The sequence below is a fragment of the Monodelphis domestica genome, chromosome 5 (genome assembly GCF_027887165.1).
Source record: "Monodelphis domestica isolate mMonDom1 chromosome 5, mMonDom1.pri, whole genome shotgun sequence".
Lineage (NCBI taxonomy): Eukaryota > Metazoa > Chordata > Mammalia > Didelphimorphia > Didelphidae > Monodelphis > Monodelphis domestica.
Genome location: NC_077231.1, coordinates 291,374,850 through 291,519,028, shown reverse-complemented (window position 1 = coordinate 291,519,028; position 144,179 = coordinate 291,374,850).

The window sequence follows — 144,179 nt, the reverse complement described above, 5'->3', positions numbered from 1 at the left end:
AAAATAAACATGGTTTGCTATATAAGGGATGCTTACACAGACATCCATACAAACAACCATCATCCTGTGTCTGAATTTCCTTAAACCCAAATCAGTGCACATTTGGTGGTCTAAAGACCACCTAAAGGCTAGTTAAATGGTCCCTTTAAAGACAGACACCATTTAATTAAGAATTCTATCAGCCCAAATCCTGAAAATCAAATCTTTTCTATCAGGTTTTGGAGCTTTCTTGAGATTTCAAAGAGCACTAAGCAGACTGGGCCAATTTTCTGTTACTGAGTTCATTGCCAGGAAATGAACCAAAAACTGTGATTGTCAAAGATCTCTGGAGAGATCAGGAGCTGGCCAAGATGGAGGAAGATGCTATTTTTGTGTCAGCTTCTTAGACAGAAACGTGGAGGGCAACTTTCTTTTGGTTTCTGATCCCCAAGAACAAAAACCGAATCTTATGATCTCACTCAAGTGCACTGCTGCCAAGTTAATAAAATTCCTTGAAGTTACATCGCCTGGGGAATTATTGGTTTTCAATTACGGGCAGCCACGGAGAGGGTTAAGCTTGGTTTCAGAATGAAAAAGAGCTTTATTGTGTAAAGTGTCAGGAAGTGAGCAAAGTGGGTGCAAAGGCAGGAGAGAGCAGTAGATCGTTACCTCTGATATGAAAGAAAGGCAGCATAAATTCAGAGATGACAGAGCAGGTGAGGCGCTGAAACAGAGCCATCGCAATGTCACCTACAGCTGAGCATCCCACAGAGAGAGAAAAAGCCAAACCACAATGCAAATAGGAGCTAAATGCACACATACATACTCTACTATTTGAGGTCTGAATGAGGTTGATGGTTTTCTCTCCCACCTCCCCCCACTCTCTCTTCAGTCTCATCTTAGAAACAATAAAAAAGATGGAGAGAAGCTCTAATTCACCTTCCAGAAAAATGTAAGCTCCTTGAAGGCAGAGACTATTTCAAGGTTTCCCTTTGTTTTAATTGTGGGAGCCCCAGTGCTTGTCACATAGTAGGCGCTTAATGAATGTTTGTTGAGTAAAGAGAACTTCCTTGAGATACATGTTCTCTCCAAGTCAGCCTCAAACATCTGATACACTTTGATACTCTTAATGGCTCTACCAACTTTGGGGTTCTTTTCTTTAAAAATACATTGTTTTACTCTTTATAAAAATGTGCAGGTGCTCCAAGCCAGATCCTCCACCTTCCCTAATGGCTCCTTAACGTTATTAAAAGTGGGAGAGTTCTCTGTTTTTCTTTTCTCACACATTAATGTGAGATCCCTCAACCAGATTTCAATTGGGTCATAAGGTTGCAAAGGACCCTCAATATCATTTAGTTCATTCCCCTGTCAATAGGCGGAATTGCTCCTAAACCTCTGGGTGAGAAGGATATTTCTGTATCTTGAAAAGGACTCGAGGGGAAAATAGCATGTACTTTCCCTAAGAAATCTATTCCTTTATACAACAGTCTTTATTTTTGAGTAAGGCTTCAGAAAGGAGCCAAGTCAGGAATATTTTACATATATAAATTGTGGGCTTTGTCAAAGTAGGATGGTGAAAACAGCACCCTCCACCTTCCATTGCCTGCTTCTCCCTTCCACCAACAGCACAGTTAAAGGAGCAGACCAAAGCCTGGTATCCTTTTCCCACTCATCTGCCACCTACTACCCTTATGGCTTTTCATAGTTCTTTCCCTGGACCTGTACTTATAAATCATGGGTTCTTGAGGAAAAAATATCCTTTAGCTCCCTCCTCACCCTATCACAATTTTCTCCCATTTCAACCCTGTTGACCCTTTCCATGGGGCCCTTTGTTGATCCCTTTTCATAATGAATTAACTCCCCTTCATCTGGAACCTCTCTTTCTCACTCTTTTCATCTATTATCCATCCCTGACACCACTCTATTCTTCACTTTCCTCTCCAATACAGGGCATAATTTCTCTCATACCTCCCTGAATTGTCCCTAAAGGAAGTATTGGGATAATCTTTGCTCCCCACTGACAGTTCCAGGGTCCTCCTTACCTGCTTCCCCCAACAGTCTTTCTTCTTTAAGTCCACTCATCCAACACTTTCCATTCTATCCAAACTATGGTAGTTGGGCTATACTACAGTATACTGAGGGTCATTCTCTGATATCAAGAAGTTCAGAATCTGCCTGACTATCCCCCTTTCTTCACCAATAAGACAAGATTTAAAAGGGGGTAAATACAAAGTCTTACCGTTGGTTTTGAAAGATAAGTTTCACAAGTAGAAAATGAAGGAGGCATAGCAAAATGACAATTCATCTGTTAAAGATCTGTGGACTTCGGTGTATCAGATCAAGATGTAGGTGTTGTACTAGTTTGGGGAATGGGCTAAGAAAATGTAGGCATTTGTACTAACAGAATGTTATATTCACTGACTCTTATGACCCCATCCAATTTCTATTCATCAGTAATATTATGTGGAGTATAAAAGTAATTTTATGCAACAAAACAAGAGTCATTTGGGATTGGACTAGAGAAGTGAACATTCCAGATCATATCCAGATGACTTGTTTAGTTCCAAGGATCATGTTTTAGAAAGATCATCGATAACCTGGATTATATCCAGAAGAGAGCAACCAGACGATGAAGGGTTTCAGTATCAATCAATCACTGAACAATTATTAAGAACTTAATATTTGTCAGGCACTTTGCTAAGCTCTAGAAATACAAAAACAAAAGTGCCTCAAAAATCCTATATTCTTTTTTTAAAAAAACCTTACTTTCTATCTTAGAACCAATACTGTGTACTGGTACCAAGACAGAAGAATAGTAAAAGCTAGGCAATAGGGGTCAAGTGACTTGCTCAGGATCACAGGTAAGAAGTGTCCTAAGGTCAGATTTAAATCCAAGACCTCTTGTCTCTTGGTCTGGCTCTCAAACCACTGCCTCCCCCTTGTTGCCCACTCAAAAAGCCTATATTCTTATTGAAGGCAACTGGGAGGGATGAGTATCAATTGCAGAGATCAGAAAATACCTCATGTAGAAGATGATAGTTGAACTAAGCCTTGAAGGAAACCAGAATTCTAGGAAGTGGAGATAAGGAGCAAGTTCAGAAAATCTATGGGAAACAGACAGTGGTAATGCTAAAGAGTGGTTAAAGAACCTGAGGATGTTTATCCTGGGCAAGAAAACATTTAGAATAGGATAATGCACAGTGCTTGTTTATCTACAGAATTCTAACTTTTATCTTACATGATATCTCTTATCCCTCTAGTAGTACATACGCCTCCTGGAAATATACACTATTTTTTTCTCTTGTCTTTGGATCTTTATCACCGAGTAGGTGCTTACTAAAGTTCAATTTAGACAAATTTTGTGGAGTGGAATCAAGCATCTGAAATGGTAAAATGACTCAATGAATCCACAAATCTTCAAACAAACTTACCTTGGGTATCCACAATGGAAAAACAAAATGGACGCAGAATAACTATTTTCCAAATTATGATGGATCGTTGAAAGGATAGACTATCAAATCAGTCCATCAATTTAGATCTTTTTTGCCATGAGTGCAGATGAAAAATGAGCTGGGCCCAGACTCTAATTTCAATAGTATCTTTTAGAGATTTAAAACTATTTGCTACCACAGAAGCCCCTCTTTAAACACCCACCATTTTCCCAGTGATGCTAACTGACTATGAATCATAGACTATCTTAATCTTAAAAAAAAAAACGTAAATAGCAGGTGAGCCAAAGGGCAATGGAAAGACACCTGGTAGGTATTAGAAGATTGCAATGTATTACTAATGATGATTTGTACATGAGAAATAGCATAAAAGGCATTATAACAATAGTTTGTTTGGACAGAAAAAAAAGAGTCAGTCATGCAGTGAGATAAACATAAATCAGATACAAAACCAAATGGCTACAATTATTTCATAGATCATAGAAAATAGATAATAGATCAAGACTTGGAAGGTTCCCACAGAGGCCATCTAATCCATGTTCCCACATTTTATAGAGGAGAAACTGATATCCAGACCTACCAAATGAATTGTTTTTTTTCATTCAGGGGATCAAGGAATCACAGACAAAAAATTGGAAGGGTCCTCAAAATTCCTTCCAGTCCAAATCTCTAATTTTACAGATGAAGGCATTAAAGCCCAGGTAAAATAAATTACTTGTTCTAGGCCACACAAAAAAGTAGGATATGAACCTAGGTCCAAGATCTCTGGAGTCTGTATTCCTTTTAGAGATTCTCTAATTCTAGAAAAATCATAGGGGAATCTCAGCACTTTGAGGGAATACTATGTTGAAGCTTTGATGGAGAGATATGAGGAAATCTAGACATGCATGAGATATTTAGGAAAATACCAAAAGAAAAAGAGATATGGAAAGGAGGCAGTCTATTACAAGGGGAAGGAACACATACACTGATGAATCTTAAATCCATTAAAATATATGACAACACCAATAAGCCAAATTACTTAATTGCTTCACGGTTTACAAAATTCATTTCTTACAACCACCTTGAGAAGTAGCTAGTATAAGTTCTATGATTTTCATTTTACAAAAGAAGAAACAGAGGTTCAGAAAAAAGTAAATAACTTGTGTAAGACCATGACTTAGCCAGGACCAAACAACTAGTAAGTATGGTAAGCAGGATTTTATTCAGTTTTTTTTTTTTAATAAATGCTTGAAATATTATAGAGGAGGAGGGTGAGGAGAAGAAATCAAGAAAATATCAATCAATCAATCTATCCATTATCCAAACATTTATTAAATACCTATTATGTGTCTGGTACTGTGCTAGGAGGAAGGGAAGGTCAGAAGAAAAAAAGAGGAAGAGAGAAAAGGAGATAGTGAAGGAAGAGAAGGGAAAGAGAGAAAGAGAGAGAGAGAGAGAGAGAGAGAGAGAGAGAGAGAGAGAGAGAGAGATGAATGAAGAAAGAAAAGGAGGAACAAAGGGAGGGAGGAAAAGAAGGAAGGAAGAAGAAAAGGAAAGGAAAGGAAAATAATATTTATCTCAGGGAGCTTACATTACACCAAGGAAGACATGTGCATATATGTGTGTGGAGGTGTATGTATGTACGTATATGTATACACAAAAAATATTCAGATAAGAATTACAAATAAATAAACTGTAACTAAGCACAAACTAGTGAGGGAGAGGAAAAAAATCCTAGTAGTGGCGGGAATCAATAAAGACTTCATACACAAAGTAACTTTTGAGCTTCATCTTAAAGGAAGTGAGGAATCTTATGACAGAGGTTAGGGGGAAGTAAATTGAAGTGATGAAGGATATCCAGGGGTAAAGAAAATTGTATCTTCTTCCCAAAAATGAATTGGTCTTCTTGGAAAATAAAGGACTGCAAAAATTAAAATTAATCTCAATAATAAAAGTATCATATTTTAGGAGATTTATTAATGATCATTAGAAATAAAGGAATAAAGGGGATACAAAATAAAAACCATGTGCCCATGGCTAACCAGCCTATTCAAAATCCCCCAAGCTTATCAGCACCATGCTTGCAACATCAAGCCAAAGAGAGAGAAAGTAGGACCACCCACTCAATTTATTCCCTGTCTACAGGAAGTATATAACAACAGGAAGTCAGTGGGCTCCTGGGAAATGTAGTTCTTTTTTAGTTATACAGGACAATAACAAGAGCATTGAGAGGTTAGATGACTTACCCAGGGTCACATGTACATTATGTGTCCAAGGCAGAACTTGAACCCAGATCTTCATGGTACCTCTCATGTGTCAACTCAAAGGGAATTAAAAATAAGACTATCCTTAGCAAACTCAATAAGTTTGCAATCTATTCTGGGAATCTAGGCACTATTTGTAGCATTGGTCTTTGAGCAAATGCTTTCTGATTTTGAGGCAAAAGATATTTACAAATAAAATTTTGTAGCCATTCAACAAGCATTTATTAAGAGCTTTTGATGGTGCCAAGTACTGGGGGGAAAAGACAAAGAGGAATCACTCCCTGCCCTTAAAGAACTTGCAATCTACTAAAGCACAAGGCACTTAATACTTGTGATGTGCTTTATATGTGAAAGTAGTTCCCCAGTACTATTCTTTGGATTGAGCCAGTTGGATGCTTCCAGGAGCTAGAGACCCTCTCCAGTGAGAATGTCTTTTTTCCATCTGAGAATCTCCATTTCCCCCTGTTTTCTGGATGCTCCATGGACCAACAACTGTTTGTTGCTGAAATAACTGGTTCCTTGGCCCATCTTGAAAGCAGTAAAAACAAGAAAATTAACAACCTATTCAAACTCCTAACATAAGGGCACTGGCAAATAGAGTATAAACTCTGAGCTGCCACTGGGATTGGGGTGGGGGTGTTATAAAAGGGTCCTTTCTCAATAAAAAAAGTCCTTTCTTAAAAAACAAAGTGGAAATAAGTTATATACCTGCCACTCTCAACAGCCTCTTGCTCTTGGCTATGAAACCTTCATTTGTAAGCCTTTTCCCTTGCATTCTGTGGTACAGTTTTATGGGATGCTCAATGTAAACAGATGCCTCATATAAATTTCACTTTTATAGGGTAGCTAATATACTAATATCCTACAGGGATAATTTAGATTCCCATGTGTCCGGGTTTTCGACTACACTACAGAAATTTAGCCAAGGACATCAGGACTACCCCATCCCCTGGATGCTATGTAACAATGTCGTGGTTGTTTTCATCAGGAATCAAGAGCTAAAGATCCTTCCTCCACTTTCTTTCTGGGGCCACAGAGAGCCAAACCTTGGCCAAGACAAATCTGCATGAGACTCAGTGGGTCACACATAGAAGTCAAGTAGTCATAGCTATCTGTGACCCTTTGGCTGGTAAATGAAACATACCTACATGGCCCAATGAAAAGACATTGCCTATTATATACTTCCAGTATGAAGTTAACTAAATTATTTTAGTGAAGATCTTGCTAAGACTTTAGAAGTAAAGTGGCAGCTGGGAGGCTCAGTGGATAGAGATTCAGGCCTGGATACAAGAGATCCTGGGTTCAATCTGTCCTCTGATACTTACTAGCTATGTGACCTTGGGCAAGTCACTTAACCCCTATTGCCTAGCCCTTATAGCCCTTCTGCCTTGAAACCAATATATAGTATTGATTCAAAAACTGAAAGTAAGGGTTAAAGAAAAAAAGTCTACAGGAGTCTAAAAAGACAACATGATTCCTATCACTGAGAAGTTTAAAATTAAATGGGTAGAGTAGAGTTGGGAAGAAGAGGTATATAGATCAATAGTGTTTATCAAATGTGCATATATAAATATGAATCAGCAATACAAAATATATTAGTATATACATAGTCTATACTTCCATATATGTGTACTTATATTTATATATCACTATATATACTATGGCATTCTCATATAGGACAAAATGAGTTCCCAAGAGATGCCCATCACAGAGGCACAAGTATTGCTTCCCTTACTAAACAGAGGCCCTTCAGTCTTTTTTTTCTCTGAAAATACACCTTGCTGGGGGTGGTAGTTCAATTATTTGATCCATCCACTACAAAGGAAAATACAGTAAAAGGGCAACCATCTCTGGGTCCATCCAAAGCAAATATTACAAAGGTATCTCCAGGGTCTTCAAACTGTGCTTGGATTTCTCAGATGAGAAACTGACTTACTACAAAGTCATGGCAGCCAGCAGGTTAGACTTCAAAAATGAGAACTATACAGAACCAAAAGGAGAAAGGACAGTGGCAGCTAGGGGAAGGATATGTGATGGCTCAGTTAATTCTTGGTGTGGAAATATCTTCCATCAACGTCAGATCATCGCATCCCTGACTTAGCAGTTAAGCCTTACGGGGCTACCTGGAACACCTGGGCTAAGTGGATTGCCCACAGTGACATAGCTTGTAAATTTCTGAGACAGAACTTGAATCTAGGACTTCCTGGATCCACTCCCTGCAACCTCAGTACCTAGGACAGTGATTGTGCATATAATCCCTAATAGGCACTTTTAAAATCTTGTAAATGATTGCTTGAACAGAGCACAGTGACCATATTTCAATATAAACTAAATCCTTGATGTGGAGTCAGAGGAATTGGATTTCATTCCTGGCTCTAACACTACCTGTATTATTTTGATATCTTAGGCAAGTCATTTAGCCTCTGTGTGTCTCAGTTTCCTGACATGTCAATTGGAAGGACTTTGGACTAAGATGCCCTTTTAATCCCAGTTCTGTGATCCCATGATACCAACTACTTATTCTTCAGAGATAGCCCCCCAAACCTTGTGACAGTCACACTCTGTCTCTATCTCTCTGTCTTTCTGTCTCTAACTCTCTCTCTGTCTCTCTGTCTTGTCTCTCTGTCTCTGTCTAAGTCTCTCTTTCTCTCTGTCTCTGTCTCTCTCTCTCTCTCTCACAAACACACACACACACACACACACACTACCACTACCACCAAAAACAACAGCAACAACTCTTGAATTGTAGTTAAGCTGTTTTTTTCCAAGGGGGCAAATGCAATACTAATTACCATGCCATTCACTAGACATGAGTAATTACTGCAAAAGTGCCTCATTTTGTGCCAGGAGTATCTGCTCACCTCTTCTAGAATAAAGTCAAAGAGGTCATCCCAAGGCTCTGGATTCTTAGAAAATCCAGACTTATACATAGAAGCACACAAGTATACTCATCCAAATCGTGCCACAGAGGTGATAGGTGCAAAGTAAAATTACATGCAGTATTTCTTGAAGAAAGTCGAGGACCCTGGAGCTTCACCATTGGTACGAGGGGCTCCTCTGCATTGATAATGATCCTACAAGGTGGCACTGCCTACAACAAGTGTATATGATTGGGAAACTAGGGAAAAGTCATCCGGGATAGAACACGGGGCACCAACATGTGACAGGCAAGAATCGTCTAAGCCTTCTCAGAGGTCCTTTTTCAATCCTAGGCTCTATATTCCCTCATCAGAGCAGAGTTACATGTAATCTCAGCTGGTCCCAGGATGCTACCTTCAAGATTCTATCAGTAATGAAGCATTAGAGGCAGCATGGGGGAGTACATAGGGTGTTGCACTTGGAGGCAGAAAGATCTGGGTTCAAAAGCTGCCTCAGACACTTATTTACTGTGGGATTCTGGGCAAGTAATGGTTGTACCTCTGAGTTTTAGTTCCCTCATCTGCAAAATGGAAATTATAAGAGCATCTACTTCACAGGCTAAGAACTCAACTATCTCATTTTTGAGGATCAAATGAGATAATATTTCCAAAGGATATTGCAATCTTCAAAGCATCTTATTAATGAGAACTATTATTATTACTATTATTATTACTATTATTATTATTATCATCATCATCATCATTCCCTTCTCCCAGGCCCCACCTTTGTTCTCTGCTGTGTCCCTCCCACCTGCCACCTCTCTGAACTTTCTTCTTTGCTTGGGGACTCAGGTGTTTGTCCAGCTCTCTGAAGAATCAGCCTGTTCTCCCTCAGGGCAGCCACACCCAACCAGAGTAGACTATTTTCCTTTCCCTCCAACAGATTTTCCCTATGTACCAGGTTCGCTAATTATGTCTCCATATAAGATGAACCTGTCACACGCCTGAGTTTCAGTTAGCATAAGATCTGGTTATTAAAATGTGAGATACTTGAAAGTGGAGAATTTGGGTTCCCTTTCTCTTCTTTGTATCCCTGGTACCTGGCATTCATTGTTTGGTAGGTCGTAGGCTCACAGGATCTTAAATTCGGAATTGGAAGGGACCACGGAAGTCATTTGCTCTAATCCTCCTATTTTACAGATAAAGACACTGAGGTCCAGATAGGTTAAGTGATTTACCCAAGGCCCACATAGGCTCTTAGTGGCCAAGTAAGGATTAGAACTTAGGTCCTCTTGTTTCAAATGAATCACTCGTTCCATTATAGCACTCTGAACAGACCAGACATTCAGTGACCCTGAGCCATAAAGCAATCATATATCCATTCACCCCTATTCTTAAGTTATAGAGATTTGGCCCTCACTAAGTTTCAGAATGCAAAGCTGTGGAATGGAGATGATCCTGGGTTCTCCAAAGCATTTCCAGGGAAACACAAGATTTGGAAGATCCAGCCAAGCTGGAAAGGTTTTGAGTACAGGAATGGGGACAAAGTGGCCCAAGGACCAGTTTAGCTAAATTTGGAGGAGTTCATCACCATAAAGATGGCTACCAAGGCTACTATGATCCAAGCCAATCAACTCCCTTGGTAAGCCATGGAAGTGCTATGACCAGAATCAGTGGTAAAAATACATATAATGATAGAATCAAGATTTTTAATTTAAAAAAACTCTTCCATCTTAGATTCAGTACTGTATATTGGCTCCAAGGCAGAAGAGCAGTAAAGGCTAGGAAATGAGAGTTAAGTGACTAGCCCAGGGTCACACAGCTACAAATGTCTGAGGCCAGATTTGATCTCAGGACCTCCTATCTCTAGGCCTGGCTAAACACATAACATCCTACTGTGTACTCCCCCACTCTCCCAGAAATTAATTCTCTAAGATTAAAAATGAGAGCGAAGGCGTCCATCTTGCCAACTGGTAAAGGAAATTCCTTATCAGAAGCTCCCTACATTAATGAAATCATCAGTCAGAGGAGGGAAAAAAAGGATCCTTCTGCATCTTTAGTCTATGAGATATTACCTTTGATGTCTGACCCTCATCATGTCACTGCCATTAGCTTTCACCGCAGTAAACTCATTAAGATCCAGCTTGGAGGGGCTCACCTCTGCTCTGTGTTAAAAAGCTTAATTACGTGACCTGCCTTGACACCCTGACCAATCTCCATGAATTGATTATGAAGTGGTACGACTTGAGTGTGTGCCTTGGGTATTAGAAAAATATCTATCTGACCATAGTCCCATTTGCTGTCCAACTCTATCTCTCTCAGTCTGGCCAAGGAGTCCTACTAGAATATGATCAAGTGATGAGCTCCTGGGTTGTACAAATTGCGTTGACATTGAGGAATACTGGAATAAAGTAAGGGCAAAACCACAGCTAAAGGTAAGATTGAAAAGCTGACCCATTCGCTATGTGGTTCATTTGACCCCACCTAGGAGGCACTGCCAACAACTAGGATCCATGGGCTTTGTCTGAGCCAAGAACCAGGACTTCTCTCCCTGCCCTGAAGGGTCATATCAGCATGAACCCAAACAAGCAGACTGGAGTTGAATGGCACTTTGAGACTTACAAAGGGGGGCAGCTGGGTAGCTCAGTGGATTGAAAGCCAGGCTTAGAGAAGGGAGGTCCTGATTTCAAATTTAGCCTCCGACACTTCCTAGCTCTATGACCCTGGACGAGTCACTTAACTCCCATTGTCTAGTCCTTACCACTTTTCTGCCCTACAACCAATATACAGTATTGATTCAAAAAGAGAAGGTAAGGGTTTAAAAAAGAAAAAAAGACATACGAAACACTTTATAAATGTTAATTATTTGAGTATCACGACTTCCAAAGGAGGTTGGTGCTATTGTTATCCCTATTTTACAGATGGGGAAACACAGAGAAGTTAAGCAAATTGTCCCTGATCACATAGCTAAGTGTTTGAGTTATAATTTTTTGAACTTATGTCAGTCGGCATTCATTTCTTAAGTGCCTACTATGTGCCAGGTGCCAACTCCAAGCCCGATGTTCTAGCAACTGAACCTAGAATACTGCTTCTCTAAAAGTGCTTCTCAGAGTCAATAGGGACCTTCTCATTTTAAGTGCTTCTTTCTGGAACTTTTCCAGCTCTGGTCAAATGAGGTAACTTAGAATGACAAAATAGCCCGAGGCAAAAGCAATCCCAAACTGGGAAGAGGTATTTATTTTCTCCACCAAGAAAACTGGGTTGAACAAATGACATTACCTACTTATTATAGTAATACGTCACATATTTAGTAATAGAAGGAACCACAGAAGCCATCTCATGCCACTCCCTATTTTTGAAGATAGGGAAACTGAGGCCCAGAAACATTACTTGACTTGACCAAGTAGCTTCTGCACTCAAATCTCCTGATTGAATTGTATAATCTATCCCTATAAAAATATTGCCTTCACATTGATGGTATTGATGGGAACTTGAAAAAAAAACTCACCATCTCTTAGAATCAATACTGTGTATTATTGGCTCCAAGGCTGAAGAGTGGTAAGGGCTAAGCAATGGGGGTTAAGTGACTTTCCCAGGGTCACACATCTTGGCAGTATATGGGGCCAGATTTGAACCTATCTCTGGACCTGGCTCTCAATCCACTGAGTCACCCAACTGCCCCCCTTGATGGAAACGTTTAACAATATTTTGTAGAGTTGTTCTCCCAGGTTCTTCTGAGCCTTTTGAACCAGATTCTCAAAGAAAGGCTGCGACTTTTCCTTTCAGAATCTAACAATAGCCCTTTAGAAGCTGCAAGTATCTTTCTAGTACTCTAACTCACAACCCACTCTAGGATTCTTCCATGATTATCAGTTGATATCCATTAATTAGTCAGACTTCTTTTAGAAGCAAATATTTATAATGGTTGTGCACTTGATGTAGAACCATCCTTTATCAAGTCTGTAATACTCTCCCACAAGCACATACAATTTCTATAGGAAAGTGGGCTCAAGATGACAGAACATGATGTAGCATTGGATTGGTTCGTAAATCCTTGTTACTAATTCTTTTGTCCCTTTTATAGTATATATCCCCTTTATAGTATAATTCCCTTTAGTCATAGTTTTGCTTTTCTGCCAAGCTCCTTGTAGACCCCAAAAGTTGCCTTCCTTAAGGTTGTCAACTTTGTTTTTGACTCCTAATGAAAACACTGCCAGGATCCACTATTGTCCTGGGGACAGTGCTAGGATGCTAAAGGAAGGGTTCAGATCCTCAGAAGAAGTTCAAACAGTCATTCTTTGGCCAAGGAGTAGGGCATATGGAGATGGAGAGCAGACAGACCAGACCAGAGATTTTGTCTTCTCCCCTGAGCTACTTCTCAGAAATGGTAATGGCTCTCCTTTATGGTGGCAGATGTTTGAATTTCTGGGTTTCAAAATGATCTGCTATTTTATATAATACCTATGAAGTATGATAACACTTCTTTAACCAAGCCAGACCCATTTCCCAGATGGTATCACTCAAGTTCATCCAATGTCTTTTAGGTACATCTATGTTTATCAATGAATATCAACAATTAGTTTAATGCTTATGATTGATTATTTGATTCATGAAAATTCATATTCTTCATTTCCCAACCTTTTTCCCTGGCTACTTTCCATGCCTACAATGCTTTCCTTCCTCACCTTCATCTCCTGCCTTCCCTGGTTTCCTTCAAAACATAGCTCATATCTCACCGTCTACAGGAGGACTTTTCTGGTTTGCTCTTCCTCTAGAGTTTTCCTCTAACATTGCCTTCCATGTAAACTCTATGTAAATTGCATGTTCATCATTATTTGAGTGTTGTCTCCTCCATTAGAACTTGAGTGACTTGAGTTCTAGGCTGGGATCTTCTTTTTGGTTTTATATCCCTAGAGCTTAGTGCAGCACTGTGAAATAGTAAAAACTTAATAAAGGCTTGTTGATTTACTGAATCAACTGTTACTGTCCTGTTAGGTATCAAAAGGCTAGCAATCAAGGCGGAGCCTCAGCCTTAACTAAGTAAAAAGAGAATAGAAGCACAGTGAATATAAATAAAAGTACTAAATCCAAGTATCTAATAGTAATTGTCTTTAAAATGAACTGAATTATTTGTTTGGCTGAATTTTCATTGACTTCCTTGACTAATAGATTGGACAGTTATTGTCTAAGATAAAGCTACTACAGATCAGTTACCAGATTAAAAATATATTATTAATTTATACTTTTCAATTCCATGTATTAATATCCAGATATGTTTCTTACAAATCTAGATCATTATAAGGACAGAGCCAAGAAAGGGGAGAAAAGGCAGGAATTTATGTGAGCTCTCCTCAATTCTCTTCCAAGCAAGTTTAAAATAATGTCTCCAAATGAATTCAGGAATTACAGAAGCCACAAAAGGATAGGCTAAAATTGTTTTCTAGCCCAAGATAAACTAAAAATTTGTCATGAAAGATCTGTCACAACAGGGTAAGAGTGGAGTACAATACAGGTAATGCCCTGCCAAGACAGTAGAATCAAAAAGGGGAGGCAACTGAATTAGGGACAGTAGCTTTCTGAAATGCTCAGTCCACAGACAGTAAGGGGTCAGACAATTGGTCAAAAAGATATTACAACAGTTTCTTTGCTAGTACAAGGTGCAGGACTCTGCTGTATTGACTATATGTGGATCTGAGTCAGATTTAGCACACCAGTGCAAGAATCTGAGACCCAGATCACAATTCTAGGGGGAAAAGAGTGCTTGGGCATCACTCACAAACCAGAGCACAGGCATTAAGAGTTGTAAACATACCTTTCCTCAGATCATATCACTTTGGAAGAACTAAAAACTTTGAAACTCCTTAGAACTAGCTCTAAAAATAGCTACCAAAAAACAGGGTGTGGGACAGTGCTCCATCTACCCCAGGAGCAGAGTCCAACTTTAAAGTTAAAAGTCAAGAAAGAGGCTTGTAAATGAGCATACAAACAAACAAACAAGAACCTGACCATATGATGACAGGGAAGATCAAAACACAAACTCAGAAGAAGACAACAAAGCCTCAATAAATATAAATTGGTCTCAGGTCCAAAAAGAATTCCTAGAAAACCTTAAAGAGAATTTTTTAATTATATAAGTGAGATGTGGAAAAAATTGGGAAAAGAAATAATTGATGCAAGAAAAACATGGAAAGAGAATACAATAGATTGGCAAATGGAAGACAAAAGTAACAATGAAAATAATGACTCAAAAAAGAATAGGTCAAATGGCAAGTGAAGTAAAAAAATCCACAGAAGGATATTCTTAAAAATCAGAATTAGCCATAAGAGAAAAGATGTACAAAAATTCACTGAAGAGCTTTCTAAAAAGTAACATTGGCCAAGTGGAAAAGTGAGTAAAAAAACTCACTGCAAAAAAATTATTTCATAAAAATTAGAATTGGGCAGATGGAGAATAATGACTCTATGAAACATCAAAAAAACAAACAAAATAAAAAAGACATATCTCATTGGAAAAACAACTGATCTAAAAAAGCAGATCAAGGAGATAAAATTTAAGAATTATTAGACTACTTCAAAGGCATGATAAAAAAAAGACTAGAAACCATCTTTTGAGAAATTATCAAAGAAACCTGCCCTGATATTTTTTAATCAGAGGTTAAAATAGAAATTGAAAGAATCTATCAATTACCTCTTGAAAGAGATACCAAAATGAAAATGTTCGTGAATATTTTAGCCAGATTCCCAGATCAAGGAAAAAATATTGAAAGCAGTTAAAAAGAAGTAACTCAAATATCATGGAACCATACTCAAGATAACACAAGATTTATCAATTTCTACATTAAGGGATCAGAAGGTTTGGAGAATGATATTATAGAGGGTAAGGGAGCTAAGATTTCAACCCCAAACACCTACTCATCAAAACTGAGTATAATCCTTCAGAAGGAAAATAAGTATTAAATAAAATCAAAATCTTTTAGCTTTCCCACTGAAAATAGAAATGTGACTTTCAAGTATAAGACTCAAGAGCAGAATAGGAAGAGAAATGGGAAAATATATATAAATATAGTCAATAAGATTAAATTATATTCCTATATGTGAAGATGATAATTATAACCTTTAAGAAAGAATTCTATCCTTATTAGAGAAATTATGAGTATGCATAGACAGAAAGCATGGGTATGAGTGAATATGATGGGGTTATATCTTTAAAAAGAAAAATCAAGGAGTAAGAAAGAAAAATGCACTGAAAGGCAGATAGGGGGTCAGTGGATGTAGGTCAGGAGATGGGGAGTCTTGGGTCCAAATCTTATCCCAGACATTTCCTTGCTGTGTGAATGTAGACAAGTCACTTAACCCTAATTGCCTAGCCCTGACCACTCATTTGCTTTGGAAACAATATTAACATTTATTCAAAGACAAAAAGTAAGGGATTTTATAAAGGAAAGAAAGAAAAATTAACTGGGATAAGAGAAAGGTAGAATAGGGTAAATTTTAGCACATAAAAGAGAAACATAGGAAAGAAAGTAGGAAAGAGAAATTATAAAGGATTCAACAAGATTAAATTATTTGCATTACTTTATTGGAAGATGATACTTGTAACCCTTAAGAACTTTATCATTCTGAGTGCAATTATGAGTATGCAAAGACAAAAGGCCTGGGTGTGAGTTGAATATGATGGGATCATTTTTTAGAGTGGAAGGGAGGGAGAACAGTTGAATTTTATTATCATCAGAATTGGCTCCAAGAAGGAAGAGCATACACACTGTTTGGTATAGAAATACAGGAAGGTAGGAGAGAAAGGAAATAAGAGAAGATGGGAGACTAATGGAAGGGAGGGAGAATTGGGGGAGGCATTAGTAAGAAGTAAAATGCTTTTGATGATGGACTGGTAAAAGAGAAAGTAGGATAAACAGGAGGAAAATAGAATATAGGGAAACATAGAGTTAGTAACCATAACTGTGAAAAAAATTACTACAAATTTCTCTGGAAAATGGCCTCATTTCTCAAAGATAACAGAATCAAATTTATTTTGTCCCCAATTGACAAATGGCCAAAGGATCGGAACAGGTAGTTTTCAGATGAAGTAATCAAAACTATGTATAGTCTATAATATCAAAATGCTCTCGGTTATATGGATCATTTCTCTGCCTCTTCTGCAAATTTTGGCTTGACAATTAGCACCAAGAAAGCAAAGGTCCTCCACCAGTCCTCACCATATCTTCTATATGTAGAACCATCAGTGACAACAAATCGAGAAATGTTTAAGGCTATGGATAAATTGACTTACTTTGGCAGCATACATTCCCTAGTCTCAGCAATTCAATGATCAAAGACAGTTCTGAAGGCTTTATGATGAAAAATGCTAACTACCTCCAGAGAAAGAAGTGATGGAATGTAGATTGAAGCATCCTTTTAAAACTTTATTCTTCTTGCATTTATTTTTTGTTTTCCTCACAATATGAGTAATATGGAAATATGTTTTGCATGACTACATCAAAATTGTTTACCTTTTCAATGATTGGGGAGGAGAGGAAAAGAGAGAGATAATTTTGAATTCATCTTAAATGTTAAAAATTGTTTCTAAATTGATTTGGGAAAATAAAATACTACATTTATTTTTTTTAAATCTAGCTCATGGACTTGGAAGTCATACAGTTGAGCATCTTATTTTATAAAGAAAACACGATTCTAAGGTGTGATTCAAACACAGGTCCAATGACTTCAAATTCAACATATTAAGGATCTGTCCAAAGAATGATTTATATTTTAAATATTAAAAGGAGAAAAATCACAGAAGACTGGGGTGGGGGGGAATAGTATAGAATCCTGCGTTCATGGGATCTGTGTGAAGGAGTGGGAGGAGCCATAAAGATCATCAAAGACAGTCCTTTATTTTGCAGATGAGGAAACTGACACACAGAGATGGAACAACTCACCCAAGGCCATAAAGGTACTAAGTGGCAGAACTGAGATTCAATCTCAGTCAGTTGACAAGTACAGATTAAGCCTTTACTATGTGTCAAGAACTGTCCTAAGTGCTGGATTCCAGTCTGGTAACTTCAGTTTTCCCTCCCATATCAGGTCCTTTGTGTAATAGTGTCTGAATAAACAGTGACCTAGAGGAGAGGGTATAGCAGATGGCTCTTTCATTCCAGACAAAAACAGAAAACCTAGAACTAAAAAAAAAGACCTTCATTCACACCCACACCAAAAGCCCTAGAGTAACCTCAGCTGAGATCCTGGTTGAACTTGTCCTTATTAGAACTCCTAAAACTATGTTGCAACTGAACATTACCAAGAGGCATTTTGAAGATATAACTATCTCCTACCTGTTGGGAAGGTGACCTCCTGGTCCCTTAATGTTTGAGTGGGAGTCCTTAATCAAGCATTCCTTAGTCTTTGTTAGTTAAATATAGTTAAATGATCCTATCTTCTGGGGCTGTTTAAACCTGCCAGAAGCCTTCTACTCCTCCAAAATTGCAAAACAGGTTTTCTTCTCTGTGACTCAGTCCCTTGTGCCTCTTTAAAGGCAAATAACTGCCTATTCACTCCAGGATGTGCTGGCTAATCTTTGGGGGGGGGGGAAAGCCCTTGTCCCTCACAAAGCATACTAAGGAATAAAGCTGAAAAGTAACACAAGATGCCCATTCTGTGGATATCATGAGGAGCAGCCCATCTTGACTGATGAGAAGAAGTTGAGGATAGGAGGGAGTGGAAAGTCACTGAAGATTAGTATAAAAAAAAAAAAGAGCCAATACACATCCTTAGAAGAGGGCCTGTCCTGAAAGGAGGAACTATAAAGATGTGACTTTTACCCCCCTGTCAACAAAGAACTCAAACCAGAAAAACAGATATTAGCAAGATGCCTTACAACTAATGCATGTTCAGAACTTTCTCCTGGGGGTCATATGACAAGGGCTGACACTAGAGAAGATCTTAGGGATCACAGGTGTGTAGCTAAAAGGGACTGAAAAAGGCCAATGAGTCCAAAAGCCTCATTTTACAGATGAGGAAACCAAGACTCAAAATGGTTATGTGGCTTGCTAAATGGACAGAATTGTCAGGGATGAGAATTAACTCAGGTCTTCTGACTCAAGAACTAGTACTCTTTCTTTTATAACAGCCTTAATGATATCCAAGAGCAACATCTACTTGAAGGACAGAGTTCCATTTAATAAAAATGGATATGGGATTGGATGACAGATATGGGATTTGGGATCCAGAGAAGGCAGAGTCCAAAACCATCTTGAAAGGAATGAAGTAGATCCAGATGCAGAGAATCACATGAGCACAGAATAGCAGAGTGAATAGAAGAACAGGAGGATAATGAAAAGTAGAAAGTCCTGACTGCCTGTTTTTTTAGTCTTAGTTGCCTCATCTTTAAAAATGGGGATAATGACACCTGAAGTAGCATTGTTTTAAGGATCATTTGTCTTAATATGTATGAAGTGTTTTGCACACTTTAATGACTGATATAAGCATCAGCTATTTTTATTATAATTTTAGGAGTAGTATACTCAACTGCAAAAGGATCAGGAATATAATGCCATCTGTGCTTCCTGCTAACTGTGTGACCTTAAACAAGCCATTTCACATCTTTAAGATTCAGGCTTCATAAAATAAGAGAATTCTGGAAGAGATGATAAAGTAGGAGGAAGTGATACAGCCCACCTCTCTTATGTAACCAATTTCACAATGATATAGAAAGAGCACCAGACTGAGTAATAAATGAAAAATCTCAGGGGAGAAAACCAGTGGGTCACACTTTTAGCTGAGTTTGCCATGGGGCATGGAGTTAAAACTAGAAATAAAATATTAAATGGAAAAATAAATGGGAATTAAATCAGAAAATTAATAATTGTAGCAAGAAGCCCAGGGGCACTGGAGAGAGGGTTCAACCAAAAAAAAAATGAGCAGAGACTTCTAACAACAGAACTAGAATAGGAACTGTAGTTGTGTCCCAAGGCTTTCTCTAGCCTTGAAACTAAAGTTTCATATATAGGATTATATACCATAAAGAAAGCAGAAACAGTCCTAGCATTGGGTTGGAGATCCAGTGTCAATCAAGGCTAGATCCTACAATTGGGTACCACAAATGCAGTCCAAACCAGACTTGAGGTTGAGAACTGAGCAAGAAGCAGAAAGATATACAAGAATAGCATTTAAATACTTCAAAGTTAAATGATCTACAGGGAGAAAGAAATACTGTTTGATTAGTTTGAGAGCTCAAAATTGCAGATAAAGACAAAAGTAAAAAACCTGAATGAAATTATAGAAAAATGAGCTATGAATGATCTCTGTTGATATTGAATGGGAATAAAAAGAAATGTACTTATTTCTCAGATTTAACAAAATGTGCTACAACAGGGCATTAAAAATATCAAAAGACAAATGTAGAAAACCAAATATTAACCACATTCTTTACTGACCACAATATAACAAAATGTATATTAATGAAAGCATCATTGAAGAAAGTATTAAAAATTCATTGGAGACTAATCATAAAGAATTTGTGAATCAATTAACAAAATATAAGAAAAAATCATCAAAGAAAATGGCAACAAAGAGATGAGATAGCAAATTTGTTTGATGATGCTAAACTATTCCTTAGGTATATTTCTAACATCTTCATCAATAGAAAACTTCAGGATAGTAAATTGGACATGCAATTCAAACAAGTAGAAAATCACTAACCTTTAAAACTTCAACTAAACACCAAAATACAAATTTTGAAAATTAAGGAAGAAAATAACAATTTAATAAATAAAATTAGAGATTTTTCAAAACAACAGATGAACTATTAACTAATTTTATTTTAAAATTAAATCATACAATATTACTAATATAAAAATATTTAAAGAATTACAACAAAAGAAGAAAAAAGGACAGCATTAGAAACTGTTTTCGCCAGATATGTGTCAATAAAACTAACACCCTAAATGAAATTGATGGATATTTACAAAAATTAAAATATCCCAATTATATTTAAAAACTTATTTTTTTAAATAAGCCAAAAATAGGCCACTAAATGGGGAGAGAGAAAGTAGGTACCCCAGAGAGACAGATGTGCAAATGTATTCTAATATTCAAATAATAGTAAATTGCATTATTAACCTTAATTAAAAAAAAAAACAAGAAAATATAGGACCCTTCCAAAGTCCTTTTGTAATACAAATATGCCCTTCAATATCCAAAATACCTAAATCAGGAAGAGTCAATACAGAGATTAAAAAATATAAAGACTAATATCACTAATAAATATTCATGGAAAAAATAAAGTTAAATATTAACAAAAAGACTAAAGTGACATGTTAAAATATTTTATGATACAATTGGATTTATACTAGAAGTCTGGGGTTGATTCAATATTAGAAAAGTTACCAACATATTAGAGCATATTAGTATTAAGAAAAACAAAATTCATATATCAATATGATCAATAGGGGCCCAAAAATACTTGAAAAGATATAACTTCCATTTCTGTTTGTGAATGAGTTTTTCCTTTAATATGATAAGTTATATCTCAAACCATATGCCATTATTATACAGAATGAGGGTTAAGTAGAGGCTTTTGCAATAAGATTAGGGATGAAACAAGGATATACAGCATTACCAATACTATTTGACACCATGATTTTTTAAAACACTAGCTATAGAAAAAAGCAAAAGATTGTGGAAATGAACGTAAGCAAAAAAAATTAATTCTTTCTGCAGATAACACATTTACTTAGAGTACTCAACAAAGTCAAATAAAGCCTAATTAAAACAACAGCATTGGCAAAGTAAGGACTCATTGTCAGAAAAAAAAAATGCTGGAGAAATTGGAAAGCAATTTGGCAGAATATAAAATTAGCTTCATACCAACATCTCATACCATATACCAAGAAAAGCTTCAAATGAATACATGTCTTGGCTATAAAAATTCACATCAAACAAACAACTTAAAGGAGCAAGGAAGAAATTGCTTTTCAGATCTATGTATATTGGGAAAGATAGTGGACAAAGATGGAAAATTATTATAGAGAATAAAATTGACAATTCTGATTTCATAAAAATAAAAAGTTTTTTCACAAAACCAATACTGTTAAAATTAAAAATGAAACATTAACTGGGGAAATTAAATGGAAATTAAATCAGAAAATAAATCATTACAGCAAGTTCCTCTGATAAATGCCTTATTTCCATGATTTAGAAGGAACAGATTCAAATTTACATGTCATTCCCCCATTTGATAAATTGTCAAATGATATGAACTGACCATTTTCAAAGGGAAAAACTACAAGTTATTACCAGTCATGTGAGTGGGAATGGTCCAATCACTAATAAGTAAAGAAATGAAAAATAAAGTTGTAGTGAGATTCTACCTGACAGCCACTAGATTAGCAAAGACAATCCCCCAAAGGAAAATGACAAATAATATAAGAACTATTGGAAAACAGGTTCGTGAATGCCCTGTTTGTAGAGTTATAAATTGGTCTTATTCTGGAAAACAATTTGGAACAGTGCCCCCCAAATTATTAAACTCTGTGTACTCTTTAAGCCAGAAACACCACGAATAGGACTATAATCCAAATAGGTCAGAGAAAGAGGGAAAGGGCCTATATGTATAATTTTTATATCAGTTTTTTGTCATAGCTAAGAATTATTAAACTAAGAATATGCTCATCACTAAAGGAATAACTGAACAAATCATGGTATATGAATGTGATAGAATGTCATTATTAAGTGAGATATGATAAAAGGGGCAGGTTCAGAGAGGCCAAGGAAGATTTATATGAAATGATTAAGAGTGAAATGAGCAGAACCAGGAGAACCATTAATGTAATAAAAACACCAGAGAAACCAGCAATTCTCAAGACTTAAGAACTGATCAGCACAATGACTAACCATCATTCCAGAGTGCTGATAATGAAGAATGCTCCTGACAGAGAACTGTTCCTTTCAAGATATGGAATGAAGCATGCATTTTCTAACAAGTCCAATGTGAGGTTTTGTTTTACTTGCCTGGGGATATTATTGTAGGGATTTTCTTTTGTTTGTTTTTCACTTTGAGTAGATAACAAAGTTTGAATGAAGATAAGATAAGAGCTTGGGCCATCATGATTTTAAGGTCCCCCTCTCCCAGATCTGAAGTCCAATGGCACTTTGTAGAAATATAAACTATTTGGTTTGGGGTTTGAACCTGGCACTTGTACTCTCAGAGGGGAGAAGGTGTCCCAATGGGATCAAAAGAGACATTGGATGCAAAGCATTTCACAAGCCTAAGGTGGTTCTTTAAAATTTAGGTATGATAATAATGATGATAGCGGTGATGAGGATGAAAAGAATGACGATGATGATGATACCAAGTGTTCATCCACCAACATGGACCCATTACTTTTCTTCTCTAAATAACTACCACCAAACTCCATAATGTTAGCCAAACAAGGGAAACATGAAAAACCATGGTCTATTTTTCTTTAATTAATGACACCTTTTTGGTTAATATTTATTGGCCACATGTTTTGTCACTTGCTTAAGGCTTCTGCCATGGGAAGGGACAAAGAAAGGCAGTAGAGAGGGATGAAGGGAGGAAATTGTTCCAAACATTGTGTTAAGCCTTTCATGAATACATTTGGTCCTCAAAACAATCCTGGCATGTGGGTGCTATTGTTATCCTCATTTTAGTTGAGAAAACTCAAACAGACAGAAGTTAAAATGACTTGGCCAAGGGCATATAGTAACTAACTGAAGTTATATTTGAACTGAAGTTTTGGACTCCAGGGTCATTGATCTAGCCACTGTGCCACCTAACTGCTCTCACACACTCACTCCCCAGAGCTGGAAGTGACCTTACAGGAGACATACCCATGCTGGTTTCCATTAGACCCTGAACGAAGATGTAGTCTCCTAAGAACATCATCTTATGGTCCTTAGAGGTTATCTTTGGTATGGTACCTTACATCTATGGTACCTTAGAGGTCCATCCTTAGAGGTTATCAGTCCAGTCTTCTCACTTCATAGATAGGGAATCTGAGGTCCAGAATGGTTGTACAATTTGCCCAAAGACATATATTATGGTAAATAAGAGAGTTGGATCAAAATCATACTCTTAGACTCCTGAGCCTCTAGTCTTACTATTCTACCTATCATTGATGAGGAGAGATGCCAAATCCAGAGTAAAGAATACCTGGGTTGAATTCTTCCTCCAGATTCAGACCAGGTAAGAATAGCCAAGGCAGGAGGACCTGTCAGCACCCCCAGGCAATTGTTGATTACAGTAAGTTGAGGGAGTTGGTAGACAGAGTTTTCTCCCTGGTAATTTCCTACATCAATGAATTCCCAGGTCCAAACCCAAAAGATCATCACATCTCAAAAAAAGTCTCAGCTGAAAGATGGCTTTGTAAATTAAGGAAGACTCTTTTATCAATCAGTGTTCCAATATGAGCCCACAGTCCACACCCCTACTCTACCATTTCCCAGCACTACGCTGCAAAAGAATCAGACAGAGTAGTGTTTTTGTTTGTTTTGGGGGGTTTTTTTGGCTATATATGAAATAATGTAGTTCTTCCAGAATCAAATAAATAAACATAGACAGAAAACATAAAGTTTAACTGGAAATAAAGCTGTAGGATTTAATCCATTCTTTAGTCATGTGATATCACCTTCTGGTTAGAAAGGGCTTCAGTGGTTGACCATCTGTTTCAACCTTCTTATTTTACATATAAATAAACTGAGACCCAACATCACACAGGTAGTACTGTAAAAATGGAGATTTTGAACCCTAGACTTCAAGCCCCAGAAGTCCTTGGTATTTCCCAGAATTCCCTATAATCTCACCTGAATCTATACCTGGGCGAGATCACAATTAGTATTTAACTGGCAGTAACACCTCCCTCACACTCTCTTGCATTGCAATGATGTAGCAAGTATAAGCTAAGCATGGGGATTTTGAATGGGCACGTGGTTTTTATAATATTTTTATTATTGGAGATATAATTTAATTTTTACAGTATATGGAAAAAGTGGAATTTGAACCCAGGTCCTACAACTCCAAGGCCTAGTTCTCTTTCCACTGTACCATATTACATGAAACAGTAAGAACACTTGCCACTCTCATTCCAGCTGCATCCAAAAGTCAAGGTCTCCCTGGCTCCCAGCATGAGCACTATGAACTAATCTTGAGGACAGAGGAAGGACTTCCTTCCCTTTCTCCTTAGGCCCTGAGTTTGAGTTCTTTGGTCTATTTTGGTTGTCTTTTTCAATACTTAACAGAGGTGAGAAAGTTCCCAGATTCAGGAGCTCAAATCAGGGCAACCATGTAGCTATGGTTTCAGGGCAAACAAGTCTGCCAGGCTAATACAGGAACTCAGAGAGTCTGGTAGGGTGCCAGGATGTGGGATTTGGTGGGGCTGATGCTGTATAAGAACTGAGATAACTTGTGACCTTTATCCCCTTCTTCCCAGACACCCAGCAGGTACCATCAAGCAGCCATCCCTTAGGAGGGGTTGTTCCCTTCCAACCCAGGATGCTGGAGAAGATATCAGTGGGATTAGCCTGAACATTCTACATTTGTCTAACACTGAGGCAACCTTAATCCCATGTTTCCTACCAGGTAGAGGAAAGTAGCCTCCTTTGGCTGGCAGGTAGCAGGAACACACTGAGTCTTTAATAAGCATGACTGGAAAAAGTTCTCTCTTAACCTGTGTATTCCCATTGCAGTCTAAAGGGTAGAAAGAACGGTTCATTCCCAGTGCTGGAACCATGACCCAAAGGAAAGGAGAGCTCTTCCTCTCCCACTCACTTGTACCCCAGCTCCAAGAAACAGGCTTGGGGGTGCTAGTTTGGTAGTGTTTGTCCTTCTCAGTTTCAAGTGATTCCCCCCGGTCTGGAGTTCTATCCATGAGGACCTTAAAGCCAAAATTCTGGAAGGCATGTTACAGGCAGCCAAACCAAAAAGGAAGCCCAGAGATCAGAGTGCCTGGGACTGAAGCTGAAAGGGGATTTTAGGCTGCAAACTTGGGACCATGCAATAGGAACTGAGCCGACCTATTTGCACATTTGTTATTATACTTTTTATTTCTCTTCAGAAAATTAATCCAACTGTTTAATCAAGAATTGAAATGGAATTGAGGTATAAGAAAGCGCTTCTACAGTTAGGGGACACCATCAGCAGGGGTTTAAGGCAGAGATCCTATACCACCAAAGTCCCCTTAATAGTACAGGAGAACTCTGCAAGACAGGGGAAATGTAACAGGCCTGCCCTTTAGGCAGTGTGGGCCAGAATTGGTCAGTGTTTACATTTTGCTGTTTGTTCTTACCCTAGGTTTGAAATAAAGACTACTTTGTAAAAAACTAATGAGAAAGAAAGAATAGTTAAAAAACAATTTTCTCTTTCAAATCTTTCATCTCTCTTTGTTCATTTAGCTCTTGCAGAATCACTAAGAAAAGGATTAAATCTGATATCCCACACTTGCTTTTTTTTTGCAAAACAACATTTTCCTTATGTGTGTCCATTTTCACTCTTAATTCATCAGGTGTTTGGGTGAGCTGAAAAGAAAGAAAGAAAGAAAGAAGGAAGGAAGGAAGGAAGGAAGGAAGGAAGGAAGGAAGGAAGGAAGGAAGGAAGGAAGGAAGGAAGGAAGGAAGGAAGGAAGGAAGAAAGAAAGAAAGAAAGAAAGAAAGAAAGAAAGAAAGAAAGAAAGAAAGAAAGAAAGAAAGAAAGAAAGAAAGAAAGAAAGAAAGAAAGAAAGAAAGGAAGGAAGGAAGGAAGGAAGGAAGGAAGGAAGGAAGGAAGGAAGGAAGGAAGGAAGGAAGGAAGGAAGGAAGGAAGGAAGGAAGGAAGGAAGGAAGGAAGGAAGGAAAAAGAGCCTTTTCTCTCCTCCCTAAAAATGTAAAATTAAAAAAAATATATGAATGGACTTTGTAAACTATGTCCAGGACGGAAAAATAGAAACTGAATGACTAATATCACTGTTAAATCTTATTTCACTGGTTTCTGGAAGAGAATTGAAAAAGGGAGGGGAATAAACATCCCTCCTCCTCAGGGTACCTCCTCAGGTTCCAATTCTCACACTTTGGCCAGAAACAGAGAATGCCTGGGGTCCCATAAAAGGGAAGCCAGGAATAGCAGCAACTCTCTCCTACCCACAAGGAAAGTCCCACTTTCTGTAGCATTTCCTCCCCAAGGTCACAGTCAGCCATTAGGTCATCCTGACCTTTTTATCCTTCCTACATGGCACATTCATCACCAGTCCCCTTCTGCATGTGGAGGAGAGTATAGAGTGACTGCTCCTTCAGGCTACAGTAGCACTTTCCCCCCACTCCATTTCCCAAATATGAAATGCCTGCCAGGTTTTTTCTTTCCTCTTACTTTTTTCCCTCTTTTCCTTTTCCTCCAGAAGCAATATTTTTATTTTTAAAAATATTCTCCTTTTTCTTTTTATGAGTCAACTATTTTATCAATAAAAGTCGTTCTTACAATAAGCATGTCTGTAAAGATATTACAGACTCTATAATCAACAAAGAACTGTCTCTAAGAAGATTTATAGCCATTTTCATCCTCTCTTCTCACCTAGATAGGAAAGATGAGCTATTATAAGTAGAATGAGTATAATATGGAGGATTCCCAGAGAGTCGGACATCACCTAAAATAATACATGGCACATAGTAATCACATAATAAATATTGTCTGATTGATCATTGATTGACTAAAGGCTATGTGGACACATCCATTTTTGTGAGGTAGTTGGTGCGTAGAGTAATAGATTTGGAGAGAGAAAGACCTGCTGTAGATGTTTATTAGCAATCAGCCCCCTTGCTGTTCCTTTCATGAAATACTAGATCTTCCCACTCAGAGAATTTTCACTGGTTATCCCTCATGTCTGAAACTCTTTCCCTCTTTATCTCCACTTCCTAGCTTCCTCCAAGTCTCAACAGAAGTGCAACCTTCTGCAAGAGGCCTTTCTCAAGCCTCCTTATCTTATTGCCTTCCCTCTGAAATTATGCCCAATTTCTCCTTTATATCTGTTTTTATACATAGTTGTTTTACATGTTATCTTCCCCATTAGAGAGTGGGCTTCTTGAGAGCAGGGGCTGTTCCTTCCCCTTCTTTCTATCCCCAGTAGTGTCTGGAACATAGGAGGAAGTTAATTAATTCTAATTAGTTACTTAATCCCTCATCCTCAGGTTCTTCTTCTGTAAAATGGTGATAATAATGGTGCCTGTCACATATGGTGGTTGTGAAGATATTAATATTGTAATAGAGAGATGAAGGGAAGGAGGGAGAAGAGAGAGGGGAAAGGAGACTGAAGGGATTGGGTTTTCTCCTCCCTTCCCCCACTGCTTCTTAGTTGATCTCCCTCTGAGACTGGTTTCTCTTCAAAAGGCAAAATCTCTCTTCCCTTACTTTACAATATGGCACTTTAGAGTTTGCAATATACTTTGCAAAACCTAAAATATTATATAAATGTTAGTGATCATTATCACACGATGACCTATGCAAAGTGCTTTGCAAGTCCCTAAATGCTATGTAAATGGTAGCCATCTTATAAAAAGAATTATAACTGTTAGTCCTTTGGTCTGGAAAAAAAGGTAGGAAGAAGAGAGAGATTGTCCTTCCCCTTAAGAAAATTAAAGTCTAGTAAGAGAGATAATATATAAACAGATTTAAATCATAGATATACAAGTTGAAGAGATCATAAAGACCAGATAGTCCAATCCTCTCATTTTATAGATAAGGGTCCAACAAGGAGCCATGACTTGCTCAAAATCATACATGTGGGATATGACCATGTTAAGATTCAAACAGAAGTCAAACAGAAGTCTTCACCATACTACATAAAAAAACTAATATTAAAAAACAGTTGAAAAACACCATCTCAAAATATGGATCAGAAGAAGACAGCCTAACATGTGCATGCAAACACTGGATATTTACGGAGCAGTTGCTACATGAGAGACATTGGGAGAAACAAAAAATAAGTGAGCCCATGCCCCCCAAGGAGTTTGCAAACTAACTGGAAACAAGGCAAGCAAAACATCCAATTTCATTTCACTGAGTTTAGGATCATAGATTTAGAGTGGAGGGAACTTTAGAGAACATGAATTCATCCTCAGCTTTACAGATGAGGAAACTAAGGTACAGAAAAGTTAGGTGATTTATACAAGATTTCACAATGTCTGTGGAAGAATTCAAATTCAGGTCCTTGTGACTACACATCAGGTAATAAACCCACTAAGTCATAGAGTTGCCTCTGACTAGAATTGATTGGACAAAGATAACAAGAGACTATTATGTACAAAGCACTAGGGCTAGGTACTAGACCCAGACTTCACTCTCAATAGCCTGTCAGATGGAAGGGAAGGACATGAATGCAACTGACAAGTTATTCAAAGGATCTCTCCCAACGTAGAGGCTGATATAAGGAGACAAGAGCTGGTAGAATTCTAAGATCATTGGGCCACAGATCTAGACCTGGAAGAGACCTCAAAGGGCATGTAGTCCAACCCCATAATTTTACAGATAAGAAACTAAGTCCCAGAGAGAGAATAAGTGATTTGCCCAAGGTTACCCAGGGACTGAACTGTAGAGCTGGAATTTAAACCCCAGTCTTCTAACTTCAAAGCCACTTCTCTTTTGTCTGAAGGAGATTCAGAGGAAACTGATAGACCTCTTTAGCTAGAGCCCTCAGACTTTGCTTTGATGCAGATCATTGATTCACCTTCAAGTTGTGGTTCAGTCATCTTTCGATCATGACTGATCATGGCCCCATTGGGGGTTTTCTTGGCAAAGATCCTGGAATAGTTTGCCATTTCCTTTTCCAGCTTATTTTATTTTACAGATGAAAAAAACTGAGGCACACAGGGTTAAGTGAGTTGGCTCAGGGCCACAGCTGGTAAGATCTGAAGCCAGATTTGAACACAGGAGAAAGAATCTTCCTGACTCTAAACCTCTATACATGGTGACACCTAGTTAGCCCCCTCCTTCAGGTATATGAGGGATTTTGTGTGCAGAGAACTTGGTTTTAAATCCCATCTCTGCCACTTGGTACCTGTGTGGCCCTGAGGAATAGGACCTTTCACAAGTACTAGAAAGGGGTAGTCCCAGATGCTTTGTCACTGGGAGAGATTTGGCCTAAGCTGACCCTTCAGTTCCAATCTGTATTCCTAGCTACTGAGCTTGACTTGTGCACCCAATGCTTTGTGTCTAACTTGTACAGGAACTTCCTTGCTTCAGATCTCCCCACTAGTCATCATGCTCCAGCTCCATCAGCTCAGGCACCACACATGTTGGCTTTCTCCTTTGGGCAGGGCTGAAAGGGTGAAAAGGGGGGAGGAGCTCTGCAGGAGGGTGTGTGATAAGGGCATATGAGAAGTTCAGGCAATATCCAGGCAGCAAAGAGCACTTTCAGCAGCAGGGAGGGGTCAGGAAAGACTTCCTGATGGGTGACTTGGCATCAGATAAGTGCCTTGAAGGAAAGGAGAGGTTTCAACAGATGGAACCGAGGATGGAGTTCATTCCAAGAATGGTGCATATAAACAAATGCATAGATGGAGCCAAGGATGGGAGGAGGACAAGGAACAGAGCATTCTAGTTTGGCTTGGATGGAAAGTAAATGAGAGAGAGTTTGATGTTGCTCAGTCATTTCAGTCATGTCCAATTCTTCATGACCCCATTTGTGGTTTTCTTGGCAAGATACAGGAATGGTATGTCATTTCCTCCACCAGCAACTTTTACAGATGAGAAAACTGAGGCAAATAGGATTAAATGACTTGTTCAGGGTCACAAAGCACGGAAGTGTCTGAGGTTAGATTTGAACTCAGATCTTCCTGACTCCAGGTCTGTTGCTCTATCCACTGTGCCATCTAGCTGCCCTAAATGAGAGACAGTAGTATGAGATAAAACTGTTCGGTAGGTTAAAGGAACAAAAGACAGTATGCCATATTTTCTAGAGAGCTGGTCTCAGAATCCAAAAGATGTGAATTCACCACCCCTGATCCTGGAAAAGTTACAATGCTCAGTGCTCCAAGTCAGGAGGATCTGGGATCAGATTTTACCTCAGACACTTACTAACTCTGTGACCCTAGGCAAGTCACTTAACCCTGATTGCCTAGCCTTGCTGCTCTTCTTTCTTAGAATTCACACTAAGATAGAAGGTAAGGGTTGTTTTTTTTTTAATTCTCAGCACTCCAAGCAATTCTCTAAGACTCCAAGTAGCATAATCAGTCAGTGCCAGGCACTGTGTTAAGAACCAGAATAGATATGAATCAATGATGATAAAGGGAGTTGAATTTCACATACTGATAGAATCACAGATTAGAGCCACCAGTGGAGTTTGGATCAAGCCTGTGAAGGACCTCATATAAGACAAGTGGTAGTAATAAGCCCATCCATCAGTTCTGGGAAGATTCACAGTATAACTCCTTCAGGGCTGAAAATCTCATTCCTTCAGGAGTCTGACACTCCACCAGAACTAGAATATTTTGGATGTACAACTCTGACTTGGCTTCACAGGGAGGTGTAGGGAATCACTGAAGGATTTTGAGCAGAGGAGTGGTATGCTGAAGAAGAGCATCTGCCCAGGGGTATGGAGAATTCAAGAAGGGACTGGCTGAACCAAAGAAAGAAAGATGTTTGAGACTTAACAATAGAAGAGATGAGAGGTTGAACTAAAATGGTTGTGAGAGGGATACAGAAATAATGAGACAAATAAAAAATACTATGGAACTGGACAAAGAAATCAACTCTAAGAAAGAGAGAGGGAAGGAAGGAAGGAGAAAGAGAGTGAGAAAGAAAGAGAGAGAGAGAGAGAGAGAGAGAGAGAGAGAGAGAGAGAGAGAGAGAGAGAGAGAGAACACTTTTACTAAGTGTTTACCAATTGTGTTGCCAGACATGATGCTAAGATGTGGGAAGCAAAGAGAAAGATAATCCTTACCCTCAAGGATCTAATGTTCTTTTTTTAAACCCTTCCCTTCCATATTATAATCAATGCTATATATTGGTTCCAAGGCAGAAGAACAGTATGGTTTAGGCAGTGGGGGTTAAGTGTGTTGCCCAGGGTGACTAGGTAAACTAGGAAGTGTAGGAGTCCAGATCTGAACCCAGAACTTCCCATCTCTAGGCCTAGTTCAATCAACTGAGCCACCTAGCTGTCCCCAAAGGAGCCTACATTCTAATGGGAAAAGATAATACTAAAGTGGGGTGGGGAGTGTGAGAAACAGGAGCTGTGAAGGAGGGGAAGAGAAGTATACCTGGGAAGGGACTAGGCAGCTGGTAAGGAAATAGGAAAATCAAGAGAGCAAGTTAAGTTGGAAATGAAGTGCACGTGACTGGGGAATCTCATGAAATAGTCTAGGAAATCATCAATAAGGAATCCTCCAAGGAGGAAAGGCTACTAGGTGAAGTTCAGTGAATAGTTGGCCTGTGAGATACTTCCTGTAGTAAAGTGCTCTACAAACTTCATAAGGAAAGGAATAGAGACTATAATTGTGCTTTTCTTGGTTTAGGGAACTCCCAGGTGAGGAAATTCCCTCTACTAATGCAGGTCAGCAGTTTCTCTGCAATTTATGGTCTTCATGCCATGCCTAGAAAACTGAGATGCTAAGTGCCTTAAACAAGGTGCCACATCCAAAATGGCTCAGAGCCAAGACTTGAACCTACCCTTCCCTTCCATGGCTTTCTAGCCACTATGGCATATTTCACAAATGTCTACTTTATCCTTCTTGAAAACTAATTGAATTTGAATGGTGAAAGAAGAGACCCCCAAACTGACCAAAGTGTTGAGCTTGGGTGACTAGGAGGATATTTAATATGATGGAGATGTTGAGTTTAGCCATGTTGAATTGAAAGAGACCACAAGGATGTCCAAATAGAAATATTCAGCAGGGAGTTCGAATGCACAATTGGAATTCTGAGAGAATGCTAGGCATGAGGATAAAGATTTAAGCGTCATCTACTACCTCCATAAAGGAGGTCTTTCAACAATGACTGGATGATCACTCATTTCCAGGAAAGTTGGATATAAGATTCTAAGTTTTGTATAGTACTAGATGAACATAAAAGTTATTTCCAATTTTAAAAATTCTGTGATTCTATGACTCTAACCTCAACTATGCCTTGCCTCAGAAGAGGACACTCTCTTCACTAAAACACTTGAGCAAAGATTTAAAGATCACGTGTCAAAAAGGTTCTTGATTAGATGCAATTTGAACTTTCAATTGTCTTTAAAATCCCTTCTAATACTGAAATTCTATGATTAGGATTGCATACCTGACTGGTGACTCTCTAGACCAGTGATATGAGGCATAAATAGAAATAGATGCTGTGTATTGACTTAAAAAACCACAAGCTAATATTATCTATGTCATATCGTATGTTTATGTTGTTAAACATTGCCCAATTACATCTTAATCTTGTTCAACTAGAGAGTTTCACACAGTTTGCAGCCAGTTGGCCACAAGTTTGACACTTCCTCTTAGAACATCATTTCAAAAAAGGCCCAAACTTTGCTCATGTCCCTCTTATCTCAACTCACTCTCTAGTTCCCAATCAGCTGCCTTTCCGTAGCCCAAGTACCCTTCCCACTCCCAACCCTTTATATCTCCCTTTTACATGTCATCTTCAACCATTAGAAGAAAACATTAGGAAGAAACACTGAAGCAAAAATCCCTGTAAAGAGCTCTAAAGTCACAGACTAGATCATTTGAAAAAGTAGATGTTTCATTTTGCATGGGAATAAAATTGTCATTGAGTGGTGCTTCCACCAAAATCATATTTTCATGGTTTGTCTTGACATAAGAGCTCTTTGATGGCAATCATTCTTGCCTTAGTCTTCATATCCCCACTGTCTCTCACAGCACCTGGCACAAAGGAGACATTAATGAATGGTTGTAGATGGACTGTCTTATAGATTGAGGGAGGTGATCCTAGGTGTTTAAAGACTATACCAGCCAGGAACAAGTTCTAGCAGGAACTGCCAAGATGACAATGTTTCAGGTATGGGTCCAGTAATTGACTATATGCCAGGTCTTCAAGAATGAGATGTTTGGAGGGACCCATCACCAGAAGCCTGGCTATTTGGTAATATTTGGTTTTATTTTTTGGTTTGGGGTTTTCCAGGGAGGTAATTCATGAAGACTAGATAGATTGAAGCAAGGGAGTGATAGAAGAGAAGGTGAATTGAATGAGGCAGAAGACAGTAGCAAAACATTTGTGAGGAGAGAGAGGGAAAATGGGAAAGAGAAAAGGATTAACAGGGGAACTAAGATGAAAGGAAACACATGGCAATGTATGTGAATGGGATGAACTCACCCATAAAAAGGAAGAGGATAGCAGGGTGAATTAAAAATCAGAATTCTACAATATGTTTTTACAAGGAACATATCTGAAGTCAGAAAAACTTGGAAGACATATAAATTAATGCAAAGTGAAGTGAATAGAACCAGGAGAACACTGTACTCAGGACCAGGAATGTTGTATGTTAATTAACTGTGAATGACTTAGCTATTATCAGTAATATAATGATCCAAGACAACTCCAAAGGGCTCATCATGAAAAATGCTATCCACTACTAGAGAAAAAAAAATTGATTGAAAGGGGATTGAAGCACACCATTTTCCACTTTATTTTCTTCATGAGGTTTTTTTTTCCATTTTTAGTGATATGTGTCTTTTTCCACAATGACAAATATGGAAATATGTATGGCATGATAGCACAAGTATAACGTATCAAATTGCTTACTGTCTCAGGGAGTAGGGAAAAGGAAGAAAGAAGAGATGAAGAGAGAATTTAGAACTCAAAATATGAAAAACAAAGAATGTTAAAATTATTTCTACTTATAACTGGGGGAAATCAAATATTACTTTTTAAAAGACTATAGATTAGAGTATCTATAAGTTGCAATCCACTTTAACTAGAGGAATTCTAAAATGATGGGTTCACACTAGAGTACTTATAAGTATCATGCCCACTTCACCTTTTTAGAGCATTAAAGATCAAGAGCTGCAGGGAGCCTAAGAGATCAGCTAGCATAAGTCCCTCATTTTATATAGAAGGAAACTGAAGTCCAGATGGAGTTAAATGCTTTCCTCAAAGCTAAACAAATGAGAATTAGAAAAGCTAGGATTTGCAATAAAATCCTTTGATTTCCAAGGCCACTGTCCCTTCCATGGAGTTTTTCCCTCTTCCTCCTCCTCTTTCTTCTTCTTCTTCTTCTTCTTCTTCTTCTTCTTCTTCTTCTTCTTCTTCTTCTTCTTCTTCTTCTTCTTCTTCTTCTTCTTCTTCTTCTTCTTCTTCTTCTTCTTCTTCTTCTTCTTCTTCTTCTTCTTCTTCTTCTTCTTCTTCTTCTTCTTCTTCTTCTTCTTCTTCTTCTTCTTCTTCTTCTTCTTCTTCTTCTTCTTCTTCTTCTTCTTCTTCTTCTTTCTCCTCCTCCTTCTTTTTCCTCCTCCTTCTTTCTTCTCCTCCTGAAAAGGGCTCAGCAAGTCCTTACACCAGAGGTACTAGTGTTTCTTGATCACTCATGGTCCCCATACATATGTTTGTTTACATTCTTGTTGATATACACACATACTCAGAATTAAGCTAATTAGGAGTAGGTATTGCTTTGTTCTTTTTATTAGTTAAGACCAAAGAATGGTGCATTTAAAATTTTTTCATTGATTGTTGATTTGATAATAAATAAATACACTTTGACAAAGACATTTTTAACAAATGCTAATTGGTTGATCTCTTAGCCAATATAAACATTCAAAATATGTATAAAATGAGTACAAATTGTTTAAGAGGATAAATTAAAAAGTAGAAGAATCAGGAAGGGATTTGAGTAGGAAAGGTCTTGAAGATAGGTAAGGACTATAAGAAATGAAGGAAATAAAAGAGAACAATCCAGAGATGGAGGAAACCCCAAAGAAAAGCATCAAATCAGAAACCAGAGTTCTGAATTTGGGCAATAACAAGTTGGTCTGTGTGGTTGAGGCCAAGGTAAGGAAAGAAAATGTATTCCGTGTTTGAAGCCATAGAAGTTTCTGCTGATAACTGCAATTTGTAACAAAAACTAGACAGATTGTTACCAGTTCTTTCTAATCCCTTGGAAGCATAGAAACAATATATATATCTTTTTAAGTGTTTTGTGTATACATACATGTATATGTGCTATTTCTCCTAATAGAATGGGAGGGACTATATGAAAGGAAGGACTGTTGTTTTTTTTTTTTATCAAGTTATTTCCTGTGCTTTGGATGGAGCTAGCCTGTTACATAGTGGACACTTATAAATGCTTATTAATTAAGGAAAAATCACCAATAAAGGGTCATCAAAAAAAATATACATGTCCATGTATTGCAATGCCCCATTAGTTACTGGAAACAGCATCACTGTGCCTTCAAAACTCCTAGCTAAAATATACTCCCAATCTCTGTCTCCAGGCCTTCCTCTTCCCCCAAGCCCTAATAAAAGGGGAAAAGTCACACATCTCTCCCTCATATAGAGGCTATGATCTTTAATTAGGTTAATGGGTTACAAATAGGTTAATTAGGTTAATGTCTGTGAATAAGGAAACTGCTGTATAATTGCTACTGTCATTTTTCCACCACATGGTAGCAACCTTAGTATAGCCACCTCTGGATGCCAGCGTGGTTACATTTGGTTCTATGTGATAACTCTCACATCAGGCAAGCTGACTCTTCTCACTCTTTTGCAAAGCACTGGGAGAGATGCATTTTCTACCTTCAAAATGATTTCTTGCTAGTTTCTCTTGAAATAGAAGCAATTTTGGGAAAAAAATTTTGACAAATGAAAGGGAGGAAATCCACCTCTTAAAAACCAGGGCACTTGAAAGTTTCATTTTCCTGTTTTAATTTGCTTTAGTGTTTCTAGGGAATAATAATAGTTTTTTAATGCCAAAGGTGGCGTTCATCATTCAAAGCCCTCTAATTTCCTCCCATATTGCAAGTAATGTGGTAATAGTTCTCCTATGAAATATTACCTAAAATATAACTCAGTCATTTTCTTTACTGTTCAGAGTTATTTGGAAAAGATGTATCATCTTTTCACAAATATTTACTTTGTGAGGATGCTATAAATGATCTGTGATCAAGGTTCATTTTAAGAAAGAAAGAAAGAAAGAAAGAAAGAAAGAAAGAAAGAAAGAAAGAAAGAAAGAAAGAAAGAAAGAAAGAAAGAAAGAAAGAAAGAAAGAAAGAAAGAAAGAAAGAAAGAAGAGAAGGAAGGAAGGAAGGAAGGAAGGAAGGAAGGAAGGAAGGAAGGAAGGAAGGAAGGAAGAAAGAAAGAAAGAAAGAAAGAAAGAAAGAAAGAAAGAAAGAAAGAAAGAAAGAAAGAAAGAAAGAAAGAAAGAAAGAAAGAAAGAAAGAAAGAAAGAAAGATGAGGAAGGGAGGAAGGAAGATGAGAAAGGGAGGAAGGAAGGGAGGAAGGAAGGAAGGAAGGAAGGAAGGAAGGAAGGAAGGAAGGAAGGAAGGAAGGAAGGAAGGAAGGAAGGAAGGAAGGAAGGAAGGAAGGAAGGAAGGAAGGAAGGAAAGGAGAGAGGAAGGAAAGGAGAGAGGGAGGGATGGAGGAAGAGAAGAGAGAAAGAAGAAGTTAAAAGGAGAAGAGAGGAGAGGAGAGAATCACAGTAATATCTAATCCTGGGTTCTCCAGAAATATCTGATTTCTACTTTTAAAATGAGTTTCTTCCCTTCTAGGTATTGAAAGGAAAAGAAAAAAAACCAACACCTCAGTATTCATAGGCTCATTATAGAATGCAGACCCCAAAAAAGGATGCACAGAGAGACCATGGAGACTTTAAAAGATTTATTTATGATGTATTACTGTAATTTTTAATTTAGACATGCAAATTTTTTAATTTGCACTGACTGCTTTGCCTTAATGGTTTTGATTAATACTTGGAGGTAGTGTTTGTGAAAGAGATTTATACTGTGATTCATCTGCAAAATAATCAAATCATTACCAGCTAATGACAAAGCTGTGAAAAATGATATAGATATTGTGTAACTTCCAGCTATGGCAGAGCACGTGGAGGTGCCCGATCCTTCCAGCAAATGTGGCCTTGTGTTAATAACTGCTGGGAAGTTCTCTCTAGGTCCACTCTAATTTGGCAACAAAAAACATTGATCTTAATAAAGCTGTCTGATAAAAGGAGCAGTGATTAACATCGCGGACCCTCCACTCTGCTGCATATGCCAAGCCTTCTTCTCCTTTTTCTCTTTCTTTCTCTTTCTTTTTTTTCCAGGAATGAAATTCCACTGCCTTTCCTGCTTATCAGCTTCATCTCACCTCAGCTCTTTGTGGGTCCTCAAATGAACACCACAAATAAACAGCCACTTGATTCCCCCATCCCAGCTCCAGCTCCAGCCATCTGGGCAAAGAGGCAGGGAGGCAATGCTTGGATAAGAGACAAAACAGCTCAGCTCCAGCTTTAGCTGGGGTTTGTCACATTTCTGTCTAGTGAGAATTTTTCTGTTGAAGAAGCAGGTTCTCTCAAAGATGTGCAGAGCAGAATAGAAGGGATGGAAATATACAGAACGCAAGAAAAATATGGCTCCTGCCTCCATGTCCCTGATAAAATGAGAAAGGAAAGAATTAGGCAGCAGCCACTTCTGAATGGTCCCACTGTCGTTCTTAATTGGCCAAATGCTTACGAAAGTGATCACAAGTAGTTGTGAACAGAAATGTACTTTAAAAAGGTGGCTTTTGTCAGTGAAGTATCATAATGCTATGATGGAGAATGTGAAGAATGAATGAGCAAATTAACATTTATTGGTATTTACCATATACGAGGTGCCATGCTAAGCATGAAGGATACAAATATGAAATCAAGAAAGTTCTTGTCCTCCAAGAACTTATATTCTTTTTTTAAAAACCCTTACCTTCCTTCTTGGAATCACTACTAAGTACTGTTTCCAAGGCAGAAGAACTATAAGCACTAGACAATTGGGGTTAAGTGACTTGCCCAGGGTCACACAGCTAGGAAGCATTTGAGTCCAGATTTGAGCCCAGAACTTCCTGTCTCTAGGCTTGGCTCTCATTCTGCTGAGCAACCTAGCTGCCCAAAAATTTATTTTCTTAATATTAGAGAGAACATTGACTTGAAAGTCAAAAGATGGGTTCTAGCCTCATCATTCTACCATTTACTCATTCTTATTATTAGTATCATAGATATAGAGTCTCAAACCAGGCATTTTAATGCTCTGAACTTGAACTTCCTTATTTGGAAAAAAGAAGTTGGTCTAGATCATAATTTTATATTTATTCATAGCCAGACATGGTTAAGAGTTTTCTTTCCATTCTTTTTAATACTTATTGCTTATGTTCCTCTTTTCCAATATGGTCAAAGACAGTATAAAATATTGATATCAAAATTTGTCACTTTCCTACCACTCATCAGGTAACTTGCCATGAAGATTCTTTCCTGGTGTAAGCCAAACTAAAATGCTAAGGCCCTTTTCAACTCTGAGATTCTATGCTTTAAAAAAAAAAATCCTGGGGGCAGCTGGGTAGCTCAGTGGATTGAGAGCCAGGCCTAGAGACAGGAGATCCTAGGTTCAAATCTGGCCTCAGACACTTCCCAGCTGTGTGACCCTGGGCAAGTCACTTGACCCCCATTGCCTAGCCCTTACCGCTCTTCTGCCTTGGAGCCAGAGGACAGAAGGTATGGGTTTAAAAAAAAAATCCTAACCTCTAAGTGTCTCCAGTTCCACAATTCCGTAATTCTAGAGCTACTGAACCAATGAATGAGGAATCTAATTCACACACACACACACACACACACACACACACACACACTCCCGTCTTTCTTGTATCTAGTTTAGAGACCTTTATTTTGAAGAAGAAGGAACCTTGGCCCTAGTGGTAAAGTGATATACCTAAAGTCAAACAGCAAATCTATGGCATAGAAAAGAACCCAGGTAGCCTTACACTTTACATAGTTCTGGGGAAGCTACAATTCCTGCATTTTCCAGTTGCCCTGCCTTTTAAAAAGAGAGAAATAGAGATCTGCTCTCTGGATAATCATTATGAAGATTAACAGAGAGGGGACAGGGGACATAAATAAAAGATATTTCCTCAACTGAATCCCAAATGTCCCCTGAAATAGGGAGAGAAGTGGCAAAAATCCACAAATGATCTCCCCATATATTAGAGCTATTCATTTCTACTTTTTTTCATTGAAATTCTCATAATTTAGGAGCCGAAGTGAATGAATTTCACCTCCTGTGATCTAACAATTGATTGAATGAACAAATAAATATATTTAAAAGGATATATTAAGTGCTTTTCAGGGCAGTGGGTTAGGCACTAGAAATGTAAAGACAAAGTGAGAACCAGCCCCTGCCTTCAAGGAGCTTGAATTCCATTGGAGTATTACCCTAGACTTTACCCTCTGTATGACATAGGAGAGACAAATCAAATGAGCAAAAGGTTGACAACCAGAGCAAGGAGGAGGAAGAGGAGAGGCAAAGCAAAAGCTTTGGATAACCCACAAACTAGATAATTAGTCCCTAAATAATCAAGAGTTGGCTGCATCATCACAAAGATTAAGAATTATTGTTATTATCATCATCATCAACATGGCAGAAAGCCACCATGCTCTTTCAGTTTCCACAATGGAAAATTACAGCAAGCTGGTAAGAGCTAACATTCCATTGAGGACCAATCTATATTGTCTATTGCACTGACACCAGATTCTCTACATTTTCAGTGAGCTGTTTTACAGAATTAGGAGAAGAAAAAAAAGGAAGGCGATATTCTGGAAAACACAAACTGTGACTACTTATCATTATTATTTATCACTTATTTGGGTGCCAACTGTGTCCTCAATGCTGAAAGAAAAGAAGGGGGAAAAAACCACCATGCAGAGGAAGACAGTCCTTGTTCACTGGGCTCACAATCTAATTTTGTTTGTCTGTCTACAATGAGCCCGACGTCTTTAATTAGCGGCAACTGCTGCCGACACAAAGTCACAAAAGGGAGATCAAAAATTTCTATCACATTTCTCGACATGAAGACAAATGGGAAGGAAGAGCCCTAAGTGTAATTAATTTTCACTACAGCTGGAAAAGGAAAACTTTCAGCCATAGCGCCTCGCAAAGCTTTTATCGGTCCGATTGTGTCAGCAAGCATGATATGGGGTCTGGGCTACTGGTTTGTGGATACAAGATAGGCTGCGACTTCCAAATGGGTTGGGAAGTAAAAGAAAGATAATGCCCAGCTCTGCTCTGATTATTAGAGTTGAACCAATCTGAAGGGCATGGAAAGGGGGCAGGGGAAGGGCGTGGGGCTGGAAATGACTGTGATTCAATTGTATACAGTGCCCAAAAGAAGCAACTTGATTTCTACTGCTAGGAAGTTCAATGAGCATCATTATATGAAAGCAGAGTCAAAATCCAAATTATCCAGATTGATCTCAGATAATGAGGGCTTGGACTGAGAGATACCTCACTCTATTCAAGGTAGAAAGAATATAAGGAAGCTGAGGAAAGGAAAGGAGAAGCTATTCTCAGAGAATAAGTCACAAGGACATAACTGAATTATTCCCAGTAATGTTGGTCCAAATAAAGCAGCTAAATCCTTGGGAATCAGACCAGTGTTTCTCTCCATCACCTCTTGACAATTGCCAGTTTCAGATGACTGTCCAGGGCCAACTGGAGAGGGAAGAAAACCCAGCATCTGAGGCAGAGAGGAAGTGATATCCCTGGATGTCAGTGATTTAGGACTAGCAAATCTGATGCTTTATACTCAGCCCCTGGAGGGCATACTCAGATGGGAAATGTCAGTCCTATTGAAGGAGAGCTGATGACAGATGGGTCATTGTAACTGTGTTTTACTAGCTCAGCTCCACCTGCCAAGGAGACACAAATATTCTCATTTGGGTCATGGGTGGGGACCCATTTTCTGTTCCCTAAACTTCCTACTTCCACCCTCTTGAGGACTGGGTGAATTTCTGCATTCCTCAACACCATGTCAAAGGCTTTATTTTACAATGTACACTCTAGGAGGAATGAAAAATGTACGTCATACTCTCTGTGAGCTTTGTTGTTTTGTTTAAATAATCTTTGAACTCTTCTTCTTGCATAAAGTTATGAGGAAGATGGTCTAAATCCCCCAAAAAGAAGAACCAGAACTATAGAGTGAAGAAGTGATCATGAATACTTCTATCTGTCTCAACTGAATAGTAAATACCCCATTGTGTGTCCACTTGTGTTCATTCCTTGAAAGCAAATCAGAGACCCAGCTTATATTCTCATTGATTGCTTTTTGTAATGCAAAAAAAAAAAGATGCCTCTTTATTCAGTGTGGTTTGAGATCGTCTTATTCTTTTTTTAAGTTTTGGAATTAATTTAGGATGTTTCTCCATTGTTACAAGATTCATGTTATTTCCCTCCACTCCCTCAACCCCTCTCCTGTGGCCGACATGCAATTCCTCTGGGTTTTACATGTGTCATTGATCAAGACCTATTTCCATGTTATTGATATTTGCAGTAGGGTGATCACTTGGAGTCTCCATCCCCAATCATACCCCCCTCAACTCATATGATCAAGCAGTTGTTTTTCTTCTCTGTTTCTACTCCCACAGTTCTTCCTCTGAATGTATATAGTGTTCTTTCTCATAGGTCTCTCAGATCCTCTTATTCTTCTAACATTGACTTTTCATCATGACATCCTTGATCTATGGTTGGAAATGACCTGAGAGACGAAAAACTCTATCCACACTTCAATTTTACAGATGAAGAAACTGGTTTGAAGAAGTTGAGTGACCAACCCAAGTTCATACAGAAAGTGAGAACCAGAGGTGGAATTTGAATTCAGGTCATCTTACTGGTTTACCTCTTGCTTGGTTTTTGTTACCACACTCCCATTGCCAAAGGGTATAGTGAAAAAACAACCTTTGAGGTCATCTACATCAACTTTTACATTACAATGAAAGGAACTGACTGAGAGAGATGAAATGACTTGCCCAGAGTCACACAGCTTAGAATATCAGAGGCATTATTGAATCCAGGCCTTCATAGACTCCAAGTCTCAGCTCTATCTACTACTCCATGAGTGACCTCATAGGGACATTGCTTTGTAAAGTTAAAAGTCCAGTATAAGAACAAGACAGTATTATTGTTAGCTTCATATTCTTAGCTTTCAAAGATTCTAGTCTGGGCTCTAAGTCAACTTAAGCAATTCTCTTTTTTCCTCTTTTTTTCTTTTTTTTCTATTCATCATCCCTGACTATGGCACTTCTATGATGTCAGCTCCTGTCTCCATTACTACATTTTCTTCCTGCTATCCTTTCCCTGTCTATGTCTCTCCTCCTACTTTCATTCTCTTGCTTTCCTTTCTGGATACCCATTGCCATGCATCCACTGCACAGATCTTCCACAATCAATCAATGAATCAATCAGCATTTATTAAGTGTCTATTGTGTCCCAATCACCTTGCTAAGGGCTGTGTTGGATTTTGCTGACTAATTCTGGCCCAAGGACTCATCGCCACATCTCTCCATAATTCCCATCTGTCCCCTCCCTATGTGAGGCCAAATGATGATCAGTGGGATTTCCAATTCCAATTCTGCTGACCTCCATACCTTCCCCATTCTTCATCTCTTTCCTGTTTCCATATCCTCCAACTCCACCTGTCTCCATAAAGATATGCTCTCAGAAGAATCTTCCATGGGTGCTTTCCTAGGGTCCTGGTCTACCTTCTGCTCCACCCAGACCCCTTTCAAGGAGCTGACAAACTGAGTCTCTCCTCAACCCTCTGAAATCTTGTCTATGGTGGCTCCTCTTTTCATGGGGACACCTGACCCAGGTTTTCTCAGATAAGCCTTCTTTTTTCTTAGGTCAGAGATCTTGTCCTTGGAGAGACCTCAGAGACCAGCTAGTCCATCATTTTTCTATTTCTTAAATGTCATAAAATGTTCCCTCCTCCTTCCCCTCAAAAAGATCTTAGCTCAAGAAAATGAGGCCTCCCAAGGTTAAGTGACCTGCCTAAGGTTACACATGAAAGGTCTCAAAGGTAGGATTTGAACCAGGTTCCTCCTGGTTTTCTATATCCTAGTTTTCCTTGTTTCTCTTTTCTCAAAGTAAGAGGGGTCAAGAGATAATATCAAAGCTCTGTAATCCTAGAGAAAGAAGTCATTGGATATGAGTTTCAGTTTGGGTGGCCTCTTCTACTTGCCACCAATATGAACTATTCTCTCCCTGCAGAAAATCACTTAACCTCTCTGATCTCTCCCTGTGCAAAAAGTGTTAATTAAGCTTCCTTACCTCACAGGGAAGTTGTGAGGATTAATTCATGTTTATAAAGCATTTGGGGAGCCTCCGATGAAAGGTGCTATTAAAGCATTCTTCGGGCCTGGGTGCTGCCTTTCCCCGCCCTCCTACATGAGTCATTACAAGTGCCAAAGGGTGGGGGAAAGGGGAAGGGCAGAGGGGAAGGAAAGGAGAGGAGGGAGCAAGCTGGACTAGACTAAAAGAGGCCCCATGCATGGAGTGGGGAATGGAGGGCAGTGGCTGGGGAACTCTTTAAGGACACTCTACAAGCACAGTCATAGAAGGTTTAGGAGTGGAAGAGGTTAAAAGATACAAGGGAGATCCCCAGCCCATACACATTTCCAGACTTTTCTGCTAGTAGTTTTTAACTTCAGTCCAGGGGTGAGCAGCAGAAACTCCCTTGGACACAGTGATTGGGCTTTCTACTCTTCTGTGACTCAGCTTCTTGTGAAATTGAATGAGAATGGAATCTCTCCTTATATAGACCACCTAGAGACCCGGGCTTAGATTCTGGCACATAATCTTTGCCTCCAGTCTCTCCAAGAAAAAAAAATCTTTTCCATATTATAGATGACTGGAGAAATGAGTTCACCTCCATTCCAGTTTCTTTTTTCCAGGTAGGTGGAAGGGTAGAGATGATGAAGTGGTATGTTGTTGTTGTTCAGTCTGTATATCTAGCTCTTCATGACCTGTTCTGGAGTTTTCTTGGCAAAAAAATGCAGGGGTTTGCCATTTCTTTCTCCAGTTCATTTTATAGATAAGGAAACTGAGTCAGACCGGGTCAACTGACTTGCCCTGGGTAATACAGTTAGTAAGGCTAACTTAGGATTTAAATTTAAGTCTTTCTGACTCTAGGCCAAGTCGTCTATAGTGTCTCACATACCCTAAGACACTGTGATGCTATTTAAAACCAATTTAAAGGGTTAGAGATATAACTTTGGAAAACATGTGGAAATTTGTTATTACAACTAAACTGTAAAAAATAATAATAAATTACAGGTTAGAGACCTTAGCAATGTCTGTGGAAATGATGGGTGGGTACTACTCCTAGCCTGCTGATTGGCCTCCCTGTCTCACCTCTCCCTGATCTAATCCATCCTCCACTCAGCTGTCAAACTGGTCTTTCTAAAGCAAAAATATGATTAGAGCATCCCTCTCTTCAATAAATTCTAGTGACTTTCTATTAGATCCTGGTTCAAATAGAAAATCTTCAGTTTGGTTTTTAAAGCCTTCCAAAACTTGGCCCCTTCTATCCAGGCTCCTTATGCCTTCATCTCATTCCATCTTTGAACCAGTGGCAGTGGCCTCCTTGTTGTGCCTTTCACATGACACCCCAGGCATTTTCCTTGGTTGTCCTCTGGATACTCTCTGTCCTCACTTCCTCCTCCTGGCTTCCTTCAAGTTTTAGCTAAAGCCTTACCATCTGCAAGAAGACTTTTCCAATCCTTCTTCATCTTCATGCCTTTCCTCTGAGTTTATTTCCTATTCATCCTAGATATATAGATGATAGGTAGAAAGATGACAGAATAGATAGATAGATAGATAGATAGATAGATAGATAGATAGATAGATAGATAGATGGATAGATAGATGGATAGATGGATAGATGGATAGATGGATAGATAGATAGATAGATGGATAGATAGATAGATAGATAGATAGATAGATAGATAGATAGATAGATAGATGGATAGATGGATGGATGGATGGATGGATGGATGGATGGATGGATAGATAGATAGATAGATAGATAGATAGATAGATAGATAGATGATAGATAGATAGATAGATAGATAGATAGATGGATAGATGGATAGATGGATAGATAGATAGATAGATAGATAGATAGATAGATGGATAGATAGATGGATAGATGGATAGATGGATAGATGGATGGATGGATGGATGGATGGATGGATGGATGGATAGATAGATAGATGGATAGATAGATAGATAGATAGATAGATGGATAGATGATAGATAGATAGATAGATAGATAGATAGATAGATAGATAGATAGATAGATAGATGGATGGATAGATGGATAGATAGGTAGATTATAGGTAGATCAATAGATAGATAAACAGGTAGATAGGTAGATAGGTAGATAGTAAGTAGGTAGGTAGATAGGTAGATACATAGTACATAGTTGCTTCCAGGTTGTATCCCCTATTAGACTGTGGGTTCCTTGAAAGCACAGACTGCATTTTGCACTTCTTTTCATTGCCAGGATGTGGCACAGTGCTTAGTATACAGAAGGTGTTTGATAAATGCTTTTCCATTTAATTCACCCATCCCCTATCCTTCTGTTGTTTCTAATGTTTTCTGGAAGCTAATCAAAGAATCTAGGATTAGTATATGGTCAGGCTAAACAATATTTTGAAAAACAAAGGGCAAGTGTTGATCACCAATTTCAAAAACTGAGTAGAAGTGCTGACCATGTTGTGAAAGAACCATATAATGAGGTAGGGGAAGAGGTGAGAATAACTGTGGGGTACAGCTGAGCAGCACTGGTATCCCTGGAAAGTGATGAGGAGTTTCCAGAGCCAAAATTATGTTGTCTCATGTAGGGGGAGCCCCAGATTTCATAAGAATTCTTCCTCAGTACAATGAATTAGGTGTTTTTAGGTAATTACTTTTTTTCTCTGAATGAAACATTCTCTGAAAGAAATTCAGTTGCCCTAACTCAACTGAAATAAATAAATGTACCAAACTAATGAAAGAGCCCAATTTAAATGCCATGTATGAAAAATGATGCTAAATTCTGGGGGTGCAACTAGAAAAGGGGAGACAGTAAAGGAGCTCATGCTCTCCTGGGAGAGATAGCATAAAGAGGAAGCCTCAGCTGCCAGGCAGAGGAAAAGAGTCCCTCCCTTAAGGTACAATAGCAAATCAGATGGTAATGCATTTTCTTTAATGTCATTTCTGCTTAACAAAATTCTATTCATTTCTCATGTTGAGCTAGGAATCAGGATTTCTTCTGGGAGAAGAATGTGAGGTGCTTGAGTAATCATTTTGGGTTACAAAGAGGTATAGGCTAAGAAGCAATTCATGTGTTGATTCAATCAAGGCATGTGGCCCTACCAGTCTCCCTCTGGAAACGTGACTCATTTTTGTAGAGGAAGCACTATATGACACCTAAAAGCCCAAAGAGCAACTAAGAGGGTCAGAAAGGCAGTAGAAGAAGACAGATCACAAGTGACAGCCTCTGAAGCAGAGTATCAACCATAGGTAGAGATTCAAAGCAGTTGATGGTGATGGAGGAGGAACAGAACGGCAAACTTCCCAGCTTCAATGGTAACAGATGTGGGATGCAGTTAAGCAGAAGCCCCTGGAAAATGCCAAAGGGTTTCCAGAGCCAAAACTATGTAATCTCATCTAGAAGCCCCCAGATTTAGGCAGAACTCCTCCTCAACATGAAGAATGGGTTTTTCAGGTAGTCATTCTCTTTTTCTGTTCTAACTTCTTCTCCCTGCTAACTAGCAGAGTCTATGAGAAATCATATCAATGTATGTATAAGGCAGAGACCAAGAATGATTTTTGGATTTTCCCCTGTTATTTTGCTATTCTGTCACAATTAAATGCTTTGATCTGTGATTTCTGATTCTTTCCTGATATGTTGGAGCACACATTAGGATCTGAGCCAAATATTAGCCTCCAAGTAATAATGGGATTCTAGAATTAAGATGGATGCTGACACCAAGAGAGCAAACATATATCTTTCAACAATCACAGAACGTTAGAATTGGAACAATTTCAGAGACCTTCTAGGCTGGTTCCTTTATCTTAGACACAAAGAAAATGAGGCACAGAGAGATGAAGCAATGCCTATGGTCACATGAGTTTCAAAGACAGAACTTCAGCTCAGATCTTCTGGAGGCCCATTCTACTATACCACACTACATTTTTTAACACTTTCTCCCTCCTCAACACAATCCTAACCCTATTACTGCAGCATGTCATTAGGAAGACCTCTATTCCCAGACCATTCTCTGTTTCTTGCCTCATCAAAACATAACTTAATGTAATTATAAGATTTTTTTGAATAAGGAATTTCAGAGTACTTTTTCAATAAGTGCTCATCCTTCCTTCTATTTCTTCATGACACTATTCTGAACTAGGTAAAGACAAATGTGAATGGATTTCATACTTCACAGCCCCCAAGAGGTATTGGGGAAATATCACTGATACAGAACAAAGTGCACTGAATGAAAATTATATTTGCTATTAGAAGAACTGAGTTTGAATCATGACTGCTAATTCCTATCTGTATGATCTTACTCAAATAAACTAGTCTTTGTGTGAATCATTTTTCTCTTATTAAAAAAAATGAAAGACAAGTTGATCCCTAACACATTTTCCAGGTTTAAGTGTATGATCCTATGAGTCATTCTGGCTGATTATTGTGTCTCTTAACATTTCAAAAGGCTAGAAGTAGCAACCTATTAGCTGGGGAGGGACTTGTGATGGGTTGATGAAGCATTCCTCACCTATTCCACCCATGCTTTCTCTTAGAACCACAAAGATGAAATTGTAGCCAGGTCACTTCCTGAGATGGAGTATTAAACTTGGAATCTGGAAGAACCAAGGACAAATCTTGTCTCATACACTTACTGGATCTCTGACTTTTGGCAAGTTACTTTACCTCTTTCTCAACCTTGATTTTCTCATCTGCAAAATGGGGATAATAATACCACCTATCTCACAGAACTTTTATTAAACTTTGAGTAAGATCCAAGAATCCAAAGAAAGGCAGAAATAGTCCCAATTCTTAGGAATCCCTTAAGTAAAACAATTTGAAAACTTTAAAAAGATATAGAAATGCCAGTTATTTCTGCTATTTAAATACTGGCTCTGTTTCTTACTACCATTGTGATCTTAGACCAGGCAGTCACTCCACCTTTCCAGAACTCAGTTTCCTCATCTGTAAAATTAAAACACTGGACTAGATGACTTCTCAACTTCCTTGCTTATCCATCTCCATTATTTGGTCCCACAATATACAAATGCATCACAATGCCCTTGGCCTTTCCCAGTTAAGGAGTAGTCACTATGTATGCTCAGCATTTATTGTCCAGCTGCAACATCACTGATTATGCCTTTCCCAGAAGAAACAGAAATCTCTGAAAGACAATTAAAACCATTTGGATTAAATAAAAATCCTTCTACCCAATTTTCCAAGCTTGCTAAAGCTCTCTAAACTTCCAAAGATGTCTGCCTGTGCCTCTTTACTAGAATTGCCAAAAAACATTTTATTTTTTTTCATATAAAAACACCTCAAAATTTTAACAAATTTCATCAAAATGTTTAAATGCCAGAAATTATTCCAATCTAATAAAACATTAAGAGTGTCTACATCTCATACGTGGCAGCATCCTATTAAAATGGCACAACTGCAGCCAGCTTCTTTAATCCCTTCACACAAAATCACCAATTCCAATTCCTTTGGGGACATTTGCACATGTCTTTTTTTTTTCTTTTTTGATGAAGCAACCAGCTTCTTAAAATAAAGTTGGCTTGGGTTGCAGCTCCTTTGAGGCCTAAGAGGAATCAGTTGACCCAATATTAAAGCCAATACAGTTAATGGTTGCAAAAGGATCCAGTAGTGTCTGAAGGAAGAAATTAAAATGGACAGAGATTTAGGAATATGTTTGAACCAGAAAGAATGGGAGCACCAACGTCTATTCAGGTAGCCTGATCTCTTGCCTAACTCTGCCTACCTTGATGATGTTAATGATCCGATAAATGGAAAGGTCCATCCCCAAATAGCTATAAAATAAGATAATACATATCAATTCCACACACGTAGATAAAAGGCTTTATAGGGAAAGAGCATTACCAATGGGGAACAATAATGTAGAACCCTCGTTTAGAATGGACTAAAAAACTCTGCAGGTCTAGAGATAGAGAAGCAAAACAGGCATGGAGGGAGGGCAGTTGACCTTTTTACCTTTGTTAAGAAGGAAAAATGTATATGAGGAGATGAAAATCCCTCCATCTATAGAACTCAGCTCAATGTCTGAAAGTCAGATTCTACAATACATGGGAAAAGAATGATAAGAACTCAAATAGTCTTTCCTGAAGAGAGCAAACCCACATTAAGCAAATTTGAAAGATCAGTTAGTTCCCAGAAGTCACCCCAATATGGCGCCCCTAAGTCACTAGAGGGAAGGGCTGTGGGAACCATTGGTAATTAACTCAAAACCAGACCAGGCTCACCTGATTTCAAGTTTCATTATGAACCTTGGGTATTTTAGGGCCTGACTTCCAATGCATTCACATATCAACTCTTCAGCCTTGTCATTTATGCTCAGTGTGAAGGAAAATAGGAGAGACCCTCCCTTCTTCTGTAACTGCTGATATTACATGCAACCACATCCTTATGCGAGAGCAAGTCAGCTTTATAGGCTTCTCTGTCACCTCGATTTTCTTCAGGGGTGGCTAATACAAAATAAGGGTGGAGTGTGTGTGTGTGTGTGTGTGTGTGTGTGTGTGTGTGTGATTAAAGGAAGCTGAGTCCATATAGGACAAGCATGTAGATCTTTGAGTCTTGTTCTCTGGAATCTATTCCAGGTTTCAGATCTACCTGGCCCCATGAGGTTGGGAAATCCCCTTCTCTTCCTGTCTCCAGATTCCCTATCTCCACCTACCATCATCAACTTCAGAGAGACTTTATGAGTGTTCATTGAACTTTGAGATTTTAGGAATCTATGACTTCTTTAGTATGAATTTTCCCATCAATTGCAAGTAATTAATCAAGAAGCATTTTTAGACATAAGCCAGTTAATTAAAAAAAATGGGAAGACCTACCTGAAATTTGAGAGTGGAATGAGCAGAACCAAAAGAATATTATACAGAGCAGAAATAGTTTGAAGGATGACGTGCCTATGTCCACCTCCAGAGAAAGAACTGATAAAGAGAAATATATAAGACATAGCTTTATATACACATATTTTTGTCAAATGATGTCTTCTCTAATCAGGAGAGGGAGAGAGTTACCTAAGTATTTTAATGCAACAAACAAGCAAATAAATAAAGATAAATAAAAAATAAGCATTTATAAAGCCCCTGTTAAGCACTAGGTGTTGATAACTAAGCACTAGGAATATTAAGACAAAAAAAAATAAGTATCTAGCAAGATAAGTCCAACTTATTCTACCAGGCTGCTTTCCTCTGCTTCCTTGGCCATGATGCTCTCTGTCCTGATGCGGGAGGCCAAGACTTAATTTCCATAATAATAATAATAATAATAATAAATAGCTAGCATACAGAGAGGGCTTTTGAAAAATAGTACCTCATTTAATTCTTGTAACAAATCCTGCAAGGTAGGGGATATTATTATCCTCATTTTATAGATGAGCAAAGTGTGACAGAAATTAAGTGACTTGCCCAGAGTCATACACCTAATAGGGACCTGAAGCAGGATTGTAACATATCTTCCTGCACTTTATCCACTGGACCACCAAATTGACTTTAGCAAATTCTTAGTCCATTAACACACAAGAAACAATTCTGAGAAACAAAAATTCAGTGATAAAAAGAGAACCATCTATTTTGTTCTGCCTTGATGCATCTCTCCTAATTCTTCTCTCTTCTTCCCTGCATTATAATGGCCCAATATTTAAAGCCTGCTTATTTATTTTTTAGAAAAATCATAATGATACATTTTGTTTTTATATTGTCTTCACTTCTATGGAAGGTTTAGAAAAGAAGAAGGGAATGAGCAGTTATAGAGTGCCTAATATATGCTAGCTATTAGGCTAAGTATTTTACAGGAAAAAACTTATTGATTGCAACAATGCTGCTAAGGATATAGTGTCTCATTATGTCTATTTTACAGTTTTAAAAAAACTGAGGCTGATAGAGGTTAAATGACTTGCCCAGAGTCCCACAGCTAGTAAGTGTCTCAGGCCAGATTCAAACCCAGGTCTTCTTGACTTCAGGCCCAATGTACCACATAGGTGGTTGAGAAGGTAGAGAGCCAGCCTTGGAGACAGGAAGGCATGGTTTCAAATTCCATCTCCTTTGTAAATTAGTAGTGTGACCCTAGCCAAGTCATTTCACTTTCAAATTCTCTAAGCAACTCTCCAAGACTAGAAGATGCTGCCTTGTATTTTTAGAGGGAGTGACCTCACCCAGGAGTTCTTAATATCCCTGGTTTTTGGTGGTGGGGATGGCCGGGATTATTTATTCAAATGTGCTCACTTTTATTTCTGAGCGGCATTGTAAGACTACTTACATACACAGGACTATGTGTCTTATAACCACTTCTTCTTCCACACTCCATAATTATTTTGTCAAGGATTGAAAAATTTTCCCTCTTTCTTCTGGCTGAAATCATAGGTCTATCCCCAGTCTTTATCTTTATGTCTTTATGCTTTCATTTCCATATCTGTGTGTGGATACTTACATATACAAATAATGTATGTATATATACATCCGCTCCAACTTCGCTGCTACCCAGGCAAAGAAAATTAAAAACAACTGAGATTTCACTTGACATCCAACAAACTGGCAAAGATGACAAAAGACAGCACTAATTCATATTGGAGAGGCTATCTCTGGGATGAGATGTGAGAGTCTAAACAGACTAGAGCAGTGCCCCAGATTCTCCTGTTAGATATTCATTTCTTTAGATTAATCAAGGTCTTCTCTCTGCATGCTTCTTTTAAAGATCAAATATTTTGAGGAAGGGCAAGATAGCCACTCCTACCTTAGTAGGAACTAATTAATAGCCTGCTTTTGTTTCCTGAAAAAAGGAGAAGAGAAAGAGAAGGGGTGAAGCACTTAAAAGGAAGAGAGAAAAGAAATAGGAAGATGACAGCGAAGAGGTAGAAAATGTATCTTGCCTTCATTAAGTTTTGTCAGGGACTTTCATTGGCTGTTTGCCTGGGCTGAGCGGGGTTCCGGTATGTCACCCTTGAGACTGATGAAGGTAAGCGATCAATCAAACAATTAATGGTAATCAAATTAACACTGCCATTCATGGAAAGGACATGTCAATCAATTTCCATATGATCACAGACTCATCAAAGGATTATAGATCATAGACTGGAAGTGGATGGACCCTTAGAGAACATCTAATTCAATTCCTCATTTTATAGCTGGGACAACTGAGCATAAAGTGGTTAAATGACTTGTTCAGGGTCACACAGCTAGTAAGTATCTGAAATAGGATGTAAACTCAGATTATCCAGATTCCAAGTCTAATATTCTATTCACCACAACTCTAGTAACCATCCCTTTGCCATTCTAGTTCAAAACATTCCTCCATGGTCAACACTCCAGATATATGTGCTCTTTTCTCTAATTAGAATGCAAACCACATGGGGGCAAGGATTGCTTGCTTTTGTACTTGTGCCTATACTGCTTAGCACATTTTCCTGGCAAAAAAAATGCTTTTCCATTTATTCAATAATTATTTATTAAATTCTTTTTTTGCAAACAATGGGGAAACAAATGCAAAAAAGGAAACAATCTCTACTTTCTTTTGAATATTTTTATCCCTGTTTTCAAAGAGTTTACACTTCATCAAGACAGAAAAGAAATAGTTTGTGCTGATAGAACCATGATGGATATCTGATATGTCTTCACATCTCAGTTGGATCAATAAATTGAGAAAATTAGAAATCATTTTTAAAAGAAGAAGTAGATGAATTTCCATTAAAAACACACTTTCTACTTTCTTTCTGCTGACTTAATGTCCTTTTCTCGAACCCAACAGGTAGGAGAAAAAAAAGAAAAAGAAGTAGGAAGATAGTTAAATGACTCACTGTGATTTTGTTCTAAAAAAGACAAGCATGCAAGAAATTGTCATCAATCAACAGTTGAATAAGGAGTGCTAAGATCCTGGTAGAAAAATTGAGAAAATCTTAAACAATCAAATGTGGAGGATGCTCCCCTTGGTGTGGATACCAGGGAGCATGCTCACTGGAATCCACCTGGCATCATCAGAGTTGGCCATCTTCCACATAGTCATCAGGGAGCCTGAGACATGACAGACATCTACTGTGCAGGGGAAGAAGAGAGAGAGAGGGTGAATGGGCTTGACATTCACAATGAACTCTTTGCCAAGGTGCTGGACTGCAAGAGAATGACCAGATCCCATAGCATCACCACAGAGACCCAGATGACTTGGATACTTCCTTGGGATAACGGCAGGGCACATTCTGTGAGACAGAATCTCCATGTATCACCAAGGAAATGCAGGGAAGAGGTCCAAGAATTTTTGCAAGAGAAACATTAAAGGTAGCTCATATCTATGAATGTATATTCCAAGTGGCCTGAGAGGAATTGGGATACCAAGGGCAACCTTATTGCCTTACATGACATTCTCTTCTGAGTCAAGAACAAAGGCCATGCAGGGAAATAGCAAGGTAGGGAAATGGCGACAATTACATTTAAAAATTGTTTAGGGCTCAAATACCCATGAACTCACCCAGAGAAAATCTTTGAGTGGGCGAGTCCTGAAACCCCCAAATCTCTCCCTCAAGACTACATTCTTCTCCTTCCTTTTGAAGTCCTTCCATGAGGTAGTCACAGATTATAATTGTACCAGGATAAACATTTGTGTGGGCAGCTAGGTGGTGAAGTGGATAGGGCACTGGGCTTGGAATCAAGAAGACTCATCTTCCTGAGTTCAAATCCGGTCTCAGACATTGACAAGCTTTTTGACCCTAGGCAAGTTAATTTCACCTGGTTTGCCTCAGTTTCTTCATCTGTAAAATGTACTAGAGAAGGAAATAGAAAATCACTTCATTGTCTTTGCCAAGAAAATCCAAAATGGGGCCCTAGAGTCAGATATTAATAGAAACAACTGAACAACACTACATGTAGAGATATGCATATATAATACATATGTTTATGTATGCATTATGCAGGTATGAATACTTACATATATGTGTGTATATAGTGAAAGATAAAGATGTAGTTATAAAGAAGTATATATACGCATTTATGTTAGTAATAATCATGGGAACAGAACCTTTAGTTTCAGTAGCAATGGAAACTTCCAAGTGAGGAAACCAGGACATGTTCCTACTTTCTCTACAACTTGCCTTGAGCACTGAGAGTTTAAGCAGTTTTATCAAGGTCACACAGCCAGGATGTGTCAGAGGAAAGACTTGAAACTAGATCTTCTTGGCTCTAAGATCAACTCTCCAGACATGCTACTGCTTCTAATAACAACATATAAAATAATAGCAATATAGAAGGGCAGGAATGTGTGATGGATTATATGATAGGAACCACACAAGAGAATTATAGAGTAAAACACAGTAAGAGCATAATAAAATACTGATATGTAGAAGGGATACTGTGTACCTATGTAAACATTTTGCCTGACATGCAATAATTAATAAGTTTAACTACATGTTGACTAACACAGACATCATGTGCATATACCTGCACATATAATTATAGGATCCTGAGTTTGGAGACTGAAAAGGACCTTAGATATCAGCTAGTTCAACACTCTGGTTTTACTGTTGAAGGAAGTGAAGCCCAGAGAAATTAAGTATCTCACTTAAGTAAGAAAGAAAGCAAGAAGCTTGATCTGAATGCACATCCTTCTCTTTGCCCCCATTCTTAGACTGCCTTCTCTCGCAGCTCTTATGGCCCCTTTTCCCCAGTGTATAGATACATAAAAGACATCTATCTCTACATCATACACATACACACATATATATGAGAAATGAAAGGTTCAGTTCCTATTATTACTTGCATATATGTGCATGTATATAACTTCTTCATAATTACATCTTTCTGTTTCTCTATATACATGCATAGATACATATATACATGTGTGTATACATATTTATTTGCTTATGTATTAGAGTTGCTTCATGTTTTATATTTATGATCTTGCCTGGTCCTGGAAATAATCCTGTAGGATAAGAAAAAGAGAGAAAAAATAAGAGCAATAGCATGGTGTGATGGAGAGGGCGTTGGAAATGGCATCTAAGAACTCTGGCTCACATCCTAGCTTTGTCATTCATTATTTGTATGGCTTTGGGGAAATTACTTCATTTCTCTAGGGTTTGGGTTTTTTTGTTTTTAAAATCCATTACTTCAAGCTACTGATCACTGGGATCCATCTAGCTTAAAAGCCTAGCCCAATTTATAGAAAAGGAGACTGAGGCATACAGGGGTATAAATGACTTGGTCAGTGACCCATAGCAGAGTAAGGACTCAAATGCAGATCCTCCTGACTCAAGTAATGAGCTCTTTTCGCTACGCCCTACCCGCAATTTCCTGTTGCTCAACTCCTAACTTCTGGCTGATGCCTCCATATTTTTTTAAAGTTGCTTGAAGAATCAGCATTTACATTCTTTCAGTATCCCATCTCACTTTGGGTTTTTAAATGCTTTCCTCTTCCCAAAGAATGTCTTTGGTCAATCTAGGCTAGTGGGAATTCGCTTGCTTTATAATTCCAAATATTCAATACTATTTGATAATCATTTGGAGTGGTCCAGACCACAGATCATTCTTTTCTATGATGTAGGAAATAACAGAGGTTTCCATCTTCCAGATAGATAGATAGGTAGATAGAGAAATAGATAGATAGATAGATAGATAGATAGATAGATAGATAGATAGATAGATAGATATTAAGTACCTAGTTATCTCCTTATTCTCCCACTAGAATGTGAGCTCCTTGAGGATTGGGACTGTGCTTTTCCCTTTCATAATATCCCCACTATGTATGTAGCCCATAGTGTGGCATTGCATATTTAGTAATTGTCAGCTAATGACTTTTTTCCAATGAAAATATTACTCTGGGGAGTCAGACAGCTCTTACTGAAAATGAGAGGGAACAGAGGAGAATAAAGTTGGAAATAAATTTTGCTTTCTCCAAAGTCACCTTTATCTTTGACTTGTCAAATCTAATGATCTTTACTCAGTCTCATTCTGTTTGACTCTGTGAGGTTATCTGACATTGTGGACTATCTTCTCCTCCTGGATATTTGCACTTTCAGGATTTCAGTGACTGCTCCCAGCTCATCCTCATCCTATCTCTCTGACCATTTGGAGGAGCTTCATCTGTGTAATATCCACTAACTATGAGTGACCCCCAAGACTCTGTCCTGAGCCCTCTTCTCTTTTTTTCTCTATACTTGCTCACTTGATAATCTGGTTAGCTCCCATTACTGCAATTATTATCTCTATACAGATGAATTCCAGCTTGGGACCTTCTTCTGAGAATTTGCCAGTTTGAGTTTGGCAGCATCCCCAACTGATTCAACATTTCTAACTAGGTGCTCTACAGGTAACCAACTCATTATGTTCAAAAAAGTACTTATTTAATTTTCTCTTTGAACTGACCCTTTCCTCTCAACTTCTTTATTGCTGTCAAGAATATTGCCACCATTCTTAGAACCACAAAGTTTTCTCTCTCTCTTGTTCATCCTACAAATCCAATCAGATGTCTAATCTTGTCATTTCCTTCTCTAATGCCTCTCACTTATGCTATGTCCTCTGTAAACACTCTCACCATCACAACCTGGATTATTACAGTAGTGACTTAACTATCATCCTTGCCTTAAGTCTTCCTCCACTCTGGACCATCCTCTCACCCCCATCCATGTGATTTTTCTAAAATAAAATCTTAACCATGCCACTCTTTTGCTCAATAAAATCCACTGGCTCCCTATTTACCTCTGGGATCAAATACCAGATACTTTATTTAGGTTTAAAGCAATTCATATACTGGCATGTCCTTCTTTTAGGTCTTTTTTACACATTGTTACTCTTGTCTGTCTAGCCACACTGGGCTACTTTATCTTCCTCACAGAAGGGATTAATTTCAAACTGTACTTTGCATAATACCTTTCAAATGCTTTCCTGTCTAAGAAAAATCTACTGTATATACCTCTCCGAAATGTGCCTATTTATGGGCATGTTGTCTCCCCTATTTGAATATAAGCTCCTTGAGTACAGAGGATCCTTTTAAAAAATATCTGGGCATCTCAGAACTTAGCATAATACATGGTGTTAAATGAATGCTTAAATAAATACTTATTGATTGATGATTGATTTTACAGATGAATAAAGAAGGCTGACCATGGAATCAAAGGACACTGCCTTTGATGTTTACTACTTATGCAACCTTGGGCAAGTCAATTAAAGTGACAGGAATTTAGTTTGCTCATCTAAACAAAGATAGGTTCAGGATTAGATGATCTCTGAGGCCTCTTCTAGCTCCAGAGATAGGATTCTATGAAGTTAAAGCCCAGAGAAATTAAATGACTGACTCTAACTTACAAGGGTAATAAACAGCAGAGCTAGACGTTAAGCAAAGTATTCTGGCTATGAATCTCACCAAAGCAATAGGCCATTACATTTTGAGAATGATAAACATGTTTATTGATTATAATAATGAACACAAAGGTCTCACACAACTCTCTATATATGATTCTAATAGCCAATGACTCATTTCAATATATTTCAGCTTGTTTCTTAATTGATCCAGTCAGTCAATGATTCAACAAATGAGGTGAGTCAGGTACTGTCCTAGGTGCTAGGAATATGAAGACCAAAAAGAAGAGTTTCTGATCTATGCTGATGGCAACCTCCTTCAACAGTGCATGAACCTCGCCAAAAACTTTTGACCAAGAGTCTGTGTACCAAGCTAATGACTCTAATGTATTTCTACAAAATCAGATGTCAAGGAAATCTTGTGCAAACATAAATGAGATCATCCTTCTGCTGTTGTTTCCATACTATGAAACTCCATAACAATGAAAGTCACTACCCAATGATGAGAGAGGGAGAGAGAGAAGAAAAGGGAAAGAGAGAGAGAGAGAGAGAGAGAGAGAGAGAGAGAGAGAGAGAGAGAGAGAGAAATTGGATGTCAGAATTCTTTAGAAAAGAAAGATAAGTCAGACAGCCAAGAGATCTGCAAGCCATTTCCCTCAGCTATCTGTTTGAGAAGACTGTTTTCTTTCCAATGTATTCTGTAACACATCCCGCTGTGTACTTTTTAATTAGAAGGAAAGGTTAAGGCGGTTAACCAGATTATGTTAAAATATGTGTATAAACACACTCAAAATTCTGAAACTGGAAAGCTTGCAATGATTTAATTTTTTAATATTTTAAGTGAACGTGGGTGTGTAATTTATTTTATTATTACTAAGGAATAGATCCAAGGACCACTGCCAGGCCTAGGCAGCTCTAGGGTGTGTTCATCAAGAAGTTTTGCAACTTAGCAGCCTTTGGGGAATGTCCTACATGTTGTTTCTTCTCCCTCCAGTGAGGAAAATCAAGGACAATGAAAAAAGCCATAGGTCTGGAGGATAATCTGGGATTAAGTTTCTTGAACAATGTAGAGGAAATGTGAAGTGATCACAAGGCATTTACCGACTTCCTGTACTTTCAAGAAGAATTCTTCACTCAATGAAACAGAAAAAAGTGCATTAAGAAATATTCTGGAAGCTGGTAAAGCTACAACTTTAAATTCAATCCATCGTGCCTTTATTAACTGCTCACTAAGCACAAGGCATAACTTGTTCAAGACTTGAAGAAAGGAAAGGAAGTGTATTATAAAGGAAAGAGTATTTGGTTTGGAGTCAGAGATCCTAGGTTTATCTCTTTGCTATAGGGTCTTGGACAAGTCACTTTTCCCTCGTATGGGCTTCATGTGAGAGGTTTGAATTTGATAGTGTCTATGTAACTCTTCCAGATCAAGTAAGTCATTTGCTGATTAGTTTGTGCAAGTGTGATCTAGAAAAAGGAGTTGGTTCTTGAGCATGAAGCCAGAAGTCAGAAGGTTTCACTAGCTCACTTCCAACTACTAATGAGCATTTCTATTCAACAAATATCATTTCATTGCCAGTAACCACTGGCTTCCATAAATGCTTCAATCTAACCTGCAATTAACCAATTTATTATGTGCCTACTATGTGCATATAGCAGTTAGGTGAAAGCACTAGGTTTGGAATTAGGAAAGCTCATTATCATGAATTCAAATCCAGCCTCAGACTCTACTTGGTAGAACTTAAGATCTAGTACTCACCTGGCACCCAGGTACTAGGAACTAAATCCTTGCTGTCCCCAAGTAGCATAAAAGCATAGTAAATTTAGCATTATAACGGGTATTGGAGGTCATTTGACAGATGGGGCAAATAAGGCTAAAGGAGGATTCAGGATTATCCTCCATTCCTGTCATATATGTAGCAAATTCATAGAATCATAAATCTTGAACTGGAAAGGACCTCAGAAGTCATTTAGTCCAACACCTTCATCGTACAGAGTTGGCAAAGGGATTTGTCCATGTCCACACAGTCCTCACGATGGGAAAAAATGTCTCCTGACTCTAAAGCCAACCCATTTCTCACTTCATGATATTGCCTCTCTACCAATATATTTACATCACGACATTTTGTGACATTCAAATGAGGAATGAATGTGAAATCTATCAGGTGTCACATGAATATATAATAAAGCCACTGCCACACCAGCACCGCTCATCAATTGGCATTAGTTTGGCTTGCCTCAGTTACATCCAGAAGAGGGTGACTGATTCAGGGATGAACACGAGGAATCAGGGGAGTGTGGAGGACTTTTGAAGGCTGAATAGAAGAGGAGGGAGGAACAAATTGCAACCCACTTGCAGAAGCAGGTGGCTTTCTCCCTCCAACTGCCTTGGCAAGATTGAGACAGCCAGGTAGTTTGCATCCCATGGGGGAAGCTTCTTCAAATGCTTTTGGGTGATAAAGGGACAGAAATGAAAATAAAATGCAAACACCTGAGATGGATAAAGATTCATCAGTAGAGCTATAATCGCCCAGAGCAGGACCAACACCAGCTGCTGCCTGCTTCCCCAGACACCTGGGCCATTGGTAGGGGGAGACAGAGAAGCATTTTAAGAGCTCCTCTATCTCATTAGCTGGGTGGACATTAATAAAGCACAGACGTTTGCTGAAGTGCCAATAGCCTTACTGGCTTCCCTTTGGGACCGAAATTTGAGGAACAGGGAACACACCTACTCCCAGGGCAATCGATGCAGGAACTAAAGGAGAACATGATGACTGGACAGTGAGCACATGAGGTTCATGGATGTTCATTTATTCTGGCTGTAATGACTAGGCACAAGTAAGTCTTTACAAGAACTTCAGTAGAAAGAGAATGAGGATGGACAAGAGAAAGAGTTTCATTAAATGGGATGAGAGCTTCTAGCCATTGACCTCATTGGGTTACACCTTACACATGAATAGTGACATGACCCAGAAGAGGACAGAACTGAGCCAGCTGCCGTAAAGGCAGAGAATCACCTGTCGGATGGCAGTTACCCCCAGAGCACCCTCCTCTGTTAGGTGGTAGACATGATGGGTGGGGGCTGAGAGTTTGATTGATAGCACCAAATCAGCTCCTGACTAACTATCTACCAGGACTAGGCACTAATCACATATTCCTCCTTTCCTCCTGGCAAAATATCCCAAAGGCAAAACAATGTTTATTATTATTATTATTATTATTATTATTATTATTATTATTATTACAGAGATGCCTCATTTTATATAAACTTGATCTGTAGAAATTGGACTTTAAAAAAGCAGCCCAAATTCAGAGACTGATTTGATATACAATACATGGAGACTCATTTTGGAGAATTACAATATTCCCATAGCCCTGTATTTTAGTAAATGTGTTTTCTCCCATTTACAGCTGCATTTTTCATGGTTGCCTTCACTACATCTCTTTCCCTTGGTCCAATTCAACCTGTTCGGTGCTGAGAGCCAACAGCTTCCCCACAATGCTAGTAAACGGGTCTGGGCAGCCAAGGAGCATTTCCTGCTTGCTGCCATGGAATACTAGAGAGAGGTTTGTTTGATGGGATCTGGGTGCCCTGTTCAACTAGAGTTTCTTTACACAATTAAACAACACTGGCAATTTTTCTTTGAGTTCTTTAGTTTATGGTATACTCTCCCCCCAAAAGCAAACAAGCACACAAACAAAAAATAAAGCAATGCTGCTCTGTGATCCAATCTTACCAGTTGAATTAACTTCTACCAAAAATGTGACTTACAATATTTATTGCCTTCCTCAGTGAGGGACACAGCCTGACACAAAAGAAAGAGAGCTGGCCCTGGAGTCAGATCAGAATTCAGTCCCTGCCTGGTTGGATTACTATCTGTTATGTTAGATAAGGCACTTATCATCACTGGGCCTTAGTTTTCTAATTTATAAAATGAGGGACTTGACTAATACAGTCTTTGAGGTCAACTCTACACCTGATTACATGATCATGTGATTTTTGTATACTTTAACTCTACTGTGTCACTCTGATCTTCACAAAAAAGAATCCGAGATTTAGAGCTGAAAGACCCTATGGTTCTATCTCTTCATTTTAGAGATGAGGCAACTGAGGTCCAGAGAGTTGAAGGAACTTGCCCAAGGTCACACTAATAGTAAGTTCCATGAATAACATTTGAACCCAGGACCTCTGACTCCAAATCCATTGTTCTTCATACTGTGTCTTGAATCCTCCATATAAATACACGTACTTCCAATTTTAGGATGAAAGTCAGTAAGTGAGCAAAATATACTTTGTGGACAACTTTTCTGGAATGGATCTAGTCTGAGAAATCAGGAACAGTTTATCCCTATGATGTTGGTCTTTCTGAGCTTTTAGGGTCTATGGGGAACTGTTGGATTCTTTTCCACCAAACTTCATCTGGCCAGAATACACAGTCCCTTAGTAATCCATCCATCACCATTAACCAGCTGAAAGCTGCCCCATTGTTATAAAATTCTTGAAAATCATGCTGAACAAAGGGATGGAATTGATTTATAAACAAAGCAAGTGTCCAGGCCATTAGGCACTAAAGAAAATGAATTGGGTTTTCAAAGCTGGGTCTATACCAGGGTTATCCCACTGGTGTTCATGCAAGGAAAGATGCCAACCTCCCTCACCTCAGTAATCCAGACAAGTTTTAGACCGTTTGTCAGTGTTTCTTGTGGATACCAGTCAATACCTTAAAACCTGTTAACATATAGATCAATTCTGCAACCCCAAATGCCAACACAACAAAAATCTCCATAGGACAAGATACTCTCAAATTTCCCCTCCCCCCCATGCCAAGATAATTTTGGCAGTTCTCTGCATTCTTGCTAATAGGATTTGGTTTTGAGGGCCCTTCTCTAGAGAAAGGAATGGAGAGAGAGAGACAGAGAGAGAGAGAGACAGAGACAGACAGAGAGAGACAGACAGACAGACAGACAGACAGAGAGAGAGAGAGAGAGAGAGAGAGAGAGAGAGAGAGAGAGAGAGTTTGGAGAACTTCATCTAATAGTTTTATTTTCTTTTCAAATTTATCATTAACTCAAATAGTTTGATGAAGTGACCAAAACTGGGTCATTATGAAAGTTTAACTATCCTTAAAGATAATGTTAATGAAAACAGTTTGGTGAGTCCTTTATTGGATTTAGAATGGATGTGGACTAGAGGAGATGGAAAAACTGCTAGCTTGGAATTTAAAAAAAAAACAGATTTGAATCCCAATTCTTCCAGTTATCAGTTATGTGACTTACATGTGACTCATATTCCTCATATGTAAGATGAGAAAATTAGATTAGAACTGGCCTCAGATACTTCCTGGCTGTGTGACCCTGGGCAAGTCACTTAACCCCCATTGCCTAGCCCTTACAACTCTTCTGCCTTGTAACCAATATGCAGTATTAATTCTAAGATGGAAGGTGAGGGTTTAAAAAAAAAAAAGAAAATTGGATTAGATGATCTGTAAGGATCTTTCAAGTTCAAAATCTTCAATTGATTATTCCATGCTACCTCCATAGAAGTAGATCTGGTTTTCTTATTCCTTCTTTACTAATTCCACCTAGCCATTTTCCATTTCTCCTGGCCATTAGGAAGGAAAAATGTCAGGATGGTTCATTTCCAAGTCCTGTTTGGTCTGCAAAAGGCCAGGAAAAAAGCTTCCCCACATTCCAATGTGCCTCTAGTCAAGGCTTCAGAGATTCTGAGGTATGTCTCATCATTAAGACAACTGGTCATAAAGTTCGATTTATGGAAATGGATTTATTTCTTTATTTGTACTCACATTTGACCATAAAGGTTTATCTTCTGAGCAGTTATGCATGTGCGCGTGCATACACACACATGCACACACACACACACACACACACCTTCCTAAAGGCAAAGCAAGTTTAAAAGCCAAGGGAACCATCTTTGTTCCTTTCAGGTTAACAAGAACTAAGAAGAGACGGTGGGGGAAGTAGGAATACTACAGAATGCATGCTTCGTGCTTTTTATGTCACTTTGATTCATGATAAGCAAACTTCAGTGTGTGTTTAAAATCTGGAGGATTTATATTATTAACCAAACAAGAATTTTTACAATCAGTGAACATTTGTCTGGTTTCTCCCTCGCCTCCTCCCTCCCCACCCAACCCCCCAACCAGCACACACAATTTTTGTAGAATATTTTGTTGGCTATAATTAAACTATGTGTGTTAATTAGGATTAGATTTTAAATGCACTGCTTGGGAAGTTGAAAAATACAGGATCTGAATGAGCCCAAATTGAGATGACACTTGAATTTTCGCAGATGTTTCCATAATCCTAATTTCAAATTGATTGTACTTCCTGAACAGTGAGAAGCCATTTTCCGTTATTTATTCAGACGTGTGCACTACTTTTCCTCTGCCAGTGGGTAGCAAATATCTAGCACTTTCGTTAACTCCTTCAAATAAACTCATTTGGAGGCACGTTTTTTCACTTGTGAGAAGCCAAATAAGTTCGCCAAACTCGGAGGGCCACACCAGCACAATCAACTGGAGGCCAACTGAAATTTGGATGACCCATTCTCTACCACCCCTTCATCATGAATGCTGCTGGCTCACACTTCTTGTGTCTAGACAGGCCAAAGAAAAAAGAGGGGAAAAGAGTGGAGAGAGAAGTCCTAAAATATTCAGCCACCAGCAGCCCCTAATATATGATAGTTTCATGGTAGAGATTTAGATTGAGTATGCCATGCCACCCAAAGACTGGCCTCAATAATAGAAGCCACCTGTAAAAGATATTCCCAGATAAATGGGCTGAAAAGAATGAGCTCATCCAAATGGGACTGCCTTCACAGTAAGTAGCTCTTTAGCTCAACCAGAACGGTGATGGCCTCTCCATGCACTTGGAAGGAATTGATCTATCTCATAGTGAGGTTGGTTTTGTTGTTGTTTTCATTGTTGTTGTTTTTCATTTCTTTTAAATTTTTATTTTCTATTCCATACTGAATCCCAGACAGCTCTCAAGAAGCCTGCATCTAAACCTCCTAATTTCCAGAAAAGTCTTCCCTTTGATTGTAATTTCTTTGCAGCTTTCCTGGGGGGTGGGGGAAGACTTTGCTGAATTAGAGACATCATGCCTTCTTCCACCTGTAACTATCTCCCACTCAACTGGGAGACAATGGCTATGATTGATCTAATGAGGGATTGGAGAAGCCAGCTGATTGCTATAAATAGTTGATAGCATAAACTTGCATTTGGCTTCCCAAAGGATTTTTCATCAGCACTGGCACTCTAGCCGAAATAGGTAAGAGACCAAAAAAATGAATAAAGGTGAGACTTTCCAGCCTGGGTTTAGTCAGGGGTGTTAGAGAAGGCCTTCGCCGACTCAAGGGGCAAAGGACAAGCAACAGAGGATCCTTTTAAACAACTCTCCTTGCCATCTTGTCTGATTTCTTATGGCTATGGTATTACTTTGCTGAAATAAAGGCTTGTAGCAATGAAGGGAGAATATAAATAGGAGGCTTCGTTTTTCTCCCTAAAAAAAAAGGCAATGGTAAATCACAATTGATTTTGCATCTCTACTACTTACACTGATACAACAGTCTACTAAAGTATATAAAAATGTTTCATATCACCATCAAGAAAATCTTGGAAGATTTCATCCCATCACTTAGACAGTTATTTTAAGTATGGTTAACCAGTTGGTTGAATGGAGTGTACTAGGGAATAAAAGATGACCAAGACAATTCTGATTGGGTGAAAGATCAGAGCCTAATCCTGCAGCTTTACTCTAGTTCACAGAGACTATTTGCATGTGTCTTGTTACTTTAGCAGGGTAACCATCAGGCTACTTTATGTTCTAGTGCTTTACGGAAATCGAATATCCTTTTGCCCAAGGGAAAGAGCATAAGTATGACGCCCGAGGTTCTTCTCCTGCCTCCGGCCACCAAAAATATCATCAATAAGTAACTACTAGACTGCCATTGATGAAGTTGTCCATATTACCCAAGGCTGAACTTTGGGAGATCGTTTATTGCTGTTATGACACACAAAGCCTTTTCAGCATCATAAAATATTTCAAAGTTTACTGACCAGACCTCCAAGAGGCTAACATTATCACCACTTTAGAATGAAATATTAGACTAGTTCTGGCTTTGAAATCAGATCATCTGTGTTCAAATATTTATTCTACCATTTACTACCTGTGTGGTCTTGGACAAATCAAGTACCCTACCTGTGCCTCAGTGGTCTCTTCAGGTGTAAATAAATGATTGGTCTGAGCTATCTCTGAGATAATGATCACAAAGTGTCATTAAGGTTTCAGTGTAAAAGAAAAGCAAATTAATTAAAAAAATATTTTGAGTACAGCTAGAATCAAAAGGAGGAAAAAAAAACAGAAAAAACCCTTAATCTCCAGTGCAAGAAAGAACCAATAACAGAATCACCTTATAAAAATACGCTGAAACAATTAATATGGAACACAGAGAAACACTGACATTCTACAGTTTATTAGTCTTAATGACTTCTCAGGTCTCTACCATCTCTAAATCTAAGATTCTATGATTGTATCCCTTTGAAATAACTAAAATGAGACATATTAGCAAAGATAACCTTGCATATCCCATGATATAATTAGTGTAGATGAGTAGCAGGGAAGAAGATGAAGCTGTGGGCAAGTGATGGAGGGCATGGAAGAGACAGACAATTACTCAAATATCCTGAGACTTTAGATATGTCGGAAATTATTCTTGATTCCTGTTTGTCCGTGCCCGTTTTACTAAAGGCACCTTAAATGATATGTAGGTAATATGAATAGCTGGTGAGGATTAAACCTTTCAAATTAAGAGAAAAGAAAGAAATCATATTTCAAAAAGTGAAAATGACTAGAGTCATGGCATCAATATATTATTCAATATAGAACGCCATGAGCTGTTTGTTTTTAATGGGCATTACTATCTTACTTTAACAATGACAATGAAGCCTGGTCAGTGTATCTGAAGATCAGTGTTCACCAGGAAGAGTTTCAGATTGAAAGGCTTTTCTTAAAATATCCCCCATCTTAGACCTACTCACATCAGCAAAAAAAAATGGCCCCTGTGACTTTTCTAGAATTGATTAAAATTTAAGTCCATAAAGGTGGCTGTGTCATATTTAGTGTTACTTATTTCATTAGATGTCAGATTAACTAGTAATTAGTTCAATTGAATTACTTAATATTATTACTTCCTATAAAATGCTCCATAACTTCTGTACACATCAAAGCCTTTGATTCATTCCAAAATCATTACATGTCAATAGTGTGGGGGCACTGGTCGGAAATCAAGATGCCATCTAGTGTATTCAGCTAAAATAGGATTTCTCCTCTCCATTCCCTTTGCATGACTTTCCTCTAGCCTGATCTTCGACTTGAGAATTTCCAGTTAAACTTGGAGGCAGTTTGAATCCTTCACCAAACCAAAGTGCTTTGAAATGCTGCAAAAAGGAAGTCAAATGGGGAAAAGTCATGAGCTCCCCCTCCTACCTCATCTTGGGATTCTAGTACTGAAATGAGAAACTCAATGTCATAGTTTCCCAGAATCCTGAAGTCATAAAGAACCTGAGCAGCCATCTGGTCCAAACCTATATATACCAGAGCAGGAATGCAGCCTATGGCCTGTTCGAAAAGAAGTGCCAAACATGAAAGTAGGTGACTCACCTTAAGCCATTTAAGGCAAATAGTACCGGAAGTTATTGACATGATGAAATTGACTTCTAAAAAAATGACAGCAGATATTGAGGCAATTACTAAAGGAAACTGGGGGCTGGGTGGGATTTTTTTCTTTGTTTCATTCTTGTTGAGATACTGAGAATGCTTCACCAAAACCATGGTGCCTTCTCTGTGATGATACCTGGTAGAAAAGGAGCAGTGTCAGCAATTTCTATTCAATCCCGGTCCAGGCTTTGGAATTAAAAGATTGGGGAAAAAAAGATTGGAAAGTCGAGGTTCTGGTCACATTTCTGCCATTATCCAGTGGTGGCAACTATGGACAAGTGGCCTATATTCTCCAGGCTTCACATCCTCAATTGTAAAATGAGAGTTTGGGACTTGAAGATTTAATAACAATATCATATTCCTACTGCTCTTTAAGATTTATAAAATGTTTTTCTCATAGAGAGGCCAATAGCAAAAGCATTATTATACCCATTTTACAGGTGGAAAAACAGACTGAGTGGCTAAATGATTAAGGTCCCTTCCAACTCTTACATCCTAGTCTTTTGAGTCTGTTATTATATGTAGGCAGGATTTTTGACCCAATATAGTGTCATGGATAAAAAGCTGTCCTTGAAGCCAAGAAGACACAAGTTCAAAGTCTACCCATGATACCTAATGACACTGTATGAAGTCATTTAAGTGTTCAGTGTGCTTGGCTATTCTCTCAGACTATCCATAGCAGAAAGGTGTATTAGAAAAGGGAGTGTTCTCATCTGGGAGCTCTCTATCACAATAAAATTATAGGTCTTGTCCCTATTCCTATCTTTTGCTTTTAAATTGCTCTGAAATATCAATTCATTACAATAATCAAAAGGAATTTTTTTATTAAACCCTTATCTCCTGTCTTGGAATCAATACTCTGTATTGGTTCCAAGGCAGAAGAATGGTAAGGGCTAGGCAATGGGGGTCAAGTGACTTGCCCAGGGTCACACAACTAGGAAGTGGCTGAGGCCAGATTTGAACCTAGGACCTCTCATCTCTAGGTCTGGCTCTCAATCCACTGAGCCACCCAGCTGCCCCCCAAAAGGAATTTTTTTTAATTTTGGAAATAACCCAATGGCAACCACATATTTACAAAACCCTCCCCACTCTATCACCTTCAATATCTTGAGAACTCCCTACTTTAAATAACTTCCCTGCCTCAGAGACAGGAATATAGCAGGAATTCTTTGAGTTCCATAGCATGGCCATATGTACATTAAATCCAAAAATAAAAATCAAATCAAAATTTCTGAGAGATTGCATATATTTGGCCATTTTAGTTTCCTTTTGTCAGTTTAGGAGAAAGAATTGGCATCAGTAACTCTGAGTTGTGTAGAGCAATTACCTCGAGATTTGTAAAAAGTAGGTCACTGATTGGAAGCTGATTGACAGTCTGATTGCCGACACAACAAACACATTTCCTGAGGATTTTTATCCTTTATCTTTGATATAAATAAAAACACAAGGGGATATGTAAGTCCATCAAGGCATAACATGCCCTCTGTTTATCACTCTTACCTAAAAATAATTTCTCTTCTCCACATCCTGTAAAGGCATTCATTTATCAAAACCCAGAGGTCACTGTTTTTGTTCTCTTCTGTAAGATGAGACCAGTGGGTCATCACCAAAAGCTAAAATGGTTAATCTCTCCCAAAGTTAGTCAAGAGATGAAATCAAATGTCGCAAAGCATTATTCCTACTCCTAGACTTAAAACCCGAGGCCACTGGAAGGTAGATATAATGAGGCATGTTTTGGGTCTCTCATTTCTAGTGCCATTAAAAGATTTGTTAAAATCCACTGAGTTCCAAAACTCCATTCCCCACCCCTGGCACACTAGTCTTTGTTTTAACCCACATCAAGGCCAGCATGCCTAGCTGACGCAATAAAGCATCCTGCGGGAGACAGAGGAAGTGAGCTACGGCAGAGGAGTCAAACCATTGCCACCACCATCTCCTCTCATGGCCTCATGGAGATAGCTCGGGATCCTGAACCAAAGAACCCAGCTTCTAGCCCAGGTCTTTCAGCTATCAATGAGGGGAATACTCCCTGTAGAGAAGGGGTCTGTCTTCTTCACTACAGCACCAACAACCGCTAAATAATTGCCATCAACCAGCAGATAAACCCAAGCATCTTGGAATGGCAGTAACCCCCAAACCATGAGTCTTGCTTCTAGCTGTTATATTTATTGTCAGTCTCGTTTCCTTTCCACATAGCCCAGTCTCCAGTCTTTAATCCAGGAAGTAACCCCCATCAAAATGCAACCTGGTAACTGTCTCTACAGGTGCAAAAGCCCCTCTCTTCTCAGAAACCACAGTTACGGGAAGACCCAAGAAGATATTTCTCCTCACCAAAGTCTTTGCTGGCATAATTAAATAGTTCAGCACTAGAAAAACAGGTATGATTTTATGAGTAAGAATGATATTAATGACGAATTACTGGTTGCTTTGCTAATACACCCTAAGAACCATGGGACCTTTCCTTCTGACTTGTAACTTCAACAATGCATTTATACATGCATTGTGTAACATTTTAGTTCTCCTATATGTGTTGTCTCCCCAGTTAGAATGTTGGCTCTTGTTTTTCTACTTGGATCCCCAGTGCTTTACACAGAGAAAAGTTCAATAAAATATTTTCATTCATTCATTCATCAAACCATTTAAAAGATTATTATCCAAAATATTATCTGCTTCCTTCTCATTATGCCCCCCAAATCTCCATCCAAATCTACTCTTAAAATATATTTCTCAGGATATATAATCATTGACTAATGAAATGACCAAGATAAGGACATAGAATATGCATCAGTTTCATTCTTTTCACATCTCATGTAGAATCCTGAGGACAGAGGCATTATTAGCCACCCATTGTCAGTCAAACTTATGTCTTACCTGAAAACACACATCTTACCTCCTTCCCTGTGGTTAATCAAGCAGGGATATTGCCAAAAGGAGGAAGAAGAAAGAGACTGAGAGTCAGAGGCATCCCTAATTGGTCAGTTCTTCCCTGAATGATCTCAATAAACCTCTGGTATAACCAAGTGTCTTTAAATGCCTTTGGTACCTTAGCCTCTTCCCTGTTTTCAGGACTAAACCATCCAAATCCTTGACCACAGCCTCACCTATTGGTATTTAGGTCTTTGTAGCACGTAGAGATCTGTCATTAAGTCATCATATTCTCTCCTTAATTTTCATAAAGGCAAAAGACATATGACCTCAGGCAGAGAAAACAGGAAGCCAAATGATTCAAAGGCTATAAGGTTATAAGAGGCAAGTCCCTAGTGTTCCCAGGAAGAAAATTTTAATGACTAAGAAAAGCCAGTGAGTGATAGCACTAGGTTGTTTTTTTTTATATTTGCTTTCCCTCTTTTCTAAAGGTAATATTGAATGTATTTCTAATCTGTTCACATGTAACCACTGAAATGATATATATTTAATCTTTATTGTTCATAAAAATTGAACAAGTGGTTATCAAGTCCTGTTACTTCTATGTCCTCGACACTCCCATGCAAGTCTCTATCTCTTTATGTATATAACTACTACCCTCGTTCAAGTTTTTATTAGGTAAATATTTCTAAAGCATAGATATAAGTCACTCCTTTACTCAAAAATCTTCAATGACTCCCTATTGCTTAGAAGATAAAATGCAAAATCTTCTGTGCTGTGTGAACTGAAGTAGTGGCCATATTCAGTGATGACACTAACTCCTATGTGATCTCTTCATCAGGATCCTTCAGCCTGTTCCAGAGTTTGATCAATAGCAGATGAATGACAATGGCTCTGACCTCAGGATTCTCCAGCAGAGATGTGAAGAGAAAGAAATTGATGGATATGGAACATCATTATCTTGATCATTTCATTAATCAATTATTAACCCTAAGAGGTGCTGCACATTGTCATGAGAGGGAAACAGGGTATCCATGAAAAATCTTCCATTATCAGAAGTAATCCTACACTTCTGGAATAGAAGTAATATCACAGTAAAAACAAAACAAAAAATGGAAACTGACAGATCATGAATGCTTAAAGTGAATCAATTCTTCGTGTACTATCTGCCTAGCATGCTGGTACCCTGACATTTTTAAAGTGACTACTGTGTTCAAAGAAGGAAGCAAATGGGATGATAGGATGCTAGGGAGATATGCTGAGAGCCAGAAACCCAGGGGTTAAAGTGACCTAGGTGCCAGAGTCAGGATTCCAACCTATTCCTCTGACTCCAGAGCCAAGGCTTCTTCCATTGTGCCAAGCTACTAAAGATTTGGCAGATAACAAAACTAAGACCCAAATATTTGTAAAGCACATAGCACTAGAGGCTTAATAAATTCTCAGCCCCTTCCCTTAAAAAGATTAAGTGACTTCCTAAAGCACACAGCTAGTTAGTGGCAAGAAGGGTGTATGGAGTGTTCAGACAAATACCTCTGGTATGAAGGCTTGCTGAGTCCTTTTCAGGGCTCCTTTCCTCCTTTTGTGTCCACCTGCCTCTCTGTTCTGTGACAGAGGAATGATCCAGAGACTCTGAGGGACAGAGCCTGGAGGACATGCTGAGGTTTGCATCCACAACAGGGGATGGTGAAGGAGGTTTGGAATCTGGAGGGAAGAGGAGATTCCAGGGGGAGACAGTTGATCTCTTTTTAGCCTGAGAAAGTCAAGGGTAAAAGGCTGATCAGAGATTCATCTCCTGAGCCATAAAAACTCCCTCATTGATCCTAATCACCATTTCCCCCCAAAGACACCAAGAGTTGTGGGAAAACCTGAGAAGAAGAACAGCTCAGAAGATCTCACACAGCTCCTGTGATACCCTCAGTCTGGACATTGGCTTTGCTGTGCTAAGACCAGGGGTCACCAAACCCTGAGCCTCTTAGAGACCAGGCTGACAAGCCTGGGTCTCTCAACTTTGGAGGGGGAGAGAAAGATATTTTTAGACAGACAGGGACTTTCCTTACCCTCTTTCCTATAAACTCCAGCCTGCAGACATCTTGTTTATCTTACCCTTAACCACCATTCGTTAGAATAAAGTGTCAGTTATCTTAAAGTGACTTCCTTGTCATACTGAAGAGGGAGAGAGCTGATTTCTCTCTCTTTCCCCAAGGGAAAAACTTCACCCATTAATCAGTTATTAGAGGGGAGTAAAGGCAGGGTTAGTGGAGAGACATATTTGAAGAAGACTGAAGGGAGAATCCATCTCACCCTCCTATTTTCTGGGATCATCTACTCTTTCTCCATTATACCCAAACCACCCCTTTAATACAGTTCTCACTTGTGGCTCCAAGAAGCTGTAGCATGCACAAGCGGCCACATTCAGGTAAACCGTTTAGGCCGTCAGGCTAAACCAGATTGAGAGTAACTAATAAGTACCAAACCCATAAATAAGTTAGGGAAGTAAACACCTCAGGCATGTGAAGATTTCCCCCAGCATGGGGGAAGGATGAGAACAATTTGTCCTAATGACCATGAAGGTAACTGGAGTAGGCACAGTGGAATGCTTAGAGCTTGGTCCAATGTCTATTGTTCAATGTCTATTGAAGAAGCCAAAGGCACCCACTGAACCCCAAGTCATCACCAACCAACACCAATCCTCTTGCATTGGATTTCCAGGATTCTGGAAGAGAGGATGAGGCCAAAGACTTTGTGCAACTCTGCCTTACTTAAATCTAATTCATGCATGAGTCAAAAGACATCTCCAGTGATGTCATTGTGGTCCTCTTCAAGTACAAAGGACAACAACCAACTAATGACAAGAATTTGAACTAAAACCCAGGTACCTTTCTGACCAAACCAACATTATTTCGCTGACACCCTCCCCCCAAGGTTATCAAGCATCATCTAATACAGTGGAGTTTGTGTGCTTATTCTAGGATGCCACATGCAAGCTGTGTAAAGTCATCACATGCCATGCTCTGGAAAGAACACTGCCTTTGGAGCCAGAGGATCTAGCTTCTATTTCTGCTGCTGCCACTCACTCCACATGTGACTTTAATTAAATCATTTGGTTTTACTTTAGTTTTCTCAACAATATATTAAGAAGAATGGACCACGTGAACTCTAAGGGTATAGCTCTAGATGGTGATGGCAGTGGTGATGATAAATGATGATGGTGGTGATGAGGAGGATGAGGATTGTGGTGATGATGAAGATGAGGATGGTAGCTAACATTTGTAGAACATTTGAAGATTTATAAAGTACTTAGTGTGTGTGTGTGTGTGTGTGTGTGTGTGTGTGTGGTTGTGTATGTATATCATAGAAGGGCAACTAGGTTGCTCAATGGATAGAGTTCTGGGCCTGAATCAGGAAGACTTGTCTTCCTAAGTTCAAATCTAATACTAACTGAATGACCCTGAATAAGTTGCTTAACCCTGTTTGCCTCAGTTTCCTCATCTGCAAAATAGGTAGGACAAGTTAAGACCAACAACTTCAATATCTTTGCCAAAAAAAAAAACAAAAAGCAGTCATAAAGAGTCAGACACAACTGAAAAATAACTGAACAACACACATGTAATATATCATGTAATGGTATCCCAATAGTCGTAAAGCAGTTTTAAAACAAGGCTTAAACTGTATCAATACTTTGGGACACCCTGTATTTTTTATGTATTTTTATAAGTATCTCCATTTCCCAAAATGTATCTCTACTATATTATAGGTGTACATAAGAATATCATAGACTCTAAAATGCTGAGAAAGAATAGAATTTAGATATAGATGATCAGAGACTTTGGAGATCAGTCCTTTCATATATGACATGTAATATATTAAATGTCAGTCTCATTTATTTTCACAACAATCTCTAGGATAGGAGCAGGGTTGCACTGATAAATGTTTAATACGTGGCTCACCAAAAGGGTATTTGCACCACACTAAAGTTTGATCTGCATTATTAGTATTCTCTCCATCACTCTCTTAAGTCTAGACAATCCACAAAACAATAGGCCAAGCCCTGATTGGTAGTGTCTCTCAATTTCTGAGGTGTAAAGGTACCCACTAGAAATGTAATATTCTCCCCTGATGTGTTTGAGCTGGCTCCAGCCTATCTCTGGATTGTAGCTATTAGTATACCCATTTTCCAGATAAAGAAACTGCTAGAGGTCTACATAGTTAGTATGTTGCAAGATTTGAATACAGGTGCTGTCCTTAATACACTACATCAGTGGTGTCAAAATACAGGCAGCTGGCAAAGTTCCTGAGTGAAGCTGAACCAGATAAAAATATAATTGGGAAGAGTTGGACAAAATGAATAAAAATACAGTACAACATTGATAATATTAATTTGTCTTTCTAAGTCAATATGTAGCCTGTAGAGATGTTTCTATTTGAGTCTGACACAACTGCATTATATTACCTAGTTTCCAGACCTATAACCTATAGCTTTTCATTATCTGAGCTCCTCATAATTTTGATTGATACACAAGTAGCAAAGAGAATACTAGTATCAAAGAGATAGTTTCTTTTGTGTGTGGCATTGAGCAGTCAGAGATCACTTAAGGTCCAGTGTGACTTCCCAAAATGAGGTCCAGTTCAATCTCTTCCTACTATTCAAAACTCAGTGTCTAGTCAAGAAAAGGATTCAATTATCTGCCTGTCTAGTTGCATTTCATAGTCTGGATTACATGCATTTTTCATCCACTTTGTTTTTCTACTGTGGATGGTTAGACAAAATTTCTTCATATTGCTTTGGATTTCACCATGAAGGGTTTATAGCTTTCACGGCCTGGGGCAATTAGTAAGTCATGTGAGCCTTTGTCCAAAAGCAATGTAAATAATGAATTCTTCTCTTGCTGGATTTTGTGCATCTCAGCCTCCACGGCACTGGGAAATATCTTTTGAAGATGCCTTATTGTTTTACATGTTCATTAAAGTCAGTACTTAGCAGATCATCAAACAACTCATCTTTAATCTGTTAACGTCTGCTCTCTCATATACTATTTTAACATGAGCATGGGAGATTGTTTGATGAGAAAGTTCCCTTTTGTGTTTTGTGCTATCATTCAGACAGCACTGAAATTTAAAAACAAACAAACAAACAAAACCAACAACCTTCCAGGAGATTGTGTTAAATGCCAACCTAAATAAATCAAGCTTTGAAAAAATACGACTTTTTGTGGAAGATATGGTTAGGAGAGGCAGTAAAGGATACTAGAGGGAGGGCTGGACCTGGAATCCAGAAAGCCTGGGTTCTAATCCAGCTTCAGGTATTCATTAGCCTTATAACTCTAGACAAGAAACTTATCGCCTCTGAGCCTCACTTTCCTCATCTCTAAAATGGGAATAATAACAGCATCCCTCTTCCAAGACTGTTGTGAGGATCAAATAAGACAATAGATATAAAACTCCTTGCCATCTTTAAAATCCCTATAAAGTAAACAATTATGATTGGAATTTCATGTGCTTCACTGGTCTCTCTGCACATCATTTTCTTCATGTAGTGGAGTATACATTGACTTGGCTATCCTGTCTTTTTTTTTTTTAATCACAGGATTGGTTCACTGGAAGGTGTAAATACTGATATTCCATGGCTCCAACCTTTCTTAAAAATTCAGTAATGCATAAATGATTCCCACACTTTCTTCCTCATTCAAAAGGCCTCTTATGTGAGGGTCAAAATGATTTTAATTATCCAAGTGCATAATTCACACAATGCAATAGAAGATAACCAACAGAAAGAAGTCACAGCTGTCTGTCCTATTAACAATTTCCAAAGAGGTGTTGCTTTTTCATTAAAAAGAAAAGAAAAAAAAACAATTGAAAGTCAGAATGAAGATGAAAAATCAAAAGCTGTGTTTTAATCTGGTACCAAATCGAAAGGTACAGAGAACATAGAATTCAAAAACAATTCTTCGTTTTTTCAAGTCACCTAGGTCAAGGTGCCGGGCACACTTGAAAAAAGGATAAGTAATCTCATTCATCCTGTAGTCAGAACTGAAAAATATAAGAGTGCTCAGGGGCCAGCTCAGAGCAGATTTCCTGATAACTTCAACTGCTTAAATGTGGTCACTGCAAGACTGATTCACAAAGTTAATTATGTTTTCCTGTAAAAATGTAGCATTAATTGTAACTGTAGCATATTAAAATGGAATGTATAATAAAGTACTGGGTTGGTTTGTATATGTGTGCTTTTTTCCCTCCCCTAAATAAGTGTACCACATAGGATGTGCTTGAAATGGTATTAATTATTTAGCACTCTATATGGAGAAAGTGTAAAGGGTTTATTAGCTTTTCTAAAGAATAAATAAAATGGAAATTGTGATCAATATGATGAATATATTAAGTTTAAATTCTTTTTGGCCATCCCAGCTGATATAGTTTTATGTACAAATCTCATAAAAGTGTTATAGACATTTTAAAAGGAAATATATTAAATAAAAATAAAATCTATTAAAGAAGGTAATTTTAAATATTTAATGATATAATTAAGTCATATTAATGTAACGTTCTTTATTTTTCAGATTAAAAATTCACGGGGATTGTCATCCTCTTCATCTTAATCAGACACTGTGTTTGTCATAATTATTTGTTATGTATTTTCATTAACATTTGATGAATATTAACTGTTTGAAATAAAACAATATTTTTTTCTTGAGCTGTAATGACTATCTGGGGGTGTTGCACAGCTAGCAAATAGTCAGTTGAGTGAGAAAGCCGATAGGTAATGCTGATGAAAGAGAGCCCCCACCCTTTGGCTGAGCTCTTCTATGATCAGGCCTTACCCAACTTCCCCAGTGTCTAGACTGAATCTCCCCTTTGCTCCTGCCATTTCTTGCTGTGAAACACTTTGAGGCTATCTCAGTTTCCAACTTTGGAAAAAGAAGATAAATAGATAGATGGCTTTGCTTTGTTTAGGATTCCTATAAAGCTATCATCAAAGGAGAATCGTAAAGCTCATAGTTGGTCCAAATTCAAGAGAACCCAGAAAGTCATATAATCTAACTGTAAAGGCATCATGAGAGACAGAGAGAAAGAGACAGAGAGAAAGGGGGAAGAGACAGACAGACAGACAGACAGACAGACAGACAGAGAGATGACACTTGATCTAACTATACAGTCATCATCAGAGGGAAGAAATAAAGCTCATAGTGCCCAGAGAACCTCAAAATCAAAGGAAACTTATATGCCATCTAGTCTAATTCCCTAATTTTGCAATGTAAGCAACTGAGTCCCAAGGAGACGAATTGCCTTCCCTAAATCTTCTCAAGATACAAATGGGCACTTTTTAGATACTAATTCAGTTATTCTAATTCCTCCTCAGTGACCTACTCACATCATACCACACTGTGGCCTCTCAGACCCTGAGCCAATCCTTGAAATCAAAGGGATGGGTGTAAAAAGGCAGTAGGGTAGTTTCTGAAAAGAATTGTGAAAGTATTACATTTGGTCCTCTTACAATCTAAGTAGAGCTAAGGCTATCCTGCATGTTTATTCTGCATCTGACCATAAAATGTCATAGAAAGGAAATAGTTTTGTTGTTTAGTCATTCAGTCATGTCTGATTCTTCATGACTCCATTTGGGGTTTTCTTGGCAGAGAGAGTAGAATGGTTTGTCATTTCTGCCTTCAGCCCATTTTACAGATAAGGAAACTGAGGCCAACAGTCTTAAATTACTTGCCTAGGATCACATAGGTAGTAAGTACCTGAAACTGGATTTGAACTCAGATCTTCCTGACTCCAGGCCAGTACTCTACCCATCATTGACTTTGTGATAAGTCAGAGAAAAGAGAGAAGGAAAGACCCAAATGGATGTAGACTAATAGCAAAGAAATTGTTCTATCTCTTTTTTTTCCATAGACTGCTTAGATATCTTCCACCCTCACATCTGTCTCTTAGAATCCCCAGATTTTTTCAAGGCTCCTCTTCAAGATGTTCTACATATTTCTAGTTCTATGTTTCTAGTTCTTTTCACCTCCTTCTAAAATGTAGATCTTAGGGTCATAAATTTGGAGCTAGGAGGGATCTAGAGGACATATAATGCAATACCATCATTTCAAAAATGAGTAAACTGAGGCCCAAGGAAGTTCAATGACTTGCCCACAGTCACAGGTGAGAAGCAAAAGAGTCACGGTCAAGTCCTCTGATCTCAGGCCCTGTGCTTTTCCCACTGTTTGTAGGTACGTTGCCTACCAACAAGAGAACATTAGCCCTCATGTGCAAACATAGTGCTTTCATAGGGCCTGGAAAATGTTAGGTACTTGGTAAAGGTTTGATAAATTGATGAATGGTATTAAAATTTCCTTGGCAAATGTTGAATAGTCTTTTGGACATGCGGTCATTGGATAGTTTATTCCATTTGATTCTAAAATCAAATAATGCAGGAAATTCACCGCAATTCTCCCTCTCCTCTTCAAAAGGGCCCAAAGACCTTTCAGGGCCAGCTGTGAACCTTTTCTTCATGGAACTGTCTGGATTCTCTAAGATGGTAGAACATGAAGAACTAAACCTTGAGAAAAACTCAGACTTTATATGAAAACAAGAGAAACCCAAATGACTTAAAGGTTCAGAATGTCATACAGAAACAAGCTGGGTACAGAAACATGTAGAAGAATCATTTAGCTCCCATAAGGCTTCATTTTCTCATTAAGGAAGAACATTGACTAGAAAGCTTGCTTTTCAACATTGGCTGCTTTGGGGGTGATTAAGAGGGTTTTAATAGGAAACAACGAGTGTTCCATTTAACAATCAGGAATATCAGATTACCATTGGCATTATACAACATCTTCATTTACTCTTACAACAAAGACTTGTATATTTGCCCCCCAAAGAAAAGTATTTATTGGGTAAAGATGTAAAAAGATGACGTGATGGGGAAATGAACAGATGGAGCATAGTGGCAGGGTGGGGGGTAAGCATTGGCCTTAGAAGTCCTGGATTGAAATCCCACCTCCGATGTTTACTACATGTATGACCTGGGACAACTCACTTGTTCTCCCTGGGCCTCAGTTTCCTCATATATGGAATAAAGAATTGGGACCAACTGGTCTCTGAGGTGCTTCTCAGTTCTAGATTTATGATCAGAGAACTAAAGAATTCCAGAGGTGGAGAGAATCTCAGAAGCCATCCAGTTAAAACTGCAGCATCTCCTCTACAATATCCTCAAAAAGTGGTCTTTGCTCAAAGACTTTTTGTCAAGAATCCAAGGGAACTAGGAGTCATTAAGAATACAATGCCAGACTTAGCATGACTTCATGAGTTCGAATCTGATCTCAGACACCAGCCTTGTGACTCTGGGCAAGTCACTTAATCCTGTTGGTCTCCGTTTGCTTATCTGTAAAATGAACTATAGAAAGAAATAGCAAATCATCCCAGTATCTTTGCCAAGAAAACCCCAAAAGAGAGTCAGATATGACTGAAATGGCTAAACAACAAAGAATTCACAACTTCACATGGCAGCTCTTTCCATTTTGTGACATTTTAATAATTAAGTTAGTGAATCTTAATACCAATATTTCATACTGCCCATGAATACATCTGGGAAAGAGAATGGAACAGATAATGGGTGATAAAATGTAAGGATGGGAACAAAGCAGTTTAGTGTATGTCCAGGCTGTGATTAGTTTCTCTGAATTATAGTATTACATATGTTCACATATTTCTATTAGAGCCTTGGTATTCCCTCCCCATAAACCTAAAAGGGCAGCAGGTATGGCATAATGTTTCAAGTCCTACAACTGAAATCAAGAAGATTCCAGTGGGATAGAGGAAGGACAATGGATTGGCCATTGGGAAATCTTGATTCAAATCTCACCTCTTTTTTCTCAGCGTGACCTTGGCTAAGTTGCATAGCTTCTCTGTATCTCAGTTTCCTTACCTGTAAAAGGAAGGGAACAGACAAGATGTCCCATAAGTTGCCTCTATAGACTCACATGATCCTGAGATGCTGTTTATCTACAAATTCTCCCTAAGACTCTTAATAGCTATATGATCACTGGAAAGCGATTTAACTTTTTGAGCCTCGATATCCTCCTTCAAACAATTGAGAATGAAAACAGGACTTTCCTCTTGGGGCTACGGGGAGGATTGAAAGAAAACATACAAAGGGTGTGTTGTTGTTCAGTCACGTCTGACTCTGTGATTCCATAGACTATACTATCTATAGGGAATTTTTTGTAAAGACACTGCACTGCTTTGTCATTTCCTTCTCCAGAGGATTAAGGCAGAGGTCAAGTGACTTGACCAGAGTCACATAGCTAGGTTCTGAGGCCAGATTTGAACTTAGATCTTCCCACCTCCATATTATTCCCTACTCTATCCACTGAGCCACCTATTTGTCTTCTAAATGTAAAGTAAGTGGATAACCTTAAAAAGTCATATAAATTTCAACTATTCTGATGACGACTAAGCATTGGTGGAAAAACATAATTAGAAGGCGGCAAAAAAAAAAATACCCTCTATCGGGAAGGAAAGCTAAAACACTGACCACAAATGACGAGTGTAGGCAACCCAAATCCATCCAACCCAAATTGTTTACACAAAACACGATGGCACTGGATCATTTCTTAAAGACTTGATTTTGTCTCCTTTTTAATTACGAAGGATAAAATAAAATTGAGTGACTGAGAGGAATAAATAGATAATGAAGTATCAAGGGTTTTTATATAGAAGCTCCTTATTAAAATGACTGTCTCCTTCAACTGTTTAATCTAATTTCTGTGAGGCAAGTTTTCACTTGTTCTGCTTACATAAATGCACAGGTATTAGACACATTATTAAGACACTATGTAGTTCACACCCAGAGCTCAGAGAACAACTTTAACCCCTTCAGTACCAGTTGAGGCAACATTTTTCTTCCCTTAGGTTTTCTCCTTTTTCTCCCTTTCCCCAAATGGACGTCCAGAGTAGATCCAGCTGTCTATCATTCATATTTTTCTCCTCTAGAACCTAATTTTAATGGAAAACATTAATTGACCACCTACTTTGTACAATCACTGGAAAAGGCTCGGTGGATAGAGGCTCTGTAGTGATGGTGAACAAGGCATTCTCCAAGGAAAACAAATGCAATGATAACAGGTGACATATATCTGGAAGGAGGGAAGATTTACTGATTTAGATCTCCAGGGGATAGAGGAAGGGGTAAGCATTTATTAAGCACCTACTGTATGCGAGGAACTGTCTTAAGCACTTAACAAATACTATGTCATTTGGTCCTGACAACAACTCTGGGAAGTTTTTAGGTGCCATTAGCATGTCTATTTAATATTTGGGGAAACTGAGGTAGACAGGTTAAATGATTTGCCCAGAGTCCAATAGCTGGTCATGGTCTAAGGGCAGATTTGAATTCTTAACTCCTTGTCAAACCCCTCATTGTACAGAAGGGCAAAAATGAGATTTTTAAGACTTGTAAATTTAGAGCTGAAAGAGATGTTAAAGAGGCCACCAATCCAACCACCTCATTTTACAAAAGAGTCAAGGGAGGCCCAGACCATAGAAATATGGCTTTCTCACATTCACCTGGGCAGCAAGAAGCAGAGATACAATTCAAAGACTGGTTTTTGGACTCTAAATCCAGAGTTCTCTCAACTTTGCCAGTCCCAATACAACCCTGCTTCACAGAATAAAAAGTGCCAGCTCAATGAGGCAGAGAGTAAGGTAATGGAAGTTCATAGGGTTTTTGCTACCCTTCCTTACTGGCTAGGATTCTCATCCCAGTCTGATCACCTTGTTTTGTTGTAGCCTGCTACTGAGACATTACTGCTCCAGGTGGAGTTCCTAGTATAGAAAAACCAGTTCATTTTGGGGTTGTACCAAGGAGCATAGTAGAAGGAGAGAGATGCTCTTGAAGCATGGTAGGCCTGGGTTCAAGTCCTGCCTTATAAACATACTGGATTGATGACTGTGGGAAAGGCATTTGACCTCTCGGATCTCTCTGGATCAGAGGTATCAAACTCAAGCTCTTGTACCAGAAGAACTACAAACTGTGGTTCCAAACAAACTAAAGTGTAATAGGAAAATTTCCAACAAAATAAATTAAAAGACAATGTAACACAATATTAATTTGTGGACTTTTAAGTCAAAATATGATCAATAAGAATCTTTGTTGACTCTTAAGGTACAAAGAAGGCACCTATTAGTAGAAGGCATTTCCTCATTCAGAGATTTCCTTTGCTGATGAAGTCCTAAATCCAGTCTTATTCAAAGCCTGTTCCTGAGAACTGATGGTTAGTTACCCTTTGTTGGAACTATTATCTTGCTGGGAGAAGATGGGCCTGTTTAGAACCCACTGGACAGTGAGAACATTCTGATACATTGGTTTTTGTGAAACCTAATGGGAGGAGCCAAAGGTGACTAAAAAAAAGGGGGAGGGATTATGTATGCCTAGGGCTTAATAAATCATTTATAATTCATTCAGGCATAGTTCCTCCTCCCCCACCCTTGCTAAGGGAATTTCTGCCAAGGAAGCAGGGGGGAGCAGAAGCTTTGGGAACAGCATAGCATGGCGGCCGAAGCCCAATGGAAATGACTCCAAGGGAGTGAAAGGAGATGATTGATAGGCTTTTACACTTGTTCACTTCCTCTCTCATTCTTTTTCTTTCCTGCATAGATCTTGACAACTTTGTGTCTCTAGATCTAAAGATACTCTCTCTCTTTTGGGATCTGTAACTGAAATGAGACTGGAAGAATGTACCATGTTCAATTTACTTCAATAAACACTTATTCAGCAACTGTTTTGTGCCAGACACTGTACTAAGGGCTGCAGATTCAAAACGAGGCTATCCCATCCTTGAAAAGCTTACATTCTAATGGAGGAGACAGCGGGGAAGCAAATATATGAAAAGCAAGCTATGTACAGCATATATAGGAAACAACTAAAAGAGGGAAAGCACCTAAATCAAGAGAGTTAGGGAAGATTGTCCATAGAAGACAAGATTTTAGTTGGGGTTTAAAGAAAGACAGAGAGATCAGTAGTGGGAGTAAAGGAAGGAAAGCATTCCGGGCATGGGAGACAACCAGAGAAAATGCTCAGTCATTAAGATGGAGTATCTTGTTCATGGAACAGACTGACAAGCAGAAAGGTAGGCAGGTTTACAGTACATATTAAGATGTTCCATAAATCTGATTGTGGGGGATTTCTCATTTTTTTTCTTTTTTTATTATACTTTTCTCAATTATATGTAAAAATAATTTTAATCATTTTTTGACATTTTTAATCCATAGTCTTTCCATCCCTCCCTTCTCTCCACCATTCCCAAGATGGTAAATAATATGATATTGGTCATACATATAGTATCATGCAATAAACTTTCCATTTAGGCAATTCAAAACTATCCCTTTGTTGCCTCCATGTACTTGACCAACTCATCCATTCCTAGGATTTATTCCCTCCTCATCTCTGCCTCTCTCCCTCTCCACCTCTACCAAAAAAGCAACAGGATGGGTCAGAAGGAAAGTCCCCTGATACTAGTGGTGTTAGTTCATAATCGTTTCCTATTTGCAAGTACTTATATTCAAACACAATGCTATTTGGTTTTTCCCTAAGATCTTATTTTCCATTTAGGCAATTTGAAACTATGCCATTCCAGTATCTAATCTAGTAGGGCTTTGTAGCCCCCCAAATACTAATATCATCGCATGAAGGACACCAAAAAGGTAGAACCATGCTCTCATGGCTCAAAACACCAACAGAAAGTACTAGTCTTGGTGATTCCATTTCCCATGTTTCCACAAATGCAGGTACAAACTCCAATGATTCCCAAAACATCAGTTTCCATGCTAACTATATTCTCATACTCAGACTATTTGCATTGAATCACAGTAAACCCTGACTCCACTTCCTTTCCCTGTATTTCTACATATTTATATTAATTAATCTTGGAAGTAGGAGATTATTTCTACTTTACAAATAAGGAAACTGAGTTTTCAAGAGGTAAGGTGGTTTGTCGTAGGTCAAATAAATAGTAATGAATTTGACTTCAGTTGTTGACAAAGCTATCACCTTGCTCATCTTCAGGTATTTCAGGTCCCACCTTCTCAGTAACCCCAGAAAAAAATTAGTCCTTCACTTCAAGTGATTAAAAATCAGAAAGGGATATTATTTTATCAGTGGAAACAACATTAAAGAAGGTGCATTGACATCTACTTCAATACTGTACCCTAAGTACCATGAGATCTTTTCATCTAACTTTTAACTAAGATCTTCTATGTACTGTCTCCTCTATTAGAATAAATAAGAGTAGAGACTCTCTCCACTTGCATTCCCAGTGCTGAACACAGTGAGTTAAGTATTTTAAAATTCATTCATTCAAACTTCAAATCTACAAGAATATTTTATATACAAATATGACCCAAAAACCAGTAGTTCCAATATCACAGGGTCCTTTGCCCAAGCCAAAGGAAACTGTTGGGATTTTTTTTAGTCAAATGACAATGTAATTAACTTCAAAGTCAGCTATCCTGCAAAACCAAAAAAAAAAAACCCACTTCCAAGAATTCTTGTGAGGATAAAATGAGATAATATTTTCAAAGTGCTTTGCAAACATTAAAGCACTGTGTATATGCTAAGTGGAGTGTATGGGGTGCTCAGGGAGGGGTAGTATCTCTGGTATGGAGGGCTCCTTCCTAGGGCAGCTCTCCAGTCTCTGACCCCCACCTGACACCCAGCTCTCACTTGTGGCTCCTAGTAGCTGCTAGCATGCGGCAGCAGCCACACCCCGGGCAACAGCTTCGACAGACCGGCTAAACATTGTGAGGGTAGCCATCGGGTCGTCGACCCCTGGTGAACCAGGGCTTTGCTCACCCAGCTTGTGAAGACTGCTTCGGTGGAAGAGGCGGAAGAAACCAATAAGAAGGTTCAATGGCTGAGAGGGCAACGCAGCAAAGCACTGTGGAGTGCTTAGGGCGTGTTGGAGCACAAAGGACAACACGGCCATCCAATGCAGCTGAGGAAGTCTCCAGGTGTAACGAGTTTTTGTGCCACTGGACCCACGCTTCCAACGCTGAGAGAGTGGGACTGTCTCTGTGCATCAGCTTTTCCACTTAAATCTTCATGCACAGGTGTCTTTGTGCACAAAAACGCACAAAGACAATCGTCATCCTCTGTACCAAGAGACTACTACTACTACTACTACTATATTAATTAATCACATTTTGTGTTCATGATCCATTCTCTCCTTTCCCCATACCCCATTCTGCTTTACCCATGAAATAACTACACCACATTCTGTCATAAACATAATTAGGGAATGGATCTCACTGTCATGTCAGTACCATGAAAATGTCTTGCTGGCTCTTTTATATCAGAGGTCAGGATGTTAGGGTGGGGAGCTGTCATTTAACAATTACAAACAGTTAAATAAATGATTCAACTTTCATTCATGGTTGTCTGCCTTTCCCTAAGATTATCAGCCTTTATTGGTTCTCAGCATCCTAAACTGGGAGTATTCATGATTGTAGCAGGGATGGAACTAAATAACTGATGAAGTCCCTTTAAATTCTATGATTCCAGGGGAAACTAAAGTAGCTCACCTAGAGTTGAGAGGACATGGATTTAAATCTGGCCTTAGATGCTTCCTGATTGTGTGACCTTGGGCAAGCCACTTAACCCTGTTTTTCTAAGCCCTTGACTTTACATCAAAGGGAATTGTCACTAAGACAGAAAGAAGGATTAAAAAAACTGATTACATGATCTGTTTATATTATTATATTAATAGCTTGTGTTAGGTGGTGTGACCTAATAAAGGTTTCATTCTATAGTCTAATCTCCAAAGTAAAAGACATGCTGGTCATAGTTAATGTGGGTAAATGAGATAAAAGAGAACTATCAAATAACACAGGAAAAGTGATTTGCAGAATACCATTGTGGGATTTCTTTCTTAATAGACAGGAGGACAACAAAGAATCAGTGGAGTCTATGGGAAAGGAAAGATGATGATGGTTGTAGATGGTAATGAAATATTTTATAGTGCCTTAAACTTATAAAATGTTAAATGAAAACAAAGGAGAGTGTTCAGAGACTAGACAGAAGGCTGGGGATTTGTTCTCCAGTGGACAAGAGGCCATAAAGTCAGAAGAGGGTTAGACAGCTAGAGAAGATACCAATATTAAAGATTGAATCTTGGAGAACCTATTGTTGTTCATCCTCCATTTTCAAAGAGGACCAATGATGTCATGGAGTTATGGGTTGACTTGTGATGTGGTGACTTGCTCATTAACTGGATTTAAGCAAAGCAGACTTGCACAAAGTCATCAATCTCCTTCTCTCTTCCAGAGTCCATTTGTAAAACAGAAATCAGGACACCTGGCAATGGCCCAGTATGTGATGTGTTAACTTGGAAATAAATATATCTGGGTTTCTCTCTTTTACAATACAGAACTTCGAACTAGTTAGAAAACCTACTCTTGAATCAGAAAAAAGAGATAGGCAATCATTTGGTATTACACAGAGTCAAAAGCTAAATACCATATAAAACCAAAGGCCTTGAGACTCTAGGAACCATATCCCTGGGAGAAGACACAGCTAAATGCCCACCCCACCCTAGGAGAGAACACTGTTACGTGCCCACTCCAAAGAGATAACTGAGCCTGAGAGTCTCATAACTTTTTGGGAAGCCTACAGTGACTAACCACCAACAGGTGTGTAAACCACTTTGCAGTCAATAGCTATGGTATTAGGGAATGGTCAGCTGTAACAAATTAAAGTCAAAAGTCAAATTGGGCTTCCTGAGAAGAAAACTTTCATCCAATGGAGAAGCCTCCAAACAAAAAGGTGCTTAACATCCAAACCAAAAGAAGTGTGCTTAGTACTGGAATTTCTCAAAAGTAAGGGTAAACTGAGTCACCCAAAAATCCATATTGACACATGGGATAACCTTGGTGTATTCCATATCTGAGCAAGCTCTTGGGACCTCACAGCACCTATTTCAGCCACTTTCATGGCCATTGGAACAAATTGCTTTCATCTGTCCACTGTGACAAGGAGTCTTCATATGCTTCCGAATTCACCAGTGAATTTGAGGTCTGTTGGTTACCCTTACCCTGGGTTAGCTCATGTTGGTGTGGCTGCTGTCAATGCTGCTTAGAGCCACAGTTGAGAGTGGAATGGAAGGTGAACACCAAAAGTGGATGAGCAGCCCTCAAAGAGGCTTGGCAAGACCTCCTATCAGAAGTACTGGTCTTCCTTGACTGAATGTCTATACTGGGTTTAAAAGTATAAATACATTACAAAAGTTAAGAGTTAGAAAGGACCTCAGGATTGATCCTGTCCAAACCAGGACCCTGAGAGGAATCCTTATTTTAGATATGTGACTAGTGATCATCCAGGCTCTACCTAAAGATCACCAGTGAGGGAGCATCCACCACCTCCTGTGGGCACCCAGTCTACTTTTGATTTTTCTTACCTCATGCCTAAATTTGCCTCATTGTACTTCCATTTCTTGCACCTGGTTCTGCCTTCAGGGACCAAATTGAACAAATCTGATCCCTTTTCCACATGAAAGTCCTTCAAATACTTCAAATTAGTATCAATCTCCAGCACCTAGTGCTTACACTGAGAGAGTGATCAGCAGAACACAGCACTTGCATTGATAAAAATTGGAGCAAGAAATCACATGACAAAAGATTAGACTTATTTTTATTTAAGTTTATTTATTTTTTAATTTGTTACATTGAAATACCTAGGCAACTCCCTCTCTCCCCTTCCCTCCATCTCTCTCTCTCTCTCTCTCTCTCTCTCTCTCTCTCTCTCTCTCTCTCTCTCTCTCTCTCTCTCTCTCTCTCTCTCTCTCTCTCTCTCTCTCTCTCTCTCTCCCCCTCCCTCTCTCCCTCCCTCCCATTAAAGAAGGCATCAGTTGACAAAAAGATACATATAAGCCTATGTCTTGCTTACTTTTATCCTATGACTTCTTTCTATGGAAGGGGACATACACAAGACATTCTACAAATAATATTTCTTTTGCTATATGTAATATTCTCTTGGTTCTGCTCATTTCACTCCTCAAAATTTCAGGGAGGCCTTTCCAGGTTTTCTAAAATTAACCTGATCATCTTTCTCACAGCTCAGTAGTATTCCATCCCAATCATATGCCACAACTTGTTTAGTCATTCCACAAATGGTGGTCATCCCTTCAATTTCTGGTTCTTTGCCACCACAAAGAGAGTTACTATAAATATTTTTAAACATATACTTCTTTTCCTTTGATCAGCTTAGGAAATAAACCTAATAGTGATATTACTGGGTCAAAAGGTATAGATATGGGGTAGCTGGGTACAATGGATAGAGCGCCAGGTCTGCAGTTGGGAGGATCAGGGTTCAAATCTGGCTTTGGACACATCTGAGCTATGTGATGCTGGGGCAAGTCACTTAAACTCCATTGCCTAGCCTTCACCACTCTTCTGCACTGGAACCGATACACAGTACTGGTTCTAAGATAGAAGGTAAGTGTTTTAAAGAAGAGAAAGTCCTAAAACCTGCATTTAAATCCTGCTCTATGTCCATGGGCTGGTGGACTTTAACACTGATGAACTTTAATTTCTTCATTTATAAAATGATGCAGTTAAACTGGGATCACAGATTTAGAACAGCAAGGCTTCTTGGGTGGCATCAAATTTAACCCCTTCATTTTCCAGAGGAGAAAACTGAGGTTGAGAGGGTGGTGGCTGACAAGGCTTAAACAACTAGTTCCAGAGACTAGATGATCATGGGTCCCATCCCTTGCAGTCCCAAAGCCATTAGCCAAAGATCTCTAGCCTCTCCAGCAAGGTGGGGGCTCCTTAGGTAGTAGGTATGCCCAGGGAGATGGGAAGTAGAGGCAGATGGCAGAGCCTATATCCTCTCATTTGATTCTACTTTGTTCTTCACTGCCTTTTGCCCTTCCCTGCTTAGTTCCAAACCACATGAGTAATTAACCTTTAACAAGCTCTCCAGAAAATGAGGGACACCTGCAAGTTGAGAGGGTTTAGCTGAAATGGGTATGCAAATCCCGCCTTTTGGGAGGTTTTAGAAGTCTGATCGCACTCTCTGGGTCCCTTCTTCTTTTGGCAGCACCTTTGAGTAGATAAGGTATATGGTCTTTAACCTGACCCTGGAACAGGTAATGCTGGGCATGGGCCGGAGAAGAGGGCAAATACTATTTGAAGGGTACTAAGCCCCAGTGAAATTCAGTTAAGCTGGAAGAATGAGATAGAAGCAAAGCAAAATAATCTTTGTCATGTTCTCCAATCGAGTCAGAACAAAAAGTGGTCAGACAAGCACAGATAAAGTGCCCTATTTTAGAATCATTAATGTTCTCTCCTTCCTCAAATGACTTCGCATTATAATGAGTAGTGTCTATTCCCTGTCCCCCTTGGTAGACTGTAAGTTCCTTGAGGGCAGGAATTATTTCATTTCCATCCCTGTAACCCCAGCATCCAGCTGCCAGAAAGACAATCCAAGGTGGAAGAATCTGGGATGAGAATTTTGAGGAGACAAGCCAATGTCACAGAACCAAGCTAATCATAGAGTTGGAAAAGATTTCAGTGGTCATCTGTTCCAACCTACACACAGCTAAGCATCCTTCGACAATATGCCCAGGGGTTAGTGGACAAAGCAATGACAGCTGTTTGTGGCCTTCCCAGCTCCATCTTGAATTCCAAGGCAATGTGCTAGCTTGGTAGACTGGGCTGCGTTGGGCTGACCCCATTCGTTCTTCTTTAATAAACCAAGTACAGTTTTTTGCTCCCTGGAAGCTGGAGCCAGAAGCTATCCCAATAGGGGGATTTTACTCCAGATTTGCTAAAAAGGGTTGAATCTATCAATAAGCATGTACCTTCTATCTGCTGGACAGTGGACATCAGGTACCTTCTATCTGCTGGACACTGTGCTAGTTCCCTGGGTAAACAAACACAAATGGAAGTTAGTCCATGCCTTCAAGGAACTAAGGGAAATAACAATGACATAGAACAGTCAACACAGGGTGTATATATATATATATATATATATATATATATATGTCAAAAACACACAATCTGCACAGAGATTGGGAAGGAGAATCAGGAAACACCTTGTGAAGGCCTTCAGCCTTCAAAACTTTCAAGAGCTACCAGAGTTTCTCAGATATGACTTCAACTTGGTGCTCATGGAAAGCACAAAAGATCATCACTTTTTAGAGTATAGTTTAGAAATGATAAATGAGATAGAGCTGGACTTTCGGGAGAACGCATTCACCTTTTGTGGCTGAGTAATTTATTTCCCTAGACTAATAACTAACTGTGAGTCTAAAAAATAAGGCTATTGGTGTACAAAATTGAACTTGTGGCCAATTCCAAACAAAAATGCAAAGATTTACTCCAGAATACAAACAAATCTTTTTTTTATAATTTTATTTAATCATGACTCTTTTCTCCTGCCCCAACCTAAAAACAACACATTCAGACTGGAAATCCTACTTACGCTTCTATCTTCACTTGTGATGTCATTTATTTTTCCCCCCTATAATTTAAAAAACAGTGGGCAATGACGAGAACCTTGCGAATTTTCACCTTTACTAAAAAGTTTCCCGGAAAATGTGGTTTGGATCAGGTTCATTACATGGCAAACAATTGTTTTTTAGTTAAATTTAGCACTCTTTGTTTGTGACTTTTTCGACACGGTGACATAGCTGTGGTTTTATGCTTTCCTTCCACAGTGAATATGGACAACAAACCTTTCAGAAGAAAAAAAAACAAGAAAGTTAAATAAGAAACACTCACATATACAACTTAAAGGTTAGAAATCTATCAATAGAAATTCTGGGAAATACAAGATTTCACCTACCTGGCGCTCACATTAATTCTTTGGTTACTATTTAGACACTTAAAGGTATATAGAGACTGAAAATAACATGCCTATTCTGACAATGATTCAGTAATAAACATCCTCAGGGACTTCTCTGAGAATCTTCACAGAAAGACCATGAGGAAATTCTACCTTTTCGTTCAGAGAATGGAAAATCTTGCTTAACTCAAATCATGTATTAAATTCATCTCAAGCTGCTTTCAACATCTGTCAAATTGAGGGGCCTCTGAGGTCACTTCTAGCTCTGATATTCTGTGGACATAAGGGCACGAAAAATTGTTAATTGGCTGTATTTGCCATCAGCTAAGCCTTGAGCCTCAATTCAAGTTTGACTTTGGGATCCACACATAGCCTTACAACCAATGCAACCTCCTATTTATGGCCTTTCCTGATCCCCTTCCTTGCTAGTGTCCCTTCCCCTCCCCCCTCAAGAACTTTGAAGTTAATTTGTGTTTCTTTTTCTATCTGTATATTGGCTTTCCTAAAAGAATATAAGACTACTGAGAACAAGAACTATTTCACTTTGGCCTTTGCATCCCCAGAACCTAGATCACACAGTACATGGCATGCAGTAGGTACTTGATAAATGCTTATGGAATGGATAGATGGATAGATGGATGGATGGATGGATGGATGGATGGATGGATGGATGGATGGATGGATAGATGGATGGATGACAGAGAAGATAGATGGATGGATGGATGGATGGATGGATGGTTAAATTTCTCTATTCTGCCTTGTAGGATTTTTTATTTTCCTTCTATACAAAATCTCAGGCTCATGAACTCCAGAATTAGTATTTCTCTTTCTCCTCAAATTGCCTTTTATTATACTTATAAGTATAATATACTTATATATTAGTATACTTATACTTATATTACACTATATATTATATATTATACTTTATTATACACATTATATATGTCAATACTCCATTCTCCCTGTTAGTCTTACAAACTCCTTAATGGCAGGAATGGTTGCATTTTTGTCTTTGTAACTGCAGCATCTCCTATGCTACCTGGCACATAGTGAGTACTTACTACATATTTGACAGATTATAGTAGGACCTCGTTTTTCATGACCAACATGTTCCAAGGCCCTTCAAATAAGTTGAAAATTGTTCAAAATAGCAAGCCCCACTATTTAATAAGTATTTCTGATATGAATATACCTAACTACCTTATGACTTTTCTTAGGCTTATCAGAGATATCAGTCTGCCTTGGAAACTAAGGAACTTGTTCAACTTTTCAGTTCTACAAACTGAAATTTGGGAAACAGATTCCTACACATTTCCTAGATTCAATGAGCTTCCAATCTATTGTGAGATCATACAGGAATGCACGGGTCAGGAAGTAAGTGGCCATTTAAAAAAGGGAAAGGTCCCTAGAAGGGGTATCACTTCCATTCCAGTCTCTTAATGATGCTTCCCTTAATGCCTTCATGTCACATGGACAAAGGATGATATGGAGGTTCTGTTTAATTGATCATTTGGGATGATCTCTTTCTCCCTAAGGATTGAAAAGTGGATTATTGGGAACAAAATATATGCATAGCCATTATAAAAAGAATTTTAGATCCAGACATGGAAGGAAACTTTAATATAATCTATGCCATACCCTTCATGTTACAGATAAGGAAACAGAAAAATCAGGAGATTTGCAAAGTTACATATTTCATAATGCCAAAAGAGCAGTATTGAAAACCAACTCCCCAGATTACAAAGATAGCTTTGGCTATTACTACTGTGTCCTGCTGCCTGTGACCCACAATAACTTGTATGTGAAGTATTGTAAGATCAATCAAGGAAATATGTCTACAGTGGGCTGATTTCCTGGCCTGAACAAGAAATAAAATACACATATACAAAATATTAAAAATATAGATATGCTAGAGTGGCTGCTAGATTTGAAATTGGAGGACTAGGGCATACATTCAAGCTCCTTGAATGATCTTTTACAATTCACTTCAACTTCCAAGGGCCTCAGTTTCCTTCCCTGTAAAAATGAAGGGGCTGGGCTAGATCCCCTCTAAGATGCCTTCCAGATCTAGAAGTAGGGTCATATGGCTTAGGGCAAGGTTTCCAGTGTGTTGGGTTTATCTTTTGTGAAGGATTTGTGAAATGGCATAGACTGGATTGGCACAGAGTGAAGTCATATGGGCTGTAATACTGGTGGATGAGCTGTCCATATGAAGGAGATCTAACCCATGAAGGATGGAAACAAAAGGTCCCATTTTACTTCCCCTCTGCCCTCACCCTCATAGACACGAGTGTGAAGTCAAGTTGAGATCTGGAAGACCTTCTGGCCCAATTCCCAATGTTAAAGATGGGGAAACTGAGGTCCAGAGAAATGAAATGGCTTGTCCAGGATAGCTGAGCTGACTTGAACTTGGGGGAGAGGAGAGGAATTACAGCGTTAAAGCTAGAAGGTGACTGTTCCCAGAAAGTAGGAAATCCTTGCTCTGAGCATCTCACAAAGACACTAAGCTCTAAAATAACAGTCACAGAAGCTCTGTGGGCAAACAATAGAGGATAAGAGTTCTAGATAAGACCAGACGTCATGATACTATGGGAAAAGGACAAGCTATAGAATTATAAGGTTTGGATTCAAATCCTGAAGCCTTGGGCAACCTTTGGTAAATCCCTGAGTCTCAGTTTTCCTCATCTGTAAAAGGAACTGTCAGTTTTGGGGTCCCTTTCAATTCCAGATCTATGATCTCCAGACCCCACAATCCTTTGGGGCAATCGTTTAAATTCTTTAGTTGGTACCCTAATCAGGTTAAAGTGACTCCCTTATATTTGAAGTGTGTCTTCCAGGCTTTCCTGCTCCCAGCCTTATAAAGCCACGTCAAATCAGAGTTGAGGGTAGCTCTCTGCTTATTGGCACCTATCCACAAACCCAGGAGTGGGCAAGTCTCTAAGGAAGATGTTCTCCAAGTCCCAGAAGTCCTTCTCTCCGGAGGAGGGACTCAGAACCACACTCAGGCCAGAGCTGGGCTTAGCAATGTGTGTCAACTTAAGCTCACGGATTTAACTGGCTTGGCACACTCGTTTCCCTTGAGGCTGTACCAAGTATGAGCACAAAGTGGGGGGTGGGGCTCCCAAGAGCTGAAGTGGGGAGAAGTGGCAGCTGAGGGAGAGGCCCAGCAGCCAGAGCACCTGCTCACTGGGGCCTTAAAAGGGAGGCTGCCCAGCCTGGGAAAACCAGGCCAGCTGCTTGCTTGCTTGCTTTCACTGGACTCTCTCAAGAAGGTAGCACGTGTGTTTCAATGCAGAGTCCAGGGAAGGAGGAAAGATGTCAGAGGAGAGGGAAAGGCTTTGCTTATTTTTCAGGAGTCCCTTAATTACTCTCTAGGTCCCCTTTCACCTCCCCTCTGCCCTCACCCTCATAGACAGGAGTGTGAAGTTAAGTTGAGATCTGGAAGACCTTCTGGCCCAATTCCCAATGTTAAAGATGGGGAAACTGAGGTCCAGAGAAATGAAATAGCTTGTCCAGAATAGCTGAGCTGATTTGAACTTGAGTCTTTTGACTTCCAATCTAGCACTTTGGGCTTCATTATGTGAACATTGACAAGCTACTCTCAGAGCAGACTCTGGAAAGCCCAATAACCTGAGGTTATTAGGAGACCCCTGAATCTTCAAGAAAAAGACTAACTCTGTTTCCTAAACTATTTTAAGGAGGCAAGGAACTAGCAGGAGTCCATATAGCTTTGAAATTCTTCCAATACAATTCTTTCCTTTCACAGATGAGAAATCTGAAAACCAGGGATTGGAAATGACTTTACAAAGGTAATACAACAAGAAACAGCAAGGATAGGTCTTGAAGCCAGTCCAACAGACTTTCAACTATGACAAGCTGGTTCACACTATGGTGGGTTTGGCTCTCTTTGAAGCCTCCCCTCTAAACTACAAGGCTCTCTCCCTTCCCTGAAACCCTGTGACCTTTCTCTATCAGTGAGTCAGAATCACTTAAATATTAAATTTAGCAATCATCTAGTCCAGTCCAGTTAGGAGAACTCTGGGTTGAAATCTCAGCTCTTATACTTAAAATCTGTATGACCCTAATCAAGTCCCTGCTTTAAGATTGAAATGTTGGGTTTTATATGGGATGTCTTTGAATTACATGTACTACATGGTAGTACTGAGATCTTAGAAGTTGAATTTGATAATCAATATGTGTGTTTGCATAGGAATTAAGAATTTGGGGTATGGCTTAAGTTAGGATTTCTAATCAATGTTGTACTTGATTGCACTGAGAAATTGTTTTATCCATTCAAATATGATCTGTCATAATGGACATTTTCTCCTTATAAAAAGAAGGACTTATAATAGGTAACCTTTGTCTGTAACAGCTTCACTGCTGTGCAGATGGGTTCAAAGGTTATTGAATCCAGGACACTCCTGAAGGACTTATGAGAAAGAACGCCAGGCACATTGAGAGAAAGAACTGTGGGAGCAGAAACGCAAAAGAAAGACCTAGGACTCATCACTTATCACTTGTAAAATGGGTATATGATTTGCGGTTGTGGCTTTAAAAGAATGCTCTGTAGCAAAAATGAATAATATAGAAACAGGTTTCAAGTGATAACATTTGTCCAATGCAGTGGAATTGTTTGTTGGCTCGGGGGGTGGGGGGGCAGGGAACAAAAATGAATCACAGAAACATGGAAATATATTTTAAATAAATTAAATTGAAAAAAAATGAAAAAAGGATATTGAATCTCCAGAAAGAATTCAGAGTTAATAACAAGCATTCAGATATTTAAAATTAACTGTTCAAACAGAGGGATAGTTAGGTGGCACAGTGGATAGAGTGCCAGACCTGGAGTCAAGATGGTTCCTCATTGTGGGTTCAGATCTCATCTTGGACACTTACTGGCTGTGTGACCCTGAGCAGGTCACTTCACCCTGCTTATCTCAGTTTCCTCATCTGTAAAATCAGCTGGAGAAGGAAATACAAACCATTCCAGTATCTTTGACAAGAGAACCCCAAAGTCAGTGACAGATAGTTGGACATGACTGAAAACAATTCAACTACAATGGCAACAACAACAACTCAAACATAGAAATATGCTTTCATTGAATTTGTATATTGTGTATATGTACACACACAACAAATATACATGCCTATAATATATGTCATCAAATTATAGTGGGAAGAATCCAAGGTACATAGTTACTATCTAGCTCTTAGCCTTCTGTCACTAACTATATATGACCTTATTCTAGTCAAAGGAGGGGGAAAGGCTTTGCTTATGTTTCAGGCTGCCCTTAATTACTCTCTAGGTCCCCTTTCACCTCCCCTCTGCCCTCACCCTCATAGACATGAGTGTGAAGTCAAGTTGAGATCTGGAAGACCTTTTGGCCCAATTCCCAATGTTAAAGATGGGGAAACTGAGGCCTGGAGAAATGAAATGGCTTGTCCAGGATAGCTGAGCTGACTTGAACTTGAGTCTTTTGACTTCCAATCTAGCACTCAAGGGAAACGAGTGTGCCAAGCCAGTTAAATGTCTGTGCATGTGCCTTAAAAATGAAAAGTGCTATGAGATGAGTTATTATTATTACTATCGATTCCCAGAACTATTATTTTGTATTTTATTATATTTTTGTATTTGTATTATATTATATTGTATTATATTAATTTGTAGAAATTTGTAAAAAGCTAGTTAGGGTACTTCATGATTATGCAGGCTTATATACATTATTTTGTTAGGAGTAAAACAGAGTCAGGCCAGAATTTTAAGTGTTTATTAATAAACTGAGAAGGTGAGAGGTGAAAGAGAGATTAGTCTTACTAATTTAAGGTAGATCTGGTCTTGGGTTTTAGTCCAGTAGGGTTCCATCCATGCTGATGGATGATTATTGTCACATACCAGGCCAGAGAGCCAGTCTGTTCCAGAGCAGAAGTAAAGAGCCTTCTCCTTGCTGTGCTGACTTTATAAACCCCCCTAGCTCCTCCCTCCAGGTTAGCGTTGCATGTTGATGCTCAGGCTGATGCCAGGGCCATTAGATATGATGTTACATCCACCGATGGGGTGCCCCCACCAATGGGGTATTTTTCCTTACACAATTGCTTCTCCCTATGTGCAAAATGTCATTAAAATCTCCTAAAAATGAGGATGTGTATTGTAGCATGATTTCTTGAAAACATGTCTTGATGACCATTGTAAGAGAGTGGACTGAATCAATCAAACCTTGATACCTTTTGGACATGATCTGTCAGATCCTGCCCAGATTAGATCAAGAAATAGAGGGCTCACTTGAGAGAATACTGCCAGATCTTGGAAGGCAAATAGGGAATTTCTAGAGTGATCATTGATCATTGCCAGGTCATAGGAGTCAACTTGAGGGAACCCAGTGTGGGGTCAGGCATAAATGGCCCAAGTTTCCTTGAAAGGTTAAACTCTAAAAAGGAAGATGCTCATCTCTGGACTCAAGTCAGCATGGGATGGATCAAGAAGGCCACTGAAGACAAAGGTTGTTTTACCTTTGTCATTATGACCCTAGAGCTTATACATGGTAGAATATAATAATTTTAAATGAATCAGTGATTGAACCAGAGCTAAGGAAAGGGTAGAACAGTCAAGAATCTAAACTAGGAATTCCATGACTATGATAGGAAAGCCATAAGGTATAGGAAAAAATGAAGCAGAGATCAGGAGGACCCAAAGGCAGCTTGGGATTAAAGGCAATCTATAAGCAGGTTTCCAAGAGAAGACTTAGAGGGATGGGTCACTGTTTTCAGGTAACATAGCCTTATTTCAGCCTCTGTGATCTTCAAGGGCTACCAGGAGTCTGTCTTTAGTTAATCCATACCTATATACTGAATAGCTCAGCAAACATTAAGTACTTACTATATGCTGATGATACAAAGATGAAGAAACAGTCCAATGCCTTCCCTTAGAAAACATGAGCTAATGGAGGATAGGGTGTAAGTTTGGAGAGAAAAAATACAACATGGACAGAAATTATTATTGAAAGCTAAAATGGGTAAGTTTGTAGGAAGTAAGGGTCAATGATCTGTGATCTGAGGAAGGAGGGGGGATGTTTTTGAAATTTTGATTTGGTTTTTTATTTAGGATATGGTTAAGTACACATCGTTCCCATTTCTCTTCACTGGCATTCATCTGTACACAGGGTCCATCTTTTTGTGTCTCTCTCCATAGCAGAATTATTAATTCAAGCTGACTAGCTTAGCTTGGCTTAGAAATACACAGCCCATGACCAAGCAAGCACAACAGAAGGCCTTGGAGTGACTACAGATTGTGATTTGCAATGCTGAAATGAAGTGAGGTGGAAAAGCCTTGATGTAATCAATTTATTTGTCACTTTTTAAGATACTAGAGTTCAGAAGTTACACACACACATGGAGGGGAGGGAGAGGGAGAGAGAGAGAGACAGACAGACAGACAGACAGAGAGAGACAGACAGAGACAGAGAGACAGAGACAGAGAGAGAGACAGAGACAGAGAGACAGAGAGAGACACAGAGAGAGACACAGAGAGAGACACAGAGAGAGACACAGAGAGAGACAGAGACAGAGAGAGACAGAGAGAGACACTCAATGCTACCTGAAGCTATCTTGAAGCCATTTGGGTTCATAGTCGATTACTCACAAGCCTATAGGTTCTATCTAAATCTTGACAAGTCAGACCTATAAACTTACACAGTAAAGGGAAAGAATGTCTTTAAAACAGAATGTAAAATAAAGGGTTGATTCAATTAGAAATCACTCTTATTACCTGCTGCCTCAAAGTATCTCCTCTAACACCTTTTGGCCTGGAGAAGTGAAATTCAACTGGTCGTGGATCTTATGTGATTCCTCAGTATCACACAGAGTATAATTTGCCCAATGGAAAGTGCTGATATCTTGCATTTGGAAGGTGGCATTATCTTTTAGCACTGATTATAGCTTCAGAGTTGGCAAAGTTCTGTTTTCCCACCCCTCAACTGCTGAAGTTTTAGGTCTGAAAAATACGTCTACATCAATGTCTCAAACTTGGCCTCTTAGAAGCTAGAGTTGGGAAATGATTCTGTTGAATCACCTTCTCTATCCCTTCCCAAGGGAGTAGAGAGTAATGGTCAGCATGGTTGAGTTGTACTGAAATAAGTGGCTTCTCCATCATATCCATGCCACCATGGACTAGATGTTGCTACCATTTCTTCCATCTTTGGCTAATTTTTTTTTCTGTTCCTTCCAGATTCTCCAGGGCATCTTTCAAAATCTACTTCCTTGGAGAGAGATATCTGATGTGCTCACACCCAGCCTCTTTGGGGGGGGGGGTCAGTCAGAACTCTTTCTCCAAGTGTAAATTTCTTTCTCCTCCCAACTAATTGTATAAACATTTTGGTCTTCCAGAGAGGCCCTTTAAAGTCTAATTATTAGTGCTACTCTTTGGGGGTCCATCTTTTCCTCTCCACCCTCCTTCCATAATCATAAAGCATAAGAGCAAAATTCTATACTAGTTAAAATATTAAAGTCTTTCAGAAAAAATAACAGATGGAATTTAGATTAAGGAATACCACATTATTGATTAGCCTTGAGTTAGGCACCAAAAAACGAATCATCCTGTCAGCAATTATTTATTAAGTGCTTACACACTTATCAGAAACAGTCCCCCACTCAAGAAACTTACACTCTCTTGGAGAGACCACATCGGCACAGGCTGGTACCTGTTAAAATATGCTTAGAGAAGGTAGAAGGTAGCCTTAAAGAGGAAGGCTCTGGCAGCTGGGGGACAAGGAAAGGTCTTCTGTAGAAGGTAGTCTTGAAGCAAATCTTCATGGAAATCATGGATTCAAAGAGGCAGAGATGAAGAGGAAAAGCATTCCAGATATGGCAGTCATGATGGAAACCTCGTGTGAGGAACAGGAAATAAACCAGCATTACTACACCAAAGAGTGTGAGGAAGAAAGTGATGTGGAAGAAAACTGTGGGGAAATGGAAAGAGAAAGAAAATAAATACTTATTAAATATCTTCTCACATTTTATCCTCATAACAATTCTTTAATAGCTACAGGTTAGGAGAGAGTTACATGTATATCATCAATAAAGCAATCAGATCAGCATCTATCCATTAGGAATTTCTTTGAATAGACATAATTGATTTCTTGTAATGTCTAAACCATAATCTTGATGAAACCAACGAGTTAACCTTTATGAGTATCTTACTTCATCAGATTTCTACACCTAAAAACTCATTCCACTGCTGCCAGCACTATTCTAGCAGTGACTGGAAAATCTGAAGCTGAGAATGGAAGTGGGGGGGCAGTTAAACTTTCTGGTTAGACCCCAGTTTGCTGCCTTCGATCTGTATGATTTGGCTTTGACATTGAAACTATTTAGTCTAAAAATAGCCCTAATAACAGTAAGGAGCAGAGCGCCCAGAGATCAAGAGAGTCAAAGAACCAAGAAAAGATCTGGATGGATGGGGAAGAAGGTGATGTTTAATGAGCACACTGTAAAAGGGTTGAGCCACAAAAACAGATGATTGTATTTAGTCATTAATAAAGGCAAATGAGAGTGGAGGCCAGTGATATGCCACAATTTTTAATCTGGTTGTATGTTGTTTTTTTTTTTCTTTAGCAGAGAGAGATTAGGGATAGAGAACCCAGAGATCAGGTTGCTAAGCAATAGAAATGCAACATGGATAATGGGCATACATGTACTTAATCAATATAAACCTATAGCATGTCAAATCTTTTAACGGCAACATGTTTTGAAATAATAACCCTATGAAAGATCACTGTGAAAACAATAGAGTAGATGGGAACTTTATTTTTTTATATTGTTAATTAGAATTTTTTAAAAAACCCAACCCACAGAAAATCTACTATCTTACATTCTGGGAAAGCCCATAGGTCTACTGAGTCATAATTAGACATATTTATTGATTGTATAACAGCTACTACATGCAATCCATCACTGGTACCATTTGAGAGGCCTTTTCTGAAAGTAGACAATTCAGAAATTTTTTTTTTCCCCTGGACAAAAACTCAGAGCACTTTCCTATCTAGGTATTTTTATATCAAAGATTAAGAAGGGGAGGGGAAAGGAGGGACAAGGGGAGGAAAAATAAATGTAAACTGAGAAAGAGAAATAAATAAAAACTGGAAGGAAGGAAGGGAGGAAGGGAGGAAGGGAAGAACGGAGGAACGGAGGAACGGAGGAACGGAGGAACGGAGGAACGGAGGAACGGAGGAACGGAGGAACGGAGGAAGGGAGGAAGGGAGGAAGGGAGGAAGGGACAAGGGAAGGAAAGAGAAGAGGAAGGAGAGAGGAAACAAAAACAAATAAAACAAAAAAGAAGAGAGAGAAAGAGAGAGAGAGAGAGAGAGAGAGAGAGAGAGAGAGAATTTTCCATATATTGGACCTTGCCTTGGTTCACTCCTGAGATTTAGCAACATCAGACAAGATGGTGGCTCAATTGTCCCCACCAGGCCCATGCCCTATACTTTGCTTCTCTATTGGTCACATCCTTAAACCAATGCATTTTTTTGTGGGAAAACATACTAATGTTTGTAGCAAGGTCTTGCCCAAAAAAAGGGAGGTTCAAAGTTCTGTTCAATCCAGAGGTATGAAAGAATTTTATTTAAAGAAGTTTTTAAGAAAATATATAATTTTATATATGTGTGTGTATGTTTATATATATAATATAATAGCCTAGGCTGATCAAATGACCTCAGGGCTAATGGAATAGCCTTGGGGTTGATGATATAGCTTGGGAGCTAGTGGAGTAGCCCCCTGCGTGTATCATAGTTTGAATATTTATTGAGGGCCTTGGACTGCCAGAGTCCTTAGTGCACATGCTCCATGTTTGCCCCCATTGTCCAACCTGCCATCATCATATGGGAGGTCTCATTACCCTTCTAGAATGCCCTCCTCAAAGAGGGGAACATAGGGAGAATATAGTACAGTAGACAACCACTATAGGTAGTTAATGTCTACCAATTTAGAACTAAGGCAAATACAGAACAATATGAACAATTAATAGTATCAACCAGCACAAAGCTGATGCCCAGTATAGAACATTACATATCCAGTACAGGTGATTAACAATACGGATTCAGTAACTGATTAATAATAGAGATTTTGCAATTTATGCTTGACTGATGCTGAAACTAGTAAGAAATACGAGACATGAGGGTCCTGCTTCTATCGCTGTCCATTGCCCACCTCCATTACTTTCAAAGTTCTAACTTGATTAAGGGTTTATGAGAATCAACTTCCTATTCATAGGCTCTGTCCAGAACAGAGCAAATATCACTACTATTCCTTGTCTGGATGCCTTGTCCAATTCCTTATCACTGATTGCAAAGTCCCTGTCACTTGTTGGAAAGCTGAACTGCTCCATGAAGTAAGAATCTGATTAGATAGGAAGGCTATTATCACCCTGCATTTTCCAATGGATCCATTCAAACATGTTTTCAATGGAATGTTTCATTAGAATTCCTTTCCTAATACCATATCCCAACAGCTAGCTGCAATGATCACCTGGTCACCTGGTCATTGTTTCCCAAAGGATAGTTTATCAAGAGAATAGGAAGATTCCAAGATTCTTAAGGGGCTCCTTTCAGAATTCTCATCTGGGGTCTGTTTCAAGGAGTCATTTACCTAAAAATCTGTCCATTGCAGAACCTCCTCTCCTAGGGATGAGTGGTGGGACAAGAAGTCCCAAGAATTAATCACATAGAAAGCATCCCTATAAATAACAATTTGTAGATTAGTCAGAAGTGAATGCTGGGCCTTGGGATCTTCATGGGGGGGAAAAGAATGCCTATATTTCTGTCTCACCTAGATAAAAAGTATCTTGGGACAGTGGAAAGAACAGATTCTCTGGAAACCAAAAACTTGGATTTGGATTCCAACACTGCAACTCACTTTATGACATTAGGCAACTGACTTCAGGCCTCTGGGCCTCCACTTTCCTCAAATGTAAAATGGCATTAATTAAGAGTTTGCCATATACCAGATGGTGAGGTAAGCACAGGAAGGCTCTTCAGGGATTATCTAGACCAATTCAGGTCAGAGGAGATGGAGGTCTGCTACTTACTACCATGTGACCTTAATTAAATCATTTTAGGCCTCAGTTTCTTCATCTATAAAATGGGGGGTTGTAATTGAATTGGATAACCTTTGAAGACCCATCCAATTCAAACTACATGGCTTTATCATTCTTCAAAGCCCTGGGCACAAAGTGCAGTGTTCTTTTAGTGGGGCCTCATATTTGTCGAATGAATTCATGAATATGTATATGTGCATGAAGGAATTTGGGTAGAGATGAAAAACATACAATATAAGCCAATGGATCAACAAGCATTTGTTAAAGCTGAATAAGTTCAAGTACCCCAGGCTGAGAATCTTTGGTTTAGTCTGTGATTCATTGGATAAAGAAATGCCCAAAGCGATGACTCCCTCCCCCAAGATCAGCAAGTCATCTCATCGTAATATACAGCCTCAGAAAGGGTTGGAGGCTGTATGTATGTTGAAGGTCTTTCTTTGCTCCAGGATTTTGGGAGATTTCTCTGTGGAGGACATCTATGGAAGGACATGGAGGGCAAGAAAGCAAGGATGAATTGCTATCTGTACCAGTGGAGAAAATACATGCGTGAGAGAGCCATTGGGACGGCATTTAGGGACAGATGTATAAGCAACCTTTAAATATGGAGGTTCAGTGATCTATGTCAGTAGAGGGGACACCCGCCCTGAGAAGATCTTAGGAATAATGAAACATGGCCTTGATGATGGAGCAAAGTCATTCCAATGGAGTCCAATGACTTTCACAATCTAACTCTAGCCTACTTTTCCTGGCTTCTAGCACATCACTCCCATATTTATATGCTCACCAAACAGGCCTACATACTGCTTCCTATATACCACTTTCCTCCCACCTCTGTGATGTAACACAGGCTGTCCACCATGCTCAGAACCACTGTCTTAGGCACTTGTAAAACCCAGTGGAATTGCTCATTGGCTGAGGGAAGGAAAGAACATGAATCATGTGACCATGGAAAAATATTCTAAATTAATTAATTAAATATTTTTAAAACAATGTGATTACTCTTAACCCCCATTGCCTATCCCTTACCACTCTTCTATCTTGGAACCAATATATAATATTTATATATATTATATATGTTATATATAATATACTATATATATTTATTATATATTGTTAATTAATTAATAATATTAATTATAAGATGGAAGGGAAGGGTTTAAAAAAAAAAGAACTACTGTATTCCTTTAAGGCTTAGTGCAACATGAAACCTATCCTGAGCCCCTCAGTTACTAGCATCCTCTTCCCCTCTCCCCCTCCCAAAATGTTTTCTATTTACTTACTTTTCTAGATGTTCTTCTGCCTTCCAAATAAAATATAAATTCCTTGAGGGCAGGAACTTCTGAATCCCCAACATCTAATAGAGTCTCTACCTGATAAAGAGGTGCTTCTTAAATGCTTATTTAATTAATTAATTTCAGCCTCTTTTGTACCATGTTTTAACTAACCTAATTAATCACCCCTGATAGATTGAGCATCATTTAGGGTCATTTAGAGAATTCAAAGGTGAGTATTTCATGACAAACTTCACTGAGTCAGTTAGTCAATACACATTTGTTAAGTGCTTCATTTGTGCCAGGCACTGTGTGAGGCCCTGGGGATGTCAAATAGCCATGTTCACACTGTCAAATTTCAAAATCTCACCCAGATCCTTCATATAAACACAGTTGTTTGGAGGTTACTACTTGATGCAGAATTAATATGTTTTTAAATATCCTCTCCTGCCCCTATTCCCTCCATCACCCTTGGGACAGTAGAATCTTTTCTCTGACATTTGAAAGCATTAAAACAGCTCCAGGGCTGAAGAAAATATTCTTCATATAATCTTTGAAAAGTTTAGTTGTCAAGGAGATGGAGACCTTAGCAACCAGGTAAGAAGGCCTAGACAGACTATGTATTTAGTTGCAAAGAGAAGGAAAAGGAATTCCATGTTTACCTGGAGGCAAAATTCCTTGGGTGCACTAAGGCACCTTCTTGCTGGGATTCTCTTCTACCATGCAATTAAAGAGGAATCTAAACTTGTCCTACTACCTTTGTAGAAAAGCACCATTAAAGTCTCACGGGCCAATGATGGATGATGGCCTTCATAAATCATCAGACAGAGGTGTACTCTGGAAATACCATTCACCAAAGGCCAATTTGCCAAGCAAAAAGGGGTCCAAGGCCAGGTTGATTGTGAATGCATGATTCTTAGCAATCTGGTAATCATCAGTGAGCACAAAAGCATGGGATAAAATGGAAGAGGAATGGGTAAGAAAGAGGAAGGAGAGGAGACAGTGGTTACTTTAGCCAAATTTCATTAGCAAATTATGAGCATCATTTTCTGGTCTACTTTTATCCTCACAATCTACAGCCAAAGAATTTGTCAGAGTCCACCAAAGCTTGGGCAATTCCCCAGAACTTGCCATAAAAAGGCAATTAGCTGTAAATTTTCCTTTTTTGGCATTAAGGCACTGGGAAAGGGAGAATGTGCAGGAACTGACAACGAATGCACTATCAGGGAACCCTTTCAATTAGCTTAACATTTATACATACTTTAATAATTAATACATGATGAATAAAAATTGCTCTTTTATCCAATGGGCTCTAGCGTGTTCCATCGAAGTGGATATAAATAATTTTGTATGCTACAGCATAGAAGTGCCTTGTAACAGGTTGCCTCCCTATCATCTCTTAACCCCTTCATTGCATCTCTTGTTCTGTAAACATAAAAATGCTTCAGAATGTTTAGAGTATGAAAAAAAAATCATCCAGGTCTGTCTGTTACATTTGCCAATGAAATGCTCACTAATTTGAATGTGGGGAAAAGGAGCTTAAGAAACAAAAAATGTCAAGAATAAAGGAGATTTTACCTCTTGGCCACTAGCCCAAATATGAGAATAATGATAGAGATCTCCAGGAGAGTAGATTTTTTTTTTAATTTTGTCTGTTGATTTTTTTTCTCCCAACCCAATTACTTTCAAACTCAATACGCACTTTGGATCTTCTCTGTGCAAAGTATTTTGTACTAGGTGCCACAGCCGCCAAGATTAAATCAGTCACCATCCTTGTCTTCAAGTATCTTATATTCACTTCAGAGAAGCATCATGCTATATTGGGTAAAGGTACACCAGAGCAAGAGTCAAGAAAACATGAGATCACGTCTTACTTCGGCAATGTCATCCCAAACAAATCATTTAACCATTCAGTGACCCCAAGCCACTGTCCAACACTCTTTTTTTTTTAAACCCTTACCTTCCATCTTGGAGTCAATACTGTGTATTGGCTCCAAGGCAGAAGAGTGGTAAGGGCTAGGCAATGGGGGTCAAGTGACTTGCCCAGGATCACCCAGCTGGGAAGTGTCTGAGGCCAGATTTGAACCTAGGACCTCCCATCTCTACCCAACACTCTTGATTAACAAACAAGTTGCAGTTATGCATTGATAGAAGGTACTTCCCCACTGGGAGTTCCCTACACCAATAAAATTCCAGATCCACAATGCACTAAAAATATTTCTTTAAAGTTTATATTTTTATTGTCTCATTAGATTCTCCTAACAACCCTGAATTAAATGCCCATTGTGCAGATAAAGAAATGGAGACTGAAAAGACATGTTAAGTGATTGATCAAAATCATACAACTAGTAAGTACATGAGGCAGGATTCAAATCCAGGTCTTTGTAACACCAAGACTGACATTTGAGTCACTAAATCAGTTGGGGATTAGAGAAGTGGTGAATATCTTACTGAATCCCCACAATGTCCCTGGAAGATTAGTATGATGAGTATTATGGTTCCCTTTTCACAGATGAGGAAAGGCACTGGAGTGGAGAACATATAACTACTTTGTTTATAATCCAACAAGTATTTCCTTTTGGAGGACAGAGTCAAAAGTTTTCTCCTATCATAAGTCCAGTGTGCTTTTTACTGCTACTGGAGTAGTGAGCAAATACCCGGAAAAACTGCCTTTTTAGGAGATTTTTCAGTTCCTTTTCTAGATTCATCTCAAGATGGTGAAAAGCATAAATTGAATCCATTTTTAAAATTGGAAAGAGCTAAATTTACTACTGAGAGAGTCTCAAAAATTCTTCTTAAATAAGAGTTTTTCTTTTTAAAATTTTATTCTTAAAATTATCAAATAGTAACTCATTTGGAGAAAGGAAAACCTTCTTGTATTGCTGACAACAATCTTACAGCTCATGTAGTTCTCCTACACTTGGTTTCATTAACTTTGATTAAAGAGCATCACTGATGGCATGGCTGTTGCAGGGAAGATGAACATGGGCTTCTAAAGCAAAATTCAGAAGTCCTAGCTTTCCCTAACTGATCTTATTTATCCCTGGTTCCTAAAGACATGGCTAGGTTATTCTTTTTTTTTTCTTTTTCCCTGAAGGTACTATTCTGCTTCCACTGAGTGATCGATGTCACCTTCTTCCTACTCTTCTACTTAACTAAATTACTAATGTTTCAGACACTGAAAGGTCCCACTATTTGTGACTAATAAATGGGATATCCTTCACCCAAAGAGAAATCAAAACATTTTCCTCCTATTCTTCTCCTTCCTCTTCCCAGTCTTCATGGTTCAATTCAGTTTAATTCCACAAGGATTTCTTAAATACCTACAATGACTGCGCTAGGTACTGACAGAAAAAAAAGAATCAATCTCTGCCCTCAATGAGCTTACCTTCTACTGGTAGGTTGGAGATAGGGTTTTTGAAAAATTTATTCTGTATTGTATCTTGAAAATATGTATATACCTATATACAGTATTTGGTATTCATTGTGAAGATGTTCTATTTCTATTGTATCTATTTTTAATATTTTTCTATTGTATCTTCTATTATGTCTATATATTCTAATATATTTCTATTGTATCTTCAGAATAAATACAAAGTCATGTACAGATATCTATATATAAAATATCTTGAATAATAAATACAAATAATTGATTAAAAAGCAAACCCTAGCCCTCAGCAGGACACCACCTATTGGTGCATTAGACAGTTCTCCAGAATTATCAATTATAGAGATTACATTGCATTGGTAGAGGGAGTTTCCTCAACTGGGAGTTCTTTCTATGAGTAGAATCATAGGTTCAATCCCTCTCCTTACACTTATATAGGTACATGTCTCTCTCCCTATTGAAGGTGACTCTAAGGCCAGCTCCTTCTTAGTTCAGATTCGATGTTGAGGGGAATTGAGACACTTAAAGTCAATGAACTGCTTAGAAAAAGAGGTTTACTTTAACAGATTGGTATACAATAAGGATTCCATGGCACTTGGCTTTTTTGGACATGTCCACTCTCATCTTCAAACGGAAATACATCTGAGTAATCAGAGCATGATATGGTGAAAAATATGGTGACACATATTGTCCTTAGAAATCCACAAAGTCAGAGGGGCCAGACTACATCTGATTGGATGGAGCTTTTATACCATAAGGTGCCCAGGAGTATCAGGGATACAGGGGCCAATCACGTCTATGACCTCTTTGTCTCCTTTTGGATAAAACTAATCTCTCTTTCAGTAAGGAAGAAGAAAGTATAGAATTAAACCATGTCACTGGGAAACATTGGGAGGTCTTAATCCCGTAGCACTTCTCCCATTAGAATACATGTTCCTGGAAGGCAGGGTCATTTCTTTTCATCTTTGCATCTCCAGTATATAAAGATCCCAGCAAAGAAAGTAGGGAAAGTGATGATTCTAAATAAGCCTTCTGTACCCAGGACCTCAGGGACCCTAAATCCAACTCCAAGACATCCCATGCCCACTACCCAACACATAACAGTCAAGCACTCTAATTGCAGTTGCTACTCAGCATCTCAGTTGCTCTTAAAGGGTGAAAAGGAGCCCAAATGCTTCAAGAGGCTAAACCAATACCTTCCATGGCTGAAGATCATTGCTATTAACTCCACCATATCTTTACTTCAATAGATTTCGACAAAGTATCATCTTCGCCAATCCCTTTTAGCTTTGCCTACAAGATATTATGCCCCACTTTGCAATTATAATACCACCCTCAATAGCCTCTCCTACAGGAATTAAATGTCCTATAAGTGTATTTTTAAGTATAAATGGAATCTTGGAATGACAATTTAATTTGAATTCTTTGAGGAGTCTGCAAAAGAGATTGAGAATGTGCATGTAATAGGAGGAAATAAAATGTTACTTAGAAAAAAAAAGAGATACTAAGAGTGTAACTTTGATTCTAGATAAACTAGTAACTGAGATGGCTAGTCAGGTGTTAGAGAAGCGTAATCTAATTTCCAATCTCAGTTTTCCTTAGATGGCTATTTTTGGAGGAAGAATGTTGGAGAAGGCTTCAAATGCAAGGAGTTGTCCCCTCCTCGTAGTTCTGCATTAAGTAGCAGAAGACAAACTTTTCTATATATTCCCTATAACTGATTGCATGCATACTTTCCATCTATGCCCACATCTAGGCATCCCCAATGGAAGATATAAAAGGTACTTAGTGTACAGTATAAGTCATATATAGAATAGCTATCCATTTTCTACACACCAAAAAAAAAACCCTGTTGAAATATAAAAAGTACACAATACATCTTGACAGACAAAGCTAAAGCAGGACTCAGTATATTAAAGTATAGTGTAAAAATGGAGACTTGAATCCAGGACTTCAATCCCCAGAAGTCCTTGCTCCACCTCCCCAGAATGTCTTGTAACCTCACCTGGGCCAAGAGTGAGATGGGGTATTGAAACTGGTTGTAAAAAGGCTCTGCCACTTTTCCTACTTCCCCTTGGGAGCAGACGCGGCTCTCCACCTAGCAGGCAAGATGTGAGTGGTCGTGAATAGGCTCTTTAGGCCTAGACACCTGCCTCTCTTACTTGTATTTTCTTTATATTTTAATCTTCAATAAACCTCTAAAAATATAATACTCCTTACAGAGAGAAACTAATTTCTACCTTGCCTCAGTTTCCCCCAATTTTTAATCTTTACAATAGTTAAAAAGTTAAAAGTATAGTCCCATGAGGATGATTCTTATACCTTCTGAGCACCTAAAGCAGGTTTCAGGTTTACTCAATAGGTGTTGTTAACATTTCACTTTGGTTTTACACTTTCTTTTCTTTCTTTTTTTAAAACCCTTACTTTCTGGTTTACTAAAAGCTCTAAGAAAGAAGGGCAAGGGGGACTAGGCAAACAGGGTTAAGTGACTTGCCCAGGGTCACCCAACAAATTAGTGTCTTGGTCCATATTTGAGCCACATCCTCCAAAGTCCAGGCCTAGAGCTCTATTCACTGTGCCACCTAGCTTCCCCCACTTCTATACTTTCTAAACAAGCCAGGCTTGCATTCACCCCTTTATTGGTGGCTGCCTTCTCCAAGAGGATTAGAGAAGTTGCCCGGAATTTCTCCCTTTGCCAGCAATCAGCTCTGACCAGAATTGTTCAACCTTAGACACATCTATCTTAGAATAGATACTCATTCACTGGAGATTAGGAAAGAAAAAACACATAAACCAATAGATGACCAACACTTGGACTCTGGCTTGCCTAGGCAGAGCATGTGCTTTATCTGCCATATGCTAAGAACTAACCATCAGCAAACCAATAGGAATGGGATTGGCCAATGGGCCACTTCCCCATCCCTCGTGGGAAGCCAATTGAAATAGTCCTGATACAACATGTAATGAGAAGGGAAGTAAGTTCTGAAGGTGATGGCAGTGGGGATACTTCAAATATTCACTGAGTCACCAGCCCTGTGGGTTCAAAGGCATCTCTGAGCATGCTCCCAGTGATACCTCTATAGGTCAGTACTCCAAATTCAACCTAATTACCTATTCACATCCTCTAGAAACAAACAAACAAAAATCAACCTTTCACCTCATTTGAAAGAAATCAGGAAGTGTAGATTATGTACATTTAATAATAGGGTAAAAAAAAAAAGCTTTCAGATTATAAAGGAATTTCACATACATTAGAGTCTCTTGGCAACCCTGCACAGAAGGTAATAGGGGCATTATTACCCCCATTTTACAGATGAAGAAACATTACTGAGTAGAAAAATGGGAGTGGAACTAAATCTTTCCTCTCTCTAATTTCAATGTATATTCTGCTTCACAATGTGCTCTTTGCCTTTTTTTCCCCCTCTTTCCCTCATTTTCCTTTTTTGCCTTTCTATGGAGACTACAGAGAGTACTCTGTTACAAGGTCAAAGGTACATGATGGGATGGTCCATAGAAGCATTGTTGCAGGGTAAAATAATAATAACAACAACAATAATAATAATACCTATAATAAGCCATTGATAGATATTCAAGGAATGAATGAATGAATGAAGATTTAATAGCGATAAGTAGGCAGGACCATGACAATTTTTTTCAGGCTGAATAATTTTTCAAAAGGACTTCTTAAGATTTATTTAGCAACTTTTGTTTGCAATTTATTACATTTGTCAAGATTATGCACTGAAACTGAGTCTTAAGTCACTCTTCTTTATGGCAAATACAACAGAACTGCATGTCTATAAACCTTATTATCCATCTAACCTCAGAAGACTCACATGAATTTCCATTTTGTAGACAAGGGATCGGGAAGGAAAAAAAAACATTTAATGATATAGCCTTCACCATATTTGGGGGTGTCTTCTTGAACACTGCAGGTCATAAAACCCAATTCTAAGTATTCAATTCCGGTATTTTTTCAAGCATGTACTATGTGCCATTCTCCAAACTAATTTCCTGGGTCAAAAAGACAACAATAAAACACCATCTTTGGTCACCAAATGTTGGCATGGCATTTGTTTTCCCTTGACAGATTTCAACCCTATATCTTCAGTGATGAAAATGTATCAAGGGCAGACCTAGAAAAGTGCTAAAGTTAGAACTGGAGGACCTGGATTCAAATTCTAGTGATACTCCTTACTCACTATGGGTTCTTGGCAAATTATTTAATTTCTCAGACTCACTTTCCTCACCTCTAAAGTAAGGATGTTGAAGTGACCCCCAAGGTCTATTCCAACTGGAATTTAAGCTACAAAGTTTAGGAATCTAGTATTATCCTGTCATGCCATTGAAGAGCGTCAGACTCCCCAGTAACATGCTGATGATAGCGAGTTAGTGAATTTTGCACTGACCCATGGCAATGTCTTTGCACCATTAGCAATGCCGTCTCTTTGTACATCTCACATCCCTTCACGTAGATAGGAAACTTCAATTAAATTCCTATTTAATTCGTGTCTTCCCTTTAGAATACTAAAAGGGATATTGTTTTCTGATTCTTTTTAATTGTTCTCCTTTTTCTGATCTGAATCAATTGAAACATCATAACAGCCTCAAAATTAATTAGGAGATTTTCCCCTTCTGCTTGGATAGGCAGGCACTCATTTCTGAATGCAGTGAGGATGTGAACATTGCTAATTATTTATTAAGCCCTTTGATTATTGTCCTTGTTTGGGACTTTCAAGACAACTACCCCCATACCACCACATTTAATTTGAGATCACCTTATTTTCTTCTTCTACTGAGCTAAAATTAATAGATATCTTCGACTGGCAAACTGGAACCCCCTTTCTTCTCTATCCAAACCTTCTCTCCTATTCTTTAGGCTCTCTTAAAGACTAAGCCCAAAGGTATACCTCTGTTTTATGAACTCTTATAGGATTGTGTGATCTCATAGCTACCTAGTACATCAGCAACCATCTTGCTCTATCCGTGTCTTAAAAGAAATATTCAATGCCACACATCTGGTAAGTGATTATCCAGTTATTTCTTGAAGACCTACTTTTGAACTCCTCTGCTAATAAAAAAAAAAAACATTTTTTCCATCATCAAGCAAGTGGCCACAGGATAAATACTCAAAGGATGGTGAGTTTATGCCCAGTAAAAGAGATCTCTAATGCTAAGGAATTTCATGCCTTGTTCATAAGATTTCTTGTTCACTCATTTCTCATTTGCGTCTGATTCTTCAAGACCTCGTTTAGGGTTTTTTTGGCAGCAATACTGGAGTGGTTTTGTAAAAATTAAAATTAATATAGAATAGTTAAAATATTATATTTTAAAAGGTTTATTAATGATCCCATTAGAAATAGAGGAATAAAAAGGTAACAAAATAAAACCACATGCCCATGGCTAATCAACCTGTACAAAAAGCCCACTCCACCATAGTTGCGACAGGAAGCAAAGAGAGCAAGACCAGGACCTGAACCCAATATATCCCCTTGTCTACTTCACCATGTAACGACAGGGAGTCAGTGGGCTCCTGGGAAATGCAGTTTTTAGGGTAACATATTTCCAGTTACACAGTTTGCCATATCCTTCTCCAGTTACTTTTATAGATAAGGAAACTGAGGCAAACAGGGTTGAGTGACTTTCCCAGGGTCTCACAGCTAATAAGTGTCTGAGACCAGATTTGAACCCAAGAAATAGTCTTCCTCTCTCCGCACCCAGCTCTCTATCCACTGTGTCATATAGCTGCTCAGCTAATAAGATAATCACCATCATATGCTCATAGATTTTGGCCTCAAATTTTATAAACAAGGAAGCTGGGATCCACAGAGGTTATGTGACTTATCCTAGGTCACATGAATTTTAATGAGAAGATATGAAATCTGAATCTAGGACACTTATCAGCAATGTAAAGAAGCACGGCAACTCCAAGGGATTTGTGCCGAGAAAGGCTACCCACCATGATAAAAGTAATCTATGGAGTCTGGAAGTAGACTGAAGTATACCATTCTTCACTTTATTTCCTCCACAAATTTTTCCCTATCTTATAATCAATGTCTTCTTTCACAACATACTCAATGTGGAAATATGTAGTGTATGCTAATGCATTTACAACATATATCACATTACCACTGTCTTGGGGAAGGAGGAGAAGGGAGGAAGAGAACAATCATAAAATGTTAGAAAATGATTATTTAAAAAACTGTATTGACATAATGATGTTTTAAGTTAAAATAAAAAGAATTTTTTAAAAAAGGAATCTAGGTTACACAACTCCAAAGCTGAGCATGTTTTTCACTGTTCCAAGCAGATGTTAAGAAAAGGGTCACTTGATACCCAGTGGAATTGCACGTCAGCTACAGGAAGGGCAGGTGAGGGGAGAGAGGAATTGAATATGATTTTTGTAACCAAGGAATAATGTCTCAAATTGACCAAATAAATAAATGGATGGATGGGTGGATGGATGGATGGATGGATGAATAAATGAATGAATGAATGAATGAGTGAATGAATGAATGAATGAAATAAGAAAAGGATCACTTGGCTCCCAGCAGCCAGGACTGAAAAAGGTCAGCCAGTCCTTTTTCCTTTCCAAATCAGTGTGTTGTATTATCTTAGCAAGTTCACACTGAGAGAGACTACAACCTAAGACCAGGAGGAAAGTGTGTGAAGCTCAGACAAGAAGGGAAATGCTAAGGCCAGAGCCTTGGAAGATGCCTCCTGATTGCTGTATCATACCTTGTAGAAGTCTCAGCAAATGTTTAACAAACAGAAAAAAAAGCTACTCGGGTTGTAGTTATTGGGGCAGGGGAGGGGGGGGGTCCCCTTCTAAATTGTATAAAACTTCCTGAGAAATAACATCAAAGGGTAAGTCATGTTGGGACATTTGCTCAAAATCACTTTAGATTAGGAGGAAACATGGTCATCACATCCATGAAGAAGAAAATGTCCCTCTGAGACATCCTTTGCATCAGAGAAACTTGCATCTTTTTTCCTATGAAAAGAAAGAGTTAGAAAAGGAATAATAAGTCTTTACTGCTTAATTATAATGATTATCATGTATGTTCACATGTAAAGACATCTATAAATCATACAGCATAAAACATATACACATGTACATGTCTACATATAGACGTGCATTTTGTTTATACATGTGTGTATATTGTGTGTGTACATGTGTGTGTGTTTGGGGCCTGGATATCTGATTTCTCTGGTGCAGGAACTCCCAGTATCCATGCAGAAGAGCATTCAATTAAAAAAAGTCTTCAAGTGTTGCCTAGAGCCCCTACAGGTTAAGTGATTTGCCCACTGACTCAGAGCCAGTATTTCAGACAGCGTGCTTGAACTTAGGTCTTACTGACTCTGAGAAAATAGTCAAATGGAAGAAAGAATATTTCTTAAGGTATTTATTTTCATTTCTATTTTTCTGTGTACCCTTTAAGGACAGGATGGCCAGGCATCCCATTTTCAAAAAGCTAATCCTGTTTTGTGGACGGAATAAAAAAGCATGCTTGCTTTGTACATGCAATAGATTTTTGTTTCCTTATTATAGTCATTTCCCCTGGTCAAAGGAACTTGATATTCTTGGTGGAGGTGGTGGCCTTGGGCAGAGAGTTCCCCTGGATATTAAGCTATTTTTCACTTTTCTCACAGCCTATCCCAAAGGAAACAAAAATCCCCATCCAGTGCTATCCTTTGAATTTCTTTGGACAAACTAGGGAAACATTCACCAACGAAGATTTAATTTCAATGGTTCTTAGAAGAATCCACTTGCCTGCCACCTCCCTCCTTCTAGCTCATTCCTGGAAAGTCCAGTAACAGCCTTAAGACCTATTATTCCATCATTAAAGATGGGAGCACCTAGTAATGTGCAAATAGCCTTGGAAGTTTTTACTGATGAATTCATTCTGAGATGTAAACGTTTGATGCACTATTGGTTTTTTCCCTTGGCTTTGGTATGAAAGAGAGCATGGTGGAGAGCATAAAGGCCATGGCTTCTGCAGATTTCTACAAGTGGAACAAATATCATGGAAAGTGAGAAAAGACACAAAATGATAGAATTGGAGCAAATTCATTTTTCTCACTCCCTAATTTTGCCTGCAAGCAGCCCTCTCAGTACAAATGAATGGCCCAGAGTAAATCAAGCCAGCCCTAATAAGAACTATATTATAGATAAGTAAGGATTTTCAACTAGAATTTACAATGCCATCTTCACCACTAGAAGTGTGCTCTCTGCAAAGTCTTTTTTGTTCCTGCCAACAACTGATCCGTGATTACAAAGGGGCTGAGATAAAAAGCCTTGTGGAAGTTAGTCCACACTGATTCCTTTAAATTTTTCTTTAAGATGGATATTGGCATCCCTTTGGAATTGTGGCATTAATAATTAATAATAATAATCAACACAGACTTGTAATGAAGCATGGAATAGTGGATAGAAAGCATTCGTATCTAGCTAGATGGAGCAGCTAGATGGCTCAGTGGATTGAAAGCTCAGCCTGGAAATTCCTGGGTCCCGAGTTCAAACCTGGCCTCAGATACTTCCTCATTGTGTGACCCTGGGCTGTCACTTAACACCCACTGCCTAGCCCTTACTACTCTTCTGCCTTAAAATCAATACTTAGGGTTGCTTCTTAGGAGGGAAGTAAAGGTTTTAAAAAATCTACTTGTGACCCACATGGGCTGTGTGACACTGGTCAAGTCATTTCCCTCCTCAATGTCCCCAGTCAACTCTCCATGAGTGTCAGATGCAGAAAAGTTGAGTCATATTGGTTCTAAGACAGAAATTAAATGTTATATTTTTTAAATGCAAAGAATTACAAAGGAAAAATTATGCTGAAATATAGTTGTCAAAATATTTGTCTAGACTCCATATCAAAAATCCCTTCTTTAGAGGATTGTGTTCTGTTTTCATTTTTATATCTCTGCCTCCGTCAGTATGCTGATCTTCCTTGGTCTTCACCTTCTAAGGAAGAGGTTATGAATCTGAATCATCGCAGGACAAATGACTCGTCAGGGGGACACAGGGGTCACAGAAGATCACCCAATTCATACCTTGTTCAGAGCCTTCACCTTCTATTTAGAAAAGGGGTGGGAATAGTCACCTGACTCTCTTGAAACCTTCACACTTGGGCCCACAACATATGAGCTAGAACTAGGGAAAACCTTAAGGAAGGTCTAAGCTGAGCCTCTAATTTGACAAATGAGAAAACTGAGGCCCACAGGGGTGAAGTGACTTGGCCAAGGCCACCCCAAGAAGAAAGTACCAAGTTCTGCAATTGCAGGTGAAGAATTCAGTTCACCATATCCCACATAGTGCTTTCGATAAATGGGACGTCTCCTACAATGCCACAGTGGCAGCCCACCCACCAGGAAGAAGTTCACTCAAAGGAGCCGAATATCTGAGAATCATTCTAGATTTACCAGCTGTGTGATCCTGGCAAGGCACTTGACCCTGTTTGCCTTGATCCATCAGAGAAGGAAATGGCAAACCACTCCAATACCTTAAAACGCCATGGTCGATATTGGCATGCAGTTGCCCATGGGATCATGAAGAGGCAGACGTGACCAAACAGTAACCACAAAAACACTTGAAGACAAAAAGAACTATCCCTTATGGGACCACGAGAAATCCTTACCTGCCCTGAAGATATTCTCCAGATATAGATAAATAGATTGATGGATACATCCATACACGTGTATATCCACATGGGCATAGATAGATGATAAATAGATAGATTGATAGATAGATAGATAGATAGATAGATAGATAGATAGATAGATAGATAGATAGATAGACAGAGATACAGAGAGAGAGACAGACAGACAGAGACAGAGAGAAGGAGAGACAGAGAGAGAGAAAAACAGGAGACAGAGAGACAGAGAGAAATGGATATGGAAAGAGACAGACCCGCAGTCAAAGAGAAGTTTTAAAGGTGACTACATTAAAGCTTATATCACAAAGTAATGATGGCGGCTCAATTATCTGCAGGAATTATTCATTATTCTCATGGGCTCTACAGTCTTGGGTATCTCTGATCTGAAGAGATCACCTAAAAAGAGACTATGTGTTATAGCTGCCTTACCCAAGTGTACTGGGTAAACTCCACAGCAAAGTTGTACAAAGGTTTTGTTATGAGGAGCCCAGCTGTTGTTGACCTTGTGCATAATGACTTCCTAGTCCTTTTGTCCATATTATGTTTCAATCCACAGGTAGCTTGTAGCATAGTCCAGTATATGATCCTTTCTTATTATTAATTGGTTGTAGATATTTCATTCATACTTATAGTTATTTTCCCCAAGAAAAACAGAATTATATTAGAAAAAGATAGGTAAGTGCAGTCACTGATCAGTTGTCCCTCAAGTGGATAATGAAAAAGAACTGTTTTAAGAGCAATGAATTTGAATAGAGCAGAATTCACAGTTCTTCATGTATTCATATATTCAATCACTTCTCCAAGTTCTTTTAATTAATTGTTTATTTGTAGAAATTATAAACTAATTATTTATTTGTAACATTTAATTGTAAAATATCACAATATTCAGGAATCTCCTTCCCTCTCTTCCCCATTAGAGAAGGCATCATTTGACAAAAAGATATATGTATAAATTAAACTATGTCTTCCTTATTTCTATTCTTATGAAGAATTCCCTGACTTGAATTGACTGCCATGACTCCTTAGGCAAAGAACATGGGTTTGAATCTTAGCTATGGTATATGATTTGGAATGAGAAGATTTAGTTGATACCACAGCTATGATGCTTACAGGCTCTGGGAACTTGAATAAATTTCATAGTTTCTTGGGTCTTTTTTCTCTCATCTATAAAAGGAGGGGGCTAAGCCAATGACCTATAGGGTCAGTTCTAGTTCTCAATCCATGAATCTTTGAAACTTGTGGGTTGTTGAGCAAGTCAATCAGTAACCCTGAACCTCAATTTCCTCACCTGGAAAATGAGGATGTTTGACTAGATTAAGGGTTCTGAACCTTTTTTCTTGCATCTTAGATCCCTTTGGAAATCTGTAAATGCCTCTCAGAATGATGAAGATACATAAGAGAAAAAGCACAGTATTACAAAGGAAACCAATCATATTGAAATACTTATCAAAGTATTGAAAAAACAAGTTTGCAGACCCTAAATTCAGAACTCTTGGCTAACTAGTGCTAAATTTTCTTCCAGTTCTGAATCTTTCAAAATCTATGTCTTTCTTTTTTTTCTGTTTTAATCCTTACCTTCCATCCTAGAATCAATATTGTGTATTGGTTCTAAGGCAGAAGAGTGGTAAGAGCTAGGCAATAGGCAGTAAGTGACTTGTCCAGGGTCAGACAACTAGGAAGTGTCTGAGGTCAGATTTGAACCTAGGACCTTCCCCATCTCTAGGCCTGGCTCTCAATCCACCAAGACATCCATCTGCCCCCAAACCTTATGTCTTTCTTAACTATTATCAAGAAGGCAAGGATCCAGGACAACTCCAAGGGATTCATTATGAAAAGGAAAAGACAGAGCCTAAAGGCAGATTGAAAGAAACCATTCTTCACTTTATTTCCTCCATGAATTTTCCTCTAATGTAAGCAATATGTGTCTTGTTTCACAACATGGAAAACCGGGAAATGTGTATTATACGATAATATGTATACAACCTGCCTTCTTGGGTAGGGAAATAGGATATAGATTTTTGGACATAGTGTGAGAATGTGTTTCTTTTTGGTATGCGTATTTTATAATTGATTTTATTACATATTTATAACTAATCATGTATATTACATTATTATTATGTTATACAATATTTGGTAAAAAAAAATTAATTTAAAAATCCTGTCCTTCTCCCAGGGAAAAGTGTCACATGATAGATGTGACACCATACATTACAGGTGCAGCTAATATTGAATACAAAGATAACACAGATAACCCCTCCAAAGATCAAATATATGTACATATATGTTCATCTTTTCATTATGGGGTAACTTTGGAAGCATGTATTTCAGAAGTCCTGAAATGTGAGTCACTGGAGAGAAAAAGGACTGCCTTGTGAAACATCTCTGAAAAGTTTAAGCCACTGGGAACTTCAGGATATGCTGAGGTTAGAAAAGGCTTTCACAAGCTTCTCTTTAATGTCTCCTCGGCCTGAAATAATTTCAGGTACTTTGTGCTGAACACAGTTCCGTTCTGACCCCGGGTCCCCCCTAGTGAGCGCTGAACGTTGGCACCATGGGCCATATTGCCTGTGGCTTCCGCCTTGAACGGAGCACAGGTGTGACAGAAAGAACTGGTGGGGTTGGGGCTCTCCCTGGGGGACCTGGCATCCTTGGCTTCTGCCTCCACTGCCAACTCTCCATCTTCAGCATCTCCGTAATCTCTTGGCTCCCCATGCCTGGTGCGAGCTGGGAATGGGTTTGTATGAGGATGAAGCAGGAGGTGTCCAGACCAGAAGAGCACACAGCCCCCAAGTGCTCCTTGTCCCAGAGAGCACTTGTGAGACCGGATCATGTTTACGGTGGGGCTGCTGCTCTGCCCTGCCATGTGAATGGGGCCTTTTGTTCTCTGGCTCTCTGCTAGCTGGTTTCATCTCTCACGAGGGGCAACGTCTTTATCTGCGCTTAGCGGCACTCACACAAACTATAATCTCCTGCTTGGATCTGCATTATTCCTGGGGAAAAGACATCATTCCATATGAACGGAGATAAATTCCCAGTGCAATGTATTACCAAGGCATTCATCTACGCAGCAAGCCACCACTGAAATGTGGTGAGGATGAGGCTCCAATCTCTTCATTGTCTGTCAGAAGAGCCCCAAACAAGTCTCCCTTCAGGGATCGTGATGCTTCAGATGGCAAATCAAAAGGGAGCTTAAACATGGCTAGTTTCCACTCTGCTACTCTAGAGTGAGTCAGGGGAAAGGCCACCAGGGAAGGTGGAAATCCAGCTGCTTTAAGCTCCTTGGGCTCAAGTTAGATCAAACAGAAGAACTTATGAACTAAGCCCATTAAATGTCATGCTATCTACCAATTGAGAGGTATCCAATTGGTTCTATGGAACCTTAAACGGAGGCATCAAGAGAGGCAGCTGGGTGGGTCAGTGGATTGAGAGTCAGGCCTAGAGATGGGAGGTCCTGGGTTCAAATCTGACCTCAGACACTTCCAGCTGTGTGACCCTGGGCAAGTCACTTGACCCTCCTTGCCTAGCCCTTACCACTCTTCTACCTTGGAACCAATACACAGTATTGACTCCAAGATGGAAGGTAAGGGTTTAAAAAATAAATAAAAAGAGGCACCAAGGTGTCAGAGTGGATAGAGCACTGGGCAAGATTCAAGAAGTCCTGAGTTCAGATCCTACCTTGACATTTCCTAGCTATGTGATCCTGGGCAAGTCATTTAACCTGCTTGCCTCAAGTTTCCTCAACTATAAAATGGGGCTAATATAACACCAACCTCTAAAGGATCAAATATGTATAATATTTGGAAGTTTCTTAAAACCATGCTTGGACACATAGCAGGCAATATATGAATGCTTATCCCTCTCCCTTCTTCTAAAAGAAAAAACATGGGAGTTGAAGTCAAGGATAAAACTTGAATATTCCATCTACTAATCAAATCAGAAAATCATGCATGGATCTGAAAGATGGAAGAAATATAGGACATCTAATCTAATCCTCATATTTTAAAGAAGAAATTGAGGTCACAAATGGTTAAATGACTTTTCCAAGGAGACAAAAATAGTAGGGAGCAGAATCTGATGTGAACCCAAAGACTCTTGCTCCAAATCCATGCTTTCACTGTGTCATGCTGCCCAAAGCCACAAAGGCAATGATGATGATAAAGGTGATGAAGATGGGCACAATGATGACAGTAATATAACAATAACAATAATAGTATGTAGCTAGCATTCATGCAGTGCTTTGAGATTGCAAAGTGCTCTACACATTGTCCCAGAATATGAAATATTAAAAATCATTTTAGAGAGTGATTATAGATTAAATAAAGAATAATTAGAATAATACTTTCTCTTTTCCCTTTCCCAATCTTCCTTTACCCTGCGACTCGAGCATCTTCTTATCCTTTTCTCCCTTGCTCACTTACTATAGAGACCAGCAGCCCATTGGGAAGGGCCCATTTCCAATTCCATGCTTCCCAGAATGGCGAGAGCATTGTTGGTGCTCAACCAATGCTCAATAATAACAATTCAAACCCGGTAATGACAAAGCAGGGAACGTCTCACTCTTTATACTTTTAATGACTTCATAGGGTTCTTTTTTGTTAATTGTTTAATCACAAATTTCAGCTATTGCTATTTACATGCTCTTTTTCAACTTTTGAATACAATCTTATTTCTATTTTGCCAAGCTTTCGGAAACACCAAATTAGAAACAAGCCTATTGTCTTGAACACAATTTCTGTACTGTGAAGAATGGAAAACAACGGCACCAGAGTGCCTGCATGCCTAATAGAAGGAAGGAAAGAAAAAGAGAGAAGGGACAAATTGTAACTACCAGGAGAAGTAGCACCTTTTGATCTATTGCTTCCCAGGCTGAAATTTGTGTTTTGGGACAACAGGAATAAAAGGCCATTCTCCATCTCACCTTGCTAACACTTAGGAAGATGAATCCAAAAAGGAAGTGACATGTAAACATTCAAAACCTAAGTTCATTATGTGTAACTCACAAGATCATTGATAGGACCCTGGTAACCATTAAATCCAACCTCATTTTTTTAGATAGGGAAAGGCTGAAAAGGTATGACTTAGAGCTAGAGAGGACCCTGGTAACCATTAAATCCAACCTCATTTTTTTAGATAGGGAAAGGCTGAAAAGGTAAACAACTTACCCAAGGTATTATAGACAGGAAGAGGCAAAACCAGGATTCAAACCTAGGTCTTTCTCTCTAACATAAGAGATGTAAATCTGATGCTTTGACTTCCATATGGGTACATCATAGATTTATTTCGGGCCTCAGTCATTCTTCCAGGAAAGTGGGGACTGGCCCCTATTAGAATGGAATTAAAAATAAAATCTGTGATAAAGTGATCATGACTAAATATCATGAATATGAGCTCTCAGACTACCCACACACTATAAAGTACTATTGCCTTAGTGACCTAAAAGATTATAAATTGTCACAAAGAGGTTGAAGTAGTCAAATATTTCCAAGAATAAGAAATTTCTTCTTCTCTCTTAGGACAAGTCCTAATTTCTGTGAAATTTAAATACTCATATGGCAAGGGTCATAGACTTATAAATACTATTACGTTTACATCCTTTGTTAATAGCATCAGCCATAAAAATGAGCCATAGTATATGTGTTAGATATCAAATAACAGAGTAGGCCTAATTAAATTAGGTGGCTGAAGTACTAGGGGAAAAAATACATTGGGGCAAGTAAGAGTCAGTGTTTTATTGCCTTGGCAGAATATAAAATAGTATAGAATATAGAATAGAAAGCCTGGAACCAAAGGTCCTGGGTTTGAATCCTAGTTCTGATATTAACTATATGAGTCACACTGAATAATCTCTCTGGGCTATTTTCTTCAACTGAGAAATGAGACTGGGATTAGATAATGTCTCAATTCCCTTTCCAGCTTTGAATCTATTACTTAATGATATGTAGGGAATATAAAAAAGTAGAGAAGGGTGGGCAGTAAGATGGCACAGTAGTTAGAGGGCCAGGCCTGGTGATTGTTTAAATCTGATCTCATAAACTTCCTAGTTGTGTGACCCCAGGCAAGACACTTAGCTCCATTTGCCTAGCCCTTGCCCTTCTGTCACAGAGTTATTACTAAGACAGAAAGTAAAGAAAGAAAATAGAGAGAAAAGGAAGTATAGCTAGAAGATTTAGATTGGTGTATGTATTATCACGAGGTTTATAGCCAAAAGATCTTGGAAGACTGTGTGAAAAAGAGAAATACACAAAATGATATGCGACCTCAGGATTTGGATATTGTCTCAAACTATACAAATGACACCCTACCCAGGCTTACCCATCCTAGACAACTGTGGTCCATTTTCCCATAAACTAGCCACAAGGGAAGGGATCCACTCAATGATTTTATCAGTGGAAATAACACTAAAGAAAAAGCCATCCCCATTTATTTTGTCTCTTCAGCCTAAACACAACAGGATCTTTCCATCGGATGTGTAGCTAAACCCACCTCTCCCTGTTACCTCTCCCCATTAAGAATGTGAGCTCCTTGAGAGTATGGACCATCTTTGCTTTTGTATTTGCATCGCAGCACTTAGCACAAATTCTTTTCATGTAGTAAATGCTTTAAAAATGCATTTACATTCTTTTCCCTTTTTCTCTTGTCATTGTGAGAAAGTCTCAAGTTTCGGTTCAACTGGTTTACTTTATAGGTAAGGAAATTAGGCTTTGAAATGTAGAAGAGAATTTCTGGAGTTCACAGAAGGAGTAAAAGGTGAAAGGCAGGATTTGAAACCAGGTTCCTGCTGACTTCCAATCAAATTCTCTTTCCATAACATACCATAGTGTCACACACTTCACCAAAATGTATAAAAGAGACTTTATTTTTAAGTGACTTTTTAAAAGGACACGGGTGACATCTTGTACAGTGGCAAAAGAAAGGTGATTTTAATATTTTAATCTAATTTGAGTAGTAAAACTCTAAGGAAAGGGGAAAAAGTCTTATTATGTTCCTCTAATCAAAGGATATAATACCATAGAATAATGAGAGACTTAATTCAATCTTATTTAAATGAGAATTTAAACTAAAAAAAAAATTAATTCGGTACTACAGATATCCACAGCACATTCATTTCCTCTAGATAACGAGCAGCTTGACATTGTTCCTGAAAAAAGATCCAGGGCAGAAAAGAAATAGCAACCTCATGACCTTTTCAGGGACATGGTGCAAGATTGTCTTGGGTTCCTTGATTAATAATCCCTTGATAATCGACAGTGAAGGTGCGTGCTGCTCTTGCTAACTGCTCTTGTTCAAAGATGCCATTTAGCAACATTCGAAGTTGTGGACCAATATGTTCTGGAATGTTACCTCAGACACGGGAGGAATGAATGCAAAGGCTCTCATTTCTTCCTTTTGGAAGGGCCACCGAGTCAAATCCAATCCTTAATGATCTGCGGTGAATCTATATTAATGCAGTTTTTCAACTCTGTTCTTAAAGTTTTTACCTTTGAAAATTAGTGGTCCATGACTTCCAGTAACAATAATCTCTAATTTTTCCCAAGCTGCCTGTCCTTCCTTCCTTCCTTCCTCCCCTGTCCCTTCTTTCCTTATTTCCTTCCTTCCTTTCTTCCATCCTTCTTCCCTTCCTTCCTTCCTTCCTTCCTTCCTCCCCTGTCCCTTCTTTCCTTATTTCCTTCCGTCCTTTCTTCCATCCCTCCTTCCTTCCTTCTTTCCTTCCTCCTTCCCTTTCTTCCTTCCTTTCTTTCTTCTTTCCTTTCTTTTTTCCTTCTTTCCTTCTTTCTTTCCTTACTCACACACTTGTTAAGAACCTACAATGTGCAAAACTCTGTGCTGGATTCTTCAGTGTATTCAAAAAATAAGAACATCTCTGACCTCAAGGATCTTACATTCCAATAGAGAAGACAGGACATACATATAATTAAGTACAATGCGTGGCAGCAACTCATTCGTACCCCAAGAGATGGGCGAAATGCTATAGAAATTCAGAGGAATGAAAATTAAGGTTAGAAGAAGATTCATGGAGTTAACACTTCAGCTGGACCTTAAAGAACAGGCAAATTTTGACAGACCTTGAAGATGGGGCGAGCAGTACATATAGAAGAAACAGTCAAAGCAAATGCACAGGAATGCTCAGGACCTGACAAGTAGTTGCGTTTGGCTGGAGCAATAGGAGTTAGGGAGAATGATAGCGAGAGATGAAACCGCCAAGGTGGGCTTGGGGCAAGTCAAAAGCACATTCCTGGAAGGAGGCAGGGGAAGGGATTGGGGGGAGCAGATCTGTATCACTAATGTGGAACAGGAAATAAGAAATGAGGGAAGAAGTGGGGATAAATAACCATGTTCAAATAAAAAATAGGTTGAGACGTATTTGACAATAGATGGCAGTGTCCATGCAGATGTGTATAAAGTGTATTAAATATACTTATGGCTTTCCTAATTTTATTATATGGTAGAGGAAAACCTTAGGGAAAAGCAGAGCAATAACGAGTCTCTTGGTGGCTTTTCCATAACCCTTTAATCACCTGCTGAATTAGGTTCATAAATGGTGTTAGTAAAGGAGTTATCAGGTGATTATTATGTTTTTATATTATGTTATATTGATACGTAGACATAATTTTGAATGGTCCAGATCTGTGGTCACACTGGTACAGGGAATTCCTAGTATGTAAACTCCCTCTATCAATCCTAATCAACTCCAACTCTGCACCTTATTGCTTTGAAGAATTATTATTTTTATTATTATTATTTCCCTGGACTGGGCTTGAAGGGAGTTACACATAGTGTCATAGCAAGAGTATGGATCTGGAGATAGGAGAAACCTAGATTCAAGGCACAGTGTCCTTGCATATTTGAAGGGATTCAGATCTAGGAATTAATCAGTCTAGGCAGCTCCCAGGATAGAATCATCCTGCAAGAATGCATCTGGACAATGTGCCCATGTCAGATGGTCTTAGGGCACTGCATAATATGGGGAAAGATTAACATGCTATGCTGCCCAGAATTCCATTGCTGTCATAGTGAAAAGGTAGGACTTGAACTCAGGATTTTCTGACTCCAAAGCTGATCCTCTATCCATTACACCACACTGTCTCTCTCACCTTGCACATAGTAGATATTCTACAAATGTTTGTTTAATGTAATTAAAATTGTGACTCATTGTATCAAGGCAAATAAGCTACTCAGCTTCAAAATATCCAAGTTTCAATGTCTTGAAATGAAAATTAAAGATATTTGTGTGTATAACAACTGAGGTCACAGGGTTGTGAGAAAAATACTTTGTGAAATTTAAAATGCTACTTTGGGGTATTTTCACTATTTATATGTTGTCTTTATACCTACTATAAATTGGCAAATCCAATGAAATGAATTTTGATATTTACTATCTGTATGACATTGGCAGCTAGATGGTTCAGGAGATAGAGCACTGGACCAAGAGTAAGAAAGACCTGAGTTCGAATTGGGTCTCAGACATTTAGTAACTGTGTGTCTGTTTGTTTTAATCCACTGGAGAAGGAAATAGCAACTCTCTCGAGTATCCTTGCCAAGAAAACCCCATGGACAGTATCGCTGTGCTATGGTCCACTGGTCAAAGAGTTAAGGAGGACTGAATGACTAAAAAATGGCCTTGAGCAGAGCATTCCATGATTGTTGGGCTTAATCTCCTAATCCGGATTAGATGACCTTGAAGGTCCTAACCAAATCATATTAGTCTACAAACTCTTTTCATATCATGAATTTATTTTTGCTACCATTTATTTTTATTTTTTACATAATAATATAATGGGGGGGGCAGCTGGGTGGATCAATGGGTTGAGAGCCAGACCTAGAGATGGTAGGTCCTGGGTTCAAATCTGGCCTCAGACACTTCCTAGCTGGGTGACCCTGGGCAAGTCATTTAACCCCATTGCCTAACCTTTACCACTTTCCTGCCTTGGAACCAATATATAGTATTGATTCTAAGATGGAAGATAAGGGTTTAAAAATAAACAAACAAACAAGCAAATAAATAAATGAATGGATGGATGGATGGATGGATGGATGGATGGATGGATGAATAAATAAATGGATAAACAGAAAGAAAGAAAGAAAGAAAGAAAGAAAGAAAGAAAGAAAGAAAGAAAGAAAGAAAGAAAGAAAGAAAGAAAGAAAGAAAGAAAGAAAGAGAAAGAAAGAAAGAAAGAAAGAAAGAAAGAAAGAAAGAAAGAAAGAAAGAAAGAAAGAAAGAAAGAAAGAAAGAAAGAAAGAAAGAAAGAAAGAAAGAGAAAGAAAGAAAGAAAGAGAAAGAAAGAAAGAAAGAAAAAGAAAGAAAGAAAGGAAGGAAGGAAGGAAGGAAGGAAGGAAGGAAGGAAGGAAGGAAGGAAGGAAGGAAGGAAGGAAGGAAGGAAGCAAGGAAGGAAGGAAGGAAGGAAGGAAGAAAGGAAGGAAGGAAGGAAGGAAAGAAAGAAAGAAAGAAAGAAAGAAAGAAAGAAAGAAAGAAAGAAAGAAAGAAAGAAAGAAAGAAAGAAAGAAAGAAAGAAAGAAAGAAAGAAAGAAAGAAAGAAAGAAAGAAAGAAAGAAAGAAAGAAAGAAAGAAAGAAAGAAAGAAAGAAAGAAAGAAAGAAAGAAAGATATGGATGAATAAACAAACAAAAATTTTAAAAATTTAAAAATACATGATATATAACAATAATATAATGTATAATAATATGATATGTAATATGACAATAACATAATGCACATAATTTGCTATAAATATGTAATAAATTATAATAAATAAGCCTATCCAAGAGAAACAAATTCTCATATCAGCCATGTCTAAAAATCTGTTTCCTCTTCCTCCTCTTCAAAAGCCAATCATGGGTTCTTCACAAGGCCAGATTTCAACAAAGTCCAAGACTTTGAATGGGAAAAGGCACGTTTTTAGTTCAATATAATTGTTTTTCTTTGTAATTCTATCTTAGATATATCTATTTTAGGGGTTGAGAAACATTCTTCTCAGAAGAGGCCCAGAGGCTTCACCAGACTGCCAAAGGAGTCCGTGACCCAAAGAAACAGATTAAGAACACCTGCTTTAGAGGCAGGTTCCATAGTCACACAGTGTTCTTGACCTTAACTTGTCAGTTTGCCAAAAAGGTCACTATTCTCACTCCAAAGCCACAGTGGCTTTTTTTTCCAGCAGGTTTCTCCCATTAACCCCAAACGAGAAGGACACCCGGAATATCAGGATGGATCCATGAGAGCGACGGAACCAGGATGGGATCTTTGTCTTGTCAAAACGACTTCTTCAAGGGCAGCCCAAGGAGGTCAGGTTGAAAATGCTGCCTGTGTGAAGACAGATTGTAGCAGAGAAGATCTGATTCTGCCCCCAACACAGAATGAGATTTTTGTGATGGCTGATTTTGAAAGACACTTTCAAGTTCCCCTTGGGGCTCTTTCTTGTTTGTAGTACCTATTTTCCCAAGAAAACATTTGATGTACTTTGACTTCAGAGGGGCCCACTTCTGAGTTTGAAAGTGGGAAGAAGATGCCTCTGTTGGATTGCTTTCTTGTTGGGTCTTTGTAAGGCACTTTAAAATAATATTAACTGTTTATATTTGTAAACGCAGTCTGAGAGATGGAGGGGGGTGAAGGATGAATTTGTACTATGGTGCATAATATGGACCCCCTGCAGAATAGCAAAGTACCCGGCAGAGCTATTGTACTTTAGGTCTACTTATTACGAACTTTTAAAAAAGAGAAATTTTTAATCATTTTGATTTCAAAGAAATTTAAGAATAGAGTAAAAGTCAGAATATCACTTTGGCATTCTTTTTTACTGACGATGTTTTATTTCATATATGAAATAGCTTTAGAGCTCAGGATATTTGTAGAGGGAAGGGAAGTCCAAACCTCTTTTTTCTTTGTTATAGGGAGCTCCCAACTTGGAAACTCTATCAATACAGATCTATACCTCTTCTCCAACTGATTATCTGAGAGAGTTCAATACATCTAATGGGAGATTTCCTTCCCCCTATAAAATGAGCTTTTGCTAGAACAGCAAAAATCAAAAGAACTTGGATTCTACTTTTGGTTTCTCTATCAGCATTCTTTGTGACTTGAGGCACATCCTGTCCCCAAGATTCCATTTCTTATTGTATAAAACACAGAGAATGGCTAACTCCAAACTATACATTCTAAAGGATTTTACAGTATTTTCATTAATGTAGTTAAAGTATTAGGAGCTGCTGGAAGGTTAAATAACTGGGAATTACAGGAAACCTCATTTAAAGCATTCTCTCGGTAAAATAGAATCATTTTTTTCTTTCTATTCCTTTTTTTAATTACATGCAGAAACAAGTTTTTAATCATTGTTTCTAACCTTTTGCAATCCATATTTTCTGCCTCACTTCCTCTCCTCCCCCTCCCAAGAAAATAAACAATCTGATATATGTTACTCCAATGTTATCATGTAATACACATTCTCATATTCCACATGTTGTGAAAGAAGATGTATATATTGCAGATGTAAGAAAAAAACTCATGAAGGAAATAAGACAAGAAACGTATGGTTCAATTTATATTCATACTCTGACAGTTCCTTCTATAGCTACAGATAGCATTTTTCATCAGGAGTCTCTCAGATCTTTGCTTTGCTGATGACAGTTTAGTCCTTCACAGCTGATCGTCATATAATATTACTGTTATTGTATATAATGTTTTTCTACTTCTGTTCACTTTGCATCAGTTCATACAAATCTTTTCAATTTTTTTTCTGAAAACATCTCATTTATTATTTCTTATTACACAATAGTATTCCATTACAACCATATACCACAATTTGTTTAACCACTCCCCAATTGTTGGATATTCCTTCATCTTCTAACTTTTTTCTACCACAAAGAGAGCTTACATAAAAATGTTTGTACAGATATCTAGGGCTTTTCTCTCATCTACGATCTCTTTAGGATACAGACCTAACAGAATTATTCCTGGGTTTTAAAAGTATGCATACTTTTATGGCCTTTTGGACATACTTCAAAATCACCCTCTATATGACTGTATCAGTTCACAGCTCCACCAACAATGCATTAGTTTCCCAATCTTCCCACATCCCCTTCATTTTATCATTTTCCTTTTTTATCATATTAACCAATCTGATAGACATGAGGTGATAGTTTTAATTTGCATTTCTCTAAGCAGCAATTATTTGGAGCATTTTTTCATATGTGACAAAGGCTGAAAGACTGAACCCTCTGAATACCCATATGACTAAATGGTTTATTTCTTCCTCTGACAACTGCCTGTTCATAACCTTTGATCATTTATTAATTGAAGATTGAATTGTGGCCTTATAAATTTACCTCAGTTCTTTATGTATTTGAGAGATAAGGCCTTTGTCAGAAATACCTAATATAAAAAAATTTCCCCAGCTATTTTTTCCCCTTCTAATTTTGGCTACATTGGTTTTCTTTGTGAAACAGAATATTTTCAAATGATTTTTTTATATTTTAGTCAGAGTTGTATTACATTGGGTAGAACTTGAACATTTCTCTGGTGGGCCTTATCAAATAACTAGGGCCCTTTTATTGCCATGGCCTAAAGTCTTAGTTATCTGGAGAGCTCTCCTCTGTGGAAGTGGTCTCTCCAAAGACACTGAGCTATAGAGCAGAGGTTTGAATTGGAGTCACTCCCAAAGAGCACAGTATGCACTTGGACAACTTCTTATGGGTGAAACATAGGCTCTAGCATTTTGCTAAAGCATCCATATAACTAGAGGTTCCTGGTGGACCTTTGGTCTACTTGAAAGGGGGGTTGGACAAGGAGTTGTGTCAAAGAGGATTGGCCATTGAACCAGGAAAAGCCATTCATTCTTTGGGAGAAGCAACTCCCCCCACCTAAACACAGCCATAATGAACACTACATATAACTTGAAAAAGACAATTTGTGGATGGAATACCAATTATTTTACACCTGAGACAAAAACGCAAGCCATATTACAAACAAGTGTATTTTGGGAGATTCTTTCAAAACAGTTAATCACTAAGTTTGGCTCATAGTCTGTTGTATGAACTTCAGTACCAAACAAGAGGCATTTGGAACTATTGTAAACAACAGAAGCACAGAATAAGAAAGTCAATTTAAAAAAAAGAAAGAAAGAAAGAAAGAAACCCTCCTGTATATTTACACTGTAAATACATTTCATAATGGAATTGAGGTGGGGGGGAGGAACCTGAATGGCTTCTAGATCTATATTTCTCATTAATCTGAAAATTTAATAAGAAATGTAACTGAGAAAAAATAAAACCATTATTATTTAAAATGTTCCTTTTGTCATCAAAACATCCCAGACCTTTTACTAATATCTAATGAGAGAAAAGATAGTAATATGAATCCTTGAGACAAAAGCCTAGTCTGATTCCAGGAAAATAACACTGGTGTTCTTTTAAAAAATGGGGGAATGGTTTTTAAAATTATTTTGAAAATCCAGACACTATTCATAGGAGTGACATATAAGTAAGACCTTTAAACATCATTGGATCCATTCTCTTGTCTTATGAGTGGCTAGATACCAAATTTCCATAGTGAGGGGCAAATGTAGGGGTGGGAGGGAGGGGCAGGTGTGGCTAGTGGACTATCAACACAATATGAATCAAAAATATGAGATGGAAACCAAAACAGCTAACAGGAGCTTAGGGTGCATCAAGAAAGGTTTGAAATTTCTGCTCCTGTATGCCAAGCTCTGTGAAGATAAGAAAAAAAATCTTTAGAAATCATTAAAGACATGGGTTCCTGGGGGGCAGCTGAGTAGCTCAGTAGATTGAGAGCCAGGCCTAAAGATGGGAGGTCCTAGGTTCAAATTTGACCTCAGACACTTCCCAGCTGTGTGACCCTGGGCAAGTCACTTGACCCCCACTGCCTAGCCCTTACCACTCTTCTGCCTTGGAGCCAATACACAGTATTGACTCCAAGATGGAAGGTAAGGGTTTAAAAAAAAAAGACATGGGTTCCTGCCATCATATGAGGTGGACCATGAGAGAAACATCAGAGGCTATTATTATACTCGTGACTTAAGTTCCCTGAGTAACCATGACTCAGATGGCAGAGGCAGGTGGTCTAAGAGAGGAGGCCAACCTAAAATGAAAGCTTGGCCACTGATACTTGCCAATTCAGAAGAAATCACACATGGGTGAGTTTCCAATCGCTGAGCCTTGACAGCATTCCTCCCCCTGGCCTCCATTACTAGAAGCATACACCCTCAGATGGGTTATCAGACGGGCACAGAGAAAGCCTACCTATCATCCTTCTCTCAGCAGCTAGAGAGCAGGGATTCATGGTCTTTTATGTCATGGGCTACTTTGCAAGTCTATGGATCTCTTCTCATAAAAAATATGCTTAAGTATAGAAGGTAAAATTGGCAAGATTACAAAGGAAACCAATCATATGGAAATAGAGCTATCAGCATTTTTTTTTAATTTAAAACATTTTTTGAAGATTTTGCCTCAGGGCAGCTAAGGGTCTCAGTAGATTGAAAGCCAGACCTAAAGAAAAGAAGTCCTGGGTTCAAATCTGTCCTCAGAAACCCCCTAGCTATGTGACTCTGGGCAAGTCATCCAACCCCTATCACCTACCTCTTACTACTCTTCCACCTTGGGACCAATAACAATGTTGATCTTAAGATGGAAATGAAGTGAGTCTCCCTATTTCACTTAGCCCAGAAGTGTAAGAACTACACATGAGCCTGTTGCCATTACTGTTTGGTGCAGGAACTTGGACCTGCTCCATTCATGACATGACACTTCCTAGGTAACCTGTTGGGCTCCCCACTACTGGAGACTCATCCTATTGATGCCAGACACTGCAAACACCCAAACGGCTTAGTCCATTGCAGTTTAGAATTCCTAAGATCAAGAGATCTAGCAGCTTCAGCATCTCTAGTAGGTGGGATTCAAGGTCTGATATCATATCCAGCTAAAATATGCTTTTAAAAAATTGTGGACCCCATATTAAGAAGCCCCGAGCTAGAGGAAAAGAGGAATACTGACCCATCAGCTTTGGGCTTATAATGCATTCACATGACTAGACCTAAGTTTAGTATGATGGGGAAGGAGAAGCTTTACTAGTGGATAGAAGGTTTTCTGGATCATTTATCTCCCAAGTTGAAATTGTGGTTCCATCGCTGTGAAATCCATTTGTGATCAAGACCTCTGAGCGAGAGACTCTGCTTCTTAATAGAATCACAGACACACAGCCATAATTCATTTGTGAATGAGGCCACTTCAGGTTACTGAAGGATAAGACTCTCAGAAGACCAAAGAAGAGCTGGCCGCATGGGTCATGACTATCCTTGGCTTGCTATACGATATAGTGTCTTGAGAGAACTTCCCCAGAGGTGAGATCTAGGACTCTCTCTTGGTTGAGCTGAGTTGCTTCACTACCAATGAGAGAGCTCCTTTGCTCTGTGTTTTCTGGTATATATTCCTATATGTATACTTTCTCTGATTTGGAAGGGGGAGGAGGGTACTATTTGGATAAATGGATTCCTGGCTAATTGCAATGTTTGTGTTCATTGTGGAACTGATATTTGGTGTGAAAGGGGTCAAGCCTTGGATATACAGTGTGGGGTCCTGCTATCCCTCAATAAGTAAATGTTAATCAGAGGCAGCTGGGTGGCTCAATGGATTGAGAGGCCCAGAGACAGGAGGTCCTGGGTTCCAATCCGACCTCAGATATTTCCTAGCTGTGTGACCCTGGGCAAGTCACTTAACCCCCATTGCCTAACCCTTACCACTCTTCTGCTTTGGAACCAAAACACAGTATTGGTTCCAAGATGGAAGGTGAGGGTTTAAAAAAAGCAGAAGTGAGTTTGAACCTGAAAACCTCATCCCCACATCTAATTGTATTTCAGGGAGCTCAACAGTAATGGGCTACAGATTCCCTGTGTAATAGATTCCCTATATTTAATATTCAGCTTAATTCAACAAACATTTCTTAATTGACTACTGCCTACAAGGACATATCTCTTAAATGAATCCTTACAAAACAGTTACCACTCTGTCCTGATGGAAACAGTTTTCTCACCAAGAGATCCCAACACAAATGAAATCACAAGTCCAAACAATAAAGTGTGTCAAGGACTATATCAGTCATGGATGATATAAAGGCAAAGCAAGCTGGTCCATGCCCTTAAGGAAAGTGCTTGGTAGGAGAGGAATGCAGGACATGCTTGGAGATAAGCAAATCCAAAGTATAAACAAAGAAATACAAAGTAATTTCAAGAATGAGAAAACACAACTGGAACAATCAGGAAGGGAATCTTATAGAAGATAGTGTTTCAGTTTAAACCTTGAAACACTTAAGCACAGAGGAGACAAAGGAAGTTAAAAAAATAAAAGCAGTCCTTGCCCTCTAGGAGCTCACAATCTAATAGAGGAGACAAAAAGCAAATGAGCATATACAAACAAGCATACACAGAATAAATAGGAAATAAGAAGCAATGCTTCTTAGAATGGAATTCTACTTCTTTGTGAATCCTTTCCTTATCCTCACTTCTCTTCACATTTCCTTTCTTGCTGGTAATTTTCAAGTGTAAGTGCTAAATTAATTGTATTTTAATTGCCCAAATATCATCAGTACCTGACCCAATAGCAAACTGATATTAGCATTTCTTGTAGATTTTCCACTTTACTAAAAATTTACTTAGCCCTTCTGGACACATCGTTTTTCATCATATACTTTGAAGGAGTGAAAGAAACACTTTGTAAGAATCTTCCAGGCCTATATTTCAGCATCATTCTCTCTTAATAGCCTTCTGCCCATCCACATGCTTCACAGAAGAAATTATCTGCCAAAATCATTTAATGTGGGAGACATAATGGGACTGTAAAAACACACACACACGCACACACAACTCCATATAGTCTGTCCTTATTTCTCCTGCAATTTCTTTATTTCCCCCATACATCACAACAGGTGATGCTTTAATATCACCTTTGAAAATTCAAACCGAACAAGAAAATTGACCCATTCCTTTCCCTGGGAGGAACTATTATAATACAGCCTATGTTTGAAAATGTCTCTTTTTTTTTTTTTTGCAAAGTGTTATAGGGATCTCAAAATATATCATATGATCTGTTTGAAGAGTAGATAACAACTGGTCTGGATTTCCCATCATCCAAACATTAATTTTGCTTTCCTCTTCATTGACTCTAGATAGACAAATGGACTCCAGACTCCTGACTGCATTAAGCATCATATCCAGTAAATGAATTTATTTCTTTTACCAATATTGTTGCACATGAGAGCCTTAGGGAAAGGGGGAAAAATTGGCCTGGAGGAACATTCCTGGCAGGTACAAATAGAACAATTCCTCTCCCTGCTCCTGATAAAAGATCAGCACACTCTCAAGACAAGAGGAATAGACTTGCCCATATCTTTTATGACTACTTTTTTTGCACTATTGTATTTGCATGATACAATGCAACACTTCCTCCAAAGGGTGGGCTGAGTCTCTGGAGACAGCTAGCTCACTTCCTCACCTCTACCTCTAGCCCCCCACCCACCTCCCAGAGCATCAGGCATCCTGTTCACAGGTGAGAAGGCACAAGGTGCCAAGCCCCCCTGAACTATTTCATTACTTTGCCAATCAGCTCCCTTTCTGACTTGTGGCATTCACACCTCCCTCACCTTCCTCCTCCCCGAGCTTCATTAACTTTTCTGATGTATTTTCCACTGTATAAATAATCCCAAATCTGCCACTCAACAGCACTTCACAGGAGAACAGATGCAGCGCGGGCGCACCTTGGGATAACTTCACTCTGGACGCCAAGCGGGCATCACACAGACAGCATTTGCCTTCCTCCCAATCACCTCGCCTGCCTGCCACCTGTGCCTCAGTGTGTCCCCAAGACTCCTTGGAAATGCATTCAAGGGGTATGTAGGAGCCTCTCCAACTGATGCACAGCTCACAGATCCTCTCCCCCCAAATCCCCCCGAACTTTTTTTCAACATGCTAATTATAAATGTAAAAACAAAGAAACACCTCAAGAAAGCCTAAACTGCAAGATCAACCCTTTCCCAAAATGAGGCACCTGCTAGGGTTCCAACACTCTCCCCAGCTCAGCTCCTGGGCACCCTTCTGCCCTTATGGAAGGTTCCCAACTGCCTCTTGTCTTCAAGGACAGGATCAAGCCCTGCCACCAGACCACCCCTGGGACTCTAAGGATCATTGAACAGAGTGAGATTCCCCCCAATATATTACCATTCTAAAAAAGCACCTGTTCTAAATAAGCTCATGCTGATCCCAGGTGAAGTGTTCCTGAATCTTGGAAATTACTCATGGCTTAACTAGGCAAGCTTATTGATTGCATTTAGGCCTCCTCTATAAAAAGGAGCAACAACCTTCTTTCTCTAAGCTCTGGGAATACTTCCTTCCATGCCTTGGAAAGCAAGGGAATATGTTTCTTTTCATGCAATTCTAATTACTACAATGCCCTCCCCCGACAACAATTTGAAAGGATGCCTCACCGATACAGGTTGAACTGAATTGAAGCCATGTCTTGAAGCTAATCATAGGAGAAAAGGGGCCCCACTCAAGATCTAAGTGAAGAATATTTGGGATGATGAAAGCGGGGCAAGAGCCTCTCGCCCAATATCAGGTGTCATATCTCTGCACTGGATGGAGACATGGCCATAAACTAATAAAGATCCTTTTGCCTCTTGATATATATTTTAGTGTCCATGTCATATGGTTTGGCTATTTTTAACCAGCTGGTCACTTTAAGCAGAAAGCATCCAGATGGGGAAAAGTTCTCTCAGGATTACAAATGTCTTTAAAATACCCCCAGCCACATGGACTTCATAGTCTTTGCCAAGGATAGACTAAGGTTTCTATGCTCCAGAAACCCACAGACTCCTACCACTTGGGCCTCTTCTCGGGATATAACAGCTCTTTTATGAACTCGTCAGCAGCCATGGGCTTCCTATCACAAGGAGATAACTATATTCCCCAATAATCTGGCATAAGAAATTATCTTTGATAAAATCTGTGGCAAGGTAAAAATGTCGATGAATTCCACATCATGCCTCCAACCTTATTCTAGCCCATGCCTGTGTTATAAGGTTAAGCTAAGAAGTAAACTCAATCAGAAGGAACATTGGAGTGGTCTTTGGCCATTCTGGGTCTACCTTATTCCAGAAGCCTAAAGGGAACCTGGGAGAATTCTAAGAATGAATTGAGGAGTTGTGGCTTGGAAGTCAGACCCAAGACCCTAGATCCTTTTTGGTGAAGATGTGGCACGGGTACCCCAGCATGCCAGAGGGGGCTGCTCCACTCCCCCTCTCCACAGCAACTGAGGACAATGTTGACAGGCCCAATCCCTCCACCCAGTAGTCCAGTGCGAGCACTTCCTGCCTCCACTGTCTGAGGTAATGCAGGGGTGCACAGGCAGCTCAAAGATGCAGTTTGGGCATGCAGTCTCTAAAATATTCACCAACACTGCCCTAGACCAAGTGTTCTTAACCTTTCCTTATATCTTGAATACCTTTGGCAACTGAGTGGAGCCTATGGATTCCTTCTGAGAATAACATTTTTAAATACATAAAATAAACCACATAGGATTGCAAGGAAACCAATCATACTGAAACATAATTATTAAAATATGTTTTTTAAAAGTTCACAGAAGCCAGTAAGTAAACTATTAAATGGAACTTAAAAACCAATCAGAGTACCACAATGGCCCAAAAGTTACTACAGAGAATCAACTCTGAGCACCAGATATAGTTAATTTTTCATATACCACCTCATGCTGTAAAATTTGATACAACATCATTATTAAAAGGCTTACAGCTTTGTACATATGGGTAAATAATCTCTCAGCCAAGGATGATCAAAATTCTTCCATAACTTGATCAACAGCTTTTAAGAAATGCTTGTTCAGGAGTTCAAAAATTATTCATCATTTTTCGGTCAACTTTAACATCAACCTCTTAAATTTTAGCTACAAATCTTGTAGTATTATATAAGTGCTAATTATCATATGAATATTTATAATTATTCTTAATAATAAAATCAGTGAGTTCAATCACATGGTTTTTAATGAACATTTTATGTGAAGGTCCACATTATTATATTATTCCACATATTCAAACAATTTTTCGTTACCCTATAAGCTGCAGATTTTTTCTCCTTCCAAATGGAATAGGAAAATGGCATAGGAAATATATAACATATTTCCAATGATGACCTATACCTACAACATAAGGGAAGTCATTAAGGAGATGACAGACAAGTTTACTAATAATTGGTAATGTGATATGGCAGCCAAGAAAATTAATGTAATCTTAGGATGAATTAAAAGTGATAGTATACAATACTACAGAGATGATGGGCAATTCAGTGGCTCAGTAGATAGAGGGCTGGACCTGGTGTCAGGAAGAATCCTCTTCCCAAGTTCAAATATGGCCTCAGACACTTACTATGTGACCCTGGACAAGTCATTTAATTCTCTTTACCTCAATTTCCTCCTTTGTAAACTGAGCTGGAGAAGGAAACGACAAATCGCTCAAATATCTATGCTGGGGAAACCCTGAATGGAATCATAAAGGGATGGATACAACAAAAATGACTGGACAATATTTTCTATTTGCTCTATTCTAATCAGACCACTTTGGGATTCCTTTGGCCAGTTCAGAGAGCCATATTTCAGGAAGGATATTGATATGGTTGAGTGTTCTGAGTAGGGCAGCCATAATGATGAATGCCTTCCATCAAGTTCATGCTATTTGAGGATTGTTTGATAGAACTAGGGAGGTTTGGACTGGAGAAGAGGAGACTTGAGGGTGAGGTATGATGGCCATCTTTAAGTATTTAAAGAACTCCTATGCAGAACAAGGATTGGTCTTTCCCTGCTTGGTCCCTGCAGTAGAACTGGGAGGAATGGGGGGGGGGACTTGTAAAGAGGTAATTTTAGGGGAGTAATGAATAAAAAAAATTCATGTTATTTACCAGATTTGTGAGTCATAGCATAGGTACAGTGTGAACGAAAGTGAGTTACTATCCTGAGAGTCCCTTACACTAACCAAATTACAGTTCCTTCATGCCCTTATAGAAGGAAAGCTTCCTAACATTTGGAACTTTCCTATGTTAAATGGATTGCCTTGAGAGGTATTTGTGTCCAAATCACTTGGTAATATCAAACAAAAGCAGAATGAGCACCTTTAGGGCATGTTGGGGGTGTGAGCTCCTTGAGGTATGCAATGGGTGACAACTGATTTTGTTTACAACTCTCATCCTGGTTCAGCAAAATAATATGATGAAAAAAAGGATGTAGACTATCCATGTGGTGAGAGCCCAGGAAGCAGATAAATAACTAGAGCTCTCCATGAGTATCCATAAACTATAAAAAGCCATAAAGGAAGATCTAAGCAGTAGCAATAGGTAGAGTTCCTGGTCTGGAGTCAGGAAGACCTAAGTTCAAATCTAACCTCAGATACTTACAAGCTGCTTGAGCCTGGACAAGTTATTTCACCTTGTCTGGCTCATTTTTCCTGTTGGGTAAAAGGAACTGGAGAAGAAAATGGCAAACCACTCCAGTATCTTTGCCAAGAAAATGCCAAATTGGGTCACAAAGAGTCAGACACAACTGAAACAACTCACCAACAACAAAGGAACACCCTGCATCACCTAGTATCTCCTCTGGGGAAAATCTAAGGGAGAATATGATGACCAAGAATAGACCAAGACTCCATGGGCATGGATGAATTGTGTTCTACAAAGATGGAAAATATGCCCGTATGAGGGAGATCGCAGATTCAGCGAAGTATCAGAATTAATAGCAACGGTTTTAAAAACATTCAGTTAAAGGAGATAGAAAGACTACTCAGATTCTCCTTGTAGAAATCAACTGAATGGTGAGAGAGAAGATCAAGAAAGGAAAGAGAAAAGGAAAAAGAGAGAGAAAAAGAGGAAGGAGAAAGAAAAGGAGACAATCAGAGGGAGAGACAGAGACAGGGACACAGAGAGACAGAAAGACAGAAAGATGGAGAGAGGAAAAGGGAGAGAATAAGTGGCTATTCCAATGCTTACTACAGAATTAAGCATTTATTGGATTTGAAACATACCAGGATTTAATTGGGATGTTTGGGTTACAACTTTATGATAAAGCTGTTCTGAGAATGAATCCAGGACCAATTAATTTCTCTCTCTCTCTCTCTCTCTCTCTCTCTCTCTCTCTCTCTCTCTCTCTCTCTCTCTCTCTCTCTCTCTCTCTCTCTCTCTCTTTCTCTCTCTCTCTTTCTCTCTCTCTCTTTCTCTCTCTCTCTCTCTTCTTATGCAATCTTTTTGATATGACAATCACAGGTTTATATCCTTAAACATAGTGACGAAAGATTTATATTTGCTTGAGTATGTAACTTCACACACATAAATCATGCACGTATCTATGTATATGTAAAAATCTATGTAGCTTAATGACACTGTTTCATAACAGGCCCTCCTCCAGCCATGTCTCACACCAAACCATGTTTTTCCTAATTCCAGAGATGCCTTTCTACAGGACTTTGCAGCCAAATACCATCAATCAATCAACAAATATTTCAGGAGTATCTCAGTGTCTCACATTTCCTAGACTCTCAGGAGTTGGATGCATTACAGAAGAAATTATAACTATCATCTACATAGCATTTTAAGGTCTCCAAAGAATTTCACAAAAATTTTCTACACTGATCTTCACAACTACCTTATGAGACAGCTGCTACCTTTGCCACTATCCCCATTTTACAGATGAGAAAACAGGTTCAAGTGAATGTTAAGCAACTGTCTTGGGGTGACATGGCTAATATGTCAAAGGCAGGATTCCAACTCATATCCATCCAGGATTCCAAGACATACAGCAACTCTACTACACCACAATGGCTCCCAAACTGAGCTATAAAATATTTGGGGCAGCCAGTTGGCACAGCAGATAGTGTCAGACCTAGAGTCAAAAAGACCTGAGTTAGAATCTGACCTTAGACACGTACTAGCTATATGACCCTGGGCAAGTCATTTAACCCTATTAGCCTCATTTTCATCATCTATAAAATGAGCTGGAGAGAAGAAAAAAAGGAAAACCACTCAAAGATGAGACACTCTATCCACTGCACCAACTAGCCACACTGAATTCAGGGCTATGGGAATTAAAAAAGTCAATTGATTTTCACTTTCTCCTAGATATTCTTCCTAAACACTTATAGCTCTATAAGAGGAACAGGGACCCTTTCCTACCTCCCAACCACCACCATTAAGTACATTCTAGATGACCATGTAGAAACTTAGCTGGGGTATCAGGGGAGAGGAAAGTCTATCTTCCAGTTCTATAACATCACTGAAGGGTCTGCAATGGGAGATGACAAATTTCGCTAATTGATTTCTAAGCCAGGAAACTTGTTGATTCAGTGGGTATACAAACGGACCAGACTGTTTCTCTCTTGTTTTATGGTTCCAAAGCATGATGGGAAGAAATTATTGTCCTGTCTCCATTCTGGCTTCCATTAATGTATGACTGCCTCTGTCTTTTGTGTGTTTGTTCTTTCTTGCTGTTAGGGTGAATGAGCATTATATGCTGGATGTCCCTGGCCTTAAAAGTAGCCTGATGGACTCTGAAGATGTGTAATTCTGTGAGCATATTGGTAGCAGCTACCATCAGAGTGGAGGGTTGCTTCTTTCACAGCAGGAGTAGGTTAGCGGCAAGTAGAGCTTTTTTTATTAGAGGGAGCAATCCAAAATAAAATTGAGGCATATTTCCCATTTGATTGGACAGTGCCAAGTGGAGGTGAAATGTAAAATTCCTGACTATAGCAGAACTGCAATGCTATTTTATACAATGTTCTGATGAAGGTTAAATATTAAACCCTGATTAAGCCAATTTTTACTAGTAATAATAAGTTATAATACTGAATTCTGATCTAATCGTTCTATTTTATCCTATCACTTGTTTCTGCTTATCATTCCTCTCAGTCAGTAGGAATAAATTACCTGTCCTGAGTGATATTGTTCATTTTGATTCATACTATACATTAGAAGTATCTCCCTTCTTTTGTGTAAATCTTAGACTTTCAGACAAATCTAATATATCTTAATCAGCATTAACCCAGAATGATGAATCTATAAACTTGGATTAGAAAATAGATATAAAGGCATAGATATAAAGTCACTAACCTTTAATTTTTTATCCTATGTTTTATTTTAGACATTTGGGGTCCATAGGGTTCACCAGTCTGTCAAAGGAGCCCACATTGTTGTTGTTCAGTCATTTAAGTCCTGTCTAATTCTTTGTGACCACATTTGTGGTTTTCTTGGCAGAGATAAGAGTGGTTTGCCATTTACGTCTCAAGCTCATTTTACAGATGAGGAAACTGTGACAAAGAGGGTTAAATGACTTGCCCAGGGTCCCATAGCTAGTAAGTATCTAAGGTCATATTTGAATTCAGGTCTTCAGGACTCCAGCCCTGGAACTCTACTGTACCCACTGGCTGCCCTAAAAGTATGTGACGCACAAATGAATCTCTTGCTCACAATTTTTATTCTCTTCTCAGGAACTCTATCACAAACTGATGCCTCTGATTGATGACCTCTCTTTTCTCCTTATTGCTGAATTACCACTAAGATCTGGTACTCCACTGCAAGAATACTTTTTGGAGGAGGGAAGGAGGAAACAAATCTGGGATTTCATCAGTGCAATGAATTTCCACAGACACAACTGTCAATTCACATCAATGATCCCAAAGATGCTTGTGGTGGGACACAAGGAGTTTTGGTGGCTTGGCCAGGATGACAGTCAGTACATGTAAAATGTAAGAAATTGTCATTCTTTAGTAATTGTCTTGTCTGATTCTTCCTGACTCTGTGGACCATTCTATCCATTGGGGTTTCTTGACAAAGATGCTGGAGTGGTTTACCATTTCTTCTCCATGAAATGAAAGGAAACAAAATTAAGTGACTTACCCAGGATCACATATCTAGTGTCTGAGGCTGAATTGGAATTCAGGTCTTCCTGACTCGCAGTCTGTTGAGCAATTTAGCTACCTCTTTGTTAGAAATTTTATGGAAGTAAAATTCATCAAATGGTTTGACTGGGTCAGTAGACTCTAATCCAGCTGTCCCTCCAAAAGCCCCCCAACCTCTTGATAACAGAATCTACAGAAATTTCCCACTCTGTTACTCACTTGTCTTATTATGTATGGAGTTCAGTGATACCCTTTAACTTTTCAGGGAAATTCATTATACATTAAAGTTTGTTATACATTTCTGTCTGGGGACTCAATACCAATCTTTAGATGTGGATAACTAGAAGACCCTCTAAAAGGATCTGGTCAGAGGATAATAATACTGACAAA